A 134,479-nucleotide genomic window follows, 5' to 3' on the forward strand; every position below is an offset into this window, starting at 1 on the left:
TAGTGCTATCTTTGTTATTCTTTTGCTGGGGCTGATAACAGTGATGGCTGAACAATATGGAGATATCTTCAAAGAAATTCTTTCTAATAACAAATACGCAACAACTTACTGTTTAAAGAGCATGAAAGCTTCTCTTGTAAAAATTCATAGAATATTTCCACATTTCTTTCAAGATGGTTCCGGAATGTTGTGAGTGCTTTTCAGGGTTGGATACCCTCTTGGGAGAAAAAGGAGGTAAATGATTCTATGGTTCTATGATTCTATGATGCAGAAACAAGAAAAAGGTGGAAGAGAAAGCAGATAGCTAGGTGGAGAGGTTTCCTTAATAAAGTGTTACACATTGAGGATGTGAATTCAGTTGCCTGTTGCTATTTATCTGACCACATTAAATTCAAAGTACTTTGGTATTTAAATAGTTATAGATTCAGAGATGAGTCATGAAGCAGAGCTGATGTTTTATCCGTGGCCATGTTGGTGGATGGTTTTCTAATGCAAGGATCTTATTTCCACTCTCTCCACTTTAATGGCATTTCTGTTCTTAGATTACTTTGTTGTAGATAAATGGGACAAAATGAATAAAATGTTTCTGGGGCTATCTATTATTACAGACTTAGTTATTTTCTTTTAAAAAATACACTGCTACAGAGTGTTGCAGAGATATTCCAAGTTCTCCCTCTCCAGAGAGAATTAATCAAGAAAGAGAGAGCTACCTTCTGGCTCTGCTTCTGCAGGAAACTTTGAGGGGAATCTTTGTTGGTGGTGGTGAGCAGGTCTCTGAGTCGAGCCTCATTTTGTACATCTTTTTGCCAAGAGACAATGTGTCATTTGTGTGATAGGCATTGCAAGCACCCTGCACAAGGGAATGAGTGTTTGGGAGTGCAGGGGAGTGTATCCAGTGGCATGGACTTAAGAAAAAAATCCTGCAAAGTTCAATTCTGTATGTGGAAATGGATATGATTTTCAATTTTTCAGATTTGATTCTCTTAGTATTTCTGGGTATAGCAAGCTAGAATAGGCTGAAATTTGTACAATAAATAGGATCATTCACATGAAATGTATTTTGATACAAAATGTTCTTTCTTGCCCTGAAAACAACCAGCTACTCAGGCGGCCCCTCCACCCTTAAAATAGTTTGTAATGATGCGGTGGTAGTTTTCTCTTCCCGTGAAAGAAGAGTTAAGTTTGAGAGAAGACGGATCCTTGTCCCAAGGAAAGTATTGCTGATATTAAAGTCAGGGACCCCAAACAGAGGCTGCTTTTGGAAGATGCATGTTGAGGGTTGTTAATGCTGGAGAGGGAACTGACTCATCACATCATCAATTCTGCTCTTCTGCCAGTTGAGCACAAAACATCTTTTATCATTGCACTCTCTCTTTCTTCTTCATTTCTTTTTTAAAGGAGGTTAAAACTGTTCAGTGTTCTTGTCTTCCCCTTTTCCAGCCTCTTGCTGTTCTCTGGCTGGTGGTTACAATTTGAGGTGATGGAGCCCCCATTTGCCCTGTGCAGGAGGACTCTTCCCCTCCAGGCATTCTCAAGGACAAGCCAGAGGATGAATTTCTTGGCTTATGCTTTTACTCCTAGCGCTGAGTTGCACACATACCCCTTAGCTGTAAGAAAACTAAACTTTCCCATCTGAGTCCTTTTTTCTTTTTGCTTGCTTTAATCCCTCCTTTCTCTTTGTTGCGGAAAGCACTGTTTATCTTAATGGGGACAGCAAGAACACTCTGGCCACATAATTGCCATGAAGGCTACAGCGTGGTCCAGACGGTACCAGTTTGCAATGATACTTTTCTGGAGCATGCCAACAACAAGCGGCTGCTGTGAGAGCTGAAATTGCTGCTTTTTTTCTGTTGACATCTGCATTTGATTTTCAATCAAGAGTTGGTTGGTGAAAAGCCAACTAATCTACAGTGCTTAGGGAGTTTTTTGTTTGTTTTTAAGGGACTGGTTTGAGCCAAGTTTAGTACCACAGAACTAGTTTTTAATGGATTTTTTTCCCCTGAATTACAAGTACTTTTGGATACAGAGTATTTCAAATGGATCTTATGGGAAAATTATTATTCACCATTATTTCTTTGTATTAATATCTTGAGTATGACCGTTATGAAGGGCCAAGAACTTTCTGTGCCAGGTGCATTACAGCACTCAACAAAATGGTAAACCACATACCCAAACCCTCATGGTGCCAGGGATGCTGCTGCGGAGATGGTGCCTCCAGCTTTGTGCTCTGGAGCCAGGGAATCAGAAAAGCTTGACTTTTGTCAGAACTAGAGAAGGAATTTCCACAGGTTTTGCATGAAACTTCTGGCATTTTGTTTTGGCTGGTGTCACATCCTCTTCCATTTGCTGCTGTTGTGGCAGAGGAGGAATTGGTTTGTATTGAAGATACATGAAAAGTCACTGTTTAATCAGAAACTTTAAAGGAACTGTAAAAGGATCCATCTGTGATTCAACCATCTTAAGCTTTAGGGAACAGAAAGAGGAAAAGGTCTTGGATCACAGAGTTTTCACATTTTTATGGCAATTTTCTGTGAATTACAGTAACAGAAATCACTGACCTGTGACTAAGACAGTCTACAGGACTTCTAGTATTCCTTGCTGTCCTTTATATATCCGAGGCTCCATTTGATACATAATACATTTTTAACAGAATTTTTTAAGCTGAATATACAGTTACTGTTGGAAGGTGATGAACTAATCACCCTCTGAAACTACAGTTTCCTCTTAATGTGGATAACCTCGGTTGGGGGCACTGTCTGGATAAGGAAAAGAGAAATTAATCATACTGACAAAGGAGAAACATAAAAGTAAAAGCAACTAATATAACACAATAGTAGTACTGTGAACCATTAGCACCTCAGTGCTTTGTACATGTATTTTAATGTGTGGTAGTGCAAAATCAGTGTAAAATGTACTTCAGTTGGCCTGTTTGTATATTATACCCTCCACAACCATACCAGCATGGCACTGAAAGCCTAAGGCACTTCGCAGGGTCCCAGAAAATACACTGCTGAGACCTCTGAGCCTGTGCAAACATTGTAATGTGAGGCACTACTAGGAATGAGGAAGTGTTTGGAAGCCAGGGGCTGGGCCCAGCGGAGGGGTAACCCCTGCACCCCTTCCCACCGACTGCCTGCACTGCTGTGGTGCTGCTACAGCCCTAGGCTGCGCAGCCATCCCTATGGGCCTGCTCCCACTTGCGGTGGGATTTTCACGGGAGGAATTTGACCTTTCAGCCTGTAGAAGTTACATTGCTTTTTTGGTGGGATTGTTTTATGCAGATTTTCTATAACTGTTGATTTTTCAGCTAAACGTGTAAGATTTAGCAATGGAAAGCCTTGAGTCCCATCCCTCCTCTGCCTTCCTCCGCTAGCAGGCGTGATGCGCTTGCTGCAACAGTTTTGGCTTGTTAGAGAACTGGTTTGAATAGTTGAAAATACTAAATGACTGTGTGGTTACAGGGCAAAGTACACCCTTCAGATTTCTTCTGCTGTATGGCAATAGCTGAAAGGTCTATTTTTAATGGACAGTCCAGAGCTAAAATCTAGCATTCTTTTCTGGTTAGCTGTCTTTAGGCCAATAGGTACTAACTGCAGTCTCTGTGTGAAATACCTGCTAATTTCTCACCTACCTTCAATTTTCTGGGTCAGATCCAGTGGACTGGATGCTTAAAAATATGTAATAGTTGGAGGCTGAGTATGTGGCTGCAGTGTTTTTGCTTAGCCAGCCAACTGATGAAAGTTGGCAGCCTTGTTTGTATGGGGTATTAAATACTGAGGGGACTGGATGTGCCAGCAGATGCTGCCGACGGCGGTGGCTGTGTGAGCATGCTTGGGGCTGACACCGTCCTGCAGAGTGACAGGTTCTTCTCTGCCTTGCATGGAAAGTAGAATACACAGAATTTTAACACTCTACCTGTTTCAATCTTTGGGAAACATTTTTAGGGACAGCTTGATCTGCCTTCTATGGTGTTCTTCATAGCGCTGTCTATTGCTGCCTTCCCTGCGGTGCCTGAAAACTCTCCTCCTGATATGGTTTGTGCTAATGTCCAGTATATTTGTCTGTGTGTCTGACCTAGGCACCAATGTAGGATGAGCAATTTTAGGTTTTTAATTGAAATTTCTTTCCTTCCTCCATGCTTGGACTTCAGAAAACGGTTTTCTTTTTTTTTTTTTTTTTTTTTGGAAGGAAGGAAGGAAAAGCATTGAACTTCTGTTTACCTCATTTTGTTTGAACAGAGCCCTGTGTGTTAACCCTCCTCCACACAATGAAACTCTGTACAGTCAAAATTGGCTAAGTGGGTTCTTATTCAGGATCATTCATCACCATGGCACAGCCTCGTGCATACATGGCAGATTTACATCAGTGAAACTGAGGAAGAAAAACAAAAGGCCCATGATCTGAAGGAAGGGCTGGCGTTATTTATGAAGTGACAGTAATGTGCTGAGGACTAGATGAAGATCTAATCAGCCTCGCTCTGCAAGGGTGCTGGTGGCAGGGTGACACGCCACCGAATGCTACAGCAAGGAGGACAACGGGTTTGACAACTTGGGGCTCCTTAAAGGCACATTGTAGTGTACGTTTTGCACACTAGACTCTTCCCTTTGGAAGATGGGGCATGTGTATGAAAATCATAGAATCAGAGAATGGTTTGGGTTGGAAGGGACATTGAAGATCATCTGGTTCCAACCCCCCTGCCATGGGCAAGGACACCTTGCACCAGACCAGGTTGCTCCCAGACCCGTCCAGTCTGGCCTTGAACACTGCCAGGGAGGGCGCAGCCACAGCTTTTCTGGGCAGCCTGAGCCAGGGTCTCACCACCCACTTAGAAGTAAATCTAATGGTGAGTACAGACAGTAAAATTAGTTAAAGGAAATAGTGTTCCTGTTACACTTGCTTATTTGAAGCCTCAGGACCTTCACCAGGCCAGGAAGACACAGTGGTAGTTTCAGATCCCACTTCACTCATTTTGTCCAAGCAAAATCAATGCCAACAAATATCAGAGGGGATGCAGAGATGAATGGAGAATGAGCTTCTGGAGTCAGCAATTCATCTTCCTTCACGGGCTCAAATATATACCTTCCCTTGTGTCTCTACTGTATTTCAGTGAGGCACCAGCAGCAGCTCTGAAGTTGTTACCCAGGAGCCCAAACCCATAAGCCAGGCTCGGGCCAACTCCATCAGGAGCACCCTTAGGATGCTGCTGGGCTGGGTGCAGGGTGTGCAGTGAGAGCTGGCACCCACTGCTCATTTACAAATTCTCAGCTTTTTCATAGCAATGGCAATATTTGCTCAATAGCCCACTGCCAGGCCGTGAGGAAGCCTTCTCCCCCTCCCTGTATCCTCATGTTTTTTGTTAAAGGAGAAATTGCATCTCTTGGCACTGGTCAAGATGAGAGTTGTTCTGGTTTCCGAGGCGTTGCTTTTCGGTGAGTGTCTCCAGCTGCTGCACTCCCCTTCAGTCAGGGCACTGACTCATGCTTTTTGCCATCACAATAAGTCTGTTTTCATAAACAAAATTAAGTGCGCTGTGTTTATTCATTAGGGAGATTTGAAGTCTCTCAGCAACCAAGAAATATGCTTTGTGGGATGAACTCCTCTCCCTCTTCCTCCTTTTCTCTTTTAACAGCTAAGGGGAAAAAAAAGTTCAGTGAAAACATTGGCCCAATGCTATCAGTGTGCCGATTCTGTGCCTGCTGATGTGCAACACGACTGAGGAGACAGTATTGACTACTCAGCTGTGGTTTGTACATCTCAGAGACTCAGTGCTCTGGAGAGGGCTATTTAAAATTGCACAAAGATGAACAGGAAAAGACAGGACAGGTTAATGAACTAGGCTTTAAACAACACACCAGATAAGCACAGCATGGATGAGGGGTCCCAGGTCGACAGCCAGGGAGCGAAGCTTGTCTGGCATGTGGATGGCTCGGTGTCAGTGGCTCTCATGGATGGTTTTGGGCAGGACTGGTCCTGGACATTGGCAAAGCCAAGCGTGGCAGGTTGCCCAACGCCCCAGTGCCTGTGCCAGAGCCCTGGTGGCACAGCCAGCTCTGCTGCTGTTCTCCCTGTTGTGTCATCTCACCCCCAGCCTTCTCCTCTCCTTCCCACAGTGGGAACACAGCTGGACCCAGCCCCTTCTACTAAGTGGGACAAAATTCAGTTTGCCTACAGTACTCCTAGGTTTTAAGCTGCATATGCAACAAGGTGAGAGGCTCAAGCAACCTCACCATGCTGAGACTCCCCACCTTCGGGTGTCTCTCCTCCCTGCTGCCAAGGCTCCTGCAATTGCTGCCATCTGGGATTACTGATGCACTGGTGACATTGATGGTTCTTCATTAAGGACTGGACTAGTGCCTGCAATTAAGAGAAAAGAAAAAATCTTCTTATGATTAAGCCTGAAATAAAATTAAATCAGATGGAGACCACAGGAGCGAGTTCATGGCAACAAGATGGATAAAATTTTGTGATGGAAACAACCCCTGTGCTCTCACTTAGGACAAGTGTAAAGGCAAGTAGCAAATGAGAGATGGCATTAAGCATGTGATGAGACAGAATCCAACTAAACTAATAAATGAGCCCCTGTAATTCATACGAGTTTTAACTCAAGCATCCAGATCTAGAGATTCTGCACCTTGGTCAGCTGCAGTACTGCAGAGCAAGAAGTGCTAAATGCCAAGTTATGGAGCATTATTAACACAGTTAAATTCTAATGAGAGCTAAAGAAAATGGACTGGATCATAATCAGCAAGTGTATGTAAGGACATGCCTTGCTCATATCAGCTCAGCAATACAGATTTACTCCCTGATATATGTTGCCTGTTACTGACATTTGCCAGTGTGCCAGTGTGATGGGGTACCCACTGCTCCCTTCGAAATTTGGCTTATGTTACGGAACCCAAATCAGAGACTTGCAAAAGCATCTCCCATACTGAGTGTGTGCTTCCATTTGGCTAGCTGTCATCCTGCAGAATAGAATTTAGAAGTAAATAATCCCTAAGCCAGTGGGAAACAGCAAGGAAGGCAGTTCAATCAACCAGGTATAATGTCAATATACACGGAGTATAATCCCAGCCTCTAAAGTAGCAAGATCTGGGTTTGAACATTGATTGATAAAACCATATTATTACACAGTGGAAAATATACCTTGGATTTCTACTCATATACTCAGTGACTTCTTCATTAGTATGTAAATTTTATACCCATTGAAGAGAAAATAAATGTGGAATCTGCTGTCTTTGCAGCAAAGGTAGAACATATTTTGGCCATTCTTTAAATCCTACTTTCTACCACATAACGTAAATGAAGTGAATACCTTTCACGTGTGCTTTAGAGGGATCCATAAATTAGAAACAAAGGACAGCAGAATAACAGGGTGGTGTTTATCTTTCTAGAGCACCAGGTACTCCATGCCAACAGCAACAATGTCAACATGATCTGCGGTTTCTATGCCAGATGAGTCTATGGGACTTAAGTGCGGCGGTTGCTTACCTTCCAGTGAGCCAGCCCTCTTTTGCCAGCACCCAGTCTTCCTCAGGGGTCATTCCTCAGTAAGAGATGCTGTCAGCCACCTCAAACTTCATAAATTTGGGTGAATGAGACCATGGATATTGATCTGGGCTCAGACTTCTGATAACCGGATTTTGTTCCCAGTTATCATCACAGCTGCTGTAGCTGGGAATTTGGATGAGTCCCTTCCCGTGCCTCAGTTTCACCATCTGTACAAACAATCTTATAATATTTCCTTGAGAAATTTGTGCTGTGTGGGTGAAAAAACACTGGATAAAACCAAGGAATTTTGTAATTTTAAAATGTTCAAATTTTGGAATGTTTTGATTTCTTTGTGATTGATAGTAATGCAGGGGGTCTTCTGGCTTAGGTTCCCATGTGGAAAACTGGATACACTGATATGTGTAGGAGTTCATTGGCTAGAAAAGCACCATGTCTTTAAAAGAGTAACCAGATGGATTGTCCTGATAAACAGTCACAAGGATGTGACTGTGCATAATTCTTCAAAGGAGACATCTTAACCTGCAGCCGTTCTCTCACTGGTGTGTCTACAAATACTATTATAGTACTCTTCTAATTTCTGTTGCTCTTTGACTCCTTCACCAATGCTCTGGGTAAAGTGGTGGCCAGGCTGATTCAGTAAGTCATTTTTCAGCTCCTGCCATCAGTCTCTGGCTCTGATTACTTATAAAACACCTGACAGACTAATTTCATGCAGAACTGAACTGGCCTCTTCATCACCTTCGGGCAGTTCTGCTCCTCAACCCCTACCTCCTCCTGAGAGATGGAGCAGTGAGCCACCATCGGGTGCTGCTCTTTGCAGACTAGAAGTGTGTGGGTCTTGAAGGACTCTTAACACCTTTTCTAAGAAGTCCTGGCTCATTTCACATCTACTTATTTCAGAAACTAAAAAACCCCCACAGATATAGAAGAGATCTTATCAAACACATGATGGGCTCCAAGTCCACAAATGGGCCTGCAGCTCTGTTAGGGGCAGGTTCAAAGGTTTCAACCAGCCAAAGCTTCTGCATGCTATGTCTTGGAGTGTCAGCCTCTAAAAAGCCACATTCAAGCTTAACCCTATGTGTCACATATTTCAACCAAAATTTGTCACCCAGGTTTGGAGGAGGAAGAAGCCTCATGGATATTTCTGTTGCTGCATTTTTTTTCTACTGAGTCATGATGCTTACCAGGTATCATTGCTGAAAAAACCCACCCTTTTCCTCCAACTTTCTTTTCATCCACTGAATACCTCTTATTTCCTTAAAGTCTTTTGCTGGGGATCTTACTATGGGTAAGAAAAACAAAACAGCTAAGCCTTCATCACTAGTCTTACTTCAGAGGGCTTCAGGTTGGCCAGCAAGGTCTGGGTTTGTCTGATATAAATTTAGGAAAATGGAATAGTTCTGGACTGTAACAAACACAAAATAGGTCTTGTTTAGATGTAGCTCCTTAGTTGCAGGTTTAGTTTAACCTGTTTCCAAAGAATGGAGGGATAATTAAAGCAATGGTCAATTGTTGCCAAACCCACTCCCTGTTGTGTGAACCAGAGAAATTGTCAGAGACAATCAGTTCACGGAGGGTATAATGGCTCCGTCCTTGCTCTGGTTTCTATACCACCTCTGGAGATCACGGCTGGTCCCCAGCTGGTTGGCCGTCTGCTGTTGGCCAGGTAGGTTTGGTGTAGTTTTCCCAGCTGTGAAAGGGCACAATTGGCTCTTGGATATTAAAACGGGACCGTGCAGTGTCAGGGAACGAAGAAAAAGGCTGGGAAGTCATGTAGCCATCACAGCAGCTGTGCAAACACTGGTTTAATACAGAGCTACTGTGATTAATAAAAAAGGCATCATCTGTGATCATCACCTGCTGTCCGGTGCATGAAACACGGTGGCAAAGATCAGTCCAGCAAAACTCCCTGCTTGCTTGCAAGGGAACTGGGCAGCACAAAGTGAACCAAGCTGCATGGAAGAATGGAAAAACCAAGGTTTTTCAGACAAAACAGTTTTCACAATCACAAAACACTTCCTAGTCTTGCCGTAGCCTTGCCAGAGCTCGGGAGAGATGGCTGGGAAGCCCCGGAGGGGAGGGCAGGGGTGTCTGCCTGCCTGTGTCTTGGTCTTGGAAAGGCCGGCCAAACCGCCCCATGCTTGGAAAAGTGCTTGTGTCTGTCTGTCTGTCTGTCGAGGGGGGTGTTTCGCCTCGGAGCGCTTCTCGCTGCCTTTTGCTGTCAGAGGGGAGGATTAGGGGAAGCAGCAAACTGCTCCGCCAGCAAACACGTTTGCCTGGTCACAGGTCAACAGTGCAATGTGCGAGGGTGCGACATGCGAGGGCGCAGCATGTGATGGCACAGCGGATCTGCTGCCAGCGGGGCCCCTGCCTCCCTCTCCCCTAACTGCTGAACCCACCTGGGAAGGGTTTTCCGTGACCAGGACATTTTAAGCTCTGCCCTGCCGGTGCAGGGGTCTCTGCAGGGTGGAATCCCGCACGGGGCTGTGGTTGCAGGATCGGTGCTGCAGCGCTGAGCACACCTCCCCTGCAGATGGCAGTGACATTCTGTCCTGCAGCAAACCCTTCACTGTATTTCTCCATACTTCCTTTCTTGCTAAGGGGAAAAAAAACCCTAACCCTCCATGCAGCCTAAAGACCAAGTTTTATATAAGCCTTGCTTTGGCACCAGCCTGCAGCCTAGAGGGAGCAGTGCCGTTGCGAGGCAAAGTATTGCACAGCTTATTCCCGTATAAAAGCCTAGAAAATGTAAGATATGTGGGCATGCTTCAATTACATTTATTCCTTCCATTTGTTTCTTAGGTTATATGGCCTTTTTAAAGGTAAATGAAGCCAATACAGTTTCTTGCAGGAGCCCCATATCGATAGCCAGCACAAATCCTGATTTATAGAACTGTTTGCGTTTAGAAAAAGCAAAAGTGTGAGGAAAGAAAGGCACTCCTGCACTAGTGGTAGACTGAGCTAGTCAGTGGAGACTTCAACTCAACAAAGAAAGGTCTCTCCCCACCTTTTCCTTTAGTGAAGCCTAACATGCAAAAGCTTAGAAATTAACCATCTGTTGGGCTTAGGTTTCAGTGGCTTGCTTGTGCTGATATAATCAGGCAGCTGAGAAGGCTTTCATGATACTACTCATCTTTCAATAAGGTTATATAAAGGGTCAATGAAAAATTTACTCAGGCCAACTTAAACCTTCAGGAATATTCGTCTCACCAGTAATCTAGCCTTACCAAGTATTTGATATATTAAGAGTGGCCACAGGGAGCAGGTCAAAGCTGAGACCTTAGTATCACACCGAGGCAAAATAACCTGCCAGTCAATGAAGATTCTCTTTGACTGAATTGTAACCAGTGGCATAGAAAAATACATCAATTCCCATTACTGTCATGTTCATGCGCCCTTACAGCATGGCGCAGAGCTAATATGGCCAATCTGTCACGTCTCGTGGGGCTCAACAGCTGTGCTGCCATTGAGGTCCCCACACAACACCTGAGCAGATTGCTGTGCTGCTGGCTGGAGGCATTGAAAATGCCTGAGCTGGGAAGCCACTTTACAAATAAGCCTGGAAATCTTTGGGAATTAGCAGTAACGCTCCCGGGCTCTCACGGTAAGTAAATGACACTAATAAGGCCCCATTTCCTGTGGACATTTTTCTTATGCTGGAAACCTTTTAATTCTAATTTGGGATGGGGAAAGATTGCTGGTGGTTGCAGCAAGCCTGCAATGCACAGCCAGCCTTCCTGCACACACTTCCAGAGAACAGATGAAAACTCAGTCCAGCTCCTTCACTTGCCATGCGCAGTCATCACCACTGACTCTCATCCCTTCCAGCCAGTTTGTAATTTTTCTTTCAGCTAGAAGCAGCTATGTATTTGGGTATATAAAGGGCAGTGTTAGAGCAAGTGGCTTCAGATGCTGTAGTATAGATTAGGAAAAACTTTGCAAGGAATGAGGCAATAGGATGTGAGGCGGTCTGTTGTCATAAGGTTGGGTGGGCAGGACACACATACTTCTGAATCTTTAATGGCTTTTGATGCCTCGAATTCACCTGGTGTGAAAAGTTAAGGCAGAGTTTGTGACAATTTCTGACATTGCAAAACGAATTTAAACGGGGATGGGGGGGAGCACATAGCTGGCAAAAAAGTCATTGATATTATCTATCAAAACTAATACAAATTGTGACTCCTTCTGTGATTACTCCCAGGCTATCATTAAAGGCGTGCCACAAAATCACAGTATTCACCTCTGTTCTGCTCTGCAGGGACAGAGGCTGCAGTATTTTCCCCTTGGCTGCGTTGCTTGCTGCTATGCCGATGGCTCCCACCAAGGACTGGGAGGGCATATCAGTGCAGGCCGTCACTGTGGCTTTGCTGGAGGGAGGTTTCCGAAAGCTGACATCCTAATTCACTCGAAACCTTCAGCAGCATTTTGGAATAGGCATTCTCAGTTGCTGCTCTCAGCTAGAGGTGGTGGATGGACTGGATTGCTCCCAGGGGGACAATTGAGTCAGATTTCCTCTGCCCGCTCCTTGTGGCGCTGCTGGAGGAGAGGGCTCGGGGCAGCAGTGGGGCTCCCCACATGGAGCTGGCACTGACCCACCTGTCTCTCACCTCTGCCGGAGGCAGAGAGCCAGGATACGTCTGGTGTCAAGCCCACAGGTCCAGGTCCGAGGAGTTATGCCACGGTTTCTTACTGCTGGGCACTATCTAGACCCCAAGGTGCAGCCTAGTCCTTAGAGCAGTTAATACTGCCTAGGAAAAAAAAAAAGGTTCTTTAGTTGCATACACTCCCATAGCTGTGCATAAATGTTGCAGTTGGCCAAGGAAGGTTTGTTATGCTTTTAGCTTCATTTTTGAAGGAAACAAGGCTGTATGGTGAACGCTGCCTGCCTGCACCCCATGCCTGGCCTGGAAGTTCATTTTATCCAAAAGCCCCTGAGCAGAGCTGAGGTCTCACAGGTAGTTAGAAGGCTCACAGACTGAGCAATGCTCAAAACCATACACCCTTTTACTGTTTATATGTCTCTGTATCTGAGTGACAGAGTTTTGGGTTTATTTTATGTGCCTGCTTGCCTTGCTCTGGTCTGCCTCCGTGCTCTCCCACTTGATTTCAGCTACAATTTCGGTCCTACTGTCTACCGAATAAAGAGGTGCCTTTGTGCTGCAGTCACCTCTGCTGCCTGGATTTGGCCAATTCACGTGCAGTGCAGCTCCTGCCAGGCTCTCCCGCCTCCCCCTTCCCTCGGGGTTTTAGGTTAAGCGGTTCCTCACAACCTCAGCAATTTTGCTGTGCCAGCAGTCTTGCCCTTTGGATCAGCAGGCGCTCAAATCCTGTGCTGTGGCTTTCCCCTCCCTAAACAAAAATAATTCAAGTCCCTCTACAACATGAGTTCACTGAGATGACAGCGGCTCGCAGGAGCAAACGGTCCAACTAAGGCACAGGAGGTGAGCAGGGCTAGGGAAGAGGAGGACAGTGCGGGGTGGGAGTGCGCCTTTTCTGCGATGCTCCCTTAGCAGCAGCCCAGTTGCGCGTGGCCACCTGAGCAAGCCAGTGATGATGTATTTAGAAAAGAATCTGGTAAGAAGCTGAAAGGCAGCTTCTTAAATTGAGTAAATGACATTTGTATTTAAAAAAAAAAAAAAAGAACTTGTAAATCACGTATTTACACAATGGAGCACGCGAGCAAGCGAGTTCTCATTCAAAACCCAGATGTTCATTAGAAACATGATTTTTTTATTATTATTATTTTAATTTTTTTTTTTTTCCTCCTTTGCTGCTACCCTGAAAAGTAAAACTGGGAAAAAAAGTCAGCTATGTTGAAGGTGTATAAAGGAATGAGTTAAGTCTACAAAATCCAGGAAATTTCCCGTTAAGACTAAAAATCTGGAGTACTGTTGTAGTCTTTCAATTTGGACTCAAGATATAAATTAAAGCCAGAATATCAGGTCAGGTGCTCAAGTTCTCAGCCCTCAGCTGTGGAATTTCCAGGTTAAGTTACTTAAATTTTCCTGTTGCTGAATAAAGCTAAAATCCTGTGTGCCATATATTTGCTCATCGTAAAATGTTCTCTCTCCTAGCCAGTAACAGCTTCTTTGTTGGCGAAGCCTGTCTGGTTTATGAGCTTCCCAGCCTTTCTACAGTGTACTGGGACTTAAGGACTTCCACATGGCACTTGCTCTGAGGCTTTTGTGAATAAGCAAAGCAAAGCGCTTGCTCTATGTGCAACAAACACATCAAATATGGTTTAAATTCTCTGCTTTTAAATGCAAAGGATAATATTGATTTTGTTAAGGTAAATGTCTTTAATAATTGGACGCTACATAAACTCGACTCTTACTGAGACATAATGGGCTCTGGGCGTTCTTCCAGCACAGCAGTATGCAAATGTGTCTTTTAGTGTCTTCAGCAGAGAAATGCAGAATTAAGATTTAGACAAACAAAAATTAAATGGAGTACCTCCCCAGTCTCTAAAAAGCACATACTGATGCAAAAGGACTCTTACACAGATGGAAATCAATGCTGTATTAAGGTCTAAACTCTGGAGCACCTGTTGATGTGGATTGTTTAGTGCTTTTTATTGGGATTGTGCTGGTGGGAATAGAAAATTCAATGAGGGAAAATAGACAATAAGAGAAAATGGGGAAGTTCATAAAATTGTCACTGTATGAATCAGTCTGTCTCAGCTACAGAAAGCGAATGACGTCTTGATGCAAAGGGATACTGGGCATCTCACTAAGAAAGCACTACTCATACTCTGAAATCCTTATGCACATCCCATTTGTGAGTATTTAGGAGGGTGATGAGGACAATACAACTATCAAGTGACTCACCCACTTGATACTAGTTTTATCAAAGGTAATAAAAGTGTTTAAGAACAGACCAAACATGCAGCAGATGATATCCTTTCATTTATTGCTAAACTATCATAGTACAGGCAATATATAAAAATATTTTACAGATAGCAAAAAATCATTGCATTGGAGGTTAACAATGTTGTTGTAGGAACGTGAATGACATAAATCCCTTTTCAATTCTTAAAGTTAGGCTTTTGAACAACCAGTTTGATTAAAAAGACATCTGTTCATTAGGATGATTTTGAGTGACAATTACTCACTCATGTATCTATTAACATATTCTTTTACCTGAACGTACAGGGTAGGGCTTCAGCAAGGAGGCTTGGACTTCAGTGAGGGGGGATCACTTCATAATTACACACACTCATGCACACACACACACACACACACAAGTCCCAATTAGGCCACCATTATTAAGACTGAACTGTAACTTGAGTCTCTGTTCCCAGGTCTCACCACACTACTCGTGCAGTAAGGTACTGATCAGCATCACTAAAATGATGGCAGTTTAATCCTGGAATAACTGATTATTCCAACAACACATCTGTGGATTTCTGGGCTATTACAAACACAGCAATCATTATTCATTTTTGTGACTCAGTCATTCTAGAACTTTCTACCAATTCTGCTATTTTATATTATTGAAAAGAAACTCAAAATGCTAACTTCTCCCCAGATAACCACTCGTTTGCAGCCTATACGATCTTTTACAGTACCAGCACCTTCATTTGAAATTTGTTGCAATGTGGGTCAGGTACCAATTCAACCTTTTTGTACACCAGGAACAATTAGAAAGGCTAAACAAATCTTAAACAGACCGTAGTAGTTTAGATACTGGCTGGCAGTTAAACGAATTGCAATCAGCTGTCACTCACTGCAGTTATAAAGCAGCAGACATTAAAAAAGACAGATGTCAATCGTATGTAAAACATTCAGAAAGGTAGATTATTCATTCTGAACTGAGACAAATAAAGACTTATAACTTTCCCTGTGTGATAGGAGATAGAGGCCTTAACATTTACAGGTGAGAAATCACTGCAATGTAAACAATGAGGAAAACAGTTGATTTCTGGAAAATTCGCAAGTCACCCAGTCTAAATCCAACATTGATATCTCTTCCTATTGCACAGGAATATGTAATATAAATAACAAACACTCAGAATTGCAGATAAACTGGAATATTGCATGATTTTTAGTGGAGCAAAATTTATGAAAATCTGAATCAATTTAATATTTGAAATTAAGACATTCATTTCCCTGAATCCCATCTGGCAGATAATTGTTCTCTATTAAGTAGCGATTTGGAAAGAAATGCAGGGGAAAAAGTCAGATCAAAATATTTAGAAACATATTTCTGAAGTGTTTAAAGCTGTCTTTGAAAGAGTTGGAAAATTTATCAAATACATCTTTTTTAGGACAATAAGAATTCAACAACAATTGCATAGAAAATTAATACACTCAGAAAATGAAAATTGATCCTTTATAAATACTATCCTTATTCCAAAGTTGTTGCATATTTGGTCATACAAAAAGCATAGACACTTTTTTGTAAAGATATGGATTACAAATTATACTTTAAAAAACATGCTAGCTAATTTGAGAACTGGTTTAGATATGTTATTAAGCAGCAGCATTTTATACAATAGAGAATAATATAGTGCTGGTTTTGGAAATACTCTACATTCAGAAAATGCTGTGTTCCTACAAGAAGCATGGAACTGATACATATTTACACGGATACAAATAAAGCAAGTGCAAAAACCATGGCTCGTCTACATTCTTTCTACCAATAAAAACACATACATTAGACACTTTCATTCCGTCACTGTTGTTCAGATCTTACATTTTGCTCATTCTCATGGAGAAAAACAAAAACGGGACTTCGTATTTCATTGCAAGTATCGTCACGAGCAATTTCTGTCCTGGCAAACTCTATTTCCAACATTCATAACTGACAAAAAAAAATCTTCCTGATATCTGTCCACTCCCATTCCACTCTCAGACTGTTTACATATCATGAAAGATGATTTTATTCTACGTGTTCATATATTTGATGCAGAAGTTTATAGAAGCTCATCCTGTATTTGCAGCCAAAGCTTGGATGGAAAAATGGAATTAAAAAAAAGCACACACACACACACACAAAAGAAGAAAGAGATGAACTTTTGAGTTCCAAGGAGCCCCATGTACTTCGCATGGTATAACTTTGATGGAAAATGCATTAGAGTTGTTCACCCTGTAGACAATATATTTGGAGGCCTTTGGTACAATGGCAGGAAGGCACTGTGGTGAAACATTCAGATAACTGAGGAAAGACAGAATTTCCTCATGTGCAAGTATGGCTATCTTCCAGATAAAGTGAGAACAAATTACTCACAAAATGGTATTAACTCTTCCGAGGTTAAGCTAATGCTTCTACAGAAAGCGAGCAAGTAACAAAATAATACTGGAAAAACACTGCTCAGCAAGAACAGGAAATAATTTAGTACTGTATATTTTGAAGTTCTTCAGCCCAGCTATATAATTTTAACGTATTGGTTTTCTTTTTAAAACAAGACAACAATGCATAACGCTGTGTCTGAGGATACTCCTTTTCTCTGGAAATAAATATAAAGTTTGTTAAAGCTGTATTATTTAACTAACAGTTGCATGTAAAAGCAGATAGAGAAGCACAGCCTGACCTCATGTAGCTGTAAATAAAACCACTAAAATGTAGTCTATAGTATATACATCTTATGAGCCCTCGATCCAGTAGCTGACTTCATGTGCCTGCATACGTCTGGCTGACTGGAGCCAATTATAGGATCGTGACCCAAGTTTGTAACAGGGGTGTGTGTGTATATACATAATCATATGTATATAATATATCCACATATATACGGTTATATTATATAAAAACATATGTATATGCACCTATACAAACACACATAGAGATTAATATCTATGAGGAAGAAATACAGCTAATGCAAGCACAAGCAAAGCACTTGTAGCACATTAAAAAAAAAAACCAAACACCCTCTCTATAGCAAAGTGCCCAAAGGAACTGGTAAGAGCAGTGGCAATCTTGTCTCTCGGTTAGAGCACATGTTTCACGGGTGCAGCCTGCAAAGTAGCTCTGATGGAGCACTGCAGGGGCTCAGGGGTTTGCCTGCCTGGGTCCCTCTGAACGCTGAAAAGCCTGTGCTATGAGCCCGCATTTCTGGTGTCTGCTATAGACATTTATGCCTTATAGTAAAAAGGGAAGAAAGATGCTTAAATGATGCGTGGGGGACAGTGGCAAAAAACCCCACAAAAATAAAATCAGCCGGCATCACGAACACGCCACCTGGAAGCACATGTTGCAGGCGGAAGGTTGCTAGCGGATTTGATGTGCAGTTATCTGACTTCAGCCATTCATCTGTATACAGAGGCCTATTGACAAGCAGTTACTATGGACAATCTCCAAATAAAGAGCAATATTTTTAGACTACATCAGTAAGTCCACAGATTTGAAAAGACATCCATGTTCTTCTTTTATATTCTATTTAAAAAGTTTCTGTCACTTACGAGGGGATTTTTGTTTTCTATGAATGGGTTTTTCGTTTGGTTTGGTTTTTTTTTTTTTTATTTCTCCTATACTTTACAGGTTGGAGCAGGGAAAAATAGAACATCATTTTTGATGCTTCCAAACATGATGTCTGTGAAACCAGGAGCTGCATTTCATCTGTTCTTTTACTTGGCTGCAGCAAAGAACTTCTGACAGGCAACTTTTAGCCTGAGGAATTTTTCAAAATTGTCCATCAGACTGCATTAAAAATCTGTAATATATGTCAGATTCTGGCAAACTGGCAGTTTTAAAAAAAATCCAAAATAGCTTATTTGAGGCATGTGAGCCAGTCGAAGCACTATATGTCTGCTGTTTAACAATCAATAAATCCCCTGTGCAGAAGTCATTTCAGCTAGTCCGAACCTCAGTTTTGTTTCTGTAAAAGTCAGCAATAAAAAAGGCCCTTTTCACCTCTGCAGGTGACAGGCTGAGGCTTGGCTGTCTCGACATTCATACTGATGAAACATGTGGAGCTCACAACATGAGCACCGGAATGAGGCATCCAGTGACTTTTTGGTGCTGCTGAAACGGGATACAGGAGACTCATTTTGTGACGGAAGATCTGAATGTCACCAAGTGGACTAACACTTGCTACCACTCGCCATCTCACACTAGCACTGTCGGTGGACGTTAGCAGTACCTTGAGGGGAAAAAAAAACCCAAACAACTTCCCCAAGCTGTTATTAACGCCAGGAAGGGCTCTGCTCTAGTTCTGGATTGAGACTTGGTTGAATCCAGAGCTTAGAGCTGCTCTTGTGAAATTCATATGTCAGTTTAAGATCCAAGATTATAGCTGAGCCCTAGGTCAGGTGTTCTGGAAAGTCTAATGCTCCTTATCTCCCACTCTAAAACAGAAGACCTTGCAGAGTTTAAGCACCAGCTTTTAGTGGCAGAAAAGATATTCTTCTCAATACTCCTGAAAAGATTTCTGTTGAATTGAGCACATACTCTGCAGGGTTTGTACAAGATCTCTCTTGCAATATCGGGGAACCAAATATGCAGCTGCTCTGCTGGTCTGCTGTATTCATATAAGTTAATGCCTGCTGTGAGCATGTGGACACGTTGGTATTCAGCAAATCTTACTGTGAAACTGCTGAAAACAGGGTAGTCTCATTGTGTTTTCTAGAATAGAGCTCAGGCTCTTCACCCTTAGAAATATTCAGCATTCCTCATTTACAAAACCAGGAAAGATTACTATGTATTTCCTACAATATTACGTCTTCCTTTTACTCTACATTGATTATCCACTCATGATGCCTTTCTATCACACTGTGGTAGCAATGACACACCAAAACGTTATAAACTTGCTAGCTGTACGGCTGCAGATGGCAGCGGTTATCTTTTACCATGATAAGCATGTGTCAGTACAGTATATTCTAACACATGAAGCAAAACATCACAAACATACCAACTCACATGGAAATTTAACCTTTCCAGAAATTGCTGGTAGCTTTGCAAAGCTAAAGAGACAAGGCAAATATAAGTAAGTGTATGCTTTTTCTGGAACATATGGCTTCTGTAAGATGCGATTATTTTTCTCTGCAGCTTGTGTGATTAAATGTTACAGCTGCTAAATAAGACAAGTTACGACTCAATAGCAGGTTCTATATGAAAAGAAACAGCAACAATTTCTTAGAGAAAATATCTAAGATGTGTTCATACACTGCCTAAATATTAATAAGGATCAATCATAAAAATCTTGGATTTACTGTGACTCCCATATATTAATCTCTGTTTTATCTGGGTTTGTTTTACCTTGGTACAGGTGTTATGACTGCTGAATTGCTCTTTTCACTGGTTCTCTGTAAGCATCCCTCTTCTTCAAACTCCTATCCAGTCTGACAAGAAAAATGAAGAAAACTCCTGGATTCAGCTGACATCTACTGTTTGGAATACTGATCACCGTGCTCAGAGTCAGAAAAAAACGGCTTTTGATCCCAGGTCAGATAAAGGCCGAGCAAGCTTGAGTTGTCTCAGTTTCCTACAACAATAAAATTTCTCAAAAGGGCTTTGAGACCTGGAGGGCAAGTCATTGTTAGTGAACCGCAAAATGTCGTTATTCTTTTATGGAATATATTACTCTTTCTTCCCTTGTTTCCCACCCCACCCAAATAAGCACTAATATATAACCTCCCTTGCTTTGTGCGGTGTTCAGGAGTGACATATCACTTCTCCCTTATTACTGTGATAGATCGATACATGGATAGATATTTTGCAGCAGGCTTGAAGAGTTTCCTCGGACAGATGCTCTGTTATACAAGAACAATACAATCTTTGGACGAAAGGAAGGGTGTCCGTCTCGATGTTTACAGAGAGAGGTGGCGAGTTGCTTAGTCAAGGCTGTCAGCTTGATGCCAATACATTGTTCCTTGCATTGAATCGGTGCCTTGAGATGAACAGTTAAGGAAGCAGGAGGTTGCAGGGGCATTGGAAGGATCTAAGAGGTCAGTTATGGAAGGATTTGGTAAAAGTTGTCTCACAAATCTCTTCTTCTATGTCTGATTTCTGGCAGGGAGTCCAGAAAATTCCTTCCTGATAATTTCATTAACTATGAAATAAAAGAAAGAGGATGAAATGTTAGAGCACTTTCAAAATCATGAGAAGTAAAAGCAATCCTTGGGCAGTTTGCTGTTAAGCTGAAAACATCCCCTCTGTATTCATAACGTAATTTTATTAAAAACTAAAACTTTTAGTCCTATTTACCCAGACTACATATTTTTTGAAGGCAAGGGGAAAGGAGCGGAGAGACGGTGTTTACACTGTGTTCAGCATGCTTCAAGTACCATAGAAACAAAACTGAGAAGCTGTACCATGTGTCCAGTACATGCTACATCCCTTACGTACACAACACCATCCCTCTTTCACAGACATTTCCTTTACCGGGGGTAAGAAAGAAAAATCTGTAGGAATCTAAGCATTTTAACATTTTCACTAGACTGAAATAAGAATATTCTGTAAAGGAAAAGGCCAGGTTTGGAGGAAATATAGTGGACAGTGCTGAAAACACAGAGATTGCAATTCAGGTGAAAAAGTCTTGGCTTTTTTTGGTTTGGGTTTTTTAGGGGTTTTTTGTTGTGGTTTTTTTTGTTTGTTTGTTTAAATCTCACTGTAAACTCTATTTGCTTTACATTTTTTTATAGTTTGTTTGTAGGCTGTAGCATAAGCAAACTTCCATGCACCACTATGATACTCTGAGAGGCTGTGACAGGTTTGTTAATAAAGCTCAAGAGAAGACACTGAAGAACTTTGTTCTCTTTAAAAAATCAGAACAATATTACATATTATATACAACAGCCATTCTCTCCTGTCTAGCTTTCATGCTTATTTGCCTAAAGCACCCTTTGGTACCTTCTGGAACAACGATTATCTGTCTAGGCTGCCCTTTCATTAGGAAAGACCTAAAACATAAGCATTTTGGTCCAAAATGCCAGAGCCGGCTGTTTTGAGGCTCCATTTCACATGCAGCTCCTTAGCATTGTATTTACCAAGGGGGTCCATGGTTTGGAAACTGTTTATCTACTTTGACAAATTTGCCTTAAAACCAGGAGACCAAATTTTCTAAGGTTTCAGACCCCTGATCTAAATGATTTCTCTCTTTTGATATTTAAGGGCTAAGACAAAGACTGAGTAACTCAAATAAAAGAAGACCCTCACCCAAGACTAATTAATCCTTAGGCATGCAGCTGTAAGACTCCTCCATATTTAGGCCCATTTCTAACAAATGTTTATGAAAAAAGTTAATTAATACAGTATTTCACCACTTCCCACAATTAAAAAGAAATGGTGCCCAATCTCTTATTGTCTCTGGGAAGAGGAACAGATGTATTAGTTTTTAATAGTTATGACCGCTAGTTTGAAATCTCCCTTCACTCGACATGCACTGGAATTTATCTCTGAGAAAGCAAAATCCATGTTTTACGCAAAGCTCCATCTTATTACCATATGGATGTCTGCTGCGGTGGGCTATACTCCTCAAGGACTAAGTATTTGCACAGAGCGTGGCACAGCTGCTTGTCGGAAGAAGCAGGGAGCCAGCTCTCTGCATACCCAGGTACGGTAAATTCTCCTGAAGGGACCTCATAGCCTGTGCCACACAAGGCAGTTTCCATCCCTCCATGCTCAAAAATCCCACCGTTAACAGCCCAGCATTTAGCTCTTTCTAATTCCAGTCAGGAAATGCCTGATTTAAACCAGATTAGTGCCTCTTGGAGAGGACATGGACAAAAAAGCATGGCTGACAGCAGAACTCTTCTTTGTCCTCTCCTGTTGCCCAGCTTTCTACCTGCCACTGTCAACTGCTGGATTCTACCAGCCTTTTGGGTGAATTCTTGCAAATAAAGCACATACGTGAGGTGTTTGGTGTGTTGCTGCTCTGTAGTGCAAGCAAGCAACCAGCGGGAGGTGAGGTTGGTCCACTTTCAGGCAAAAAAACCTCCTGCAGCTCAGTTAGAAGAGCTTCCTGTTTGCTCTACCCAGGAAATGAGAGGAGCAGGTCTTCAATGGAAATTTTTCACAGCCTCAGCTAAAAATAGCAGTGAGGTAAAAGAAGTGGGCACCCACTCTTACAGGGTCATTTCCTTTCTAAAAACAGTGGGATGAGACTGCGGGCCGATTTATTTATCGACACGTTTGAGCAGTCAGTGCACCAAAAACACTGTGCATGAGTTTCCTTTCTTTAATACAGCCACCACTTGTGGAAATATCGGAGCCAACAGTCATTGTCATCCAGGAAGGGTTAAATATTAAGTGAAAAATGAGCAGATGATAATAAAATAGAGTTTACTAAACCTACACTCTTTTGAGGGGGTCTGGTTTTGGTTCTGTTTCCTAGCCTGAACTTTAGGCAAAGTGAAATCCGATGTGCAGCACCAGCAGATTGTGAGCCCGGAGCCTGGCCAGTGCATGGCCCTCCGCTCGCCAGCTCTGGGCAGGTCGGACAATGTGGTAAAAGGCTTACTCAGCCTGCAACCTTCACTTTCCCTCCTGTGTGCTGCATGGGAGGTCAGCATTGGGTTTTGTGGGCTGAGGTTATAGGGGGACTACAATCTGAAAAGAGCTGAAAAGTTGCAGGGGAACAGTATGAAACATTAACCCCACAGACAGAACTGCAGGACCATGCTCGAGTGCAGCTGGGCTCTCTCTGTGCAAGCTTAGAGGTGGCAAATTGGATTTTTGTTGTGAGCATCTGAATGACAAGAGAGTTTCCTGTTATTAGTTTGCCTGAATATCCTCAGTTTCACCTAAATCCAAGCAGTGAGGGGAGTCAGGTGCAGTTTAAGCTGGGCAACACTAACCTGGGAGCTCTAAGGGAAAGATGTGTAAGCCAATGATGGCCCCAGCACAAAAAGTTCTAATCTACCATCAGAGCCCCTAAATCTAATGACTAAATAAACGTAACAGGAATGGATCCCAAGACAAGTATCTCTCTCCCAGCTTGGAGTCACCTCCAGACCAAGTCTAGTGAACTCATACATCTCTGCTCCAGATTTGGGAGCACATGGATCCCGATGCAGGTATAATCTCAGTGACCTGGGTTCCAATAGCAGGTTGAACAAAATCAGCAAACTGAGGCATATCTAAACTTCAGAGGAAGCTGAGATCATGTGCTGAACTTGCTATTCTGAACTTCCATCTATCTTTTTTTGGTAGCATGGTTAAAATGTATCTCAAGTATCGGTTCTCATTACTTGCTCATTTCTAGCTGAGAGGAAATGGAGATGATGTGACTAATAAATAAAATATTGTTATTTAAGGTGCCTGGCATGTGGCAGCTCTGGAGCACACTGGTATTGGTCCATGTAATGAGAGAGAACTGATTAAACAGGGCCATGAGGACATATGCAAAGATAATAAAAGATTAAATCATTAAAAATAATATTGCAACTACAGCTGACGTCAGCCATCCAGACCAAGGAAATGCCTAGTTATGCCTGAATCCCTTCAGCATATCCTCTGTTAGATACTGCTCGTGTACAACAGCCCTGGTGCTTGGAGATCCACACGTTAGCTGAATGCAAGAGGCTGGCTGAAGTCATGGGGAGAATGTCTATGTTCTTCTAATCATTCAGCTTTGATGGGTTAGAGTCAGTCTCTCAGGCTCCAGTCCTCAAAGACACTTAAGACTCTAATTCACATCCTCTCAGATAGAAATCTGGAGTGTATTCACTTGCGGGATGATAGTGGCTTATATTAAATACCGAGCTTCAACTAGTAGTCCAGAGACAGAAAACAGCCTCCAATTTTAGCTGGCAATGAGTCAGGCTCCTTGTAATTGATTATATACATGCACACGCGCTCATATGCATGCGTGCGCACACATTCACACACGCATCGGAATAACAACTTTACTAGTGTTGCTCCATGTATATGTCTGGAATAACCAATGAAGTCGGTGCTGTCACAGCACTACACCCGTGGCAGCGACTGGGGTCTCGTGCCCTTTGGGGAGCCTGCCAGAGTGAGGGTCTCATCAGAGGAGGCAAAGCGCAGCTCCAGTGGGCTCCTCCCTGCACCGGGCAGGAATCCTGCAATATTCCATGTTTGCTCCACTGATGATCCAAGAGAAGTTTTTACACGCAAAGCAAACACAAGACACGCAGGGAGGAACTAATGGCATAACAGGGACTGGGGAGGAAAGTTGAACACTGAATTTGTAGTGCGCCCTCAAAACTTGACCAGGCAAACCATGATCCTAACATGGTTCTAGCTGCTGCCTGGGAATGACAGGATGCTTTAACCCAGCATGCACAACCCCATCTCTCCTTCCCTGCCCACCAGGCCCCAGCTACTTCAGGACAGCTCTGTGGTACACAAGTGGTGAAGAAAAAGAATGAAAAAAAATTAAATTAAATTAAATAAGATTTTAAACCCTTTAAGCCAAATAAAAAGGGGCATGACTTTTTAATTGAAAAAATAAGTAAATAAAGGTTAAGAGAAACACACAGCTGGAGAAAAGGCAGAAAAATACCAATTACCTTTCTTTTTGATTGCTTGGATCAAAGATCACAGTCATTCTTTTTCATATAATGTTTTGTATCCAGCTAAGGTGTGTATCTATCAGCTCTGAAAAAGATTTGCAAAACCATTTTTGAGAAAAAAAGGTAACCTTTGACCTATGGTACAAGGCCAAATGTTACAGTTTTCAGCTACTCTTTCATTTTGTTGTTTAATTTATTAAAAGGACATATAGCATTTCAGCATATACAATACATAAGGCAGAACTTAACCACTGACCTTTCTGTTTGCTCAGATCCAGCACTAGATTTTACTTTTTCCCCCTCTTTTCTCAACTGTTATTATCTAAAAATAAGTATGCAAAAAATTACACTCCTGAATTGATCACAAAACATGCGAAATGCTGATAATTTGATCTGAGATTTTAGAGGCACAGGAGGTCCATGCGTCTTGTAAGTCAGGTCAAAGACTAGTCACTGCCTTTTGCAAAATTCAGTTATATTATCATCTTAATGGCCCACATAAAACATGACACATTTATGCCAGATCAAAAGTCAGTCCCTTTTAAGTAAGAGATCTAACCACAGTGGCCGTGTAAATTAGACTTTGCCTTAACTGTAAAGAACAAGAAAGATAATGCGCAAAGAAATGATGAAAGTTACAGTCTTTGCTTCAAACACAAATAATGTGATTTTTTTTCTCATAAAATGGCAATATTTAAAATTCTGTTCCATTTTTTTTTCTGTCTGATCTTTTTAGATTTCTTTCGAATTCATCACGAAAGCATTTGGCATTTCTGCAAAACCATGTGGAAATTTAAAAAAATAATTGCAATATTAAGGAGGAAAAAGTGCTTCTTAAAAACAAAGTTAGTTTTGAGTGCAAGATTCAGAAGTGTCTTTGCTGCTGGATTTCAGGTGACTATATATAGAAAAGAAATATTTTACTTGGCTCCCTACAATTGTGCAGCCACGTATCGTACACTGGAACCTACCACTCAGTACACAGGCTATTTTATATTCTGCATCCTGGAAAATCAGCTTTTGCACATGCAAGCAGAGCAACTAATTGACTAGTAAATACAAACTTCGGTGTACCAGGAACAAGGAGCCCAAACCCAACAGCTGTGTTGGGCAAAAATACTGTGGGTGGGTGGGTGGGGGTGTTTTATAAATCAACAGCAATGAAAGGCTTTTTTTTCTGGAAAACGGGGACATGTAACTACTAAGAGGTTCTTAGCTGTAAAGCTTATTTTACATACATGCCAAAAAAAGGTTTTACTCCTTATTGAAAGAATGCCAATAGATGCACCCTGCAACTTTTCTTCCTTGTCCTGTTTGTAATCTATGCAGTCTATGTAAGCTATAAATCTCTTCAATGCCATCCAGCCCAACAGCAATCTGGTCATCTCCATTAATTAAGCAAACTCTTGGAAGAAGTTACTGATCTCAAACGAAGTGTCAATTCAAGTCCCATGATGCATTTTTGCTAATAGTTTCAATAGGCTCAAAACCCATCAGCATCTTTCCATTATTTTAACATCATAATACAGATATCTGATGGAAAACAGAATCTAAATAACATGCATGTTTTTGGCTAAAGCCTGTTCCAACTGAAATCAATATCTAAACTCCTCGTGGTTCACAGGATCTGGATTTCACTCACAACAGTTAAATCTCCTTCCCTTATATTTCAAGATAGTTCTAGAGTGAGGTACAAAACTACAATAATCAGTATCTATGGTACTATCCTACCCAAAATCTTTAACAGGAAGCTGGGTGTGCCTGTAAGAAAAGAGCAGAAAATGAAGATAGCATTTCTGCTAAAAGAAATTCAGTGTCCTAAACGCACTATACATCAAAACTATAAAAAAGGAAATACTCAAAACACAAACCTGTCTATGACACCACCCCCAGAAATTTTAAGGATTTTCTAAGTACTTTCATTACTGTCAGTCAGTGGGCACAGATGCTCTCTCCACTGACTGCAGGAAGTCTGGGACTGGTATCCCCAGACAATTGGTAGGCTGAATCATTCCTTTTAGACAAACAACCTTTTGCTTTTCTTTATTCACTATCCTTGGACAGAAGTTGTGACTCTGCAGTTCCCTCCACCCAAGTTCTCCTCAGTGATACAAAGCAAAGTGACCAGTTACAAGGGAACAAAAACAGAGCAGTTTGCAGCAGTGGAGATAATGTGAAACCTGTGCTGCTCTCCCTGCACTACCTGTTGAGCATGGAGCTATTGGGGGCCTGTCCTATTTTGCCATGCTTCACTTCAGCTCGTTACACAAATGGTTACAATCTTGTAAATCAGTAATAAGTTGCACCTGAACCTGTAAGTGATTAGTAAAAAATCATTACACTTCCATGGCCAGAGGACTTTCACACAGTTAATGAGTTAAGAAAAGAAGTGGGTGTTAACTGGTTGTTTAATTCCCTAGAAGACCAGTTTATTGAGAGCCATAGCAAGAGGACTGAAACTTGAAGTGCGAACAATATATGGGAGAATAATACTGCTTACAAACTACATACTCTCCTGGAAAAACAGGTGCCAAATGTTGCCCTAAAGTGAGCTGAACGGAGGAATTCTAAGTCTGGGCAGATGCCATTTCTAGTGTTTTCAGTTATTTAATCCTTTTGATCCCTGTTTGAATGTATTGGAAATCAATGAGTTAAGTTTTCTAGGCACCTTCTCCATGAACCAGGAAACTGGGGTTATGTGATGTTTGTAGGACACACATGCATACATGCACAAGCTTTCTCATCCTGAATTGTTGACTGGAACAGCAAAAGAAAGAGCAATTTTTGCTCCAGAGTGTGATTTCCTGTTTGCTTGACAGACTTCAGTATTTAATTTTTAATTTTAATTTTTTTTATCAGAAGATTCTACGATAGGTGCAAACCCTGCCTACACATAGACTGGAGTAAGAATCCACATCAGCTGGCAATCTGGAAAGTGCATCTTCAGGCACAATTTCATGCCCTTTCCCTCTTGCCCCATTAGGCTTCAGCATACCACTGTGGGAAGCCCTTGGAGCTCATATGCATGCTCGGTCGCCCTGGTGTAAAAACCCCTTAATTTAGAGGACTTGCACCTTAGTCACTGCATGAGTACAATGGGAAGAGGCACCCCATCAAACTGGGGTGTTTCTTTAAATCTCATTCTTCTCCAAACCCTTTTTCTGCCTGGTCCACAGCACATACTGAAACTGAACCCAAGGGATGGCATTCAGGGTGGCAACCGGTGCCAGGTGCTGCCATTCTCATTCATGGGTTACCCGATGAAGGACTGGCTCTGAATGTTAATGCTGATGCTGCCAGGAACTATATTAATATGAAGCAAAAACTCTTATATTAGTAAATTTGCTAAGACAGTGATAAATAGCCTGTTTATTTGCTAGATAAACCCTTTAAGTCTGTGTAGTCACTATATGTAAGGCATAAAGGGACAGCAAAAAGATGTGACAGCTTTGTGCAGTTCTTCTACAAGTGCCAGCAGCCACTTTGGGAAGTGCACCTTGAAAGCGGAAAACTAGATCAGCCTGGGTGTGATGAGGAACTCCAGGCCACCGTGGATTTAGTTTGTAGTAGCTTTCCATAACAAAGTCTTTTTTTAACTGACTTTCTTTCTGCTCACATATATTTAGATATGACTTTCATTCGGCAGTACTCTGATGCCAGATACTTTTGGCTGAAATTGGAAGGGAAGGGACATGTGTTTGAGTCATGCAGTTGGCTCTCTCTAGTTGATAGTTAGCAAGTTACTGAGAAAAGATGAAGTTTGTATTTAGTTTTAGTTAACATGCAATGAGACCAAGTAAAATATTCCAAGTAGAATATGCACATAATAAGTAAATACACAAAAACTTATACCAGAAGGAGATGGAGTTCATTTTCTTAAACCACATTAGTTGGCTACACCAACACAGAAATATTAGGTTGATGGACTGAAGGCTTAAGAAATACAAGGCAAAAGTTTTCATCTTGTCATTCCTAACTCTTAATCTAACTCTGCAGCAGGGTGAACTGTGCTCACATCTATTTTTGTGTGCGTGGTTTGGACCTTATGAATTTGCTACATAACTGCTGAGATAAGCGGTGCCATTTTGTACTAAGACATATTTCTTTTCTATTAAAAACAGCAAAACCGAAGGAGGTTGGTGATGACTTTTTCCTGCAGTAGCTTGCACCTCATGGTTTAAAAGCTAATCAAATTGGTAATAGATACCACAATGCCTCTAAAATAGCAACAGCCGACAGGAAAAGCACACAAGCAACAGCACTATTTATTCACATGTCACTTTGCAGTTTCATCATTCTCCTAGACTTAACCTATTTACTAAGAGACGATATGAGTCATTCAGCGAAGTGTTTCAAAAACAGAGAGAGAAAAGAGAATGGATGGGAGAAAACTGTTTTTTACAGGAAATAATTGGGGGGTAGGAACCGAAGAACAGTTACAGCATGTTCAGGATTAGCTGAAAGCAGCAAGAAGAGGCAATGCTGCCGCTTTTTTTATTTCTGTCACAAAGGAACTACCAGAACAAATATTTAATTGAGGGGAAACAAACCATTTAACAAATATTTAATTAAGGGGAAACAAACCATATTACCCTTCCCTTCAGGCAGTTTTGCAGGGGATGAACAGTCAATAATGTAATCTATTTTCCTCCCTTGAGCCCTAGCACTTATGTCTATTAATCCACAAAACTATTTACTGGCTCTAATTCTCTGGCATCTTATCTTCTACTGTGTCTTTGCAAGCATCCCTCCTGAAGGGCTTGTGGATTCTTGCAGAACCCGGGCCTCTCCAGCAAACTGGGTTTCCCTCCAAACATGTCTGAACTGAATTTTGAGCCTGGTTCTCAGGAGAAAACAGCCAGCAGGAAATCACTGTCCCAAGGTAACAGGGAAGATGCATAAGTGGCCTATGAACAATCTTGCCAGACAAACCAAGCTCTCCTCTGGAATAGGCATGCAAATAACCTTCTGCTTGCAATTACTCTGCTTTCACAAAGGCCTTCGGAACAGTGAGCGTGAAGAAGGCATATGTTTCTTATGTGCTTTATTTTAAAGAGGACTGTGGGCAGTAGGCGCACTGTAGCGAAAAGCACTGAGCAGGGGAACACATGAAATCACTTTTGTGCACAGAATATTTTTCTATCATGACTCCACATCCTTCAGCAAATTAATGTTTGGGGCCAGATTCTTCTCACCTTTGCGTTAGGCTCTGAATGGCGAGCGCTGTTTTAGAAGCCCTGGTATCAGGACCTGCCTCCGCAGGCAAAGGAAAGTGATAGGCATTGCTACAGAGGTCTGCGGGTCTGGCAATGCGAGTCTGGGACAGCTGAGCGCCTAACTGGGGGGCTACGGTTATGAGTCCCAGGTTAACTGGAAAGAATCCAGACCATTAAATATTTAAGTGGTTATAGACAGAGTGTTACAATTCACATATAACAATGTCAAGGAGGTGCCACATACAAGATACGGTGTTTCTGCCCACATCCATCTGTTTGCTTTTATTTTGCACTTTGACTGCAAATCCTTTGAGGCAGGAAATGCTTTTTTCCTTTGGAGTCAACACAGCATCTGCCACAATGGAGCCCTCATCCGTGTGCAGGCTTCTAACATAAAATAATGTAATAATAAAAATAACTACATAATACTATGGAGTATATGTACACATCAGAGACCATCATGAACTGAGAGAGAGAACTAATTATAAGAAACATCTATAAATAGAAAAAGGAGTGCAAAAGACTATGGGAAGCAGATAACTGTAACTGAATTTGCATCTCACCTCAAGAAGGCCAGAAACATCCGACAGTAAATAGCTTGAGAGAATAAGAAAAAGGTACATGCATCATCTAAAGACTTCAAACTTCCAATTTGAGTCAATGGTACAAACAAGAAAACTTTTGTTCTCGAAAAGAAAAGAAAAGAAAAGAAAAGAAAAGAAAAGAAAAGAAAAGAAAAGAAAAGAAAAGAAAAGAAAAGAAAAGAAAAGAAAAGAAAAAGAAATTACCAGGAATAGAACTGAGGTCCTCGATGTCCAATAGCTGTTGAGGTGTTAGCTGAAGTGCAGTCGGCACTATTGAGGTTGGGCAATTCCCAACCTCACCACAACAGCAATAACCTACATTTGTTCAGAAATTAGTCGTCAATTATTTGAAGACCTCTCATCCCAATTCCAGATCAAGATGTAGGAACAACCACCCAAAGAGACTGCCCCAGGGAATCCTTCCCAGGATTTAACGATGCGCCATCCCAAATTTTCCAGCTGTGAGGTCTGAGAGCTGTGTGTATCCCCATGCAACCCAGCCAGGAGACAAAATACTATGCTCACTGCAGTGTCTCAGGGGCACGCTGCAAGATGCTGAAAGTACCTAGCAAGACCATCCTAATCAGTCCCAAGTTCTCATCAGTTGTATGACAATGTTCTCCTTTATACACAAGTTTGCACAGCCAGCTCACGAGCTCTGCATTTGTAACTCATATTGAACCTATTAGTTTGCATTTAACCATCCATTACTACACTTCCTGGGTGAACTCCAACCAAACAACGAAGGCTTTGGAACCACATCATGATAAAACACCCTCTTGCCTAAAATAAGGATAAAACTTGCTTACGTTTTGTATGATCTCATCTGACTACAGAACACATTCAGAAGCAATTGGCAGGCTCTTGCCTCGGCTAGGAACGTGGACTGAATAGGAATACTGTTTGTCCTGCAGTTGGGGAACTAGTCACAGACAGCTGGAAGACACAGTAGTAGCAAAGTTGAAGGCCAAGATCACCGTAACTCTTTCTGAGCAGTCTTGGAAGGAGAGTGACTGCCAACACTAATGAAATACCCCAGCTAACACACACAGCATAATGAAACTATATAAAGCCACCAGATATCTTCCACAGGGCCAAATTTCTAAAGGTATTTTGGTAGCTAACCCTCAACTAAATCACTGTGGATCAGATATCAAGCCACTTAAAAAAAAAATCAAATACACAAAGAGACAAGCTTGCATCACCTCTCAGAATCTGGCCTAAACTCTACCCAATGTTTCCCTGACAGGTGGAACAAGTGTTGGGGAACACCAACAGAGGATGTCCTACAATAGCAACTGGGAGCTGTCCTTTGGGATGCTGAGTACAGATGGTAAGGCTTTGTACTACTAAGGGCTGACTCATGGGTGGGGAGGTAATGCTGACTCCTTGCATGCTCTTTCCAGCACCATCATGAGGAAGGTGCACAGTATGTCTACGCAGCACCATGATGTGACTTTACCATCACCACCACCATGGAGTGACACTGAACAGCACTGTCATCATCTCTTCTCTAGGACATGGGAACAGCTCTGATGGCTGTCCACCACCACCTCCTGTGCTTTGCCGCAGGCTCAGCATGAGGGGAAGGACAGTGGAGCAGCCATGGTGGGGAGAAACTCAGTTGAAGCGACAGGATGGCTGTCCATCCTAACCTGTATTCCCCTGTAACTCACGAGCTCAAGGGCTGTAGCACGTGCTGCAGAGCACATCCCAGCCAGCTCCAGCTCCCATGGTATTCGTCAGCACTGCAGGACTGCCTGGCAGTGAGTGCAGGTGCAACACTTCAAACCACACCAGAATTACCTGCTGGCCACAGTATTGCTGAGTCCAGCAGCAAAACAGTCAGGTACCTGGTAAAGGGGAGAGAATATTTTAGGTATTATAAAAATGCCACGTCAAGAGACCTAAAAATGAAAGCAATTTACTGCTGGGAAAATACAAACTTCCAAGAGGCTGGGTCTTCCCCCTTTTCATCCACAAAGTTAAAACGTACTCGAATTTAAGTGGGTGGTTAAGCCATGGTGACTTCAGAGCAAGCTCATGCTACAGTGGGTGCTGGCAGAGGGCAGAAAAAGCATCACAAAACTGAAAACTCCCCCATTTTGTGCTTACAGCAACCAGTGACCTTGGGAGAGCCCTGTCAAGCAGAGATCAGTTACAACTCATGACCAAGCCAGCAGCTAACATCCCTGCGGGACCCGTCGGCACAGAGGGTGCGGTGGGAGCATGCTCTGTGCCAGCTGTGCCACAGGTCACACAACAGGGCTTTCCTCTCAGGGGGTACCCTCGACATGTCTGTAATCACACTAAAAATAACAGTCCAGTTTATATTTGGTCTGGAAATCACCACTGATAATAGTGACAGCCAGCACAGACTCCACAGAGTTTGGTCACTGCTGACCCTGGCTGAGATCTGAAAGCTGATCAGGACAGACAGGGCTGCAGCCTTTCAGCCCCAAGGACAGAGGTAAATTTTGTGGTTCAAGAGGGTGATCATCTCCAGTGGCCACTCTTCCCCTTCTCATCACCTGTGCTAGGTGCCCCAGAAACATCCCCCAGTCGCATTTCTTCTCCACTTGCTTGTGAGAGGCACTCAGCCTGGCCCTGCCACTGCATGGGGGCAGCATCAGAAGGGGGCCAGAAAGCAGCATGAGAGCGGCTGGTTTGGGGTTCTCTTTTTTTTTTTTTTTCTTGATTCAGAAATGGCATCTGCATCCAGCTGTTAGTATTTTGGAAATCTGCTGGGTTTTGTTTTCCTCATGTGGTTCAGTGTGGCTGATGCTCCAGCTGCAAAACCCGTGGCAGCCAGTGAGCCTGCTTAAAGCAACTATACATGAAAGCCTGTGTCCTGGCCAGCACCTCCTCTCCTGGGAGCACCCTGGGGCTCCCCTTGGGCAGCCTCGTCATCACTCTAATGGGAACGGTGCTTAACTCCATTGCAACATCAGATAAAGAGTGTAGTGATCAGAACCTGCACAAATAGGTACCTACATCAACTGATGTGGCAGGGAAAATATTTTAGTTGCGGCCAACAGCATCCTGACCCTGACTTCCAAATGCATAACAATGCTTCCACTGTGAACTTCAGCACAATACATTGTAAATCGATAAACTTCCAAAATCCTATGGCATTGCTATCCACTTTCAGGTTTTCTGCCTTTTTGTAGAGTTTGTTTTTAAAACCCCCTATTGTTACGCATACAATCTATGTTATCTATAAAAAGACTGTGGTTCAGCAACAGGGCAGGTTATACATGAATGAGGGTAATGCCTTTACCCTTGCACCTTTTCTTTCCAGTATGCTTCTCCTATGCCCATTTCAGTTGCCTGTTCTTTCTCGAGGCCCCAATAATCCCCTCTTCTTTCCCCCTATCCCAGAGCAGAGACCCCTACCAGAGATGCAGAACGGCCAGATCAAGAGTGACTTGAAAGGGCAGGAGAGACTGCAGCATACTGTAAGGAGGTGGGGCTTGCTGAGACTCATTTCCAAAGAACAAACTTTTAATGGGGTGTGGTTTATACACGCAAAAACATGGTGATTAATTAAAGTTAAGGAACAAGGCTTTATTACTGAAATAATTCTTCCATTTGACAGCTGAATCCTAAGTCCTCCATGCTCAGTTACTCAATGACATGGACAAAATCATCCATTACTGAATAGTCAGGTAAATACAAACCACCACTAAATGTAGCCTGATCACGTAATTGGCCTTTGCATGTCTTTCCCCTTCCAAGCAATGATGGAAACAATGTTTGTTGACTAATAATCCCAATGATTATATTTACCAGGTAAGGTATGAAAGAAACCATAAGCGATGCAAAAGTGTATTTGCTGCAGCAGAGGCATCAGTGGCGTGGTGGGAGGGTGCTTTCCTGGCAGGGGTAGGATGGTCCCTGGTGGCAGTGACGCAGTGCAGGGCCCTGCTCCTGCGACCCAGCCTCTGTATGCCCAAAGCCCTGAGGGGGAAAGGAGTAGACAAAATCCCCTTTAGAGAATCCCTGCTCCTGCAGATGAAAAGCACATTGTAGCTGAAGTTAAACAAAGAAGAAAAGAAAATACATAGTGTGGGCTGCTTGTAAGGTCACGAAACCAGTGGAGAAGGGACTACTTTAATTTCCCTTTTACCTGGAAAGAAAAATAAACTGAAAAAAAAACCCAAAATAACCCTGCTACCTCTTTTAAGGGTTGGAAAAAGCCTGTCTGAGAAAGGAGATAGTTGAAAATGCCTCGTTGAATGCATGCTGTTTTCCATCCCCCATAAGCAGGTTTTAGTGTGTCTTTTACCATGGCTGGCCTGGACGCACCCATTTCACAGCACGGGAGAGATGGGGTGAGGAGCAAGAGGACGTGAAGTTTGCTGTGCTGTCCAGAAGATGAAAACACTACTGCTGTTTATAGAGGGAAACCCAATTCGTCAGCCCAAATGAATTCCTCTGCTAATCCATGCAGGCTTCATGTTTTCCACCAGCCCCAGCCACTGTAAAGACTATCTTTAGGAGGCACAGTGTGTTTGGAAAGGAGCAGCTGGAAAGAGGGGACATTTATGCCAGCTTGGAAGGCTTTCTGGTATGGAAAAAGAGGAATGCTCTCTTGGGTCTCCCCACAAAATTAAAGCATCTTCATCCAGAGAAAAACGATGCCAAGCACAACAAACAAAAGCGGCTTTCCCCAACTCTCCTGGGCAGCCTCACTCCCGGGTTCACAATGGTTTCCATAGAACTTGTTTTGCTATCATAACAAATTCGATCTATCCAGGCGTGATGGCGCGCACTGTTTTCTAAAGACAAGAAAATTAATTTCCTTGCTTATTTGTCTGCCAAAGCATTTTTGTCTATATGCCACAGACAGGGACTCCCCAGATAACTAGTGCATCTGCCTGTCGGCTGAATGCAGTGTACATCTTGAAAAGCAAAATCCTCGAGAGGTTTTGGTCCATGTGGCACGATGTGAGTTACCTTTGCTGCAGCGGCTGGGGGAGAGGCTGCCCTTGGTTAATCACTCTTGTTCCTCAGCCTCTGATCCTCCCAAGCTGAGCTAGCCTCAGCGCAGTGTGCCTCTGTGCAGCAACATGAGCTTCCTGTAATAAACCAGCCATCAACTGTGTGCATCTCTTGTTGCATACACAGGAGGAAATGAATGTCTTGTTATATTGACCACAATCTGTTGAAATGCTAGTAAATATTGCAGTCTAACTGTGATTAAGGGCTAGATTATTTGCACGGCCGGGGTACGCTCCCCGAGAGCAAGAGCTGCACTGGAATGTCACATGCAGGAGAGGTTCCTTCCAGCCTTTCTGCAGAGACACTGCCATTCAGCAGTGGTTTTCGAAAAGCAGAGATGTTTTTCTGTATGACAGAAAAAGCTGGAGGAGCATTTATTGCTACATCTAACCCAAGACCATTATCAGAACAGCCTGAATTTTTGGAGTCTTAATCTTGATCTAAAACTTGCACTAGTTTTGAAGATGTGAAGAGCTATAAAATGTAATCAAGTATAAAACAAAGGTCCTCATATATTAATTTCTAAAACAGACATAATAATAGTTTTGTGTGCTTTTGATTTTAATAATAGCCTATGAAATTTATATTGAAGAAAAAATTGTATTAAAATCAATGGCATTTTTTTAAAAAGGAAACATATCTGAAAACATAGAAGAAGTTATTTGAAGACATGAAGCTGCAGAACGACCTCAGGAGAAGAGCTCTCATGTAAACCAGCCAATCTAGCTGAAAATCTCACCCTAAGGTTTGCCTGCTGGAAATCAGTATCTTAGGATGCCTTCCAAGGAAAAAGACAGCACCCCACTCAAAGCAAATGAATATATGTGAAGAAGAAACCAGACAAGAAAAAAAATAACTGTCATTTTAAGGAAAAAAGACCCAGAAAACACAATGTAATTAAAAAATACAGCCGCTAAAAGTCCTCCTCTGATCTGCCTCAGTTCTGGTTTAAAACAAGCCAGTTTGCTCACTGGACCTGCCCAATGCCAGTGTTTGCAGGATATTTTCAGCCTTTGTAAACATCAGTTTGTACAAAATATTATAATTACTTCATATCCAGTGACTTGAACTGGGGGACTTCCCCAAGTCCTAAGAACAGGTTATTAGGTTGGTGACCATTTACCTATAGAAATGCTGGGTCTTATTTTTAAGTGGCTTTGGCAGACCTGTGAAACATGATTAAAGCACAGGTACAGCAATGCCCTGTGTGCCCCCAGCAGTGAGTGCCCCCTCCCCCTGGAAAGCAGTGGCCAAAGGCACTACCTGTGAGCAACCTGGATGCACCACAACCACAGAGCATCTGAGCGCAGGCGCCTTTCAAAGTTGGGACCTTCACAGACACTTTCACAGAACAGCCCTGCTGCCTCCTGGTAAGAACTGGAAACCCAAAAATGGCTGATGAAGACCCATCATGAGCAGGGAGGTATTTGACCATCAAGGGAATGCCATGTCTGGTACATCATCCAGCTTCCTCTGGCCTTGTGGCTACGGAGTCTCCTGGAACTGAGCTCTTACAAAATAACTGATGCTGTGTTGCTCATAATGACAGATACTTAACCCAGGGAGGTTTAACTGTCACAATACTTTCACCATTGACTCCCATACTTCTGAAGCAGCTCCCCTTTCATTTAGTCATTCTCACTCTTTCCAAAGAAACTTAGAAACCACCTAAATAAACCAGCACCCATTGAGACATTGCAAATGTCATAAGAGTCATTCATGTGTCTCACTATTTGTCCTACATTTGACTCGATTCATTCATGGATGATGAAGTCATTCATCATTAAGAAACCAAACCAAACCACACCACAATTTGGGAATCTTTGACTAGACTCCCCTGGCAGAGATGATCAGAGGGAATGATTGCAAACTCACACTCCTCTAATTTACTGCTGCTTTCGCCCTGGCCCAAATTATTCTTTGCATGTTAAAAGCGGAGGTTCAGAGTCCTTGTAAAAAGGCAGAGCAAGTCAACATGTAAGCACTGAAAAAGGACTGAACTATGCTGTCACTCTGCTGTGATGTCATCTGACTGTTTTGCAGGGCCTCAAGGTTTTCTCGTCATGCAATGCACACTGTGTTGGTGCACAAACAGGTCTGGCACACGACTGCTGCACTGCCAGTTCTCTCCCAAACACCCACGAGTCAAAGCATGCTCAAAAGCAGACAGCTGGGTAGAAGCAAAGGATGGTCCACTTTGACCTTTACTTCCACACCTGACAATTACACACATGGAAAAATTCTCCCTCGGATGCAAACCTATCACTCACTTCAACATCCACAGGCAGAAGTCAATAATACTTTTCTCACTAAAACTAGTTCAACTACGATTTTGCTCTAAAGAAATACTGTTTGTTCAGCTGAGGGCAGAGTTTAGTCTATGTTTTGAAGAGCAATTTTTCCAAATTAAAAACCCACAAAAGGACATGACTTGATTAAAATGGGAACTGTGTGGATTAGGAGAACCTGCAGGAAGATGGAGAGTATTAGACCAGTTTCTCACTGAGTGAATTAGAGCTGAGTCACATGGGCATCACTCTTGAAGCCCTTTGATCCTCAGTGGTTTTACTCTAGTTAAGAGTAGCTGAAGTTTTAACTCTTTGCTACCTAACACTGGTTAAATTCACCTCAAGACCAAATTTTCAAAGTCATTGTTACCGGACAGTTAGTCATGCAAATATCTCTATATATCTCTCTATACATAGATAAAATACCTCTACATCAGAGTTTTTGCCATACAGACTGTAGTATTTCTAGTAGATGCGCACCTTAACTGGAGAATATGAATGTTTGCAAAGGCGGGTGGACTTGGATTTAGGCTTTTGTGCAGACCCCTTTTAGAAAGAGGATCCATCTGTGAAATTCACAGCTGGATGTACGCCCAGATTTTTGTTCTTGCAAAACTGAAGCATGGGGACTTGGAATGATGATTCAGACACAACTTTGTTGTTTATACATTTTAGGTTGGCTTTTACCTTCCTCTGGTTTCTTCTTGGTAAACACGAGAAAAAAGTTGTATTACAGAATGAGAAAGAGTGTGAAAGCCAGCAGCTGGTTGAAAAGTCAAATTAGGAGCTAATATACTGGGAAGGGAGTTTTATGGTCTACACGTATTTGCTCTTCTTCCCCTATCTTTGACTCTCCTGCTGGCATAACTACAGATGTGCTGCTTGTTTTTCAAATCAGAGGAGTAGGAATGACCTATTATGTCATCTAGTACCTCTTGTAGCCAGTGCAGGATTGTCTTCTTGCACATTTGTCCAGTCTGCTTTTAAAATACCTCTAAAAACACACTGCATCCAAATTAGAGCACAGAAGTCTCTTGGAACTAATGAGTAAGTAGCACTATAAAACGACCGACGAGTATAAGGCCATACTGACTTCTGCTGGGCAGAAAAGTAGCTCTTGCTACTTAAGAGTTCTTGTAAGAAAACTAACTTTGATGGGAAATTCAGATGATTAATCCTCAATTTTTTTATTTAAAAAATGGCCATGGATTATATTATTATTATTATCATCATCATCAGAAACAAAGTATGAAAAACAGACGGAAGAAAAATCAGTTATAAATTAATCATCTATAGGTCTTCATTCTTGTGAGAGAAAAGATTTACACAGACAAAAAGCCCCCCATCAACTATCCATGCTGCCTAGCAGGATGTAACCTTAACTGGAAAAGTTCTGCTTGTGTGAATAATGCTGCAAATCCAGCCATTTTTCTACAGTAGAAGACTTTATAACTGGCTTTCAGTTTGCACCACAAACAGAGTGTTTATCTTTAAGATGGTTACTCCTGCCAGGAAATAAAATTCTTTTATTTCACAATCGTTAAAGAAATGTGCAGATGTTGTCCAAACTTTTCAAAGTAGCAGGGTTCTTTGCAGCTGCTTGCAAGATTTCAGAACTGCTGTTCAAAAATGGCTCAAGCTGCCTTTTCACTAGCCATCGCAGGAGGAGCTGAATCCTCCCATGTATTATGTTGTGCTTTAAGTGGAGAGGAGACCCTTACCCATTTCCCACCTTTGCACATTCTTAACACTAACACAATTGGTAACAACGAAACTGTGAAGAGCGGCAATGTCAAACCCAGGCATTCAGGGTTCATGAGTCAGGCCTCTAATAATCATGAGGCTGGTTTTACAATCGTGCAATTGCAGACACACACTCCCCTCCATCCCCCAAAGCTGCATTATTTTTGTCTGCCTGAATTTTGAAAGACCAAAACACCAAGGTTAATATTTTTAATATTCTGTTTTTTCTTGGATCCGACTTGAAGACGCCACTAAGAAAAAAATAACTCTTGTATTTTGCTGCAGTCACCTGCACAGGACTTTTAAATTGCTGTAAATATTCCAAGACTCACAATGAAATTGCAAAGAATCAGCAAAAGCTTCGAGCTGCCATTTGGATATAAGCCAGTTCACTAGTTATACTTACTCAATTACATCACGCTAATTTTAAAGGGGAATGAGCAGGATAAATTGTGAGGACAAATATACACCTATCTGCAGGTTCCTTATATAGTTGTCAGGGAGGGTACAACCCCCCTCAGCCAAGCACCTTTCTAATAAATGAGTCTGGCCCATTGCATCATCTTTGCTGGAAGTTACGAACATTAGGATTCATTTTGAGGTGGTCAACATACAAAGCAAGCAGGCTGAGCTCATGCAATTATTGCCAATGTGAAAATCCCTTCTACTACACAGGCTGTAGCTACCCCTACAAGTTTAGCCAGCTTAGCAGCACTGGCATTGCTGGTGGAAACAGTTCTTCCAATGCAGACATAGTCACCCCAGCACAAAAGCCTTTCAGAGAAACAGCTGGTGGTGGTTCCCTGACTTGGCATAAGCTGTGCTGATTCCAATGTTTTTACACCAACAGAGCAGTGTCTATACAAGGGCTTTTACCATAATATCTGTGTTAGCAAAAACAAACAAACAAACAAAAAATCAACCACCTTAACCAACATAGTTATGTGGTAAGCTGCCTAAGTGTAAAACAAGCCTTGGTAAAGGTTTCCAGAGAGCGCTTCTCTGGTTGAATGCAAAATGGTGAATTTAGCTCCGGGAGGAGTTAACCCCCTTTCCTGCTTTGCACAGCTTTGCTATAAGCCATTTCCTATCCACGCATTTCTTGCTTCTCATCTCCAAAGCCCCCATTTTTAAAAAGTGTTGTTAAAACAGTTATGATTTTGATTGAATTGAAAGAATTTCTGTGTAAAACACCCAGTGTCACCCCTAGCAGGCAAGAACACCACTGACTCATTTTCCTTCCATCCTGTATCTGCTCACACAACAGCTTTGCCCTGACTACAAACTTCGCCCTAAGAAATAGTGTCTCTAGTAGATACACCTGTTCTCGCTGACAGTAGCATATTACTTGCCAGCAATCAGTCGTTCACTTCTAGAAGGCAGGCAGTATTCCTTGATACATACAGTATGAAAGGAGTGAGCCTGGTGGAAAGACAGAAAAAGAAAAGCGTAGCTCTGCCAATCCGTCCCTTTAGTACAACACGTGTTTTAACAATCTACGGCATAGCCAGGACTGCCCCAGCTCCTGCACATGTGGATGACAGCTTCATGTGCCTTTGGTACCCACACATCTGTGTGAGGGATGCAGCTGGGGGGACCTGGCAGCCCCCTAGGCAAGTTACAGTTTTACCAGTGCATTTTACTTTGCATTAGCAAGGGCAAGTCAGTGAAAAGCTCTGTGCCCCACTTCATCCATCTGTAAGGACTGGGGAAAAGCTTGTCTACTTCTTTCTGCAGTGGAATTATTTTAATTCATTATCGTTTCTCTGCACTGGATGAATAGTGTCACTGGACTGAAAACTGTTATTGTTATTACCCCTTTAAACAGAAAGTGGATTGAAGGAATAAAAGTAAATGTATGGCCCATTTTGGCAGATGTCTTCCAACAGATGGGTGTCTATGGACTTCTTTATAAGAGCTGTCTGCTGTCTGTGATTCAGACCGTCTAAGGAATGCCATGAGCATGGAGTAAATGGACAGCAAGTCTGGGAAAGGACTTTATTGTGGTTTAGAAGCTTTTGGTTCCCAACTGCATGAACAAGTTCTTTTTTTCAAGTAACTCTTTGCCAGTATTTCAAAACTATCATTGAAAATTGCTTGATGCCTTCCAAAAACTGAGTGCTTTCTGCTGATAACAGTCCACTGGTTTAGCCTTCAAAAGGTGGCATGCCTTCCACCAGCAAATCGCTAGAATTGAGTTTATTGTCTTGGTGCATCAGTTCGTGGTGGGACCCTGCCCATCAAGGCACCGAGAGAGTGTTCACGTAGCCATCCTGCAGTGTCAGTTCTTGGCGGTGGTGCCCGTGGTCTCCTAATGGAGTCTGCATGTTCTTTTGAACAGGAAATGCTTTGTAACACAACTTGCCTGTGGGCACTTGCTGCACCAATTAAAGATTCCTGAGCTCGAGAACAAAGAGGTGCCAGTGGAACTATGGTTTTAATCACTTGATTCATTTTCTTCCTTCCTCCACTGCTGACTTTGGATGCACGGGTTTTTCTTTTTCTCGCTTTGTTTTGTTTTGCATGTTTTTAGGCAGCAGGACAGCCGCTCAGAAAGACTGCTAGGGAAAGAGCAGTCTTGAAAAGGGTCTGAATTCGTCTGAATTTTCAAACAGCAAATTGTTTCTAGAGGAGAAGATGCCAGCCTGCCATAACACTACAAATACTTAGCTCTTATTCAGGTATGCAGCTTTGTTTTCTGAGAGTCCATGTGAATTTTAGTAACATAAAGTAATTAAATGCTTAACTGTTCTAGAGGGAAGGATAAAAAGATACTTTTAATGATGGTTAACTGAGGTACAGGGGAAGTTAAACACTTTGCAGAAAGGCCAAGCTCAGACACAACCCAGAAGACCAGCCTCCTGATACACTGATCTTTCTGCTTCCTGACAACAGATGACAGGTTTTTGGGAGCAGAACAACCTTTTTGTTCTCTTTTCATATTGTCTCTAGAAAAGCAAGACTCTGGCACATGACTGGAGCACTTAGATCCCAACGCGACACAAGCCCACAATAGTGATCCAAAAATAAAGCATGTAGTGTACCCACAGAGTGCTGTAAGGTCCCGACAGAGAACAGAAAATCTGGAATCATGTGAGTCATAGCTTCAAGAATGAGTCTGATGAATACATAGATTTGCTAGAGTGTTCAAGTGAAATGTTTTGGAGAAGGTACATGCTTCACTTAGTCAAACTCTGCCTAAGCAGAAATGACCACACCTTCTATGAAAAGTAGTTCTAATTAAAAACAGAGCATGGCTTTTTTTGATGCAAATTGTTGCTCTAACTGAACCACAGCCCCATTGCAACATTCAAATTCACCCCTGTGTAAAATGCCAGGAAACAGGAACATTTCCCCCTCTGCCCTGTATTGCTATTTCACTGTGCATGGACACATGATGAAAACAACTACAAAGCGAACTAACCCATGCTCCTAAAGCCACCATCTTCTGTGCTTTCTGGGGATGAAATCAATACAGTGTTAAGAGAGAAAAGCCAGGCAGGCGGCTGGACCACTGGCCCCTGATAGTGAGGCTCCACTGCTCTAGTGAACGGATGGCTTAAAACTACCTTCACTGTGCAGCTGAGGTTTCCCCAGCACAGGGAAATCCCCAACTGGCAGCGAGCTGACAGAGCTGGCTTGGAGCCACCCCCTCCTCCATCCGCTGTGCAGGGGCTGGGGAGGGTGAGGAGGATGCTCACGGAGTGCTAGCACCCGAACCAAAGCCCTAAGGACTAGGCTGGCTGCGAGGAGGCCCCTGTGTCCTGCCTTCCCGCCAGGCTGTACTGACCCTCTGCTCTCACCCGCACATGCACGCTGGTCTCCCCACGGAGCATGCAGGACCAGCACGGATGCAGAGTGGGCTGTGCACTGCAGGGAAGTCAGAGAGAGACCAAAGCCTTCAGGAAGGAGCTCAATCCCGACTGCTGCTTACTCAGTGCTGACACAGTAGCTTTGCTTCTCGGGTCCCCAGGAGATCCGGGGTTTCCTGGAGGTATACCCTGCTCAGGATTGTCTAATAGCTACTGGCCTAAGAAGAAAAAAGCTGGTCAGAAAAGAAAGATTCTTCCTGAACATGGAGGAAAAGAATGATTTGAATGTCATTTCATGCCACTGTGGGGACAGACTGGATTTGCTTGTTGTTGAATGAAAGGCCATATAAAGAAGAGGTAGGGACCGAACACACTCTAAATGGTCTCGGATAAGACCCACGGTTAGGGCAATGGTTACTGCGGTGGGGAGCAAAACTGCACAAATGAACACATTGCTCATAGTGAAGGTGATCGAAAGTGCTGGGTGATTTACAAGCACCACATTGCACACCCTGGAGATCCATTTTCTAAAGAAATATCTGCTGTCTGAAATTTTCTGTGAAATACATGAGTTCACTATAAAACATCTCTGCTGATCGGCAGTCTGATAAACCACTACACAAGCATCTGCCTTGCTTTTCTCCTCCCCATTAAAGATTACTGGTGCACCAAAAATAATTTAGAGCTGCTGTATCAAGCAGACAGTTCTGAGTGTCAGATGTGGTTAGATAGTTACTATTTGAATAATGACAATCATTTATCTTTGTAAAGTAAAAAGCACACAACATGACAGCTGAACTGAAAAGAACTAAATCTAAGGCAGGCAAGTTGATAACAGTCAAGACAACAGCTACATGTCCATTATTTGTATATGGAAAGAGCCTAACACCATACTTGACACTCAAATCCCTACAAGGCACTTGTAGATAGTGTTGCATCTGAATGCTTTAGAGTCTGTGATGCATTTATCCTCCTATTGCTCTTGTCACACAATCCTTGTATCCCTGTGTTGCAGATGGGGGACTGCGGCACACGGCAGCTGAGCAGCTTCCCGTGGGCTACACAGGAAACCTCTCGCTCTGCAGCATGAGCATGGGCAGTCCAGGGCACAACCAGTGCCCCAAACCCTGGGTCACCCTCTCTCTCATTTCTGCCTCACCAAGGGATTTTGGACGGTGCTGCAAATATCTAAATTTTTAATTTGGTTTGTGCTTTAAAGAGATAATCTGATTGCTCTGAAGGTCCTGGAAGAACTACGTTCTAATTGTCAATATATTTCTGTGGTCGTTTGTGCAACTTTTACCATTGTGGGTGGTTTGGTTATGAATAATATTAAGATGAGGTCTCAGCTGAAACACGCTGAGCACTCTCTCATTCTATGGCTTTCACTTGCATTTGAAGCTAATCACTGCTTGCCAGCATTAGCCTGGACATCTGATGCGTCCTGATGGATCTGACCACAGCTCATCTGCACTCCCAAAGTATTTCCAACAGTAATGAATCTCTGAGGCAGAGGTGTGCAACAAAGGTTTCTCTGCCAATTTTTCATGAATAGTCCCTTCCTCTGGGGATTAATGTTTAGACTATTTGATATCAAATAGTTACAAATATATATTTTTTGACAGAGAAATACGGAGGTATGTGGAAGAATATGTATATGAAGTTACACATATGTATGGCAATGGCAAACCTGCACCAGTCTCCCTAATGACTGCATTTCCAAATCCAACCCCTAGAACTTGACAGCTAGAGCCTTCCTTCCAATAACCATGTGTTTCGTAATTCTGTCTGGGAGTGGAAAGTTGGGAAGTTGCAAGGGGGCTGCACAGGCTGGGCTGGGCACCTCTTGCTCTGAGGTAGCAGCAGCAACAGGAGAAGAGGGGGAAATTCCAAGAAAGCACATGGCAGGTCTCTACATCTGCAGTAAGGTCAGAAATGATCTACAGGTATGCTGAAGTTACCATTAAGGCAGACAGTATGGATAGTACCAATTGTGCAGCTACTGCACAAAGAGGTCCTCACACGTGGCAAAACCCACCTGAGCAGACAGGTAAATACTTGCCATCACCTGCCTTAAAGTCCATGCTGTTTTGGCTACACTGCTGGTGCTATTCAACCTCCAGAGCTTACAGCTTTGTCAGCTATGGTCATGCATTTGACTGTAATCCTCCCACGGAGGTGGAACCAGCTCTTATCTTTAGAAGGGAGGAAGTTAAGTGTGCTAAGTCCCCAGTATTATGTGCCCTGTGGAGCAGTGGAGGCTCTGAGCAAAGAACAAACCATGGTCTCAGGAGGAAGAGAACTTTTTTTTGCAGCAGGGAAGATAAGAAAATAATGAGTGGTCCTGCCAGCAGTGGCAGCAGGAAACTGGAAGAGGTAAAGAGAAATAGCAATTGTGTTAGCTATGAGATGTTCTCTGGTCACTTCCAGGAAACCTCAAAGACTGGGACAGCGTACTCACTCTGAGAGGCAATAGCTTCAGGAATGAGGAACTGATGGAGCCGGGCTTGTCCCAGGTCACTCAAGAAGTTTGTGGCAAAGCTCGGAATAGAAGCAAAGTCCAGAACACCAAGGCTGCGTGTTAACCACGAAGGCAGAGGAGAAGAGTTGAGAAGATGAGGTCACAACCATAGAAAGGGACGAAAGCTGGACTGTCAGCAGAAATATGGAGAAAGAAGAACAAGGAAGAGAGAGGAGGAAGATGGGGGAAGGGAAGAAGAGTGAAGGGAAGCGAGAGACACTGAAACAGTGATTGCCTAAGAGTCTGTGCATCAGCAGCAGTGCAGCACACTCATGCCAAGCCTGGCTGGGGAACCATCATCTCAGTATCTATGCGTGAAAAATCACAGCAAGACCTAACAGCTCACTTTATCTCAAAAGAGCTTTCTGGATAAAAGGGATTTGAGGGTAAAGCCTCCATAATCCTTTGAGTTTGCTTTCTTTTAATACTATAAAGCACAAAAAATAAACTTTCTAGTTAAGAAAAATATGGCTTTTGTTATGTTGAGTCACTTTTCCCCAGCAGCAAACAAAGTGGCTTTTCAATTCAAGTCCTGAGCATTTCAGAATGAAATGTTTTGCAGAGTCCTAAAGTAAATCACAGTTCTCCAAGTCACACTTCTAGCTAATGTAAACTCACTGAAGTCACTAAAGAGACTGCATGCGACCTATCTTGCCTGGCCTGATTTGGGTGGCATTATTGATAAATTAATCTTTAGTTGAAATCAATTCAAGATAATCCAGTCAGCCAAGCAGAAGCCTGGAATTTCATTATTAACTTGTTGCTATTCTGCCTAATGGTTCCTCTAAGCATGGAGGTCAAGTGCATCCCTTCTGAGCTATGCTATAGTTAGATGTTACTCGCCTGATTCAAAACCTAGTGAAATTAATTTTGCAGACCATTTGGGGAGTTCATTTAAGAGGACTTTGGCTCGACTGATGTTTGCTAGCTTTTACTTCAAGATTCTTTCCTTTACAAGGTTTGTACCAAGTGTTTTTAGAAACGTGGAAGAATCTCTCAACTTCTCATATTAAAAGTACCTTAAAACACAGTGTTCAATTTTACTGTTAGAAATATTGTCTTACTTCGTTATCATGCCCCATTTCCTGAATGGGAGTTGGATTTTACTTAGCTATTTTCTTGCAGATCCAGCAAATCTCCTAAATTCACTGTTAAAATCCAACTCAACACTCCTCTTCAGACAAGGGACTAGTAAAAACTCCAGATTGGAGAGTTTTTACTGAATAAATAGGAATCCTATGACATACACAACTCCCCGTTTTTCTCTCAATCATTTAACCAGTGACCAAAGGCAGAGCTGAATGATTTTGGAGCTTTTAGTTCCTTTGCTGCATGCAATTTCCTCAGTACTGAGAGCTGAAGACCTTTCTGACACCGTCAGTTAAAAGACCGTGATTTAGTAATTAGATTTTGATTGCACCAAAACAATATCAACATTTCAAACACAGACTAAGAGAGAAAACCATCCAAACTCTACTCTGCCCACAAAAACATCAATGAAGACTGTACGTGACACAGCCACAGATCACTCAGTACCTAAGTAAAATTTCATGGGCACAATTTCACAACTCTAGATGAGTAACTGCAGTAAAAATCACAAACTACTGGGTGCTTCCAAAGCACATAACCGTGCACGTTCACAAGATTATAGGTGCAATTGCCTAGACTGAGAGGCAGCAGTGAATATATGTGAAAACCAGGTCTCTACTTCATGCATAAGAACACCCTATATTTGCAGCAATATATCCAGCAACCTCACTCTGTTCCCACTAAAGTCAATGTTGGCTTTGCTACTGGCCTTTATGACTGCCGCATCCAGCTGTACTATTAACTTTGCATCGATTTCCTCTTGCAAGGAACACATTTTAATAAAAGAACCAATCAACCAGATTGCCAATAGCTGCCTACCTAAGAATAAGCAGGATACATTCAAAGAAAGCTTTAATCTAACTTATATTCATTCCTAAAGGCTAAATCTGCTGGGCTTACAACAAAGAAACAGTATTGTTTTACTTATCAATGTCCTACTGTTCATCTAGAACATCTGCAATAGTTTTGCCTGCAGCACTACCCCATTCATTACAGGCCTTGATAGACTGTTCAATGGGCTTTTTTTTTGGGTACAAAATGTACAAAAGCATTTTACAAAGTGGACTTTGCACTGATATGAATAATAAAAAAATAATTTAAAAGTGCATTTTGTTTCAGATTCTCCATTTTCCAAACGAACCTTTGGCAAATGGAAACAAAATGGCAACAGCTTGAAACCTGACAGCTCACTCCATGGCATGAAGCAAGACAGTGTTTCTGCAGAACACTACGGTTTTTGCTTGGTTGCCAAAGTGCATTGCCATCTACCAAAAATGTAGTCAATGGAAGACCAAAATGCAGCATAAGCAAACAGCAAATATCCACACTCATCGAAAGGAGGCCACATTGGTTTTGTGCTGAGGAACAGGTAGGATTTGTAAGTCCTAAACTTCCCCCTCCCTCCAAGAAACCGACCCATACAAGAGAAAAGCATTGCTTACCATCATCCAGATATGCTTGGTCCAGATTCTGTTCCTGTTTAATAGTGACTCCAGTTGGTAATACTTCTTTCTGGTTGCTAACTGGTGGTCCATTTTTTGCTGCTCGCTGGCCCGAGGCTGTCTGCTGCTGAATCACAGTAGGATATGAACTTGGACTTAACCTTTGTGGTTGACTGACCTGGGGCTGGCTGGATCTTGCAACATTGGATGTAAAATTTTCACAGCACATTATGTGCTGAAATTCTTGGTGACTTCCACACCTCAGCTGTTGGTTGGTTGGAGAATAATGAATCACTGGAGAAGACTGCTGGTTACCTGGAGAGTGGTGGAGCACCGCTGAAGTTTGGCCTGGAGATCCAGCGTGCACCAGCACTGACCTATGGGCATCTGAAATAGCAACCGGTGTAGCCATCAAATTGGATTGCTGGTAGCCCAGTTGGCTTGGGCTAAGGCTCTTGCTTCTTTGGTATATTACAGCGGATGGATTCTGCTGATGGTATCGAGAATCAGGAGAAGAAAGGCCTGAGCGCAACTGCTGGCAAGGAGCCATAGTGGCCACAAGACAGGAAGGGGATTCGGTGACCATTGTATGCTGTGAATAGTAAGGCTGTGTTACTGTTCCCAGACCACTGTGTACTGTATTGCAGATTAAGGCTGGATCATAGTCATCAATGGGCTCTGTTTTGATTGATGGTACTAGAATAAAGCATGCAAAGGATATTATTCGTAACAAGCTGATGAGAAAAAGAGGTTTTCCTTGAAGTAATAAGAGATTTAAGCCATTGACAAAATTTGCATGTGCGAGCTCCTATCTTGCAGGCACTGAGTTTAATAAATCACATATATGCAATCATGCCAGAATCTCTCTTGAAAGCACTCTGTAACTAAGAGGTTTCTGAAAATCTTTAATGAACTATTGAACCACAAATTTCTAAAAATTGAAAAATTCAATACTTTAGCTCAGATTTTAATTCATTTAAGGGCCATTCTGGAATATAAGCAAAATAAGAAGCCATAGATAGGTGTTTCAGGTAGTACTTCCATTTCAAAGGAAGACTGAATAAATAGGAATCCTACGACGTATACAACTCCCCGTTTTTCCTCTCAATCATTTAACCAGTGACCAAAGGCAGAGTTGAAAGATTTTGGAGCTTTTAATTCCTTTGCTGCATGCAATTTCCTCAGTACTGAGAGCTGAAGACCCTTCTGACACCATCAGTTAAAAGACCGTGATATAGTAACAGTTGTGTAAATCTTGATGTGGATACATGATGGTCCTCTACAGACAAATTCTCACATTTCTAATGATTTTTTTGCCAAATCTTCTCCAAAACTCAGTACAGAAATACCATACGATGGAAACCACATAACGGTCATGCAACAGCATTATTTTTCGGAAGTGTAAGGGTTCCTTATCTGAAGTAGTCTATTTTAGGGATCGTATTGTACTTCTCAATACTATTCCATAGCAGAACAATTTAGCAACTATGCAAAACCTTCACATTGGTGATACCCTATGTAGTTCATAAATTCAGGGAGAGGGCCAGAGATTTTCAGGATGGAGGAGACCAAAATAAGAATCAAAATGAACGTTTGCCTGTCCTTAGAAACTAGTCAAATTAAGACATCATTTTGAAGCTTGCATAAAATCTGGTACTGTTATTTTATGCTTTCTGGTTTCCACAAACACAATACTCTGATTTTCTCACAATATTTTTCTCCCAGCCAAAGCTGAGAAATTCTGGGAATCTCATTAGTAATCCTATTGCATTTATTGTGACATGGCTCACCAATTCCCAAGAGGAAGAACATCAGAAAAGCATTCGTATTTTTCTCAACCAGCCTCATTCTCAAGAATATATATTGCTCATCTTCCTCCATACCAAGCCCTTGTTACTTTCCCAGATTTGTTGTTATCTTACTGTCGTACACATCCATCTGGGGAAGGCAATCCTCATGGTTTTCACAGGGTCACTTTATGTCACAGACTGAGTCTGCTCCCACTGAGGCTGTTGCAAACTTCAAGTGAATGGGGCAGCACCAGCCCATTGCCAAGATAACTGTCCCCTTAAACTTATGAGAAATTCCTGATCATAAATCCCGTGCATCCTCTAAAACAAACAGTTGTTGAGTGCTCAGCTGCACTCAGCTGAATTAAATTAGTAAAATTTAGATCCTCAAATAATGGCAAGAAAACCATATAGCAGAAAATAAAATCTTGCTCATAAGACCTAGACAACAACTTGCTCTGTCCTTGACAATTACCTGGGTGATAGGTAAAATGCTGGGGTTGGCTTCTTTTTCTTTTCCCATTGATGACGTAGAAATTCACCTTCACAGCTGTACGAATGTGCTTGTTACGGTACTCTGGTATTTCTACAAAAAGCATGCTCTGAAACAACAAAAGGTGACAAGTAACTGAGGCTGACTGGAGATTTTTGCGTGCATCTCCCCTGTTATGCATCCAGGCATAGGGAAATCTTCCTATTCATCCCTATAAAGAAGGGTATGAGAAGAAAGGGAAAAAAGGGCAGATGGTGAAAGACTAGAAGATTTTTAATACGAGGAAGCTGGTTTCTATGTACTGTATCCTCTCCTGTACTTGATGTTGTCCTGAACTTGGAGAGAAAAGTCTCAGCTACAAATAAAACACACAGAATGGTAATAAATGTGGCAGTACTATCAAGCACAGTGCGATTTACAAACAAGTATGTATTGCAGAATTCCCTCTTTTTGTTAGAATAAACTTGATAATTCTATAGGCTTTTTACTTATACACAGCCGGATCCTGCTTCCATGGAAATTAACAGCGAGTCTCCCGTTCTCTTCCGCAAGGGCAGGCATGGCCCATGGCCATGTAAGTGCTAGCTCCTAAATGCACTGAACGACTACAGTAAGGTCCCATTAAGCAAAGTGAACAAAGAGGCTCATTCCCTTGAAAGACCAGTGTTCATTTTAAATAAGATAGTACAAATCCTGTCCTGCAAAGTACAGAGCACCCAAGACTTTCATACAGGCGAAAGGAAGTCAGGACAGCCAGCATCCTGCAGAGGACTGGGCTGATACAATAGTCTTCTGCAAGAACACAAAATCTAGCAGTTATTGAATTTGCTGTGGGTTACTGCTAGATGAATAGTTTCTTTTTGCAACACATTTACTGCTGAAGCATTTGACATTTGTTCACCACAGCAGTAAGATAGCAGCTCTTTCTGCTTTTGAGACGCTCTTTGAAAACTACCCCTTGAATACAACTTGCTGTCTGAGAAGCTCAAGAAGAGGACATCAATTTTTGCATACTTACAGGCTGGCTCTTATCTTTGTCCACTGTTGCCTCCATTTCCCAAATCTGCTGCCCATCTAGAGGAATATCACAATATTAACCTCACTGTATTTTTTTAAATCATAAAGTTTCACTTAAAAAAAAGAGACAAATTAAGGGCATCAAGTTAGCAAAGCTCTCAAAACAGACTTAATTTCAAGCACCTCCCCAGGACTAACCAAAAGCAACAGCATTTATTTTAAACATATCATTGAACACTTCTCTCGCAAGGAAAAGGCTTACATACATATTAAAATTAAACATTTATGTAGAAATTAGCCAAACTGAGGAACTAAATATTTAGGACAGGTGCAACACCTAGTTTTTACCAGACTTGATTTCAGCTAGCTTGACTGATGGAGGGCATCAGAAGGTCAGATAACTTGTTAATGGTCACATTCAGTTAGCAGCTCAGCAAACTTTCCGCTATTTTAAGCTAAGACCACATGGTTCCCCACCAGTGGCGAGGAGGTGGAGGATGTACTAGCTAAAAATCCAGATCTTGTATGGCGTGCTTGGAGATGGACGCAAGCAAACTGAGCCACTTCAGGACTGATTTTTAGAGATGCTGCAGTGAAACTGGCAGATGCTCTGAATTCTCACAGGAGCATAAGTTTTTCTAGAAGTAGTACAACAGGGACAGATTCTTACCATAATTGGGAAACCAGCTGTATAGGGTGCTTGATTTCTGTTATGCATACCCTCTTACTATTTATACTCATTTCTTGTATGTGCAATATGAAACCTCAGCACATGATATCTAGCAATACATCTCCTCTGACTGAGGAACAAGCCCAACATCTCCGACAGTAGATCCATGCCTCAGCACTGCCACCACTGTGGGCTATGACAGTGCCACCAGCAGTCCTAAAGTTGCTATAAAGCACCAAATGTTCACCATACTCAGTATAAAAGCACCTTGTTGCATGTGTGACAGCCTCTACCTCTGAACCACTGGAAGTCTTTCTGCTCTTAATTACATCCACACAGCTCATCTTCATTCTGAGTTACACAAAATTGTATTTATAGAGGAAAATAAAATTTGATCCCCTTGTATGGAATGCTATCAAAGTAACTCCCGTCATATAAGAGTACATCAGTAGTGACAGGACATTCGTACACAGACTGGGTGCTTCACCTGGCTACAAATATTTCTCAAATCTACTGTTGCCCACACTTCCCAGAAATATCTTTTAGCAATGCCCTTCTTATTACTTTTTTTTGTGTTTAGATTTTAATCTCTACCCCTTTGATTTTTATATTCTGCTGAGCCTTTTAGCCAAGCAATTTGCAGAAGAAAAATACTGATGGGAAAAAAAATTGCCTCATACCTTTCTGAAGGCTTGATTTTAAAATAAATAGGGGACATGTATCCAAATGAACCAATGTGACTTGAAATACTGCAGCCGCAAGGCTGGTGTTTGCTTTGGAGAGGGGGAGGCAGCTCCTGGGAGCGTTTCTGCAGGGGTTCCCCAGACTGCACGCCCAGGTCTGGCAGGATGGGGTGGAAGTCTCCTAAAAACAGTCCTTCTCACAGGACTTTTTACTTTTCCCAATTCTTGGAAATTCTGCAAGAGCTGCTTTTGTCCTCTGTTATTTAAGTACTTCTGCTTCTGGCAAAAAGGGAAATGAAAGAGTATTTTTAAATGCATTTTGCATTTTTTCTGTTGTTTTCCTCTTTGTTCTCGGCTCCACACAGACAATGAGCTGACAGATGTGCTCGGCTCTCCGGGCAGCCTCTGCTCAAGAAGGGACCCGAGCTGCTGCTCCACAGCCAGGCTGGGACACAGCCCCAGCGAGGGTCCTGCCTGGCCCAGCTCCACGTCCTGCCCAGGGGTCCCTCGCAGCAAGCCCATCGCACCAGGCAGGACCTCGCCTCCCCCAGCACCCTACACCTGAGACACCTCTGCTGTTTTGGGCCCTGAACACACACGAGGGAGAGAAGGGTTTTCCCTGAGCCCGTCGCCCACAGCGTGCCCCTTCCTTCCTCAGGATGGGCTGGCTGCCCAGGGCATTTGGGCAGGTGCCTGGCTTGTGGCGGGGCAGGAGTGGGCACACAGTGCTGGCTAAGCCTCCTCACCCCCAGTCCTTCCCGCTGGGGAAGTGGAGGCAACTGAGGAATAGCTGGAAGTTTGGCTCTGTCCATCAGTTACCTGTGAAGAGCAGCCTCACAGTGGGAGAGAGGGCCTGGGCCTCCCAACACCTCATGCCGCCACTGCCACAGCATTCTGCTGCAAGGAGAAAACACTAAATAATTCTGACTTTTCCCATTTTTTTTAAAAGTTTTTCAAGGTCCCCCGCAGTGAGTCTGTTGTCTTTTCCATGCTAACGTGGATTAGTGACTGACTGCAGGAGTGAAGACGGCCTAAGCAAGCCGTGTAATTAGAGCCAGCAAGGCTCTTGCGTGATTTGCTGTTTAGGCCTCACATCCCAAAGGACCACTGTGCAAAGAAATGGAAAATACTTCATTACTTAACAATAAGCATTCACTTTGGCTACTGCTCTGGACTGTTGCAGGTTAAATCTATACCCCTAATAATGCGACTAACTCTTCACTGTTGTTGAAATGGTAAACATCTTGGGGAGGGGGGAAGCCAGCAAATACTGGGGGTTTAATCCAGCAAATACTAAATGCATTGTCTGATGACAAGGCAGTAAATACTTAATGAGGGGACTCCTCTTCTGGGTGATTTTTGTGGAAAGAAATCATCATAGTATGTGTTAAAGAAAATCTCCGCACCTCAAAAAAAAGAAAAAACCCAAAAGATAAATTTTTATAGTTCTCTGAGGAAAAGAGGAGGGAAAAGGAAACAACAAAATATGTCATAAAATAAGAGCTCTGATAGAGACACACATCGGGAACTGTCTAAGCAATGCAATATGAAGACGTCCTGACAAGGACAGCCAAGTGGGAATATTTGACATTGGTTTTCCTCCAGGCAGAATGTTTTCATCTTTGTTTCTGTACTGCTAAATTCAAACAGTCTGTGCAGCTACAACAGCACTAACTTCACAAAGAAGGTAGAAATCAAAAGGATTTGTTGGTCCAAAACACATAAAATAAAGGAGAAGCGGGCCTCCAAGTCATCTGCTGTATTCAAGAAGCCTGTGAAGCATATGCAACCACAATCACAGTGGATTTGATTTAGTAACCAAGCCACTGAAATTCCACTAAAAGCTAATGAAGCCAACCATAAAAATCAAATGATGTTTAGGCTGAGTCCAAAGTCTGTGGGGATTAAGAGTAAGAACAAGAATAAGCCCAACCAAACAAGAAATAAATGTATTTGGGGTTATCATTCTAATGATGATAGATGCTTCTGTTTGGATCTATTCATGCTTGTGGCAACTAAACAGGTTTCTAACAAACCTGTCAGCAGCAGCAATCCGTGTTCTTCAAGCACTGAAACCCTGTTGAATATAACCACTCTGCAGCTCACTCCCTGACCTTTATGCTTAAATATCATGATGTGGCTCCATCTGTCTCACTGCTTCACTTTTATTGTTGCGAATGCACAAACTTTAGCTCAAGACAATCAATATTTGCTTTTCCTTTAACCCCTCTGGATATGCACATTACAGTGAACTTTTGGCAGAAGCATAAGGGAGGCTGTAAATAAAATGAAAAATACAACTGCATTCAGAAATCTCTCTCTACTTCAACCTATCCTTTTTGTTGGTAATGAAAAGAAATTTTGTTATTATGCACACTCAGAGAGTTAATGGACAGCAGGAAGAATAAACTGAGAACTCTAAGGCTCATCTGTAGGACAATTCAAGGAAACTTGCACTAAACTGTCAACACATCATCTTTAGAATGTGCATAAATGAGAAACTTTTTAGGAGGAAATTAAGTGGATGTTTGACGAAAGTCATCAGCAAAAATGGAATTTTTATTGCAAGGATGTGCTAAAAAACGTAATTCTGATATGATGGTAGAGCACAGCCCCCAATACAAAACATGTGTCATGACCTGGGTATGCCAAAGTAGGTCCTTTTCTCCAGTGCCAGTGCTGCAACCCAGGTGGTGCCTAAACACTACAGATGCATTTTGCTTTGAGCAGGAGGTTGGGCTCAATGACCTCTTGAGGTCCGTTCTGGGCTTAATTACCCTATAATTCTGTCATGTCACAAATGGGACAAATAACTGGTCCCTTCCCTGCTTGCAAACCAAGAAGATTAAGCCCCAGCTTGACTAACAACTTAATCTAAAGTCTGCAAGTGCAGATAGCTGTTTATTGCATATAATTAAACCTGCTTCGACAGTGGAAAGAAAACTGCAAAAGAACAAAAGCATCAATTTTGCTGAAGTACTGTAAGAGTGTGAGCACACAGATGCAGAGAATGTGTGGTCTGCAAGTCACATTCAGCGCTGGGCTGTCCTGACAGCGATACGTGTCAGCCAGAGGACTGCAGGGATGTCCTGGTATATGCATGGATCACACAGGAACTTGGTGCCAGGTCCATGTGTGTGGTGTGTCTCAAATTCTACCTCCACTATGGGGAATTCAACCCGCACCTCTAAAAGAGCAGTAGTTCCACTAAAGACGATAAAGTATTTTTGGATTTAGACCCTGAGGTCTTACCAGCCATGGCTGCCTCATGCAATATTTTTACTGTTGTGGTTCCCTACTCATTTAATGGTTTGTCTTAGTTGGCAAGTCTTTAACACCACAGGTCAGTGAAATGTTCAGGAAATAGAGATTTTTGTGCTGCTTCAGGGCTATGAGACTCAGCATTAAACCCTGATGAGAGATCTGATTGTGTCAGCACTCTTTGGAGGAATGAATGAGTTGTTGGAAGAAAGTAATTCTACCCGCTCTAACTCAAACTGTGATCATACCAAAAGTCTTGCTTCAAACTTTGGAGAAAATCAAAACGTCAGCCTGCATTAGGAACATTTTGGGTGATTCTCTGCAGCCCCTTATAGGGCTTTTTTTAATTAGCCAATTAAAGGTTTTCTGAACCAGTTACAGCCTTTAGACATTATTCACGATCCCTTACTCATGACTTTGGGGTCAGTAACTAGCAGAGAAACAAACTTACTGCTTTATTTGAACAAGCATGACTGATGGACTGAGAGGTTCAGGAAATTTTCTTTGCAGTTCTCTCCAGTTGAAAACTAAGTATACTATTGTACCAATGCTGCATGTGATTTTATGCTTAAAAATGTACATTGCTTTTCAGTCAAGCATTACACAAATTACTCAATGACCAACCTGTTACCTTTTTCCCAGGCAGCAAACCATGCTAGTTCCCCAAAGAAACTGAGCCTGGTAGCTAGTGGGACAGCTGCCCCAACTACATATTTCTGCAGAGTTCCCTTTGGGCTTGCAATGAATCGTCCCTATTCACTGTGTTTCTTGGAAAGTCTTCCAAAAAAGCACAATGATTATCTGTCAGCTTTTATCAGTAGATGATGGGCATCTCTGGAAAACAGTCAAGATGTTTTAGAGCCACCCCAAGAACAAAGTAAACAACAATGGATGCTTTCCAGCAGAACAGACACTACTTCTGGGATGCAGAAACCTTATCGGCAGGGGAACACTCACACAAAGTCTCTGCTGCTCTTTTCCAGGACGAATTCTGATTTCAGCTGGGAAGTTATTTTGCTTCATGTCAGTGCAAGGTTGCTCTGCATCTGGTTCTAAGCAGTTGTCTCCCTTTAAGCTTTTACTTCAGAATAGCTTTCAAACGTTAAAGAAAACCCATCATGAATGAATTTACAACTCACAAAAGTAGAGCTATTCAATTTTTCACTGAGCTTGATTTCCACAGATTTCTTTTTCTTTCTGAAGCAAGACTGCCCACTGCAGTTAATGAAGCTCTGTTTATGATGAGCTGAGGCCAGTGTCTTCATTTCACTGAGGACATTAGTTTGAGTCACCAAGGCCAAAGATACAAGTCAAGGTCTGGGAGGTAAAAGGCCAAGGGATTAGTCATCCGCCAGCCAGCCCAGCCCCAAATCTGACATTTTGCACAGTGAGAATAAGTCTAAAGCAGATTTCTCCCCATCTATTGTTGAGGAATTCAATTCACACTAAAATAAAACATAAATACAGTAGTTGAGTAGCGAAGCAGCAGGGGCAGTCTGTCATTCCAGAGCTCTTTCAAATGATTCCTTATGACAACTCATCAAAATAGATTTGTTGTTTTTTTAAGATTATACGTGTGTTTGTGTGTATGTGTGTATAAATTATTAAACAAAAGCTCCTCTCAAAATAAAACCACTGGGAACCTCCATGTAATAAAATGAGTCACACCAGGATGCGATGACTAAGTGGGAGAATAGGGAATTCCACTCCCCATGCCAGCTTTCTACATGATCGATTTTCTGTCAACAGGTGATGGGAGCTTGTCTCTCTGCCTTTTGTTTATGCCAAGAATTATTATTATTTTTTAATATTCTCTTTAAACAATTAAGATTCAAAGCTGAATAATCAGGACCAGGCATACTTCCACTAGGCGCCCCCATAGTAAACAGTGAGCCAGGGAATCCAGGCCAGTAGTGGCTGCCTGTGTTAATAAGGATTTACCAGCTGTAAAATTCCAAAATCTTGTGTCATACAGGGAAACCTTCCAAAACACTGGATTCCACCCTGTCTCACTGAGTCTTTAACAGCTATGGCAACTCCATTTCTGCAGCCACACTCTTTTGCATTTTTGTGTGTGTGATCCTTAGTTTTTTTCCTGTTTTGCAGTGTTTTTCTGGGATCCCCAGTTTAAAGTCTGCCAGTTGCCCCATGGGATTACAAGAACACCTGTGGCAGGCAGCACATTTCAGCCAGGGAGTAAACCTGTGGGCAGGAAGGTTTGCAAGGTTTTCAGCAGCTGTAATAGCAAGGAAAAGCAGAAGGTATCCCATTTACCCTGAAATTTTCTAATTTGCACAGCAAAAAAGAGCAAACTCTAATCCTCCTGATTAATACTTGTTACTCTTCAGTGTTAACAAATGTGAATTTGCTGAGACACCTTCCTCTTTTGCTTAGAAAAACAAACAAAACAGAAAACTCACAAGAGAACAAAACCTCCCTGATCCTCCCCAGTTCTGACAGTTTTGCAGAGAGCGCTACCAAGCAGGCCCTGTGCTCCAATATGCTGCCACCTTACTTTGATGCAGCGCAAGACATGAGGAGGGGAGATTAACCTGGAAGGTGATCACCTTTAGCTAATGCAAGAATCACATGGGCCTCCCAACAGAGACATCTGTAATTTATTCCCCTGGTTCATCCCACTGCTCTGCAGGTTTAGAGTGGAGAAGATATGCATCCAGCTTTAAACGCTGGACTCCAGCCACAGACTGCGTGGAGCGGAGAAAGTGTTCTTTCTAAACTATCAAGAAAATAGCAAGACAGCAAATTTATTTCATATACTCTCTGTAGAACCCCACATGTTGCAAACAAGTTGAATCATTTAAGATTACAGTACAAATCTCAGTTTTGCTAACTCTGTAACTATTCCCAGATATTTGTGCTTTTTTCCTTAGCTTTTCCCATTAAAAATACCCAAACAATAGTTTGGGTTCTTTTCCCCAGATGCTGGGCTTTTGTCTCAGATTAAGACACCTTAAAAATCTACATTGTAATGCATGTTCAGCAGTGGACTGCATCTGTGACGGAGTTATGATCCTCGTTCTAAGATGCATTCCATTCCTCTCAGTTCTCCATAACTTAAACCCTTCATTTCATTTCATTAATTTAGAAAGTCAGTGAGAGAACTGGAGCTTGGAGATTGCATTAAATATTTAAATTGTTTACTGGGGTCAAATTGCAAACATCTCTTTCGGATGGCTCTGGGGAAAAATTCAAAGTTTTTTTTTAAAATTTTCATGTCTTTTTTTTTATCTGTAATTTCCCTGAGAAAATTGCATCATTAAGTTCAAAGAGATAATTGTTGAAAATAGTTCACTATTTTTTGCATTCCCCAGGAGTTTTTTGATCATTCATGAAACTGTCAGACTACTAACAGGCATTTAGTTCCCTGTTTGGGGCAGGGTGAAAAATTTCAGACCTGACACAACAGAAGAGGGGAACATTGCTGTAGAGTCTTATAATTTCCTCTCATGTCTCCCATAAAGGACCACGATCATCAGCCCTGGTTCCTCACTATCGTCAAAAGCAATACACAAGCCACCTTCTATTCACATTATACATGCCATATTGCCATCCCATCATAGTCTTCTACAGTGAATTGTCCTGGCCAGATTGTCCTATTTCATCTGGCTGATTTTAGGCAAACATGTATCAACATATTACAACATATATGGGCCGTAAAAGGCATTTACTGCATAGAAGAGCACTTGCAATGGTGGCTTTACTTATGATAAAATGTCAGCCAGTACCTGCCTTGGAATTCATGGGTCTGGGTCAACACTTACTGTGGACTCAGCCTCCCCAGGAGTTTCGGCTCGAAGTACAACATCACCCCTTTTAACTCCTGGCTTGTCAAGGCTGCCCCACTCTTCCCATTGTCACCTCGCAGTGTATTGCTGTTCACTGCTCTGGAACTGATTGCTGAGAACTCCCACACCCCATTAATACAGGATTTACCCCATTTCACTGAACTCTGGCTGCTTTTCACAAGCAAGTTCCATGCCCAAAGACCCAAAAGTATTAAGTGCTTGCTGCAGCTGCAGGCCAGAAGGGAGTGATGTAAGAAACTATAAATTCTTAATTTTCTGTATTTTTCAAATCTATTGTGCATTTGACCTATATCTAAAGATATATTTAACAAATCAGCACTATCGCCAGCTATAAGATGTGAATATAAAACCTTTCTAGGGAGCTGTGATTTCCTTTTAACTTTTGCAGGGCGAGGTACAGGAAGATTGATAGCATCATTGGGTCCAACTTATTGTGCTTTATAAACAAGACTTCTTCTAGAAAGTGGAAATTCCAAAACCAGAAAACACTGCTGTGCTTATTTGCTAGCTTGTGATACAGCAGGAATACTGAAAAGTGCAAGTTTGAGGGTAAAATCACTCTAAAGCCTGCTTGTTTGCTTCTAAAAGCGAAAGTACTACATTTCAAAGAAATTAAATGACTTGCCCAGAGTTAAAATAAAGCATGTCTGCAATGAGCAATGTACAGAAGTGCTGGAAATCAGAGAGACACTGTGAAGTAGTACAGCTATTATCAGAATAATTATTAACATAGTGACAGGCAAGCCATTGCAAGGGATGTACATTAATATATTGGGATAAAACAGGTACACGTGGCCATGGCTGCTTCTGAGCACACGAGCCACTGCAGTTGGCATAGCTGGATGTGCAATGAGAGCCTATCTCCTACAGCGATCCCCGACAGACAGCAACACATAAATAAATACCTGAGAAGCAGAAAGCCCCCAACCTCAAAGAGGATGGGCACAGGTTGGACACTTGATATGTACCTGATACTGCTCCTGCTATGCACGAAGGCGTGAATGCTACTGCTGTACCTGAAGCATCAAACTCTGTGAATCGTTCAGGTATTTAGTAAAGCTGCCAGGTACGCTGAAAGGGGTACAGGATGGAGCCAGAGGAGGTAGAAGATGGAGCAAGAGAGAAGGAAGTAGAAAGGCTCGTGGGTCTTGGTATCCTGGGCTAGCCAGGCTCCATGGTTTGTTTCTAGGGTACGGATGCCTCCATTCAGACACAGCACTTTGGGTGCTGTGCAGGTGAAAGCCTCAACTCACCACCTACACACTGAACACACTGATCCTGCCCTGTTGTGAGCTCTCCTGAAACCAGCAGACATTCAAGTATGTTCAAGCTCACCTGCTCTAGCTATTAGCATCTTAAGAAACCTCTGTCACAGAAAGATCACTGAGGTGACAGACATGCAGAAACTCAAGGAAAGAAGAAACTAGAACTCTGTTGCTTGAATCTAGAGCTGGAAAGATTTATTTTTCTCAAATGGCCTTTGAATGTCCATGCTTCAGAGGCCTTGACAGCTGCATCAGTTCAAAGGGCACAGAGAGCACCACCTCCTCTCTTTATACTGCATGGGCGAATCGAAAGATTTATGGTGGATCTACTCCAAAGATGTACGCTTTCTGTTTGGGTTGTTCCTCCACCACCCACATTGTCCTAGCAATGATTCATGATGTCCATGTGGCCACCATAAGAGTTTGGCAGGGGAAAGCACAGTCCATTTGCACTTTTCTCCCAGAGAAACATGAAACTCCTCTATCACTCACAGCAGAGCAGCAGTTACCAGTACACAAATGGGAGTAAACACAATGCAACCAACAACATCTGACTTGCAAATTATCACATGGCAATTAAAACAAATAAACAGGGGAATTCCAAACCTTTTCTTTTTTTAACTGCATTGTAAGATCTGGGCCCCAACCAAACACTAACACCCTTGACCTTTAGCATATTCCAACTCCTTGATAGCCATAAGACTGCTTTTCAAGCTCTCTCTTCCAGATCAAAATTAAAAGAATACATGCACTTCAAAAAGTTCAACCTGTACAGTCCGATCTAGTTGCTTCCCCTGACCCATTTTTATTTAGCTGGGCTCAGTTTGTGTCTCCGAGTTCAGATTTTTAAACTCCTTCAGCCAAACTCTGCTTTTGTATGGACTGACTCTACTGAATTCATGAGTTCCTCTGGCTTACAGCAGCTACAGGATACAATCTTTCATCAGGAAGAGATAACCTTAAAAAGAACTCAAAACTATAATGCTTGCATGTTGGTAAACCTTATCATTAAGAAAATGAATGCTATTTGTGCATCAGCAGTCCAAACACAAACACTTTATCCACTCGCTCGCAGACAGTGCACTGAGCTCTAGCCCCTTCAGTTCACTTCCTGCTGCCATTTCCTGTTGCAAGCCTAAAATGAGAGACTTTTACAGACTTCTCACTGGCAAGCCCATGGCAACAGTTTGTACTTCACGTAACACAAGGCAGTTATTTTTATAATGACATCCCAGCATAATTTGGGGAATATTCTTTATTTTCCAGGTATTTCCAAGGAAAAATCTACATATCTGTCATGCTGTGTAACAGAGAAATATAACCTGTTCATTATTGTTCTTAGAAGCATGTTGTGTTTTGGTTAAAAATATGAATAGTTCTATGCTTCTCTGTGCTGATAGTACTGAGTGAAGAATTCTCTACAAGATCCAGAGGAAACTGAAATAGGTTTTGATTACCCGTCTGAGGAATAAAACCTAATTTACAACTGTGAGCCCCAACAGCAAGTTTCCTCAGTTTTGTAAGGCACGCCAGCTGCCACATTCTCAGCACCTCCTTCAATGCAGACACTGATCCAGACCCCACATTCAAGGTGCACACAGATTTTGGAGTCTATGAAACAATTACCAGGGGAATATCTCACTGCACAAAGATACCTGCATGAAGGTTTTTAGGGAAAAAGGAGTCTTGCTACTCTCATCTTAAACATTGGACAAACAAGACAAGTCAAGGAGCTCTATGCACAGCACCCCGAAAGCTATTAGATGGTTATCTACACTACTGCTCTCACTGTTGTCGTTACTAGTAGAGCTAAAACTGGTGGCGAAAGTGGGAAATCGAATACCTCTTGCTAGCACAGACAAGGCTTGCGAGCTGTTAAAATGAAACTCAAAGAAAACCATGTTTCCCCTGCGAGCTTGATGTATCTTCCTGCCTTCACAAAGGTGCGATTCTTTCACATGCTTCTCAGGGCAGTTGCACTCTGGAAGAGGGCGCAACAATGACAGGGTCACGCCAGTGATGCTCTAGGCACCCACTGGGATGTTTATTGTGGCTTACTTTGCTTCTGAGCAGCTTACCAGCGCTTTTTGCAAGGTGCTGTGCAGATCAGATCTGCAGCGAGTGAGCTCCCCGAGGCAAGCGCAGGATCCACCTCCTCCTTGCACACAGTGACATTTCTAATTGATAAATCAGGCTGCAGAACTGGCCTTTTTTGTTCTGTGTTCGTGCAGCCTAATGCAATGACGACTAAGCATGAACACGGTAATGATAACTAGAATTGTCTACAGTTCGTAAAGTGGGCAGCTGAAAGTCACAGGTGCTATGTAAGATCCTAATTTTCAGGCAGGTTTGGACACTCATTAACCTCTGACAACCCAAGCACAAAGGGTTAATTCTCAATCTGCTGCAGTCAGCTAGAGTCAGATCAGCTCCTGCATGATTTGCATATCCAGCTCAGCTCCTTAACCTTCCTTATCTTATGATACACCTATTAAAGAAAGCAATCTTCACATAAAAGCACTTCAGGGCACATCTGTAAGAGGTATCGCTGTATGATAAAATAATGCGTGGACACAGAGAATTAGCTCACCTTCAGCAAGGACCAGAGTCCCCCAGATAACCGACTGCAAACAGACTCCTGACACAGACCAAAGATTTGAGTCCGGGCCTCTCATCCTCTAAACTCCCCCTCTGCCAATCATTTATTCAAAGTCAGCAGACTGAGACTGCCTGCAGAGGCTGAGGGGCAGGGGGGGCGGTGGTGGAGGGGGCGGGCAGGATATGGAACACCAGCATGCAAATCCCTGCTCCAGACTGGGCACTGCCGCTGGGAAAAGTCATGTCTCTCGGCTACCAGGAGGTAAAAAAAGAAGGAAAAAAAAAAAAGTGGTTTCCCCAGCAGTGAAGAAAAGCTTTAGATTTAGTGTGGAAAATGTTGTTGTTCTTTTTACTTTCTAACATCTGTTCCAGCCAGAGCCTTCTCTGCTGCTAGATGGAAATAGGGGCAGGGCATTTTGGATGTTTCCTCGAAATGGCATTAAGAGCTACCTCCTTTTAGTGTATCATCTCTGTTAGTTACTGCAAAACATTCTTGGGACAGGTACCATCGCAGGCTGCCAAGCATGTTCCCATGCACCTTCACGATTCGCTGACATCGATGGAACCGTCGCAGCACAGTGGGAAGGAATTAATACAAGGGCTTAAAAGGAAATATAGGGTGCCAAGAAAATTGCTCTGACTGCACAGGCTCATCTGAACCTTCACAGGTCAGAGGCCCCGAGCCTTTCATTCTTGCTGTAAAACAGAAGGGCTTGCTGGTGGTGTGGGAAGAAACAGGGACACACAGCACGGTTTTTTTTCCACCATGGCACCAGCTGATGCCCACAGCCGTTAATTTTTGGCTCAAGTCTTACTTTTTGCCAAAGGCATTACCCCATAAATCATGCACGTGCTGTTCACTTGGGCAAAGCAATATCTTAAATCCCTTCAAGTCACTGGATATATCGCTTAAGCTGCCTCTACCTTAGTTACCAACAGAAAACTTTCTTAACAGCACAAAGGGTACACAAAGTTTACATAAAATAGGCTGATGCTTTTTTATACTGCAGAATCCTTTGTCTCACTGAAATCAACAGGAGTAAAGGATGGCTGAGTCCAGCCCTTCATATTTGCAAAAAAAATTTTTGATCCCTGGACATCGTAATTATCCTTGCAGAACGCAGTATTTAGAATACAAAAATCAAGCCTAAGGAAGGGTAAGTTAAACAAGTCCAGACCATTTACAGAGAAACAAATGTCCCTTTGCAAAAGCCTTAGAAAATCCAGTAAGATACACATACTGTTTAGTGAGGTGAGATGCAATGCCTGCATGCGTATGATATTAGAAAAGAAAGGATTCAGCTCTGAAAAAACAGGTAACTAGCTACACCAAAATGCATGTATTTGCGTTTCCTCCTGTAAACAAGAGAACCTGGATTTCTGCTGCTCACCTTAACCATTAGATCGTGCTAAGCGTATTTTCTGGGGTCAGATATTCTTTGAGTTAGAAATCAAGTGATGTTTATTATAGCATGCCTTTATGAAAACACAATTGAGAGAGCTCAGGAAAGGCAGTAATGGTGATGCTAGGCAACTAAGTAACTACCAGTAACCGTTCTTTATTCCTATTATTTATTTATATTTACCCAACACCAGACAGGGCTTGAGACCATCTTGTACTGGCTGTGTGCAAGTCAAGCAAATAAGCAGACAAGATTGAAAGAGAAGAGAGACAATCTACAATCTGCCACGCACTCCCCTCCTCACAGTTGCTCAAGAGCTAACAAGATTACCTGAAAACTTTGGCAAAACATGTTTTAAAAGAAGTAGCTCTACTGGAAAAAAAAGTAGCATTGGTCTATAACATGGGCCTTTTCTCTTTTAATTGAATTGTATTTGTTTCGCTACAGTCTGAGCCTATATAAAAATATCTGAAAAAACATGAAAGATGAAGTGATGTATTCTTGTATCTCAGTATGTGTATAAAAATAATTTTACTTTGATACAAAAATACACACTAGGTACATTTTCCCCCCCAGACTTCTAAACACAATCTTTGCCTGTAGTTCACAGCAATAATAAAATGTTTATTTCGATAGCAGCGTTCACTAAACATGAGACTGAACAAGCATAGAGGAACACATAATGGTCATCCCATTTCTTTGATAACATATCCTCTTCCTGCTGATTCCCAGTGTCTGCATCCTTGTGAACCAGTAACACAAATATTTGCTCCCAAGACTAATTTTACTCACATGGTTAAGTCAAGTAATTTGGTTTTACTTACATGAACTTGAATGGGATTACTCACTCAAGTAGAGTTACTCATGAGCACAAATCTTAGGATGAGACCATGAGACACAACAGCACTACAGATTTGCCTTATCCCATTACAGAAAGTTAGAAAAAAACCTGCCTTACCTGATGTTTTTTCTGTGAACACCACCTTGGACTCTGCTGTGAAATTCTGTCCAGTCAGGATCATCTGTTGTCCTCCATAAACGAGGCAGCTATCAATATCTTGTCTTTCAACCATTGGAAGTTCATGAGCAGACCTTTGGGCTGTGGACAAATTGCAGACATGAATGAAACCAACTCTGTTTTACCAGGACTTTCCAAATCTTCCCAGAACTATCCACAGATCGATCTTGTCATCGTTACCATCCGTTGACTGCCAAAACAGCCTTCTCCAGGGTGCTAAATTTAGGTTTGAGAGGGAAAAATAAACTTACTCAAGGCATTTTATTTGGAAACATTTGGGAGCTGGCTGCAGTGTTTCAGCTGTGCTGGCCTTACTCCTTGTCCTTCAGAAAGGACAGCTTGGATGAATGAGCTGGAACTTGCCCATGTCTGTTTCCAAATAAATGGCCAAATTTTCAAGTGCAGGCACACTACAGCCCTGGAGCCCAAAAATTCCACCTGCAGAGAGGATTCCACTGAGTAACGCTGAATTCCTTCAGAAAAAAAAATAAAAATAAACCTCTTCTACAAAAGCCCACTGCCTCCTACAGAACAAGGACCAGTAATGCGCCAGGAACAGTACGTTTGCCAACAAAAGCACCATCTCCTTGTGCAGGCACCGAGCCTTGTGCACACAACAACAAGAGGGGCAATCATGAAGCCACGTTTGCGAGCAGGAGGGGTCACACCAGGACTGCTGCAGCCTGGGCTTTTTGCAAGCATGTTTTGCAGCGGTCTGAACATCGGAGACGCAGGGCCCCATGTTGCAGACTAAGTTCGATTATAAAAGGCAAGGAAAGAAAAGGTAGGGTGGAATCCAGATGGGCATGTACATGATCAAGAATTTCTAAGGTCTCTACTGTTCTTGGGCACGAAACTGGACTTATTTATTCTCTTTCCCCAGCCAGAAAACCAGTATAGCACCATCTCTCCACCTACTTTCCTCTCATCCCAATAAAACAGCCGTTTGCAGGGTCAGAAAACCTTTGGAGGATCCTGATTACCATTCTGCAAGCCCATTCCAACTGTTTGCTAGCAAGTGGCAGGAGCCGAAGGAAGTGAAGATGCAAGAATTGTTCCCTACAATGCAGACAGATGGAAAGTATCATGAGCTTCCCTGTGACCAGACCAGGTGGGCAGCAGTTTGGGTCTGGTGAACTGTGAGTTCATGACCTGCACTCAAACTCCTCCAGATTCATCCACCCCAACTGGAAAGGCCTCTAGAGGATGTCGTTCATCTATTTAACAGCTGCCTTGGCTGGATTTTAACTTTCTCTGACAAAGAGCCTGCTCCCAAGAGACCCTGAGCACTTGTGTCTTCCCTTCACTGAACACCGTTGGCTGCTGAGACAAAAATAAGGAAATGTTATCCCCCACTTGCACATGGGTAAGGCTGTGCTTTCTCTGACCTGGTCCCGCCACCCTTCTACTGCTGTGCAACCTTCAGAAATCCAAAAACCCAACAGCTCTTGGCTGCGGTGAGAGCTGTGCAAGTTCTCTCACCACATGAAGAAAATGCTACAATACTTGGCAGGAAAACACAAGCATTAAACCTTTCAGACAGGTGTCTGTAGAAGTGGGGAGCAACTTTTCTAGCAAGGACAAGCTCAGCTGAACTCTTTCTGCCAGTCATGACACAGAGTTTTTGCTCTTGTCAAAAATATAGACAATTCAATATTTATAACTTTCTTGTACTGTTTGAGAGGCATTTTTAAAAATCTATTTAAAACAACCTTATGACTCATTGTTTCCTTCAAACATATAACAACAGCTGGGCTAACATACTGCCAATTAAGAATATATATTCAGATTATTTTCACAGAGGCTGCTAATTTCTTTCACATGGCTGTATGATTAATTCCTTTCCCTAAATACTAAAATTTTTGATGAGTTCATAATTGGATTTATCACAAAGACAGATTTGTAACCTCAAAGGCTTAAAAGAAAATAGCAATCATCAAAAACATGTCTACAATAGTCAAGAGAAAAATGTATTTAAGTTTTTCCCTGGACACTTTACTCCTGTTCAATCCCCAAATTTCACTTCCAAAGCATCCCAAACCATCAAAATTCCAGATTAACCTACATCTCCTTCAGACTTCAGTGTTAACAGAGAGCTTTGTACCTGATGTCCCACAGATCAGTGGTTCTCAAGGCTCTTTCAGGACGAGGAAGGACAATTTTTAGCCTGGAAATAACCGTCTGACTCATCTTAATTACATTTGGATCTTGGCAAGTTGGAAATCACTGCTGAAGACCAAGCCTCTGTCCAGCTTCCATAGAGCGCAGTGTTTGTGTACGCTGCAACCTACCAGGGAGCCGGGGAGGACAGATGGTTCACCGGGAGGGAATATGCATCCCAGCTCAGGAAATGCCAAAAACCCTTCTGCCATCCTCAGCCAAGCTAGGGCAGCCTCAGCAGCACTGCCTGGAAGCCTGTGACGGGCAGAGGCATTCTGCGGGTACCCCGATGCAGCTCCATGCTGCCACAGCCCCATGGCCAGCAGCAGCCAGGCTGATGCAGAGCTATGTTCTGGCATGGCTACAGCACGAGCAGACTACAGGCATCTCGAAAACCCCTTTTGCCCTGACCCAAATTTGTACAAAAACCATGTGTGCTTTATGTGTGCTGCAGAATAATGCCATTTGGCCATGCTTCAGTTGAGTTTCTCAATACAGATATCGTGCTAAAGGGAAAGGTGGAGGGCTCAACTCTGCCCTGGTGAGCCCGCATCTGGAATATCGTGTCCAGTTCTGGGCCCCTCAGTTCAAGAAAGACGGGGAACTGCTTGAAAGAGTCCAGCGCAGAGCCACAAAGGTGATTAAGGGGGTGGAACATCTCCCTTATGGTGAAAGGCTGAGGGAGCTGGGTCTCTTTAGCTTGGAGAAGAGGAGACTGAGGGGTGACCTCATCAATGTTTATAAATATGTAAAGGGTGAGTGTCAAGAGGACAGAGCAGGGCTCTTCTCGCTGATGTCCAATGATAGGACAAGGGGCAGCGGGCGCAAAGTGGAGCACAGAGGGTTCCACATTAACGTAAGGAAAAACTTTTTCACTGTGAGGGTGCCAGGGCACTGGAACAGGCTGCCCAGGGGGGTTGTGGAGTCTCCTTCTCTGGAGACATTCAAACCCACCTGGATGTGTTCCTGTGTGATCTGCTCTAGGTGGTCCTGCTCTGGCAGGGGGGTTGGACTAGGTGATCTTTCGAGGTCCCTTCCAACCCCTAACGTTCTGTGATTCTGTGTGTGAATACAGGTATCCACTGAGCGCCTCATTTCCCCCTCTGCCCCGTTTCTCTTCTCCTCCCACTAGGTGGTTTGCAAACTCTTTTCTAAAAAATCTACTTTTCATTTTCCAAGATCATCCTTTTTTTTACCCAGGCCTGTAAGAATGTTTCACTCCATTCCCCATTTCCACCAGTAAGGAGGCTCAAGGTTCAGTGTGGAGCTGCCTCAAGAGGATTCTTTTTTTTTCCTCTGCAAGAAATATTAATTGCCAATAAATCCCCTTCCTCTAAGGCTCATGATGGGTGGACTGCATGCAATAACTTCACACTACCCCTTCTCTTCCCCCAGGGGTTGGCACTTCATAAAGTGACCTATGGCTACTGGAGTTTATGAGCTTTGAATAAACAAAACACTGTTGATTTAAAGAGTTGGGGTGTTTACTTTCAATAGCAACAGTTACTGACATAAGGCAGCAAAGCAAATGCTATAGAAATACTCACACTTGGCCTGAAGCAGTGTGTCAACCTATTAACAGGGGACATTATTTTTCTATTTTATTTGACTGTCTGCAAATCAAGATGTCATGGATACGTGGTGCCAAGAAATACAATGCACACAGTGACACAGGAGAGAATGGGAGCTGCTATCTTGGAGCACTGCACCACCTCCATTGAGCTGCAGCCTGAGAGGGAAGCAGCCTCTGTGCCACCTCCCCTGCCCGCACCACCTGGCAGGCCCACTGCTGCCCACAGCCCACCCAGGCTCACGAGCACCCGCTGCAGAGGCACAGGGCACTTGTCGGGAGTCGAGCCTTTATCCCCTTCCCTATGCCAGCAGGTAGAGGAAAGGTTCAGACAGTAGGCTGAATGCTTCACATGGGATGCACAAGCCTGGAGGCTGACCTTAAGGAAGTGTGCCAAAGCAGGGTGAAGGTGGTTTTGCTCCCCCAACTGCCTGCAGCATCCACAACTGTTCCTTTTTTAGCAGAGAGGCTATTTGGTTTCTAGGGAAAAAAAGGGATATTTTGAGAGAACTGATTACCTGGATAAGTCTGTTGTGGCTCTAAATCTCCCCCAAGAGAGTGTTGCCCATTGCTGCTAGCAGGTTCCAAGTGACAACCTCAGTTGTACTCCCTAATGTGCTCCTTAGGTAATCCCAGCTGCACCTGAGAGCCCCTTTCCCTCCGCACCGCCCAGCTCTCCCCATCAGTGCTCCTCCTGCTTGCATCTCCTGGGATGAGTAGTTCTAGCCCTGCCTGAGCATCATGTTTCCTTCCACCAGCTTTGGAGGGCTTCCAAGTGCTGCCTTGTCTTGCTCAAAAGCTGACTCGTTTTATGAGGAGTCTTAACTGAAGCTAAATGTCTCTTAACAGCCTCCGGAGAGGAACTGTCTCGGCAAACTCTCTCCCCGCATGTGCAATGAGAACAAGGGCTGGATCGGGTAATGTAGGCAAAGCAAACACACTAATGTGATCTGCCTCTTGGGAGGAACAGGCTTGTGAACTCTGCACAGAGCAGTGCGGGTCTGACTGACACTTCCAGAGCAGAGGTACTCTACAGCCTCTGTGTATCAGCGCACTGCATCAGTGCCACCTTCTGCAGAGTGGCTGGGGACCTCCACGCAAACTGTAAACAGAGCCCAAAGAATAGCTGCTAGAGTGAAATCTGCTCCAGGCTGTCTTTCTGACACCTGCAACACTGGATGCAGAGCCTGGGTTTACCCATAGCTGACCAGAGTTCAGGAGGGATCTTATCCTGGGCAATCACAGGGAGCAGGATGGAGGCTCACCTGCCACTCAGCGAGGACAAAGCTAGTGTTACCTCTAATTACCTCTAACTGCCATCACGAGCCAAGTAAACCAGAAAATGTGGATACTTAAAGGGGGGGGGGGGGGGAGGGTGTGTCACAACTTGCATCCCCAGTGCAGCAGCCTCCCCAGGCCAAATGTCCAGGTCCCTCTTTGGACCGCCCCTGTCCTTACCCTGCCCAGGGCAGCCCCAGCTCACCCTAGCTTGCTGGAAGCCTTCAAGCTGTGACTCACCACTCCTGATACGTCTTTCCAAACCCCCCAAGGCTCTTGGCTCCAGCCATTGATTTCTGTTGGATTTGAGAAGAGCAGATAGAACTGGGTGTCTGGTGCTAAAAAAAAATCCCGAAACCTAGAAGCAATAGCAGAGGCATAATTTGTTGTAGGATTAATTCTTCCACCTCAGTGCAAACCTCAATGAACCAAAGTAAATATTTCATTCCTCCTGTCACACTGCGTTTATTTACCACAAGCTGCCTGCCTGAGGTAGGATCGATAAGAGCAGAGCTCCTGTGCCCAACGCTCATCCAACACATTAATGTTCTGAGAGACTTTGATCCCATCCATCATGGTGAAGCACCCTGACCTCTCTGGTGGGAGGAGAGGCAAAGGCTGGGGAGCTGCATTATGGAAGCCAGGGGAGGACCAAGGGCAGGAGACATGTCTAGCAGGCAGTCAGACATCAGTAGGGCACCCTAGAGAGCAGCAATCTTCTAATCCAAGGGATGGGATGATTTACCTCCTGGTAGCAGTACAGGGCAGTGGAAGGCTTAAGTGAGAATCAAGTAAATAAAGCAAATTGCCAGCCCTCGTGATTAGATGGGAAACCTTGAAAATGTGATCTAAAGGCTATGAAAAGAAGAACCCGGTATGAATGACAACAGTTTCCAATTTGTTGCCAGCAAGACTTAATCAGCAGTTTGTGCAGAGCCATCCAAGAAAAATGCACCAAAAATAGAGGGCTTTTCTCCACCTCCTTCTCTGCACATAATTTATTTTATGATGTCCTTGTGAAGGAGGAGTGACAGGCACTGATGGCAGCAGTGTCAGATAAGTATGATACTTTCTATGAACTGCAGCCAGCTCACCAAACCAGCGTGTGATTAATGACAGGAAAACCATGGCCTCGGTTCACTTCTCTGTCGATCATCTCTGCGGGTATGCACAGCATTTCCCTTTAATCCCTTGTGGAGGAGATTTGCTGAGCTTAAATTATGCTCAGAAATCCACACTCTGCGTAATACGCTGGGGGCTTGCTTTTACCAACAGTGGTATTGCAAAGACAAAAAGTAAACTGGAGTTTATCCTCACAGCAAGGCTTGCAGCCTGCAAAAAGGCGGGCATTTTCCTTCTGTCTGACTCAGACTTTCCAGACTGAAATGTTTTGGTTGCACATTAAAAGTAGCAAATGTTGTCAGAATTAGCTTTTAAATTCAACTGGAAACCATGCTACTCTCATATTATGGTTATGGCTAAACTTGCAAATGGGTATCTCCCAAGTGCAAAGAGACCATTTGTTTCTGCTTCTTTATCTCAATAAACTAGTGCTCCTTCTTGCCTGACATTGTATTCCAACCGGCACAACTCCCAGCTGAGGAAAAGCACTCACTGGTTTGCCAAGACAACATTCTTTTACATGACTAGCTCTTTCCTCTGTAGTTATTAATGTGTCACATATCACAGGCTCAGATTGTCTAATATTATGGGAAAATCTACTAGAAGGAGAGAAAAATAAAGGAAACTTCCAGGGAAATTGATTAAAGGGAAATAAGATATTTGACCCAATTTAGTGGAACAAAATACGGTCAATAATAGAAACTATTTAAATTCCTCAGATGGACAGACAGTTGTTTAGCAATAAGTTTTGTTTGTTTTGTTTTCTTACCACCTCGGAATATCTATTATAAGAACATGATTTTAGACTCCTTCTCTTGTGCCAAGTGCAATCATTTGCATTTTAAGTGATTTACGAGCATAGCTTAGTATCAGCAAACATGGACAATACGAAACAAGCACTGTGACACACTTTGGGAACGTTTAACCAGGATCCATTATAATAAAACCTGTGACACTGTGGATGATACTCCTAAGCCTTACACTCACATCTCGCAGACGCTTGCATAAAGCAGTTTTTGGTTGCTGACAGCATGGAGTAAAACAAGCTGCTGCTCTGAACTCCCTTCCATGCTGCTCCTTCTCTGCTCCATGGACGCTTCAGTCAAGGAGTAAAAACACAACTCCAGAGATCAATCACTCACTGAGAAATGAGTTTCAGCTCGTAGTGAAAGATAAATCAGAGCAAATTAATAGAACTAATGTTACAGAAATTGTCTGAATGGTTTGAAATTAATTATCAGGTCTGAAAATACCAAACCACTTTGCAGGCGATTCGCCAAGTAGCTTGTTGTTACAAGGGCTGTATTTGAAGGGACAAGTTACCTCAGTAACCCTTCCTGCCTGTGGTTTCTCACCACCTCCTGTGATAGCAGCTCTGTGATAGCCCTGCCAGGCCCAGCAAGAGCTGACCTACACGAGCTGGCTGATGCCTATGCCTAAACCAGAGACCTGCCCAAGCAGGGACGGACATTCGGGCATGCACAACTGCAGCGTGACTTACAGCACCGAGGTGTGCAGAGGTGCGCAGGCAGGGAGCCGGGCCAAGCACCACGCTGCTGCGCGGACCCACTGGCTGTGGATCCCGGGGGCACCGCACATAGCGCCTGTGGGGCTTGCTGCCACTGCAGCCTCAGCATGGAGCAACACCCAGGAGAGGGATTTTTTTCACCTTTCCAGCACCACACCTACAAGACAGTGGCTTTTTAACCCTAAGTGATGGCCTGTTGCTAGAATTATCAGAGGGTTTCGAATGCCTTTGCCTCCTCAGTGACTTCAGAACTAATCAGCAGGCAACAGGAGAAAAAAGCTGCAAGCTGCTGAATGTGCAGCCTTGTCGGGATACAAGGTCCATTTTGAGGCACAACTGATCATTTAACAACATATCACCTCCTTGGTCCTCCCACACAGCTGTCTGGGGAGGAACTTGCTCCGGATGATGCTTTGAACCTGTGAAATCCCCTCCTAAAACCTGTCAAGTGCTGAACGTGACACAGATGAGGTGGAACCAAATCGCCCCATGAAAAGCAGATACTTCACAGTTCTTGCTTCATTGCAGCTAATGACCTGCTGACACCGGTGGGAGTTTTTAGCCAGGATCAGCTTCTGCTGAGGAGAGCAGTCAGCTATTCTGTTGGTAGCAACAGTGCTCTCAGGGGAACCCCACTGGTAAGGAAATGGCCAGTTACCTTAAAGCTGCTACTTACTAAGGCTTTCCCCAGCAAGATAGTATTAACAGCTACCAGAGAGGAGAGATCTTACGGGAGAGTCCCTGAGGATACAGGTTCCCAGGTGGCCATGTCAAAAAAAAATTAAAACCAAACAAAAGTAAAAAAAATAGAATCCCAGCAGCACACGAAGTTGGGACACAAGGAGAAAATGCCACAGAGCCCCAGCTTGCAGCTTCTCGGCAGGGCACCTGAGCTTACCTGAGGCTATGAGCTCTGCAACACATGCACATTGCCCAAGAGAAACTGAGATTATCATCTCTAGCGAGATTTAGCCTGCAATACTTATGCTGGCTGAACCAACTAATGTTTTTAACCACCTTCCCAGAACTGGGCTGAGATCAGGAAGTGCTACTGAAATGCAAAAATGTTGCTAATTACGCAACATGCGTTTTAAATGGAAGAGGCTTATTACTCCAGATCTATTTCCATAAGTTCAGAAAAGCACAGTCCTTAACATATCTCTCCAAATTGCCAGTACATCCAGTATTCCCAAAATAAAACTACTTTTTTGGGGGGGGTTTGGGGTGTGGAGGGGACAGAAATTTTTTCTTGTAGGACCTTTGCTGTCTGATATGCAGCCAACATTTTCATATTTTAATTATAAAAACCATAAAAATAAACCACTTCTACTGGTATCTCCACTCTTGGCTTTTTTATGCCCCCTCATCCAAGCAAACACATCACAGTATAAATGCCTAGTCATCTTAAAGAAGCCATTGCAAATACCAGTCATCGCACAGGCAAATTAGGTGTGTGCATACAGTTCAGAAAAATGTGATCTTCTTCTGTAAACCGTGACTGGATTTCTGCTTGAATGCTCTTTGGTGATGGGCACAAATACGATGTGCAATTGTAGAAGGGTCTTAGAAATGCCTGGCTAACTCATATTTGCTTTTCCTGTAGGAGAATGTGTGGGTGTGAGCTGTGGCACTCCCTGCATGACCCGGGGACTGTCCATCCTCTGCTCTGGGCTCATGCTGTTTTTCTGTACAGTGGATGTATGAGTTACACCTGGAGTTTCCCCACCCGAGTCACTCCCTATTGCAGGCAAGAATGGACTGTTTCCACTCTGAAAAGAAATTGAGGGAGAAGCCAGGTGATCCTTTGCTGCAATTCCCTTCCTATCCACAGAAGCTGCACTTTGCTGAACGTTTCCTTTAGCAAATGGGCCTTTGTTTCAGCAGGGACACGTTTAGGGTGGAGGCCACTATTGTTTCAGCCATCTGGTCCTATAAAGGATCATAAATGTTTCCTACGGAGAAAGGTGATGGCAACTCCCACTATTCTCCCTTCCCCATCAAGATGCCCAGAGACTTCACTCAGCTGCTAAAATGCTCTGACAGCTGGTATCTTCTCCTAAACATTGCCAAAAGATCATATGTACCCATCATCCTCTCCTTAGCCTTACCTTTTTTACTTATTTCTACTGTCTTTTTTTTAAAAAAGCTGCCATCAATAATTCACTAGACACAATTTCTCTTGATTTCCCACTCAAAATTGGCTCCTCTGTTATTCTAAGCAGTTGTTATTTAAGCAAAGCCTGCATCTCAATAAATAAAACTCACACATGAGAAATTCTCCAATGACTTTCTTCACATGACTTATGGCAAGACAGGTTCTGCTGAAGGGGTGAGTCATTCAGTAAAGGGAGAGGAAAACCGTTCACTATATTTGTGAAATCCCCAAACCGCTGAAAAGGCACCATTTACCAACAAAAAGCATCACAGGATGCACAGAACCAGCAAAGTGGGTGGAGCCTTTCCAGAAATGACTGTGACATGGGGGGCACCTTGTCAGAGGCCTCTCTTTCTCAGGATCCAGTACATTAAAATGAGTGGGAGGTACAGGTTTCTCCGCTTACACACTTATAGGATTTGCCCCTCAGAAATCAAAACTGCAAGTTTTCTTCTGTCCCTCAGGGGAATACCAGAACAACCCGGGCTTCCCCTGCTTCAGCTGCAGCCTCCTGAGCTGCACACCCCTTAGCACTGACATATAGAAAACAATGACCAGGATGCACCCGAGCCTCAAAATCAAACCTGTTTCTTCATTTCAGCTGTGTTCCTGCCACAGCTCGGATCAGAGGACTGCAGTGACTCCTTTGGCAGGCATGACTGGCCACAGTGCTAGGATCTAGCCCAGGTTTGAATTCAAAACCTCACACCACCTGCTAGCTTGTGGATATCAAGTTCTGTTGTGCCTCTACTCAAAATAAAACCACTCCCAAGAAGGCAGGCAGCCTTCACACTCATGCACAAACAGGGAGAATGTATATGCCCCTGGCACACTGGCTCCCTACTCCCATTAAAAACCTGCTAGTCAGAAGGATCCAGCAGCAACACACTAATAAATAAACTTTGCAAAAGCCCCAAAGTCTCTCGCTGTCCTCACAAGCTTTAAGCACCATGAAAAGCCACCTGCCACCCAAGCTTGTTTCAGGAAAGGGAGTGCATATAGGTAGGAGCTGCAGGTCACTCAAACGGTGGCACAGACCCAGTCGGTGGGAAGAGCAGAGCACCTTGAGTTTGCCTATCTGAGCACGTTGGGGTTTTTCCCCTCAGTGCTGGCCTGGAGCAGAGGGACAAGACAATTGCTGTTGCAAGAGATGCAGAAGGAGCAAATCTCAGGGGATACTTACAGCATTCAATGGGGTTTGATGCTGCTTGCAGAGAAATGATCCTGCCGCTGGACTCAGGGATGTGCACGCGGAAGACGAGCCGGACACGGGTGTTCTTCCTGCCGATGTCTGTCTCTCCCTTGCGCAGCTCAATGTCTGCATTCCTCAGCTTCAAAATCCCTGCACAGTCAATGCTGCCAGACACACATGCCGTTTAGCGTAACATTTCTGCTCTCAAACCACTTGGAAATAGGTGACAGTCAAGAGAATTAAGCTGTTTTGCTTCAGTCTCTGGGTTAAAAGCAGCTCCAAATACTTCTTCTGTTTAGGAACTAGATATTGCCATTTCAGCAGTTACAGGGGAAGAAATCCTAGGCATGCAGCAAGTGAAGGATGCTGCTGGACCCCTCCCCAAAGAGTGTGGGCCTGGTGGCTCAGCACATACCAGGCATGTCCCAGCCGAGGGCCAGGGGTGGCTTTTACTCTGGCAACAGCAGAAGCCACTCTCCAAACATCATAACTGCGAGTCTTATTTCCCTCCTGCGCTAAGCACAAGAGCACACGTGGCAGAGCCCACCCCGGCAAACCAAGGCAGGAAGAGTGAACCAAAACAAGGAGAGCACACCGGGGCAGGCAATAAGCTGAGCCTGTGCCACAGCCCTCTGTGAGACAGAGAGCATTAAAGCCTCCACCACCAGCTCTGTGACAGAGCTCAGTGCCCAGAGACTGCACAGCAGCTATAGCCTGCACGTGGGCAAATTAGTTCAGCTCCACAGGGAATCACAGCAGTTGAACCAGCTAATTGCAGGCACCATCCAGGCACATTTTCCCCACAGTCTGTAATGCAAGCATTGAATTCAACTCCAAAGCAGGAACCAAAATGCTCTCTCCTCCTTTTGGACAAGGTAGGTGCTACTGCTACAAGTGGGCTCTCCAGCCCTGGCCCAGGTCACCGTGTCATCCTCTTCAAAGCCCTGGGGTGCTGTTCCCAGCCAAGGGAATAGCCTGGCCGCACAGAAAATGGTTCTCTGCTCCCATTCACCGTGTCCCTTCACAAAGGGAGGATGTAGGGAGCAGGATGGGGCCGAGCAGCAATGAAAGGATTAGGATTGCTTAAATCAACATTGCAACTCAATATTCGTGTAAATGCAGATTAACTTCTTAACTGAAGAGTCCAGTGTAACCTAGAGAACATGCCTGTCTACATTAAGAGAGTGTGCCAATTAATAGTTAAAGAATCTGAGATCTTCAGCTCAGCAATAGTTCTCAGAAGGTGCAGTGAGCACTGTTATTGAACAGGCACTGCCAACCCATTTTGATACCAGTTTTAAAGACACGCTGTTTTTCTTCTTTTGATATGAATTGAAATCACGTTTTGGGAGGCATAAACCCCAAGCTGTTTCCTACACCCACACTGTTCCTTGCCATTGCATGTGTGCAGGGGTTTATTACTCCAGGGTTACTTGTTAGGAACAATCATGTTCCATTCAGCATTTGGCTGCTTAAGTTTGAGATGTGGACTTTTATTTATTTCCTTGGGTGCAGAGGGAAGGAGAGGCTTGAAGGAAAGGGAGGAATGAGGTATAATTTCTGAAAAAAAAAGATATATAAAGAAAGAATGTGGATTTTGTGATGAAGTAGGGGGGCTTAAAAACATAGCTGCTCTGCCAATTTTGTCAGTATCCTCTGAAGGATGGAGATACAGCTCTTCCCTCTGCAGAGCAATCACTCTCATGCTGCCTGGCACACATTCAAGCCTGAAGTTTCAGACTGGTGCCCACTTTGTCCCTCTGCCTCCATAAAACTGGAAGGACTAATACAGAAAAGATGTGCCTGTACTGACTTTTCTGTTAACCTATTACCACAAGACAGTGCGATATCATGGCCAGAGCATTTGGCTGAGTTCAGAAGAGATGTTTTCTATCCCATTAAATGCTGTAAAATGAATCGTACACCTTTCCTCCGCTGTCTACTGCTCCTTGCTTCCCCTTGTGTCCCTGCAGCATAAGGACTTGAGATTCGAGTCTGGTTTTCCTTAGCGCCCTACAAAACCATTCTGACTTTGAAGGTAACAGATGATTACAACATAGCCACTGCAGCAATTGGGGTAAAGAGCAAAAATGCCTGCACAGTCAGCTGATGAATGGTAACTCTTTAAGCAGCTTTAACCCAGGTTCTTGTTACTGCTGCTCATGCTTTTGTAAAAAGGGTCTTACACTCATATATCATCCCAATGCTTTGGAAAGGGGAGTCCCTCCAGAGCAGGCATCATTATTCATTTAAGTGGCTCCTTTCCAAAGAGAAGGAACTTCACATCCTCCTCAGCTTTGCTAATAAAAAGAAATATGCTTACGTTGCTTTCATGTTGTTTTTGGGTTCCAGTGGGATCTCTAAAACTTTGGTGTTGCCAATGATTTTTTCATAGCTGGTGGTGGTGACGGTTTTTCCCGTAATGCGATGGACTTGATAGAAAGCGTGAGGTTTAAGTATCCGTTCATCTGCTGTCCCAATGAAGATCTGAAGACCCAAGGGTTTGTTCTCCATGTAACCGTGAAGCTGACAAGACATTAAAAATCTATTATCACTCCCAAGGCCTGCAATGCCTTCATGTCAGGAAGCCAAACAGATCTACAGACATATCTACAGATATGGATATATATATAAAGATATGTGTAGTACAGTACACTCTTTCCTACTCCCAAAGACAGACATCCTCTTAGCAGTATTTGCCCATGATACATATGGAAGGGAGCTAATAGAAAACATGTAATTAATGGTTATAATACTAAATAGATCAAGAAGAAAAAATAATATATTAAAAAGAAAAAATTCCAGACAAGCTCTCCATTACCAGAAAGTTGTTGGTTGTCTCCAAAACAGATTGATAAATCCCCTCAAAAGATATATTTTTGAGTACACTTTAATTTGCAGTGACTGATTCCTAAATGAGGTTCAAAAGATTTTTCTCTGTGGGGTGGATAAAGCTGCAAAGCTGCGTTTACTCCCTGCACCTGCAGCCTTGGGCAGTGATTCCTGCCTCTCATCAGCAGGAAACAGAGCAAGGACAGAAGAAAGTCTCCCACTTGCATTCCTGCAGATACACGTGGTACCCCCTCATGCACCTTCTCCAGACCTTATCAAAGCTAATGGAGAATGTCTGTTGATGCAGGGGGGTTTGAATCAGGCTCTATGTGATATCCAACTTGCAAACACTAGTTTCTGTCCAGCCTAATGTTCACTAAAATAACTGCCTCAGCTCAGCTTGTGATTCCTACTTCACCTGCAGTTAAAAAGATAAGGCTTTTTTCCCCCTCAACAGGAAGTATCTAGCAAATGTGCATGCGATTTTGAGAACTGAAATGTTAAACTATGTACAAACACTTCAGAAATGAATGATCCCTGCCACATCCCTTTCTTTGGCCTTCGTACATGCAGCCTTGCCCAGCTCACATCCATTTCAAACCCGGCTAGAAGGATCGTCCTTCCAGCCTCTCACTTTGCTCAAGTCACCCTGAGCTTCACATCTCTCCAGCTTCCCCTGCGTCCCTCACACCAGACATAAGCTGCCTGCCTTCCTCATCAAAGCTCTGCTCTTCTCTTAGCCCTCTCGCTTCCCGTTTTCTACCCAGTTATCAACACCTATTCCCAAACTTCCCAAATCCAGCCCCAAACACCAGCATCAACTTCTTAAACACTCACAGCATTGCATTTTCTGCCCATCAGCCTCTTCCGACAGGGAGGATGTTCCCTTTTAATATCTACACCTCCACCCTACAAATCTCCCTGTTCGAAGAATTCTTAAATAGTCTTGAAAGGAAACATGTTCTTGTTCTCCTGAAATCACTTATGTGGACCGGTGTTGATTCACTGCTCTTTGAAACTCATCCTTCCCCCAGTTGTTGGTTCACCTGCAGCCATTTCTCTTGCACTGCATTAAAATCCTATCTGTACAGGTAGAGATGGCATTTGTGACTGTACAGTACCTGGCACAAGGAGGCCTTAGTTGACCTTAGAGACTGGGGCCTCTAGGGTTCAAGGACATAAACAGACTCTTTTGTCCTAAGTAACATTTTTTATAAACAGCATTTGCTGCAAGAGAAGCAAGAAAGCCAGAATGCTTCCATAGGCCAGGAGACAAGGAAACTTCTCCTTCTTTATTAACATTCAAAATTACAAATCAAACCATTCTAAATTTCTCACATAACCAAAAATGAAAACCAGACATTTATCTACCGCATAGCCAGTGATCTAGCTGAAAGGGAACTTTATGGTCTGAGACATGCTAAATTTGTTTTCAATTATTTTGTCCACATACAAAACCTTGATGAAGCCATACAAAGCAAATAGTACTGGAAGATCAGAGAAAAGGAAGATTAAGCTAATGGTATTCATGGCCAAACCATGTTTTTTTCTTTTTTCTTTTCACCAGTCAGCAGGAGGTATCTTTGCATAGAAGGATTAATTCCCCCTTGGAAGGGGACCACATGCAGCATCAATGCAATCCTGGCAACCTTCCTTCAGTATGGCAAATGTAAAGCGACACTCACTCTTCTGAGCTATCATTACTCATCTAGCACATATTTGCAAGGCATACAAAGACAGGGTCTATGCCCCAGAGACCTGACAACCCAAGGGCCTGAATTTGCAGCCTCCACTTACATGAATAGCTCCATTGAAGTCAACAGGCCTTAAGTAGGGCTTGTGCAAGAAAGAATTACAGAATCCAGCCCTGCCACAGCTCAGACACCTACGATAGCTCACTCGCACAAGCGCTTCGGGAGATTGTGAGGACGGAAAACAGGGTACGAGGCTTTGTGCAAACATGCCAGTTGGCTCTGGGAGTGAGGTGGAGGAGGAGCGGAGCTGGACTCCGAGCACAAGGGTTGGTGTTGGAGAAGCAGCGTTGCCAAGAATGTGATGGCAGCCATGGGGAGATTTAGAAACGCATAGAGTGCATAGACGATTAAAGGCAACAGAGGTCAAAATGATAGATCTACTGGGAACAGTCATGAATGTAGGAATCAGCCCCTGTTTATCCATGGAGGTCCATTGAGCCCAGGTCTTCTGGGAGCCATACTGAATCTCATCCTAAGTATGGTACTTTCAAAATCCAAGATTTCCTGGCCTTCAATGAAAAGCCATTGTATGACCAAAAGCCACCTTGTCTTTAAGAGGAGAGAGAGAGAAGAGTAGTTTTTAAGTACTGAGCATGTTTATTGTCATGCCTGACAAGAGTAATTCTTTGTGGATCCAGCTAAGATGACGATAGGATCCTCTGGACTGCAACAGTTATTACAGTGACAGCAAAGCAGCTTTAGCTCTGCCCTCTGCCAGGCAGAGCAAAATCCCAGCATTAGAGGTGGGAGACTGGAACAGAGGAAAACAGGTAATAAATTACAAAAGATAATTTGCCCCCAGTGAGCACAGTCAGTAGCAGCTGTAACAGAACTGGCTACGTACACAGGTTTTAATACTGGCCATCTTTAAAAGTAATTTTACGTGGTGTTTTTGTGCGTGTATAGAATGAGATCCCGAGGTAAAAGTATTCATGGTCTTCTAATAATATGTATGTCTGGGGGTATGTGCCTGTATAAATGTATACCTACTTAAAGAAGGGGGAACTGATTACCTGTTCCTATGGTAATGTTTATATCATCTGCTGGACGAGGGGCATAAAACACAAAGGTCCCGTGAAGGACCAGATTTTAAATCAATTGTTTGATCAGTGGAAGAAAGTAACATAATTATTTGGTAATTTATGACATTATGGCAATGCTGACATCACTGTAAAATCAAAATAGTATTCTATAATGCAAATACAAAGATAAAAATACATGTAAAAGAGTTGCAGATCCCCGTTTAAAAAGTTGTGTCCTTATCTTGAGTTAATTGATTATGTTTTAAAGGATAATGTAGGTGATCATCTGCCATAAGCATTTCCATCTACCTTTCACTTGCTAAGAACACTTCAGGATGACTTAGGAACAAAAAATGAAGATGGACAGCCCACAGAAATGCTCCAGGGACTTTAAAATCAGAGTTTTACACCCAGCTCTGCCACCCATTTACTCCATAGCTTTGGTCATGTCATACAACCTCTCTGTTTACCCGTAACAGGGGATCAGTGATGCTAACCCTACTCTGCAGGAACAGAAATGAGTTAATATTTTGTGCTGCATTTTCATATAGAAAAATTCATTGTGAGCTGGAATGAAAGAACACATTAAAGCTATGTTTCAGATATATGTCTCTCCTCAAAACTGAACTACTGGAGACCGTTACTCTCAATAAACACCTCCACTATGCTAGACAGCTGCTTTAGTATTTAACTGTAACACTGATCTTTTATTTGGCGCAGCAAAGAAGGAGCAAAAGTGACCCTTAAAGAACCCTATAGAGAAGTGAAGACTTAAAACATTTTTTAAATAACAACTTTGAAATTGATTTTTTCCTCTCAACAGCCAAGCCACTCAAAAGTCTCAGTTTCTCAGTTCTGTTCTTCTGCTTATCTCTTGGGAAGGGAGGCGGCAGCTCTCCTTGCAGCTGCCCAAGGGGAGAGCACAAAGCCCTGCAACGGGAGTTTCAGCAGAGATGAGAACAGAGGACCAGCCCTGCGCCAAGGTGTTCCTTTACTCTTTTTCACTCTTGTTTCCGTGAAGAAAATTAAATCATCTGGATTTCAGTTTCAAGAGAGTGAGAATCGAAAAAGATTTATGAATACAGAACTCTGGGAGGAAATATTTTTGTGTATTATAAGGTGACCTATTCACAATAAAACTCCCCCAAACTGTATACAGATCGAGCTGGAAAAAACCCAAATCCTTTGAGTCACATTTGCCACAAGGGGAGAGAGAAGCCAGACATGATGTGTACCTTTCCATACTCTATTTTGGGATTTTAAGATCCTATTTCTTTCAGCTGAAAGATTTTTCTTAAAACTTTGCTTTTGCATAACTCTTATAATATTAACGTAGCCAGACATGGGCTGGTCTGTGACCTGAGGAAATGCAAAGCACTTTGGCAGATAAACAAATAACATCATTCAGAAAACAAGGAGACTTTTCTTGTTTGGTTTGCTGCTATGATTGGGTTTCTAAACAAAATGGAAATGTGTGGCATGATTAAAATCGTCGGCTCACCTCTGCATAAATAAAATTCATTCATTCGTCACTCCATCTGTGGATCAATACCAGTCAAATTTCAGGGAGGGAGGTATTTAAGTGCCATTTGCAGGAAGGCACATGTGTAATGCTGCATGCAAAAAATGATCACAAAAATGTGCCTTTAGCTGCTGTGTATCAGCAGTTCAGTTACCCACCTGAACAGAATTCCTGTGACGGTACCCGCAACCGCAGCCATCGAGACCACACATTAGGCATATGAAACAACACTTTTTTTTTTTCCTGCACTATTTCAAACCTCAAGTCTTCTTACAAACCGAGACCCCAGCTCAAAATACACACGCATTTAAAGCCAGAGTTTAAAACTCACATCTAAATCAGTCTCTACCCCAGCGTTCAGATGAACCAAACCCTGCATCCATGCAGTTGGTATTGCCTCTGGCTGTGGGGATTTAAAAACACAGGTTCACCTTTGGTGTGCTGCCTGAATAGCAAATCTCTGCACAAGTGATGCCTGCAACACTGCTTAGTTATGGTAAATTGACAGCAGTCAGAAAGGAAGGCAAATTCCTTAAAGATTCTGTAGGTCATCACCTATAGATACAACATATGCATATACAGGGCGATTTAGATCTTTGAATCTCAGTCATGTTTACTTGAGTTTAAATATTGTTATATTCTATACAGAATTACATTATTATCAAGAGGAAGGAGGATTCACATGAGATAAGATAACTCTTTTAATTCTTAAATGGTGAAGCCAGGGCAGAGAGGTGCAGTGATTTACCAGGTCCCGCAGGGGATGGGCAGCCAAAATGCAGTGAGAAACCCGAAGTCCCCATCCCCCTGCACTCTGCCTTGCCGCAGGGATTGCTGACCTCATTCTGCAAATGGCACAAACGCGCGATAACACCACTTACTGGCCATAGCACCTCGGTTTCCACTAGCATTGCAAGCTTCTACCTTTGCCTTTTTAATTGACAGGTTTCAGAGCCAAATTTTCTTGGGGATTTCTAGTTAGGGTGTTGCACATCTGAAAATGTGATGGGCCTTGCAAGACAAAAGCAGGAGCTTCTGCAAATCTTACAGGCACCTTTGGAAAACCCCAGTGAGAAGCTGTGAGATACAGACGCCGACAGCCTTAGAGTAGAAGGGAGTAATTTGTTTCCCATTCATCCCAATAGAGCTTCGCTTGTCAGGAATTTAGGTCTCTCTCCCCTGGGAGGTATGAAGCTGCATCTTTAAAGCTGATTGCACACATCTTCCTGTCTAGACAATGCAAGCTACTGCCAGGAGGAAAGTATAAAATTGGGGAGCAAATTCACTACTCTTGGTGATTTTATTTGCTTGAAAGTAATCAGCTCGCTCGTTTGTTTCAGCACACTGCAACATGAGGCTTAGCCCATTAACCGCTGCGTATTACTTGCTATCTCCCCGTGGAAGTCACTCCAGCTTCCCCCCCTGCCCCGCACAGGGTGTGCATGTGTGTGGTCAGCTTTGAGAGCAGCGCCGGGGTGATTCAGATAGACCATCCCCGGTCGGCAGTGAAAAGTGGGAAAACAGAGCTCAACTAGCAACATTTAATTAGAAGCAAATACAAAGCCGCGTGAGAAATCGCTTCCTCCTACTGCTTCCCTTTTCCTGCTGTACACAAGAAGATAAGAAAGCACCGAGAGCCTCGCCAGGAGTGCCACACGGTTGCAGCACCAGCTGCCCTAGGAAGGACCCCCAGCTCGCCCAACGCCCACCTTCCTCTAGAAACAGCGAGAGGCTGCAGAGGTAAACCTCTGTCTCAGAGCTTTTGACACCACAAACTATTATTCCCCTGCTCAGACTCTTCAGCAGCTCCAAGTCTGTTTTCTGTGCCAGCAAGTGTTTTCGGACACTCGCAGCAGACAAGAGGAAGATGAGCTTGTCAGAATAGCTCCAGCTTGGCACAGCGTTTCTGCGCACCTATTCAGCTCCCTTCCTGGTGACAGCAACTTTGCGACTTGGATTTGATTATTAATTCTCATCATAAATACCCTTTGACTGCAACAATTTCAAGGATTTTTTGCGGATGTCTTTACTCAATAATACTCCTACCAAGACGGAAAATTTCACTGTATTGTCTCAAGGAAAGTAACATATCAATAGCTGTCAGTAATTAAGACAAAGACTTCATCCAGACACCGTGTCATGTAGCAGCTTGCCTGCCTGCTTCAGTTAAAGCTGACACTGAGCAAAGTTGAATCTTGTCACATGTTTTTGTTCAATTTAATGTACTTGGGACAGAGCAGAAGAACGCAAACCAGAAGGAAATCTCTGCCTTGGTTCTTTTTGCTCCTTACTGAAGCAGTCTAAAAAGGCTTCCAAAGATACTCCTTTGAACATCTGATTCTGCTAAATGATGAGTTTTTATTATACTCAATTTTAAGTGTTTCTTATTTTGGTGACGATTTTGTCAAAATTCCAAGGACTGAATCTCATTTGCTCTGCTGCTCCTTACAGTAAACAACAACCAGACTCCCAGTGTCTAACTGGGATTTCTGCTTCCACATGGGGTTAAAATACAAGTCTGGGCCAGAGATAGCAGCTCTCAGGAGAAAGCAGTTGGGGGGTTTTGCTCCTGACTGTCCTGACACTGGCCCTACATTGCAATTTAAGCAAGTTCATTTCCTCTCTGTGCCTCAGTTTCCCTACCCCTAAGAAGAGCTGATCCTGTTTTCAAGTCACTTTGACTATCTCAGCTAGGTTTAAAAAAAAAAAGGGGCACTGAGAATCTGACTACTGCACATGTACAGATACAAGGATTTGGAGATCATATTTTCATAGCTGGGTGAAAATAGGAAATTTTTACTCCTAAGAACACCAGCTGTGTAATTAAAGAGCTTCCATGTACATTCATACAAAAGATTTAAACTTCCCCCAGCACGACAAAACTCTCTCGGCCACAAGTAAATCAGAGGGTGCAAATCTGCTGATTTTGACAGAATCATACTGGGGGAGTTCCTCGGCACCGGACTCTGACACCAGTTAGCAAAGTCGTTCCCTTGCTGGCTGTCGGAGGCACGGTGAGAACTGGCCTCAGCCCAACTGAAGCAGAACAGAGGGTGGCAAGCAGAGCTGCTTTCTTATCGCCTAACCTTGCAGCTGCCTCTACCACGGTCAGTTCATCCTTCTTGGCAGAAAGGCAAGGCAGCGATGCTCCAGGTGCAGCCCTGGGAGCATCACGCTGTGCAACTGAGATGTGGCACAAAGCTTGACAGCCACGCTGACAAGGGGGAAGATGAGACAGCAGTAGCAGCAAGAGCATCTTGGACTTACTCAGTTCAGCCCGAGATGATTGATTTGACTGCACTGAACCAAATCCCCAGAGCTGAGCCCTCTGCCAGGGCTCAGTGCCAGGCCTCCTGTGAGGTGGGTTTGGGGTCCAGGAACCACACCATGGCCTTTGCTCAGGCACCGGCTATTTGACTGAATGTCAGCCAGATTTTGGAAAGGATCTTGGCCAAAAACCATTTTTGGGAAAAAGGAAAAAAAAAATAAAGAAGGAGAAAAAAAAAAAAAAAAAAAAAAAGAAGAAGGAAAAAAGCAAGCCCCAGGAGCCTCTCTCCTCCACAATTTCTTTCTCATGCTGGAACCCAACACAAGGCATGCTCAGAGAAAGAATAACTCAGGTCTGCTGCAAGCATCAGGGTTTCAACAGTTATTTCAGAATGAAATAGAGACCCTAGAAAATTTTCACTGAGCAGCAGCAGGCAGGAGGAGTCCAGTCACTTTCCCCCAAAACAGCCATTAGCCTGGTGAGTACAGCACTCCCCCTGGATATGGGAGACCCAGGTGCAAGTCCTCACTTGGCGTGACACACTTCCAATGCAACAGACATTGGTCTTGAGAGAGCAAGGGAGGAACTGGAGGCTTAGCTGGATGGTGAAGCCCATGAACAGAGAGCTCAGATGTGAGTTTACAGGACACTATCCACCCTGCATGAACTTCTCTGCAGATACTCGAGCACACCCTGAATGGGATGAATTATGTTGGTGTTACTGCTGTGCTCGAAGTCTCCACATTCATGGTACACTGCCATAAATTTGAGCTTTGGTTTACTGCATACTGCCTCCCCCATGTACAGCCCTGCAGTGAGAGCGTACATGAAAGTGTAGCCTAAATCTTGCATCTGCTTAATCCAGGCATATTTCTAATTCCAGGAATAATCCAAGCCTTCTACACAGCGCAGGCATCACCCTCAAACTAGTTGGTATACTCTCCTTCCCCTCACCTCTGCCAAAATTACTTTCCATCAAAAGCGATGTATTCTGAATTGGGCTCAAAAGTTTCAGTGAGCTTTTCATTCACCTCTAACTCAAAGCAGGTTGGCACATGGGAAAATCCCACTGCTCCCTCGAGGTACATGATTCACTGCTCATCTGCCCTGCATCTCTGCACCCCAACTGTACCTTGGAGTGATCCTGCCTGTCCTTCTCTTAGGGACAAGCTGCACTGACTCAGCCATAACATCTGGGTGACAGCATCCCTTTTAGACAGGGGGATGTAGACCCAGTTTAAAGACCTTAAGCAACAGAGGATGCAATTTATCTCTGGTTAAATTCTGCCAGTAGCTAATTATCCTCATTGCTAGCCAGCAGCTCTTCTTGCATTAGAGAAAGCACACAGGTCAGCTCTCTCTCTCATCTTGGTTTATTAGATAGCATATTTGATATTTCCTGTTTTTCAGTCCAGTCTCACATCTAAACAAAAGCAAATTTCAGGCTTATCTGTGTTTTCCTACACTACTTTTGATTTCTCTAGTATTTTCGTTTCCTCAGTGGCTTCACTGAGCTTTCAGATCAATAGAACTCAAGGTACAGCCATGCCAGCAGTATGCTAGCATTACAGTGTGATGGGTACTGACCTATTGATCTACCCTTACATTTGACAGGCTATTAGTTTTGAAGAGAATTTCACAGAACATACCTAAAATCTGCATTTTTGGCATTGCACATCTATCCCTGCATTAGCACATGTAACGATAATAAATACATGCACAACCCAACAGCTCAAAAGAGGCACCTACAATCATCACAGTTGTGCAAACAAGCCCAGTAGTCCTGAAGGTAAATCAGGCATGAAACATGCAGTCAATCTATCACGTCACACACTGTTCTCGAGTTGGGGGCAGAAATCCCTGCAAGAGCCAAAAGCCTGTGCGAGGCCCCTGCTCGCTAGAAAAGGGAAGTGAAGGCCACAAGAATGGTAAAAAGATGTTGCACAGCACGAGTCCATCGCAGCCTGCCCACAGAAGTACAAACACACGGGGCTTCATCCCAGATCTCGGATTTCCCCTTCACTGAACAGGGGGAATTGGGAAGATGGGCAAAAAAGGACAAACTCAACTCCTCAAACATGCCCTCAACAGTAAATCCTCCTGGGCAGGCTGGTTTGGGTTTCAGCAGGAACACAGCTCCACCCCAGCCCTACTTGTGAGAGTGTGAATCACAGTACCAAGCTGTGATTTGGTTTTGAGTTTCCATCAAAGGTTCTGGTTTCACTAATATGCAAAGGAATTAGTTGAATGTTGGAAGTCACATACAGTTAAAAGTCAGGGCCTCATGGCAAGCCTAGGCTAGAAAACAATGTCTCCTTTGACTTAGAAACCACAAGAAAACACATACGGCAAAATTCAAATATAAAAGGCAAATGGAACATACGTTTGTTATTGTAAAGCAGCTCCTGTGTGCTCCATTAACAACTCTACCATTCCAGCTTCTTTTTAATTAAAAAAAAAAAAAGGCAGCGCAAGTCACCACCATTTTAAAAGTTAAAACCCAGGGGAAAGTTAGGTCAGCTGTACTGAACCCATACAGCCCCTCCCTATACAGTTTTCACGCTTTAAAGAGGAGAAGCAAGGAGGAGACTAGCATACACAGGCATGTGATGTGTCGGGTACCCTGTGCCCTCCGCTGCCATCCGCTTGAGCACTGGGATTTGTAAATCTGGTCTATATTTGGATGTTGTACCAAGTTAAACAGTTTGGTAAGTTATTTAATTTTGACCATTGCAATCAAGCCAGTAAAGGAGATGTAATTATGGCGGTAGGATGATAGCTCATAGCAGAATTACCTCTTCCCCTTTGCTTCTGAAATTAAGCCAATGGGGCAACATCCTCTTCCACGTTCACTGCTGCCAGTGGAAGGCCAACTTGTGCCTCGTTAGCCCATTACTGCCCTGCTGGAGTTTACTGCTCCTGAACCTCTGTTAGAGGAACTGTCAACAGCTTTTGATGTCTTCTGCCAAGAACAGAAGAGACTGAAGACCTCACTGATGTCCAAGACATCTGCATTGACAGGGCTTTTGTTAAATAAATATGACTCCCAGGTGATTTTAGGATAGCGGCAGCAGGCAGGGACTGAAGTCTCAGTCCACTTGTAATATCTCCCCCTTCTGCTGCAGGTAGGAGATGGGAAAGGAGGAGCCCTTGATGCTGTTACTTGAAGGAGATATTCCCCCTCTCTCCCAGGCCTGTTACTCAGTTTAACCCACCGCACTGGACTGAACAAAAACCCTAGAACTCAGTAGCAGCCGAGGCAGGTCACAGAGGTGTTGCCCTCCTGTCTGCAGGGGACCACGGCCCTGGCAGGGGCAGAGAAAGCTGCCGCCCATCAGTGCACGGTGGTGCGGGAGCCTGTGTGAGCCCCGAGCTGAACCCCGCTGGCGGAGGAGGGCCCAAGTGCGGGGCTCCCGCTTCCTGGGGAAATGCCCAAACCACCGAGCTGTTACCGAAAGGCAGGAGGCAGCGGCCCCACCAGCTGCTCCAGCCACCGAGACTGCTCTCTGCAAAGGCCCCAACCAATGCTGGCCCCAGGCTCGGGCTCAGCCGGCTCGGTGTCGGGCTGCCTGAGCATCTGAAACCTCAGGCTGCAGGAAGGTGCAAACTTTCTGGCTGAGGAGTGAGTTTTTCCCGCATGCCAAGTCGGCGACCACCAATGCAGGGTGTGCTCTGGGCAAGGTGCTGCCTTGGAAAAGTGGGGCCTGAGCGACCAACATCCTCAGCTGCTTTCGAACACTGCAGCCTTGGGCTGTGCTGAACAGGTTCGATTGTCTGACATAAGCAGTGGAAAAAAAGCAGGTTTGTTGACAAAGAACCGAGTTAATAACGTGGTGGAAGTGAGAGAAACAAAGTGAAAGATGTAAATGAGTTACTAATTATTTATGTGCTGGTTTTCATTCAGAAGTATTTGAGCCTTTTGTAAATATAAGTCAGAGAATCAATACATTAGAAGGATCTGCTAAGACAGCAATAAAAAACCCCAAATGCCAGTCAGGCACACTCCTCTGAGAACATGCCAACGAGTTACTGTGCTGACGAGCTATATAAAACACCAGCTTCCTCAAAGCTTGTTTACAGCAAGGTAAGTCCAAAACACACAGATACTTGGGGAAAAAATTAATAGTAATAAGAAAAAACCAAAAAAGTAAAAAAAGCACATATCTACTCTTTGACCCCAAGACTTAGCTGAGTTCTCACAAACAGATTTTTAACAAAATAGTATACCTTAGCCTCTCTAGAGTCCATGGCAGATGCACAACTGAAATCAATGCCCTTTGTCACTGCTCTCAATTATTATGAGGTGAATGCAGCAGTAAATCACACATTTATCTCATGTTGATCATCTCCAAGGACCCAAGAGGACTTCAGAATATGGGAAGATTATGATGTGAAATGGGTTTGTCTCATTTATACCCATACATAAAGGCAACCACTTCTAATTACAAAAGTACAGATCAGCTATCAGCTGTCCAGTGTTCGACAGTCATCTTCTCTTTTCCCTTCCACTTGCCTTGAGGGAAGGATAAGAGTTCTGCTTAGAACTCCCTGAAATACCACACAATCGCATGAAATATCATTTCTATCTTGAAAAAACCCAAGAACTTCATGCAAAGCAGTAGGACAAGACCAGAACCACTAAGTTTAATCAATATCTTCAAAATAATATTTTTATGGCTTTTAAGGGACATGGAGTCTGCTTGACCATGGGGTGAAGCTCATCCAGACCCAACCTTTGCTACTGAAAAGGTCTTTCCTTCTCATCACTATCTTAAACAGTTCAAAGACAGAAGAACTTTTGCTGAAGAATAGAAAATCTATCTCTCCCTGAAGCAGAGTTTATCACCACATTTTCCTGTGAGCAGCAGATGAAAGACACCTACTTCAGCATCCAGTGTTACTCAAGTGCTACCACATGCCCTGTTTCTGCTGGACAACAGGATAGTGAGTAATGCCAACAACACAAAAACTTTACTTTCCTTTAAGAGGTGAGAGCTCCTAGAAGGATTATGGAAAATAATGCTGGGACAGATCTCAAGGAATCATCTAGTTCATCTCTCCTGTCTCAAGCAGAATTCAAATATATCTATGTCCTTGCTAGCAGATGTTTGCCTAAAAGCATGCAAAGATGGAGATTTTTATCCCTCTGGACAGGGCTTGCTGCCGCAGGGTGAACTTGGACAGAGCTAGGCTTGTGTTTGGATTGCCACCTCTATCCCAATCACATCCACAAGTGCTTCACAGAGGAGCAGTCACTGCCTTTCCTAATGGACAGTCTCTTCCAGAGCCTTGACTGCAGCAGCTGGGTACAAATAAGCAGCTGTCCCTCAACATTGGCGAAAAAGAGTTGGAAACCAATCATGCCCAGCCCTCCTTTGCAGTCTCAGTGACCAGGTTGATCTGCAAGATGGTAGGTGCATACAAACTTCAGCTTTGTCCTTGCTACACAGATTTGCTTGCTGTTCTCAGTGACTTAGCATCTAGGGGATACTCACACTGGCATTCAACTTACATCCCTAAAATAGAAGCCCGAGTTTCTCTATAGTTAGCAGCAAGCTGTAGATTCCTCCCAAGAGTGACTCAGAACACCCAAACTGGGAGCCTACGCTGCTCCATGTGATTCTAGATGGTCCCTAAAGTTAGACAGTGGGAACATTACATGGCATGCACGGCTTCTCTCTTCCTCCCCCAGGCAAAGAAAGTAAATGCCCTCTTCCGTGTGGCCCATCTAACCAGAGGTTTTGATTAACCAGGCTCTTCTCCTGCCATGCTTGGAGTGCACAGTTGGTGCAAACTCTTATGCACAAACTCTCGGGGCTAGACACGTGAAGAAGAGGAAGCAGCATCAGAAAGATAAACCACAAGATAAGGTCTGAAGGATATGAGATCTGCTGGTCTGTAGCTTCAGAGCACCCAAAAGAAGAAACTTGCATGCAAAACGCAGTTTTCAAAAAATAAATATTGCAGGCCAACACCGTGCTGCAACAACTAGTTAACATCTCTTCCTCCAGAAGGTTCAGCTGGTAATTAGGCAGGTGGAGGGTTAAATTAATGGGAATTTTTTTTAAATCAGGTTTTTTTAAAAAGAGATTGTATTTTAGAAAAGGTAATCAAAATAGTGGAAAAGCAGTATATCAAAAGTGGTCTTAAAATGTATGGGACATGAATGGGACATTCAGCCCTAGTATAAATCCCACCGCTTTGGTAGGCGTCTCCCACTCAGGGCAGGCTTGGCTTCTCAGTATTTAAGTCCAAATGTCTAAGAGACAGTGCTGGATTCAAGAAAGGTGCTACAGAGAGGTCCTAGTGCTCCAGGAAAATCCCAAGGGTGGTGTGTTCATGTCCGTCATTTGAGAGGTGCTGTGGGTCCCCAGCACTAAGTCTGCAGCCTGCAGGAGACCCCCAGCCCTGTCACTCTGGGGTCAACACTGCCATTCCTGCTCTGGAGCCAAACACAGACAGAACCTGTTGAAAACAATTTAATTTCACTTCCTTGCAACCAGTTGCCTTTGACTCATGCAAACTTTCCTCAACACAGCGCCTACCTTTTAAAAAATCTCTCCTGTTTCATTTTCTCTGTTTCTGTACTTTTTGCATCTGACAAGAACACAAAAATTAAAATTCACTGAGGGGAAACAAAAAGAAAAAAAAAAGAAAACTTGAAGCCAAATAACTTATGACATGAAAGCTTTGGATTTTACTAGCCTTCTCGAGTTTCAGATGTCATAAACCATACAGGTGCAACTATCTCATTGCTCGGCACTCATACGAACCTTGTTATGTAAAGTGAACACAAATCCAACTAATACTTCCAGCTTTTCAAAGAAACTGTCCATATTTTCCCCATATGCAGGCACAGCTGTGCAGAGGCACATCTGCTCGGGAAACTAACATGGATCTTTGAATTTAGAGTTTAAGATCCTTAAGCTTGATGGCAAATTATGACAAAACTAGGAATATCAATTCCTGTCTCCAACAGAAAATACAAGTCCCTCTTTGATTGATATTGATTACAGGAAGGAAACAAAGCACTTATATTTCCCCATGTCATGAGAAACCCCTTCATTGCAATAAACATCCAGCTGATAGGAATATCTTGTGAAGGTAAATGATACTATATTTGTAAGCAAACTGAGAAAAGAGCAAGTGCTGATTTGCCATACAGTCCATACATCCGTGTACCTTCAAACATACCACAGCGGCCTATGAGTTTGTCAGATTCATAAACTAAAAAGATTGCATATATTAAGGTATGTCAAATGTGATTGCTATTTATTGTTATCCTGCACCCTTTACTCAAATATCCAGTCCGTACATGTAAGTCCAGCTCAAACAAAGTAAACAAATTCATTGATTTAACAATTTATGGCTTGATTTTAAAAGGCGGTGAGCCTGCAGGGGAATATCTAACATGTGTTTGAAGTTAAGCACAAATCAACCCAGTGAAATTAGTGGTATTGATCACATGCTTAAAATCAAGCATAAACTTCAACATTTCCCTGGTTCAGGCTTGCCATAGCAAGTCCTGAGCGTGAAAGAAACATCTGTAGGATGCACCCCAACTTTGCTTAGTGAAAGCTGTAGCTGTGGCTGACGGGTACAGTTGCCATACATCATTACCAGCAATATCGCCCTGACACCCTTCAACCCTGACCAAAAGCCTAGCTTTCCTTACTGAATGGCACTGGCCACTATTTTAGATTCGACTTTGAAAGGTGAAGGAAAAGCCCTTCACCCTCCATAACAGAATAAGGGTTGAGCTCATCCACCTCTCACGTCAGCAAAGGTTGTTACCTCCATCACCGTCAGCTTGGATTTCGTTCACTGGTTTCAGCAGCGGTGACTTCCCTTCTCACAAGCATAGCTAGAACCAGATCTGGACTCTTTCAGGCAATATAAATGATACCTCAAAAGAGATATAAAATTTTGTTTCTGTAATGACATCAGCCCAGATCACAAGGGAGCTCCTGCCTAATGTCATTCACCCTTTCTCTCTACGATTACAAAGCTGAAAAACATGTCTTCTCTATATTTACAGCTTTATAGAGGCCGAAGTTTTTCTCAAAATCATCCCCACTGCTATGTAATTATCTTGCCCTGCTGTCTCCTTATCACACAGTTACTACAGGTAGTACAGATTTCCCCTTGGTGGCGTATATCCAGGACAAAACGAAGGCAGCATTACTGCAGACAACAAGCGGAACTGCATGCAAGGTAGGACACGGCGTCAGCAAGTTACATATAAACCAGGCACTAGATTGAAATGGATGTACCAAGTGATGAATTACACACGGGTGAAATTCTCTGACCTAAATTTAAACAGGCTTAAAATTAGAAGTTCTACCACGTAACCAGAGGACGGGGGGCGGGGCGGGGGGGAGTAAAATTGCTAAGGAAAAAGCAAATGCGGGAAAGACATTTCTAGCAAACGGCAGCTGTTAACTCTGGAGAAACTCCAGTTTAACATCCATATCTTCCTAATCCAATTCCCATCAAGGTTAATGAAGGTTGCCTTGGCTTTCTTTAAACTTCAAGAGAATGTGTATGAGTCTCATACTTGGCTGTACAGACCAGAGAGGAGCAGAGGTTAGGTACAGTCAGAAACACAGGCAGCAACTCTGCCGCATGGACTTGCTCTGTGAGAACCTGGGGAGCACGGCTCCAAAACCCTCATTCACCACCAGCAGGAGGCCATGGTGCTGCAGATCTAACGTGATCTGCTAGTTATTTTAAATACGGTTTTGGTAGATCACTCAGCTACACGGAGTTTGAAAGCTAGGCTTGATGTTTGTACATTTTGAACATCATAAAAAGCCCTAATTTATACAGAAGAGACTGTTGTCAAGACAAAATGGGCTCAGCTGGAATTCAGGACAGCTGGGCACGTTATGACAAAGCTGGGCCACAGGAGGTTTAACATATAGCCCTGAAAAGGTGGCAAATATTTTCCCTGTTTCTGAGCTTTCACAAGCTAATCCAAACCACCTTTCCAAACGTCTAGGACTTCACCACAGTTCAACTTCAGACACTTTATGCACATCTACAGGCACACCCAGGTTCACATGGTCCTCCTCTTTCAGAGCCAGTAAGACTTTCAGAAATGAACTCACCCTCCACTTTTCACCCTCAGATTTGTTCTCCAGTCCCTTACCTGGACGACAGGGTGGCCTCCAGTCGGTGCCTTGACAGCCCCTCGGCTTCCTTCCGTCTCGTAGTGTGCCCGGTGGTGGGGCTTCGGCTGCACCTCGATCCGCAGCTCGTAGGAGCCAGACTGGCTGGAGAGTGGCCACTCGAGGGGCGGGAGCGACTGGACGGGCAAACTGGGCAGAAAGAGACCACACCAGCTGAAACTCCTTAATACTTTCTTTCTCAAAGCCCTGATCCCTCTTTCCTCCAGCTGCCCCACTGGGGCTGCTCTCGCTGAAACGTTTTGGAGTCTGCTATTAATTTCAGTATGAATATGCTGTCCTGCTCACATTTGATTACAAACTCTGCTGAACTTCAAGATGAACACAATAATTTCTCTGGGCCGACCGCCTTGCAGAACAGAACAGAATATTTCTATTTCCTAAACAGAAATATCTGTAGCAGCTATATTTTTTCAAAGATCCCCTTCTTTTATCTAGCTTCTGCTGTGCATCTTAAACTTTGATCACAGAACATAGATTGTGAAATATTAATTCCATTTACCATTACTTCCCAGTTGCATAAATTAGTAAAATTCATGATTTCCATAAATATTAAAATGCACACAAATAAAATGCTAAAAAGTCTTACCTGGTACTAGTTTTCCTGTTATCAAAATACACAAGGGTTTATAACATGAAATTAACACATTGAAATGTAAAACTAGGCTTGCACTGGATTTTAAACAACTCTTATTTTGTCAGTACAAACTGCTGCCAGGACTAACCTAACAAGCCAAGGAAAGTCACAGCCTGTGTGTGTTCTTTCACTCGCAATTTGTGTTTAGCAGGTTAGGAGCAGCACAGGATAAACACCAGCGTAGGGACAACCTTGTTGCCGAGCGGGATGGCAGGGCTGACAGGGTGCCAGTGGTGACTGCAAGTGGAGTCACACATTTGGCAACCTCTGTCCTGGCAGATGTGCCACCGCTCAGGGTCCAGACCTGTGTGCTGCCAGACAATGGAGCAAGTTGATGAGGGTAGCACCAACAGTCGAGACTTGGGTTAAATGACAATTAACAAATTAACAACCAACAATAATTCACTTGGGGTTGACCAAATGCTCAGTCTGACTTGGAGCAGCATGCTCAATGTTGACTCAGGACATATTTAAAGTATTTTCATCCTTGGTGGAAATTTGTAAGCAAGACATTCTCTGAATTTAGAAAAGCAATCAAATCATTTTCTTTAAAAGCTGCAGGATGGAACAAGAGTGTTTAGCCTTTGTCAAAGGCTGTTCGCAATCTGCTTTTTAGACAAATAATTTGGAAAATCGAATTTGTCATATGCTGCGCTATCCATGCACCACTTTGATGATGTTTCTTCCAAACACAGATTTGTTTCATCTCTCGGATTGGGCTTCTGTTAACCAGTGCTGTCCCTGAGCACTAAGCTCTGGTCTACAGCAGAATCCGCCCAAGGAAACGCTCCCTAGGGATCATTATGCATGACAGAGGACACCGTGCCATGAGAAAACACACAACCACAAGAAGCATTACATACCTGCAGATAGGTATTGCAGGCACCAGCTGCTTTGTCCAGGATGGAGGTACCAACAAAATTGATTCTGGGGCTGAGTTTCTCCTGTCCTCCTGCTCGCAAGGCCCGTGGAAGTCAACAGTCTGAAAGACGTGGCACGGAATGCTGTTTTTGTGGGAAGGCATTGACGAAGGATCAGGGCTGGTTTTCCAAATTTTCGTGGGAACACCACAGGAAGGATCCGTAGGAAGGCTGTTCATAGCATCCATGGAAAGAGAAGCGCTGGGCAACTGTGTGTAAGTAACTGAAGAGTTGTCTTCTCTCAAGGGGATGCGAGGAGAGGATTGTGGAGAGGGGGTCCTTGACTGTCGTGGAGAAGTGGAAGGCAGCTGAGTACTGTAGAGCTCAGTGCAAGAGTACCTCCGTTTTGCACCTGGTGATGAAGACCTTGAGTTGGGACAGGGTGACGGTGAATGTCGTCCCAAGCAGGTTTCCTCCGTGATGCTTGTTCGTGGTGACATTATTGGAGAGGTTCTAGGAGAATAATGAGTATGGATGTTTTGAAACTGTGGACAAAGGTCATCACTAGGACCATTATTTGGTGAAACACATGGTGATGTGCAAGGAGATACATTTGTCTCTGAAATGAAACTTGCAGAGGAGCCGCTACTAGCTGGGCTCAAACACAGTGGTTCTCTGTAGCCCTCAAAGCCAGGGACGGGCAGGGTAACCCTCGGGCTAGTGGTAGCTGAGTTTGACTGATGTTCTACCAAAAGAACATCTGTGTCTCTGCTGCGGAAGGGACCCCCTGAATGAATCAGTTCATGATATGGAGTAATTTCAATCCTAGGGCTTGGAGCAGAGGCCCCTGCAGCGTTGGCAGGGTGCGTAGGTGTTGTCCCTATGCTATCTGGCTGTCCATATCTGCCCATGGGATCTGCAGAAAGGCTAGAAAAAGGCAGGGGGCATGGCTTGAGGCCACAGTCCAAGACATCATGAGCGTATGTAACTCCAGAGGGTGGGCTGTTGGTTTTATGTGGAGTCGGTTCTTCTGGAAAAAGAAGGGTCTCTTTTAAGGCTATAAATATTATTACAGAAGCTGAGCAATCATGGATTAAAAGAAATGCATATTTATAAACTGGTCGTGATCTGATATTAGGTAAATATTTGTTTAATTCTTTTTAACTGCAACTAATGCTCATGAAAAGTACTGGATTAACAGCCAGGGAAGCTCAAGTGCTCAGAGCAGATGCAGCATGGACAGAAGCACTGCAAATACTTCCACACTGCCTGGCTGGGCTCCTGCTACCTGAGCCCTGAGCTAGAGGGATCACCTGGAAGGGTCAGTGCCATGTCAGCCTCTCTGCCCATTTAAATGCTGGCCTTCCTACTCTTTCTGCTAAATAAACCCCTTAGCGCCAATTGGGGTGTTGTGACTTTGGTCAAATTTGTCAGCTGGGAGCTGGACTGAGACCATCACGGCACAAAACCACTTCCAAACAGGTCTATGTAAAAACAAAAGGTTGAAGAACAGCTTTTGGCAAAGGGAGAAAAACCTTTCTTACATAGCAGAGTCCAGCCAGAAAAGGTTTCATGAAACCAAAGCTGAACACAAGCTCTTAAACGAAGAAGTCAGTTCTGTGTGATGATTTGTTTGAAAAGTGATCTGTGTGATGAAGTTTCGAAGAGAAAGAAAGCACCAGACAATCAGAAAACACATTCACAAATACTTTTTAGAAAATAAAGAGATAGACAGGGTCCAGCCCCATGGTCACAGGCAATCACTTTCCAGTTTCAGCTCAAGGAACGTTTTGGCCAGGGAGGGATTATAAAATACACAATAACAAGTGGTCAGCACAACCCTCTCTCTTGGTGAAAAAAAATCCTTAGTTTTCAGAGATTCTCAGTCTCGCAAACTATCCCCAGGTTGCAGAGTACAGGGATACTTCTAGGCAACACAGAATTCCCACTAGCATCACTGAGCCCAGATCCGATCTCATCCCAGCACCCCATCGGGTGCTTAATGGCAGCGGCATCCAAGAGAGCAGAGTCATGCCAGGTATCCCCAGGACAGACCCCTCGATGTATACCAGCTCCTGTGGCTTCCCCAGCCTGGGAGCTGAATAATATTTGTTGTTACACAAAAGCATGCAAAAAAGTATCAGGATTTTTATACGTTTTTAAACATTTCAATGTATCCAGCAGGAAATACCGGAAACAGCTCCAGAGTCTGAGATTAATTCGCACTATCTGCTCACCCTTGGGCACAGATCCGTACGTGTCACACGTGAAGAGGGTTTCCTTTAAATTTTTTAATAACTGTTCCATCATTTTTTCCAACTCCTATACTACACGAGGCAGAATTTCCCATGAGCAAATAATATTGCACATAAAGCCAGGTAGGAGCCGACTGTGCTTTCTGCAAAGGTACCAAAAGTTTGTAGTGAAATTTTTACACACAGAGAAACTGTGATTTAATTTCAGGGGGTTTCAGTTCATTTTCAGTTTTAAACACTTCTTAGTGTGAAAGCAAAATCTTCCACTTATTTTTAACTACTACTTTTTGTGCTCAGTGTTTTGGACAACCTGGAGAAAACTCCACAAAAAGAAAAAATGTAGCAGGAATGGCTGAGCCTTCATGTTTAGCGGGAAACCCCAACAGCCAACCAAACAAACCAACACACAGAACATCTATGTGACAGGATGGGAGACGACTGGAAGAGTCCAGCTTGCAGATTTCTTAAGGTTCCCTCTGGCTTTTAATCGCAGCACACAGTTGTTTCAGCGATGGGGAAAACAGCAACAAGTAACTGAATTTTGAGCCGAACATATTTTTAGCATTGTTGATCTCAGATGTCAGAGCTTTGGCATTCAGAGGATTAGTGTGTCATTCACATCACTCAAACTCTGGCACACCAAGCCTAGATACTGATGCTACGATTCACTTCGAATAAAACTCATCACTCATTCGGACTCAATAGAGCCACACACCCCTCCGCAGTCACACAAACAACGCTCCCACCGCTTTCGGAAGAATCGCTTCCATTTAAATTGATGCAAGGGAGCAAAACGAGCACCAAGCAGAGCAAGGCTTGACCGCCAGGACTTGAGGCAAGATTCATACAGTGAGCAGCAATCGCAGAAAAGCTCTCCAGGCTGAAAAGCTTCACATCAAGGAACAGGCGACCATTTCAGTTCCCCATTCAACACACCCACAGTAAAAGCTACCCCCACTGTACACATTCAACAGCATTACCTGTGCCAGATACACAGAAAACAGGTAAAGAATTAAAACTCCTCACGATATGTGGAGCAGCAAAGCTAGTGTGTGTAGATTTGTGTTGAGGGGAACGGGAAAAGCAAACGTATTTGTATGTGCACATGCAATTTTTAAAGTCTTCTGAATTACAAACACATATCAACACTCACACTTTCTGCCCATCAAAAACTGGGCTTTAGATAACCTGAATTTTCTTTGCTTTTCCCTGAAAGGTTGTGTTTAAATGAGCATTTTCCTCCTTGGCATTCACCCTCTGAGAGGATCCACGTTCCAGATATTAATAACAACATTTAAGCACAACAACAAGCTGCAACGTGCCCTTGTCTTCACACAGCACTCTCACAGCGCACTCCTCTGCAGCGCTTTACGGGCCGTGCAAACTGGGATCGCTCACCCAGCGCTCGCAGGCAGCGCGTGAGGCAGGCGCCCCTTGCCAAGCGGGCAACACCCACAGCCTTCTGTAGAGCAAAAATATTTAGTTTCCCCCCACATGGCAAAGTATCACTGAAGCAGGCAGCGGCACTGGAATGTGGGCAAGACTGCAGACAAGAAAACCTCGGCTCGTTTGAAGAGAGCCTGGGGAAGGCACCAGGCAGAGATGCACCAGAGTCTGAGCCGCGTCTGGGGCAGGGGAGAGGCTGCCAGCCCTGACTCATCGGCAGGGCTTCGTCAGGAGCCCAGGGCTCGGGGGCTTTGGGGAGAGCTCCTGACCCAGTCCCAGCCCTGCATAACTTCAGAGGTACAATGAAATCACTGTCCCGCGTGCTATTGCCCACGCCTCTGATGTCATGGTCTGTTGCCATGGAAATGCCAGTGATGCTACAACGCAAAGCTCTGACCTTACCGGGGAAGTGAAAAGGGGTGGTTGGGTGAAACAGCAAGTGCTGCTCTCCGGAAGTAAACAGCTTTTCCATTGAAATAGGGAGAAATTCTGCTTCTTGCTTCAGTAGGAGAGGACTGACCTCCCCTGCTCCCAGCCAACTTGGCTAAGGCAGGCTGGGGTTTGGAATCTGCTCGAGGAAGGGGCAGACCTGAGCCAACAACCCAGCTTCCACAGGCGAGCACCCCAGGAGTTTGGTTTTGTAAACAATGTCAAGCTCCTGCCTTTGAGAGGGGCAGCAGAGGAGGGGGAGAAGTTGCTCCCCAGCAGCCCAGCTGCTTTCTCTCTGCATTTGCAGAAACCAGTAGGAACATGGAGCAGCCCAGGGCATGGGAATTGGTCCAGGCATCGGCTCCAGGCAAATGGCCCCAGCAATACCCACGCTTCTCCCTGAGCTGCCAAGGTGAGCTTGGTTAGAGTGGCAGGAGCTGAGGACAGCAAACCACGCAGTGCTGGCCCCCTGCCACACTGGAGATGGCAGGGAGTAGCCCTGTGGCCCAGCAGCTGGGTTCCCCAAGAAGGTGAGAGGCCACGGCACCCCCTTACAAGAGAATAATTACATGACAGATCACCCTAGCAAAGGTGTTTTTGAAGAACTGAAGCAGCTTTGAAATCTTTGTGCAGACGCCCCAAAGGTACAGCTTCACACCCAAGGTTGTGCCACCTTCAAGGGTTCACCCATCCTTGCATATTGCATCCCAGAACACAGGCTGAAATACTCCTGCAAAGGACTGTCCTCTCCACTGCTTTTCTGATGGACATCCCAGCAAGCAGCACAGCAGATTCAGCACAGCTCCTCTGACACCCCTCCGCATGTGCAGCCACAGTGCCTCCCCACCTCCCTTCACTCCCAGCATTTCCCAGCCTGAGGTTTCACTGCTGAATCATCCTCTGATTCAGTACCAGAAGATCCTTCCTGTTTGACAAGGGGTTAAAAGAAAGTGAGCTTCACACCCAGGCAACGCTGGCACCTCCTCACGTTCTCAGTCAGCTTTACTACCAGCAAACAGCCTACTCCCCTGTGTCACTCAAGTCCTATGACTAGGGAGTCCTACCTCCAAGCCCCCCAGGATCCCACCCAAACTGCCTCCAAGCTGCCAGCTCTTATTTCCCCCTTGTCCCATAGCCTTTACCCAGTTACTAGTTCACAAGACCATCTCTCCTTTTCCCACAACAGGGAATGGAAGTAGCTCTCTGCGTCCTACCATATTGTAAACAAACGGCAAACCAGCTCCTCTAGACACACTCAGGAATGCTGCAGGCAGCTCCACCAACCCTCTGGCAGCTGGGCAGCCTCCCCAGGTGGGTACCTCCAGCACTAGCATTAGCACAGATTGGCTAGAAGAGCTAAAACACAGGTGAGAGAGACCAAGGGATTTAAGTTTCAAAGGACTTAACCCTTGATTTAAAAAACTTTTTTTCTTACACCCCAGAAAGGCAGAAAGAAAAACCTACACTGGGTCCTGCTGGGCTCCAGAGCCTTCCCAAGCTGGACGGGACACACACCAGTGTGTGCACACATGGCTTTGCAAGGGCCTGCCCTCCTCTGTTTTTTAAACAAGGCAGTAACTTCAAAGCCATTCAGTCAGCCAAATGTGACCTTGCCAATTAGCATGAAATTAGGGAATAACAGATCACCCCAGCAACTGCATTCCATGATGGGTTTATACAATCATCATCCAGGAAAAGCTAAAGATAGCTGCATGTGGGACAAGAGGGCCAAGGGAGGGCAGGGGGAGAAGTTTGGCTTTGACCTCACATCCTCCTGGGATTTAAATGGAGTTCCTTATTTGCATAAGTAAAAGAGTAACAATTTTTTTAATTAATTTGCTGCTTGTCATTTGAAAGGGCCAGTCCAGAGCTTTTTTGCATTTTTCAAAAGCTGAGTTGTCTGTTATTTACACTAGCTGCTTGGAAGCTCAAAGAGAAAGTTGGTTTCCTGAGTGAAATCTGGTATTCTCTTACATGTGCATATTTGTTTCTTTACGGCAGGGCTGCCGCTGAACACTGCCTCCTGTGTTACTGAGACAGTCACCAGGACTGAGCTGCAAGCCTTTTCTTTTTTTTTTTTTTCCTTTTAATAGCTTTGTATCAGGGAGAAAAAGAAGGAACGAGGCAAATTATACAGGGCTTGACACCTACAAGACATGGCAATGTCCCTGGAAGCCCATCTACATATAAACAAGCATTTAGAGGAATATCAATGTCTATAGATGCTCCCTGTGACCTCTCTCTATATTATATATACATAGAGCTTTTAAGTTTTATATCACCAGATGCAATGTAAGAGTCTGCTGAGCTACAGCAAAGGCTTGAGCCTATGAGAAAATACTCTTTCCCATTTGCATTCTTAACTGCTGTCTTAGGTCAGGATTTTGTCTGGAATTTTATTTAAAGATGGGTTTTGTTTGGATTTTAAGTTTCTAAACACCTCTCAGAGGATCAGTTCTCAGAAAGGTTAACCTCAAATATTCAAAATTATGTGGCAGCTTTACCTACCAGTGGATCATCACACAGTGAACACAGAACAAAAATACATGAAGTGAGCTGCTGAAGCAGAGCAGCAGCCTGGCTTTTCAGTATTTCATCTCTCATAGTGGCCAACAACAGGTATTATGGAATAATATGCAAAGCAGTTACCAGAACTTACTCATCTGGGAATCCCATTTGTAGGAGCTAGTTCAAATACTCGTTAACTTTCTCCACTGAGAAACAAGGATATTCAGCACCTTTCAAGTTTGAAAGAAGCTAGAACTTGGGATACCAGTAGTAACACCTCCACATGTATCTCTCAAGGGAATGCATCTAACACGCTTTTTTTTTTTAAATGAGACAGAAAACATCCTCAATACCCAGGTGAAATCACAATTTCAACCTACCAGCCCAAACTTCCCAAAGCCTGTGCACCTGGGCACACCTCTGAGTTCAGTCTGCTGAAGGCAGATGTTTCTGGTTTGCAAATACTGAGAAGACAGCTAATTAAAGTCTGGCAAGTAAGGGTAAAAGTAAAAAGCACATGAAAAATGGCACTTTGTACAGCACTCCTGCTTTTGGAAACGGTTGGCTTAGAGAGGAATATATAATATTAATAATATTGACTTTAGGAATTTTATTTACCCTTTTTTCCCTGTTGCTTTTATAGCAGTCCATGTTCCTGTTGTCTCAGGCACACAGAAGCACTACCGAATGCCAACCGCTTTCAGTAAGGATATTTCTGGCATTTCCATGGCAACAAGTTGTGATATAGATCCTACTTTTAAAACACAAGCTTAGGTGGATATTGTCAAAGCCCAACCTTTAAAAAAACTGTTTATCAGAAATAAACGTTCATCCCAATCCATTCCCAGAGCCCCAAATTTACATTTTTTCCCTAAAAAAAAAAAATTTAATTTTTTTTTTAAAAATCACTTTTAGCATGTTTACAGAGAGTTGTTATTATAGGCCTTGTCGTGAGCGGTGGGTGGAGCAGACCAGACTCTGAGGAATCCAGAGCCTCTTTCAAATGGGCTTTGAATGTAGGAACCAGACTGAAGTGCTGGGATCCACAGACACTCCTATGGTTTTGGTTCCATTTTGAATCGTCCACTGAAAAGGACTTGTTTTCCCAACCGCAGTTCAGCCGAGGCCAGACTCGCACATGAACAACAAGCATCAATTACCACCGACATGTGGACAAAGCCCTTTCTCAAAATTTGAACATTTTCTGTTCTCGTGTAAACATGCTTTAATCTTTTGTACATTAAAGGTCACAGATGTATACTGGATTGCTTACAGACTCTAGCTGGTGCCTTTTCAAAGCGAGGGAGAATGTTCTCCAGATTACAATGCTAGTATATATGGTTGTGATCTTTTTTTTTTATGCTAATGATTTCCATCTTCGGAGCAAACAAAATTACTACTAATTATGGTTTCCAGCCATTCAAATGCGGAGAAAGCAGGCTCAAGAAGGAAGTTACTTCTACTACAAGCATACACTGCTCTACATTTATGTGGTTTGAAGATTAAACTTTCTACCCCCCACCTACGTAGTATTATATTTTGTGGAACTTCCCACTTAAGGCTTCACAGCAGTACTCTCTACTATAAAGATGTGAAAAAAACAGCATCTGAAGCTTTCACTGAGATTGAACGTATTTTCATTAAAATCACTGACCTCTCCCCATTGTTGACTTATTTTAGCATGGTTTGATCTACATTAAACCTTGAAAGAAAAATCAGCTTTGTACATTTGGTGACATTAACCATCCTCACTCAGCCTGGGTGCTGGTGCACATCTGTATATTTAAACAAGTAAACAAAGAATAAAACTCAGTACAACTCTCCATTTCGCTAATGATACCACAATTCAGGCCTAATAGGTCTCCTCCTGCACTGTCCCCTAGGAACACAAAATCTCTTCCTTCAAATGCCCTAAAGAAATGCCACCTCTCAACTGTGCAGAATCAAAACATGGGTATCTTAGAAACAACATCCCAGCAATTCTTTCCTCTGGGTCCTATCTCTTTTGGCTTTGTCTGGTTTACACAAATCCGTATTTTATGGGAGAGGAAGTATTAATTTTTAGTATTGTCAACTGATTGAATAATCATTTAGAAAGTCAGGGAACACTTGACACAGTGCTTTTAGTATGACAGACTTGCATAAACTCAGAAAAGTAGAACAGACTGTCTCCTCTTTCTTTTCTTTTCTTTTTTTTTTTTTTTTTTTTTTTAATAATTTAGCTTAAGCTTACAGTGTTTGGACCCAAATTGGAAACTGGATGTCCCCAGCTCCTTGCCATCCAAGCAGGATGGTCAGTCTCTTCTCAGGTAACTAACTCATTGGGGCTCCTAGACCCGGTGTTCAAGCTGCCTTTTTGAGTGTCCAGAACACCCTCTACCATGACGGTGATGGTCACAAGGAGACCAAACGAGCTGAGCTCTTCTGCTTCATCCCTCACAGCTGCGCTCTGACACCCGGGTGCACAACTCTGTAAATAATGGGAAGGTCCCACGGCCGCTTTCAGCTACTCCATTACCAGCTGGGGACCAAGCCACTTGCCACCACTGCCGGTGACCGCTGGCAAGCCAGAACAGCGCCGCAAAGCCCAGCCCCTGAAGCCCGTCCAGCACCACACCGCTCGGCATCCACCGCCGCGCCGCTCCCGGGCCGTCCGAGCGGGGCACATGCCCGGCTGCGGACCCAGCGAGGGGGCCCCGGGCCGGGCAGGGCCCCGGCAGCACCCCGGGTCTCCACCGCCCTCCGAGGGGCCGCCGGAGGGCGCGGGCAGCGCCCGGCCCGGCCCCCGGAGCCGCTCGGTCCGGCAGAGGCGGCCCCGCCGCCCCGTCGGGGCGCGGCAGCGGCTCCTCCTGCGGCGGCTCCTCACCAACCTTCAATCGGCTTCAGGTAGTCGTAGTCGAAGAGGATGGAGAAGTCAAACTCCTCCTGCGGGCTGCCCTCCCGGGCCGGGCCGGGGCCATGCCCGGGGCCCCCCTCCTGCGGGTCGGGCTCCGGAGCCTGGGCGGCGGCGCTCATCGCGGCCAGGGCCCGCCGGGCAGCGGCGGGGCGGGAGGGGGACGGGACGGGACGGGACGGGACGGGAGGGAGGGGAGGGAGGCTCGCCCGGGGCTGGCCGGCTGCCGAAAGGAGCCCGGAGTGCGACAGCCGCTGCGAAACCCGAGCGCAAGTGGAGAGGAGTTAGAGGGGAGGAAAAAAAGAAGGGAGGAAAGCGGGGAAAACAAGCAAAAAGATCTCCCGGGGGTCGCTGAGGCGGGCGCGGCTGCCCCCGACGGCGGGGGGTGCGGGCGGCGAGCCCCGGCGGCGGCACAGGAGGGGGATCGGCGCGACGAGCGGTGGCGGCTTCCTGCTCCCGAGCAGCCACCTGCCGCCGGGGCCGCCCCCGGGGAGGAGGAGCCCGGCCCGGGCCGCACCGCACCGGCCCCGGCCCCGGCGGGGTGCCTGGAGGGGGGGGGGGGGGGGGGAATGCCTGCAGGGCTCCTGGTGGGAGAGCGGAGGAAAGGGGCCTGGGGAGCAGGAGAAGTGGAACGGACGAGGGAAAAGCAGGGCTGCGAGGGAAGCGACGGCCTCGCACAGGGATGGGAGCCTCCAGAACCCCCGTCAGCGCCCATTCGGTGAGCCGTCTCTGCCCTGCTGCCCCAGGCTGAGCACGACTTGCTGCCTTGCACGCAACCGCCTCCTGCCCAGCAGCCGGGCCCCTTTCTGGTGAGGTTTCCAGGGTCTCCACCAGCTCCAGGCAGCCCGAGCGCTGCCCTTGCCTTCTCCGGGCTTCATATGTCCCACGCCACGTGCTCCAGCCTCCCATCGCAGCCGAGGCAGCAGCAGGCAGGTTTCTGGGTGCGTTTCATTCTGCAATCACAGGCCAACCTCTCTTAACGGGAGCACCTTCAGACACATCAAGTCCATCATGGACAAGGCTCCTGTTCTCCTCCTGCCTTGCTCACAAACACTGTTTCACAGAATGGGCTCTCGCTGTGTTCCCTGCTGACCATGCTGCCCGTGCTGACAGCTTCCCCAGGTACCCTCAGCCACCTTTGCCACATTGACTCTATTCATCAGCATCTTCCCCAGGCCCTTCACAGGGTGCTGGTCGCTGCCTCCCAACAGCCTTCTACCCCTCCGATGGCTGCTACAACCAGCAATGACTTCACTCATGGGTAACTGGAGATCCTAAATTTGTGTGTTTAGAGCATCTGTGGTCAGAAGACTCTGTTCCCTCGCTTACCTGTTTGTATGGTCGCTTTTATTAGTGTACAGATGTCTGTCACCAGGTCTGTGAGTTTGAAAAATGCTCTTAGTCTGTAGACAGGGAAGGGAGGCAAAGGCAGAGGGACCAAGATCATTAAAAAAGTAGTTTGGTGTTTACTTCAACTTGGTTTTATTTGCTAAGCCTGTTAGCATGGCAGCATTAACTACATTACAAATCTGACCCGAAGTTACTTGTTTAAGGTCACAGAAAGTCTGTTTTATAGCACACATGAGCCAGAACCTCTATGTTTAGGCTTATACCCTGCCACCTTTGTCATTAATGTGGCCAGCCAAGTAATGACAAATCACCTTCTCATCACACTCTTTTGCTCCTTCCTTTGCCTGTCCAGAGCACAAGAGCTCGGACTTTTCCTATGCGTTGAAATCAGTCTCTACGCTGAGCTGCTGAAGAACCCCAGCAGCAAGCTTTGTACTGGCCAGTCACCCCGCAGCAGCTACTGGGAGACGTTGGAGGCACCTATTGGTGAGCAGAAACACTGCACAGCGTTTTCAGGCATGAGAGGGGGGTAAGGGGAACTGCAAAATCTGCTGTTGTGGCTGCGTGAAGGCAGGTGGGCAACGATCAGACTGGAATTAGGCCTTTATGGCATTAATTTGTCACTGGAAGGTGCCAAGGGATAGGGAAACCTGACTTTCAGAAAGGGCAGGTGATCCTGCAGACGGGATGTGCCAGGGGTTTTACTGAGGTGTTTACAGAAGGAGATGGGGAGCTGCAAATACCAGGACCCTACTGGTATGTTCAGTCTATACATTTCCCGCTGAAGTGTGATTTAAGTGGAGAGGGAAAAGCCATTATTCCATATTCACAGCCACTAGATTAATGAGTGATTTCACTGCAATCAATGCCATACGTTAACTCAGCAGAGACTGAAACGACAATATTTTTTCTCATTAATGCATAATATACATAGTAACACAATAGCTTCCTCAGACCAAACTTATTTGAACTTTCTCCTGCACATGCTGCCAAAACAACGGGGAATGGTGCTTTGCTGGGTTTCCACATGGTCAGCAGACAGCCCCGTGTGTGTGTGCACACACATGTGTAAGCGCCATGAAAAGGTCATAGGCTCTTGTGCAACGCAATGCTGCTTCCTGACCCAATGTGGCTCCTTGTGCGGTGCAGGGACTGCCGAAGCCTGTTTTGAAAAGGATCCAGCGCTTGCTCTGTGGTTGAGCTGGAGACCACAGTTCAAGTCTACCTCATCTGCTGCAGCGATTCTTAATACTACACAAGGCGCTTGGTCTCCGTGGGTTCATAGTGTCTGGTTCGGCCAGAGACAGGGCTCTGCTGCTGCCGGGCACAGACGGGGAAGCCTGCACAGCCGGTGATTAGTGGTCTTGGCTACTGGCATTCAGAAATGAGGCCACCCCAGAAAGCTGCAGATGGGGTTGAGCTCTTACCCTCAGGAACGTGCGTGGGGAACAGAGGCTGCCGGCCCCTTGGGGAACATGTGCTACTCTGTCTGAGGGCTTGATTCGTCCTGAATCGTTTAAATGTGAAGAAAACATATATTAAATCAGCCTATTTATGTATCTGTTCTAAAATGATGCTCACTGTTTGCTGAAGCGCTGCTCTTTTATCACTGGCCCTTCTATTTAAAATTCATTAGAAAAACCAAATATACTTTCTGATCTTGGCTTAGCACTAAAGAGAGCTGTCATCCCTGCAGCTAACAACACATGGAGCATGATTGGATAGTATCATTTGTATTAGCCACAAAAAGAAAAGACATGAACAATAACATTGGCCTTTTTAAGTAAGATATTGGTGATTGGCAGGAGAGCATGGGGAAATGACCCCAACTTCTTCTAAATCTTTATCCAACCCTTTATTCTTTATTTCCTAGCTCGCCTGCTATCCATTAAGCATCTGAAGTTTCAAACTTATCCTCAGCTACTCCTAGAATTAGTAATACTCCACAAATGGAAAATGTACCTTTTGCTTTCCAAGATGACCATGTCATCTGAAATAGTTTCACTGCTAATACATGTAATCATAAATTCTGACACTGGCGAGGAGTTAGGGTGACAAGACAGCAATGAGAAAAGTGTTAGAGAAACGTAGGAATTAGCTCAGCTTGTAGGATTCAACTCTTTTGCCCAGTGGACGACTTGACAGATGTCAAGGAGCAACAGCCACCAGGCATACCATAGACTGGATTCCCTCCACTCCCTTCTGCAGCTCGCAGGGCACATAAGGACATTGGTCCCATATGACCCGGCATAACGTATAGGAATAATGGTTTTCACAGGCTTTGAGTGCACGGAGGTGTAAGTTATAATGCTATATTCTGTGGGCTGTGTTGGAACCTACCAGTGTGTTATTTCAAGCAGAAATGCTGCAAATCCACAAAATACGGATCTGGCCTAAATATTAGAGATGCATGAAACCATTACTAGGTGCAAGCAGCTTCAGAATTCAGCTCAAGTGACAGCTGTATTTTTTGGAGCCCTCTAAGGGCTCAGCATAGTTTAGTTTAGACCCAAAACATGCTCTCGAGCCAACAGTGAGAATAAAACACTATGAATTGTTTAAGTTTTAGCTGTTATAACTACATAACTGACAAATACTGCCCACAGTCTGTCATTAATAATTAGCAATGAAGAGAAGGCAGGGAAAGTACTAGACTTAAATAGACTGTGGACTCTCCAGCTCAATACATACACCCAGAAAAAGCATCCAGCCGCTCCAAATCAAAGGAAAAACCCAAACAACGTGACAAACACTTCCCAGTGCTTGTTTTCCATTAGGGCTGGAGAGAAAGGCTGGAATACAGTGTCCAAAGACCGGAAATACTAGTTGGTTTCCCTAAATCTCAATCTTTTTCGTATCAGAAATATTTCCTTTCTACAAGGATCCTCCATTTATTTCTCCTGTTGCCACTATGAAAAGGCTGACATCACCACAACCCCCGGCCGCTGGTCACAACTCTGCTTGGGCTCACAGCACCCACCTTAGAGATCCGGGAGTCAGCGTTAACTCCTTTTTTTTTTTTTTCTGTAAAGCTGTTTTCATGAGCCAAAAAAGGTGTTTCAAGAACTTCAGCAAAGTCTGTCCTTGGCAGCTTTAACAAAAATTGCAGCCACGTATGCTTGCAGCAGGCTCTACACAGAGCAGAACTGGAAATACATTGTGCTGCCATTTCAGGGAACTGGAGAATGGAAGGAGTCCTTTTCCACATAGTTGGATCAGTGCTTGCCTTTGGCAGGGCTTTGCTTTAATAAACTTTAAAAGTATGTGAATACTGGACTACCTAGGTACTAGGGGATGAGGAATCCAAAAACAAAGCTAAGAAAGAGTGGTTTCTAGTGTAATACAAACTATGATTTTAAAAGTGCTTAACATATTTCTTGGTGTTTAAATTTATTGTCGGTTTCTGTTTATACCATCCCGTTGTATTCCCTGTACCGATAACTTCACTAATGCAAGTGATCAGATGATGCTCTGAGCTGAAGAAAGTTTTAGACAATCTTCTCAGCAATACGATGACCGTGCTAATTCTTATGTGGCCCATATGACATGTAATTTACACTGGATCTAATACTGTAATACCCTCATATTAAACTTTTTAAAAGGAAAAGAGGTAACGTGGCTTAAAAATGCTGCACGTCTATTTAGCAGCTAAAACCCAAAGAAAATATGAGTCAATGCTGTCTTAAAAATCTAAGTGTTCTAATGGTGTATGTGGCAGGCATTAGAAATTTAACAGGCAACTAAAACTTGCACATGGAGTTAATCCAAGCTCTTTAAAATGAGCTCAGACTGTGAGTGACTAGTTGCTTGGTCTGGAGTGTGGGGAGTGCTATTAGAGAAAAAAAGGAAGGAGAGAGAGAGGGGAGAAATGCTCTGGTACTTGCTTTGAGAGGCACACATGCTACTATTCAATTTTGGGGTCAGGTTGAGTCAGAGATATTACCCCCCAATTTCAGGCCTAAAGTGGTTTGGCGAGAAAGGACAACGGAAAAATTGCTCATATCTCCATGTTCCCATTAAGTTCTGAAGGCTGCTGTGCAAACCAAAGGAATGCACATATCATAGTTTAAAAAAATAGATTAAGCCAGTAGTGGAAAAGAAGTTCTAGGATATTATTATCCTTGGCTATTTTCAAAAAATGAATGATGAAACATTTCAGTTAGAATATCTATTGAAATGTTATAAAAGAGTACTCCAATTATGTCAGCGTCCCTGCCCTGTACAAAAGGCTCTGAAATAGTTTGCTGTTAGCTGGTGTAACTGTGTCCCACAGGGCAGGCTTACAGATAGAAAGGGGCTACTTCGAGTGACGGAACATTAACAGATGGGGGACAACAAGATGACACAGGGACTTATGGTCACCTCACGAAAATCTCTGTCATGGCTAGTGTCTCGCTGACACTTGCAGAAGCACAGCGCAGGCAGCAAAGTGACTGAAGCATCTTTTTGCTAGCAGGGTGTTAGGCTATGCACAGTCTTCATTCCCCATTCTGAGCCCGCTGTCATCATAGAAAGGGACTAGGGCCTAAAATTATTGGCACATCATCATTTGCACACTCTACCTTAATGAGACTCTTGCACTTTGTTGTGGGTGCAGAAATCCACCCAAAGGCAGAGCCTGATCCTGAAAGTGCCATGTGCTGTTAACTCCTAGCAGTTTCATGCAGCTCTTTCTTTTTGGAAAGGTTGGGAGCAGACTTGTGACATGAAGATGAGTCAGTGCCAGGGTCTGCTCCCGTTGCCCCTGTGCTGCTGGCCAGAGCAAGCATTTTGCATAAGGGAAAAATACATTGGGGCCCAGGAGCATATTCTTTCTGGAGCATCTCTAGGCTCTGTCGTGCAACTGACTGCACTGCTCATCTGGCTACTGTGCTCTCGACTATTTGATCTGGGGAAAAAAAAAAAAAATCAGTGCCTTTCATTTTGGTCAGTGACTGCAGGGCTCTGGGGAACTTCTACTCTGGGGAAAGCAGAGCTGCATAGCAATGGAAGGAGTTGTGGTAGTAGCTGCCATTGGAGTGCTGCCTTGTGCTTTGATCCACTGCTATCGTATAGCAGGTGAGAGTGGGACCTTGCCAGCACTAAGGGCAGCAGGAAGTCTCCCATCTTTCCCTTTTGTGCTCTCTCTGCAGCAAAATAACTTCTCCGGGGTGTTGTGAGAGTGACTAAGCGCAGCTGAAGCGCTCAGGAGAGAGGGAGTTTTGTCTGGAGAAAGCCGAGGATACATGAGGCAGGGCAATGGCCTGATCCTAAGGCGGTATAAAGCCACTCAGAGTCTTTCCATTGGCTTGTCCGGGAGTCGGAGCTCTCGGCTGATCCCCTTTGGGTGTACGTGTTACCGAGTGTGTTTTGGCAGGTGCCTGGGGAGCTTGCTACGGCAGGAGAAAACAAATAGCCGCTACTAAGGGCCCTTCAAACGAAGCCCTGCGATACCCGCCTTAACACACACACCCCCCCCCACCACCACCACCCCCCCCCCCCAGCCCGCACACCCCCTCCGCCGGCCCCGGGAGCGCCCGCGGCGGCTCTGAGTCAGCGGCCGGGCGGCGGTGCCAGCGCTGGCGGCGGGGCGGGGAGCGCGGCGGGCGGGCTCGGCGCTGGAGGAGGGGGGACGACCTAAAATGGAGCGAGTCGGTGGAGAAGCGCTTCCCTTCTCCACCTCCTGCCCCCTCTCCACGCTGCTCCCCGGACCGGTAGCCCTGTAAAAATGGCAACTCACCTGAGCTTCCCGCCCGGCCCGCGGGGTGCAGCGCCGAGCACCCCGGGGGAGCGGGCAGGCCGCCTGGGCGGGGGGCTGCAGGGCGCGGGGGGTGCAGCCGGGCTCGCTGGTCCGCGGGTGCGTTACAAGAGCCGGGCTGCGGGCGGCGAGGGGGTTCCTGGCGCGGAGCATCCTCCGCCCGGATCCGTCGCTGGTGGCCACGCCGCCCCCGAGACCCCCAGGCACGGCTGTGCCCGGAGACCCCCTCCCTGTCCCCGGAGAGACACCCCTTCCCCGGCTCCGCGCCGGCGGCCCCCTCCGCGTCCCCACGCAGGGCCGCTCCCGGCGCCGCGCCCTCCCCCGGGGCCCGCGGCCTCGCTCGCTGCGGCGGGGGAGGACGGAGGATGCCGCGGCTCCTCCTAGACGGCTGCCCCCCGCCTCGGTGGGGTCGGGGCGGCAGCGGGAAGATCTCCGCTGAGAGCCTGAGGGGGGGGGGGGGGACACGGACACGGGGGGGTACGATGGCTCGGGTCGGAGCGGACCCGCGGCCGCGCAGGGGGCGCGCACCGAGCGCTGACAGCGGGGCAGACTCCTCCTCTCGCCGCGCTTAACTCTTGCCTCCACCGGCACCGGCGCACGGCGGCGGGAGGGGAGCGTGGCGGCCGCCCCGAGCCCCCCAGCCCCGCGGCACGGCTCGCTCCCCGCCCGCACGCCCCGCGGGGATGCCGACCCTGACGGAGCCGCGGGCGGCCCCGAGGGCAGAGCGGCCGCGGAGCCGCCGGCCCCACCGCCGCAGGCTCCGCCGGGCCCGGGGAAGCCGCCTGCGACGCCCCCAGCCCCCGACCGAGGCCGGCGGCGGAAGGGTTAAGCGGCCGGGAGGTTAGTCAGCGGGACTCCTGGGGTGATGGCTTGGGAGAGGAGAGTCCCTCTGGCTGAAGTTTAAAGGAGGTTTCTCCAGACAGATTTGTATCGCCTTCGCGGAGCGCTTCAAACCGAACCTAAAGCCAGTCCGGTCCCTTCCCCGAGGGACCTTCTCGCCAAGAAACCCTTCCTGCCCACTCAGCCGAGCTGCCTGCGAGCGAGCTAAAGCCGGTAGGATAAAGCACCTGGCCCGAGGGGTGACCTACAGAGACCCCCGGGTAAGGGAAGCACACAAGGGGACATACACACAGCACGCAGACACGCAGCGCAGGAGTAAGACCCTACCTTGATCCATAGACCTCATGATGTGGTGGTAATGTACCAGCCTGCAGGCAGTTTCTCTCTGCATCAGGAATTTAAAAAAAAAAAAAAAAAAAAAAAATCAATAGTAGAAAAAAAAAAGAAAAAAAAAAAAAGAAGAAAAAAAGAAGAAAAAAAAAAATCTTCTTTAAACCATGTTCAACCAGTGCCGCCCAGACAGAGGGAACCCCTCTTGCTCGCCTCCTCCGTAAGTGTTTGGAGGTGCAAAGAGGGATCCGAACTGGGCTGAGCTTGTTCCTGAAGTGAAGTCAGTTCTCTGCTCTGAGATGAGGGTTACTAGAGAGGGAAAGGCCACTTCCTTCCCTGCTCCGAGTGTTTATAGTCTTTGAATGCTGTAAAATAACGGGATTCCCTCACTGTTTCCTCCTGTTTATCCCAGTGCCATGGAAACCCCTGGATCGCCTCCATCTCCCAAACTGAGGGCTTTCCTGCAAACTTCACACTCAGGAATCCATGACGTCTCCCAGCTCCGGGCCAAGGCAGCTCTGCGGCTTTCTCAGTCTGCAGCACAAGCACTTAATTGTTGAGCAGAAAGTTAGAGAGCGAGAAAGAAAGAAATATGGATGATGTTAAAAATCCCAGTGTGTGCTTTTTAAACAAAACTTGCAGGAACTGCAAAGCCTTTCAAAGCAACGGGGCTTCTGTGCAGAAGTTTTCCTTCTTCCCAGCAGAGACAAGCTCGGTCTGCTGCTGCTTTTACCTTTGAATAAATCATTCAGAAAACCGAAGTGCCCAGCTTATATTTGTGTCTTTAAAATTCGCCAGCACCCTATTAATACCCATCCTGTTACTGGCACAGGTTTTGGCTTCTAATTACCACTGGCTCAATTCTTCATACAGAAGACGAAAAGAAAAAAAAAATCGGTTAATTTGTTTAGTGGCATTTCACAGACCTCTCTCTGTTTCTATTTTTAGACCCATTTAGAAGGGAGAGGAGCAACCCCATGGATTTCCATTGATACACGTGGAGCTTAACAAGAATGAAATAGCCAAGGAAGCCTCTGAAACCAAGACAACCCGTGTGTGTTTACACGTACTATGTATAAACAGGAAAATAAAGCAAAAGAAAACAGGAAAATAAAGTCAAAAGATGTCATGCACTGTGTGCTGCCTTACAACGTATAGTTTTCACTGGTGTGTTAATGAGCATCTGCCTCCTGACACCGCGCTGGGCTCAGTACCTCCATGCAGCTGGAGTTGCACAGATTTTTTTCCAGAAGAGATGCAGAGTTCACGTATATAAAACGCTTCTTCGGGGACGGTGACAGCTCTGCAGTCCCTCGGTGTTTGTGCATGACCCCGCCAAACGCCGCGCTGTGCACACACTTCGAGCCGGGGTCAGCTGGAGCGCTGGGCAGCAGCGGGGAGTGAGTCACCGCAGAGGGACTTGGCCCGCAGCTGCATGGAGGGCTGGCTGGCACCCGCACGGCGTTTCCATTTTTCACTCCCTGAGTCCCAAAATCGACTCGAAGGAGGTATCACAATCAAACTTTCTGCTTCTCGAGTTTGTTGTCCTGCAGGCTAGCAACTGCAGGCAGGCCAGGGAAACTCAGCGCACCTCACTTTCCTAGCCTTTGTCATTTTTGGACATGCCGAGGCGGAAATACCTTCCCCAGCTCCGCGGGCCCGTTATGCAACCCGCTTCCACCGACCCCCGAAGTGCAGGGGAGCCCCGTGCCGGTACCCCCGCGCCCCGCACCAGCCGCTCCGCAGCCCCCGCCCGGCGGCGGCCGCAGCGAGCACCCCCCGCGCAGCCCGCCGGTTCTTGGGGAAGCCTTTTTCTTCTCCTCGCCGCGGAGGCCGAGCGCCGGGACCCCTTTGCTCTCCCCGAGCGGTGCCGTTTGCCAGCCCCGCTCTCGGGCCGCTCTCTCGCCGCGGTTTTCCCGCCCGAGCGCGGGCGCGCACGGCGGCGGCTGGCACAGAAGCACCGAAACGCCGCGCCTGACACAGGCTCGACCTGGATGCTTTGCCCTGTGACAGCCCTCTCCACGGGCCGCTTGGAAGCCACGAGGTTTGCGAGCGAGATCCCGCAAAAACCCCAGCGGTGCTCCCGCAGCGGCCCCCAGCAGCTCCCGGCCCCGGTGCGGAGCGCCAGGGCTGAGCTAATTAGCGCGCTTGATTGGACCCGCTGTTCGCGTCAGGTGAAGCACAGTCGGAACCACTTCGTTTCTGTTCCGAAACATTAAAGGGAAACGGAGGTTGCTGCTTTGCTTGGAGAGCAAAGCAATCGTTAATTAATTGTGATAACCAGTGATTTCGCCCGACTTCCACCCCCACCACCCAAACTCCTCACTGTGGCACTAACTGGTCCCTCCAGCATCTCTCGTTATAATTGCCCTGGGAAATGCAGAGAATTGGGGAACTGGGGAAGGGGCTCGAGACGAGGGGGAGCGCTAAAGCAAAGCTGGGAGGGGGGAGCTGGAGGGGGCTGGGGGCGAGCAGAGGGAGCAGCCGGGTGCAGGGGACACACACACAGCCTGGGGGGGCCGAGGGCACCGGGCCCTGCCAAAGGGTATCCCAGAGCGAGCGGAGAATGGGCGACCCCGACGGAAAGCTTCGCCTCCTCCCACGCTGAGCTATAATCGGGGGAGCAGTCACAGCTCAGCGGTTATGGCACACAGGTTGGCTTCCCTAGTCTGGACCGTTTAAAAATACAATGTCTTTCTTTTAATAGCTCAGTTTGATCGGCTCCCGCTAGTTCACATGACAGGGTTTTCCTAAAATATCTTCTTCCACCAAGTTTTTTCCAACTTAAAAATGCTGAATCCTGCTACCCAAATTAAACTCAGTGCAAAAAGAAAAAAAAAAAAAAAATAAAGTGAAAGAGGGCTGGCGGCTGACTCCGGACTGCTAGCATTCCCCAAACCAGCATATGACACAACTGTAAGATTTCCAAGGCTTTTGGAGAGTTCAGCGAGAGAATCGTGTCCTCCACTGGCTGCAGCTTCCCCGCTGAGTTAAACTTTCCTGACGGAACCTTTCTCCATCTGGCTCCGGCTCCCAGCGCGTTGTGAGCGGCCGTGGAGGAGAAGGGGGATGTAGTTCAAGTCTTATATAACTGTGCAAGCTGGATGCGGGGGCAGAGACTTTCCCTAGAAACGAGAGATTTTTATATATATATAGTTATTTTTAGCTTCCTTTTTCAAAGGAACGCCAAATACCTCCGACTTTCCTTTGCTTTCTTATTTTGGTATCACTAAGGGATTTTATTTTTGGAGGTAAGGAGCTATTAATAGCTAATATTTTTAGTTATTTATTCCTTCTTCAGGAGAATACTTCCTCTTCCTTTCAGGGGCACATTCTGGACTGCATCCCTACGCGCCCCAACAACAGACCCACCTGCCTACCATGCCCATGGCACCCTCAGGGATTTGCCAAGAGGACTCCCGGCTTTTGGGGGCAGAGGTGGGGATGCACCTCCTGGCCCCGGCCCCCTCCCTGGCTCGGGGGTAGGTTTGGAAACGCCGTCCTCCCCGTGAGCAGCCCAGCCCTTCCTCAGCGCCGGGGTCCCAGCCGGGGGGGGCTGAGCAAGGAGCTCCCCGCCCGGGAGAGGAGAGCTACGGGCGGCTGCGGGGAGCCGGCAGCTGGCCCGGGGGCTCTGGGGAGTCGGGTCCCCGGGATCCCTGGCTTCCCCCGGCTGCTGCCCACAGCATCGTCCTGCCACCGGGCCGGGCCGCTGCACCTCCCGCTGGAGAATGAGCGCTGCCTGGCCGGCTCCACGCTGTTCATTGGCAATAAAACCAAAATGGTTTGTTGGTTTTTAAAAAAAATTTCTCATGCTCTCCAGGAGATAAGACATCAAGGCTTCCTGAGGATGTGCTCTCAGGCCATTGGGGCAACTGCCTGGAGTTTATCATCATAGACTTCATGGAGACATCTCTGTTTTCCACTTGCAAAAGTTAATTCAGGATCACAGCAACAATAAGTATTTTTGACAAAAGCTCCTCACCCTTCCAAAGTAAATAGTGTTGTCTCCGAACCTGCCATCGCATACAATGCACTGCGTGGTGCAACCTCAACGTGTTGAAGCCGCTAAGCAGAGCCGTGCCTGAACATCAGATCTTCCCACCCCGGGTGAGCCTCCCCTGCCCCTAGCCAGGACTCCCCAGTAGAGCCCAACGAGGACCGAACAATTCACGGTCTGCAACTCGGCCTGCTCAAGTCGTGCAAACTGGCACCCCCCTCCATTTTCCAACAGTCCTAAGAGCATCGTAACTCCGTGTTACCAGCTCAAGCTTATTTCTGACAATGCACTTGTCTAAATAACATATTCACTCACTTAATTAAGTTACAAATGGAGTGTCTGATCTTGTAATGAGCTCCACGTGGCTCAGGGAATCCACACACGTACAGGTCTCCGAGACTGGAACTAGAACGGCTTGAGTTTTTCCCATCAAAACATTTTTTCCAACTGAGAAATAACTTTTCATCTAAAATGAAAATTGGTTGAAATTTTCTGTTTTTTCAACAAAACTCAATAAAACGAAAGGCTATTTTTAAAATTAAAGTATTTTCTTGGGTTTTTTGTTTCTTCCCCCCCCCAAGAACTGTCTTTTAGTAAATGGATTCTGTTTGCGAACATTAAAAATTATTTTCATGGTGAAGAGTGATTTTTTTTTTTCATTTTACTTTTTCCTCAACAAAGGCAACCTCAGAAAACAAAACCACAAACAAAAAAAAAATTGAAGAAAGGGTAGAGAACATTCTTTATCTTCCCCCTCACCTCAAAAATTTCCTGTAAAGGAAAAAAGAAACGTCTTTCAACTCAGTCCTACAACAATAGGGCCCCACTCTCACTGTCTTTAGCCAGGCAGCTCTTGAGTTAGTGCCCTCTGATGGGACCAGGAGGAGGTCATTAATTCAGCTGGCCTGACGCGATACTCCCTAGGCTGCAATGTGCCGTTTTACCTGCTGCCATGTCTGTCTCCTAGAAATCTGTAGGGCTGCAGACAGCGAAGCACGCTGGCAAAGCAGCCGCACGAGTCCATGACCACTTGTGTATGGAAATGTCCGACACCCTCACGCCAGGTTACACGGGAAAGCTTTACCAGACCTGCACCTGCAGGAAAAACTATGCTGAGCCTCAGCACCCTGAAAAACCCGCCCTGTTCAGTTTTGATCCAGGGAAAAGCCAAGAGGCTCAGCTGGCCGTGCAGCTGGGGGCGGCTGCCTGGGACCTGCCCAGCCCCAGCACCCTCCAACCCCCCAAAACATCCCCGTGTCCCACCGCAGCTTCCCCCTTACCTCTCAGCTGCACCCTGGACCCTCCAGTTTGCCAAGAGCCCACAGTGATTCTCGGCTAGAAAATTTCAGAGGTGTGGAAATTCATTTGCAGGAGAGGGAAAAGGAGGCAGGATGGGCTGATGGGAGGGACCAGCCTTCCCAGGAGGCTTTTTGCATGCCTGGGCAGAAGGCAAACCTAATAATTTAGCTGAAAATCCGAGAATTTACACGTATTCCCCATATCCAGGTGGGGAATAAAAGGGCTGAGGACGACTCTGTGCCCCCAACAGAGCATGGAGGCCGGGAGGAGCTGGGGACAGGGAAGGTGCAGGTGGATCATCACCTTTGCAGGTAGGGTTCAGACATGACAGACCTGAAATAAAAGCAAGACAGTGGTTTATTGGATTGTAAATGGTGCTCGATCTACTCCAAACCTGAAATTCACTCAGCACAGTCTGATTTATCAAACTTGGGCAGAGAGGGATGTTTATACGCTGTGATCTATGCTTTTACCCAAACATCGAACATTGTTTTCAGGGAACACTTAAGCCCTCCAGACCGGCAGTGCCTTACAAAATGCTACCACCAATGACTAGGCTAGTGACTCCGAGGCTTTTTGCAAACAAGCACATAGGATAGAATTGAACTATAACCTCTTTTTAAAAGCAAGAATTAATTGAACAAAGAAGAACTCTGGATGAGGCTGTAAAGACGTTGGTTTCTTGCCGAAGATATTTTCTCTTCAAGATTATAAAGCCATAGGTGAGATTTTTTGGTTTCATTTTCCAAGATTTTAAGCTAACATTCAGTAAAAAAAGCAGAGAAAGCCAAATAGAGCAATTACTCACTGGAATAATTAGGAAGAACATTAGTCAACATTGTGAGTTGGAGAGAGGTGCCTATGTGGGCAAGGCAAGTAAACAACACATTACCGTTTACTTGTTTCTTGTAGAGCTTAAGTCACTGTAACTGCAGTCACTAGGCCATGCTTCAGGAAGAGACCTCCAGCAAACAGCCATGCATGTGAAATGCCAATTCTTCTACTTCTTAACCCTGGATTTTTAGCCCCATCAAAAGCTGCTACACGGGAAATTCCCATTATTGGTCATATCAGGATTAGAACTGGCTTGTGAAGCTCCTTCCCTTTGCATAGCAGAGGAAAAAAAAAGGAGAGGAAGAAACTACATGTGCTGGCCAAGACCAGACAGTGCGGGTTCACAGGCGCCTGCCGGCTCAGCCCCCAGCAGCCTTGAGCTGCTCCATCCAGTGCCCTTCCCTGGGGCGGGTGAGCACCGGGGATCCTTTCCTTCCTGCTCTGTTCAGCGAAGCTGGGTACGGCAGAGATCCTGTCCCCTAAGTTATAGTTGTTACAACAGGACGAGGAAACTCTTGCACTTTGCTCCCAGCTCACAGAAGGGTTTGTGGAATGAGAACAGCATCATTAATTAATTGTTATGCCCAGCTGCTCAGCTCACTTTCTCCTTCTGAGGAGTTACTGTAGAGAACCAAGGCAGGAATTTGAAGAGGTCCTTCTGATTGCAGGTGATTGTGAGCATTCTTCCCCAGCTGTTCCTTTCAGGGGGGTGGGTTCAACATCCCTGTCCTGGTTTGGGCTAAATCAAAATTAATTCTGTTTTAGTGCTTTAACTTTTCAGTTAAATCTCCTCTAACTAACGGCACTTTCTGAAACAGCAGCCTGTTCTTCCAGACAGTGACTGCTTCTGGCAGTGACAAGGCCTGATGTTTATAGTTCGTACCAAGGAATGGGAGGGCAGAGAGGCCCTGGCTTATACTTGTTCCTACAGTGACCAAGGTCACTGCTACATCTTGTGCTCCATGTTGGGGTGCCCTAAGTGAAAAGGGTCGCAAGCACGTAAAAAGGTCGCCCCTGCAGGGAGGAGCGAACCGGACAGGTGACCCACACCTGACCCACAGAGTATTCCATCCCATACACGTCATATTCAGTATAAAGCTGAGGGATCACGAGGGTCAGTTTCTCTTCTTCAACGGCCGACATCCGAGGAGGACTCTGTCTGTCCTTCTGTTGTCGATCCCGATCCTGCATCCCTGAATCCAGTGCCTGAGTCCAGCTCCTGCATCCCGTCCCTGTCTGCTGCCGAGTCCATCCTGGGACTGCCCCAGTGCCAGCCCTGCGGTGTGGTGGTGATGTATCGTCATCAGGGTGGGGGCAGTTTGGCTCGGTAGGGGTTTTGCATCTATCTATATATATTTCATTATTTTCTTATTATCATCTTTTCTTTTATTGTTACTGCTTCATTAAAGCTGTTTTAGTTTTCTTTTCCAAGCCATAAAGTCTCTCTCCCTTGTTCTCTCTCCCTTCCCCCTCTGGAAGGGGAGAGGGGTTAATAGAGAGCGTCTGTCATTCGTTAGTGGCCAGCCCAGCCTCAACCCGTGACAGTCCCCTAAGTACACAAGTCCACACACCAGTGGCTTCACAGTTCTCAGCATGGACTTTCCTCCAAGTCCCACACAGCAGCGAGCGCCTCTCCAGCAGGGCTGGCTGGGTGTTCGCCAAGCTTTTGGAAAGGGAAAGCATTCGTGGTTGAAAGCTCGTCCAGGAAGGACTTAGCAAACCTAGACCAAGAAGATGACTATGAAACCCACCACGGTCACAGACTACCTGGTCTCAAGTACCCACACCTATCGACTCCTGGCTCAGCTAGAGAATACAGCTCTGCTGGCGGAACACTCCAAACCCCACCAAATCAGTGTCACACTGCTTTCTGACTATATAAAGTGATTTTTTTTCACAGAAGTTCAGAGTGAATTGCAGGATAGAGTGATACTCTTGTATCTAAAGAGAGACTACCACCCACCATCAGGGCACTGGCAAAAATTCATGATAAATAAATAGCATTAATTTCAGTTACATTAGACATAAGTTGGTTTATTAATAAAAACAACAACAATGAACTAATCCAATTAGATACCTGTACATTAAGTTTGGGATGGAAACACAGATGCAGTCAGTTGCTATATCATGTGATGGCTAAACTAAATAAAGATAATAAAGAAAGGTTATGACTGTTTTGAAAAGGTGGTTTTATTCCTTCAATATCACTGCCAGGGCAAGGAAATCTGATATAATATCCTGAACAGAATTTACAATTCATTACTGGGGCTCTGGCCACACCCGGCAGCTAATGTAGCATTTCACACATTTAATGAACTTCATGCTTGAAATATGTGGTCTGTAAAATCTGATTTACACTGTTGTTAAAACGGTTTGTGTTTGAAAGAAAATATATTTTAAAGTATGTATTTGTGCACAAAGTTTGTTGTGGTTTTTTTTTGTTGTTTTTTGTTTTTTTTTTCTAAAAAACCCAAACCTGGTCATTAATTTCCCCAAAGCATATAAAATGTTCCCTACAGCATAATTTCTAACGCAGTATTTCTTTCAGCACTTCAGATTTACTCACTATGTTCCTTCAGGAGCAACTGCATTCAGTTATACAAAGGAGTAGAAAGCCCTCACAATGCAATTGCAGGTACTTCAGTCGGTAACTTAACTTGACAAGTCAGTTCATGATGGAGTCCAGGGTCTATAATGAGTCCTTACCTGCCACCATCATAAAACCGCTGCATTAGGTCAGTCCTTGCTCGGGCCATACAAGAGGTACCTTGCCATCCCAGTTCATTCAAGCGTGTTGGCTTTTTATTGGATGTTAACACCTGATATTTCCTCCAGGCTCTGCTTTTACTGAAGGTTTTGTGGCATTATGTTCTTCAGAGCTGGAATGGCAACAGGAGCTGAAAGAAAGAAGAGTGGGAACCCATATAAATCACCGCCCTGCACGGTATCCTGACAGTGAAAGATCACAAAAGACACCTAGGCTGTTGCAGGAAATAGCTGTCGTTCACATGTGAAATACAAGATGTTTCTTTCTGTTGAAGGCTATTTATGGTGAACACTGCACCTGTAAAAATTAGTTCCACGCTTCAGTAACAAGGACTCGCAAGAATTCAACTCGGACTGGAACAAAACCTGAGGCTTGTGTGAGGGTGTGGATGAGCGTGACCTGTTCATTTATACCAGCCACGGGTCTTGCACAGAGATACCGACACAACTTCCCATCTGAGTTTGGAAAGGCTTTCTCCTTACGGATTAATGTTGCAAATAGCAATTTCACTTAGAAAATTTGTTTTCTGGCTCATTTCTCCTTGTATATAGGAAAGATGAGATATCAAAATCTGATCAGCAGGAGGCTTGAGACTTCCTAGGAGCAAAACTGGGCAGCTTTGAATCAAACTTTAGTCTACAGACAGGTGCCTGAGAAAATCTGGTGCTAGTTTCAGTCTAAAATCTAAACTGTCACCTTGGTTAATTTATCTGGATCCAGCTAAAAGGTAGCAATGCATCTTGACAAATAAATAAAAGGATACCAAAGGTTAGAAAGCAGCATACCTGGAGAAAGCAAGATAGATGAGGCGTGGGTAGTACTTAACCTTGGTCTTTTAGAAATTTCTCTTTCATTTTACAGCCTGGCTGTCAGGGTGGAGAAGGTTCAGGTCCCTGTGCCACATCGCAAATAATAATTGATAAATGCCTCTTTGGAGTAGCTCACAAGAGACAACAATAGTGTAGATCCTGTTTAAAACTGTTTTTCCCCTTCTCCAGGTATTTTAGTTACCTTGGACACAAATGCAGGTAAGGAGAAGAACTAGTGTTTGTTTCCAGCTCACACTTTAGGTAAAAAAAAAATCCTTGCTTTTGTGTAATTTTATTCTCCTTCAATATTAAAATCCCTTTTCTCTTTGTCATTGGGCTTAAAGCAATTTTTCCAGGCGAGAACGAAGCCAAGATGGCATACGAAATAATTAAAGCTACACTAATAAACCTCAGGATGTAACTGCTCCAGTTATGTTTAAAAAAATAAATTAAGAAAAGGATCTTGTGTGCAAATCAAGTGGTTTGTAACTACATCTACATGCAAAGGCAGTGTGCATGAATGCATGGAAATCAGGCAGAAGCACTGCAAGGGCTGACACCCATGATGCTGCCAGGGGCGGGGGGGATTCGGGAGGCGAATCTCGGCCGGGCAGGGTGGCACGCCGGTTTCCCCAGGCTTGCTAACTACCAGTGCAGCTCCAACAGCCAGAGCTCTCCTTGCTCGCCTTCAGGCTCACGCCAAGGAAGCCTTGGCAAGAGAGCAGCTAAAATGCTGGCTGCTCTTCACTAGGGCTCTGAAATTTTACAGCTCGTGGTGTGCTGGTTGTCAAACATAAGGAGAACAGGATGGAGCCTAGCAGAGGTGCAGCTGGAGAGCAATAAAGATTTCCAGCAACATCTCGAGGGCAAAGTAAGATCCTACCTCGTAGGGGCCGAGAGGACCATTGGCAGTGCCCTGCCCTCGCGGCAAGATGACGAGCCACTTCACCGTCTGCTGCGGTCCAGAGTTCTCTCCTCAAAGGTCCTAGCCTTTAACTCTTGGAACAAGATCAAAGCCAAACGTAATAAAAGACAGCAAGTGTGAGCCATTTGAGCTCCCAGTTCCAAACCAGTGCCCTGGCCTGCCCAGGAGAACCGATTCACATGCAGGACCTTCCTGTCCAGAGTGACAGTGATGGCTCTGCCTGTGCTGCTCCAGGAGAGCAGTCACAGCAATGGCAGATGCAGGACGCAGAGGTTCCCTGGAACCCACCAGGTCAGACCAGAGGTGCTGCCTGACAGAGGGCATGCCGATCCTTATAAACGTGCCTTTTATTCAAAACCTTAATCTTGAACTTACGGAGGGTGCAGAGAAGCTCTACATCTGCGGGCAGCTTCCCTTGTCTTTCCCGTACACTCAGCATCACGCTGCGTTTCTTTCCATGGCAGTTACAGCATTGCTGCTGGAGCAGGTAACATGCCTCATCAGGACCATTACATGACATTTTATATAACGGTCTCACTGATGAATGGTTTGTTTTCATTTTAAATAGGAATCCTGATCAACAGCAATTTGCATCACTTTTTGACAACTCACACACTGGTGAAATCTGCCACTGTAGAAAACGAATCTGAAGTGACATGTCTTAAAAGCAGAAGAGCCGGCACAAGACAGATCCATGTCTAATGGCAGAGAAATGTAATGCCTGTGGCAGAGCTACAACACAGCTTTTTAGGAGCAGATGTGCAACACATGAGTAAATCTACTGTCTGATGAAATCTCAAGCACAAGAGATACCCACTTCCCCTGTGCCCACCAAGGTGTGTGCTCTGGGGGTGCTTCTGACCTGACTAAGCAGAATCTCACAGTGCAATCAATTCACCTTTACTCAAGCTCTTAATTTATATTGTGGGTAACTCTACTTTTACTCTGGTAAACAGCTTTCTGGGTATGGTTAAGCTACTCAGAGTGTACATTTAAAATAAAATCTGTTTCACATAAAAGGACAAATGAGAATGACTATTACCCCCATCTTTAATGCGCTAAATTCTTTTGCACAGATTGTTCTTGTTACTACTCCTTTCTGTGAGAGAATCTGAACAGCACACAATATTCCTCCTTACGTGCACAATTACAGCAAGCCAAGAGACGGAGGCTTTCAAGCAGGAATGCAATGATTTTAAAGCCCTTTTTTGTAACCCACTCACTCAATAATAGTTAGGTCTTAGGCCACAAAGGGAGGAAGAGCAGCAGAGGGAAGTGCTTTCTTCTGAAGGCCAGATCTTGCAAGTTGCTGATCATCTATAACTTTAATTACAAGCAGCACAAATTCAGAGATTCACTATGTAATCTAGAGAGCCCCACACCACCCAGAGTGTTTTAGGGCCAGGAAACGCCAACTCGTGGCCCAAGGAAACCACAGCATCAGTTTTGATACCAACCTGAAATGGGTGCTGCAGCAGGATGAAGTGCTGCTGGTAACTGCTGTCACACTCAGCAGAGTTTTTCCTTGCATTACCTTTTTGCAGTTGCAGCAAAGCTATTTCTGCAGCCAGCTGCTGCTCGTACTCTGAAACTCACCCTTTTCACATGCAGTGGCAAAACATTCAGCACAGATGTAATTTGGATCTGCAGTTCCAGGTTTAAGATGGAAGAACCTGGCAAATTTTTTTCATTGGGGTTTATAAATACCCATATAATATGGACAGTTTTTTTGAAGCCTGCAATCGTATTCCTAACTTAAACCCAGACATCTGAACATTCTGTGGAATATATAACTTGCCTATAGGGTTGACTCCAATGTTTAAGGTGGGGAGAAAGTCTAATAATCAAAACAAGAGTATTGTTCTGCACTCCAGGCTCTGCCGTGGACTTTGGGTACAGCCCAGAGACCACAGGTTCTCTCTGCCCCCATCTGCTACCTGTAACAGGAGCAGTTACCATCCTCTAGTGAAGATTTGTCATGACGACAACATTTAATGCCATGGTAATGCAACGGAGAAGAGGCAGAGTAGATGTACAGCTGGCCATCAGAAGGCAAAGACATCGGGTGTATCAACAAGGTTTTCTTCTCTCCAAATGGTGTAAGGTAAAGGGAAGCTTCTACACATCTTCATACAACACGTAAGGCTCAGGGCCAGACCCAATTACCAGCCAGCACCTATTCTTTTCTCTCTTTTTTAGAAGAAAAAAGAAAAAAAGACACACTAGTGTATAATACAACCACAATTTGAAAAATAAGGCCAGGCATTCTTTGGTAAAGCCTAGGCTGAAAACTTATCCCAGGATGCGTGATCATCCAAAAATCTGCCAACCCCTGCAGTGTTCAAACTTCTTATATGACCACAGCCACATGAAGAATGAAATTAAACCCCATGGAAATCTTTGACATTTCTACTATTATGCAATGTTTGGGTGAAAAAAAAAATTGCAGAAATTCTCCTTCCCTTTCCAGAGTGAGTTTAGAAAAACTATTTCTAGCTTTTTTTAATTACACATTTCACCATTAAAAAGAAACCATCCATAAATTAAAAGAACCACTAACTAGGGCTTATGTAACCCATTTAGAGTGGGAAATTGGTAACACTTGGGAGTGAAGTCTGTAACTGTAATTTCTGTAGTCTACAGCATTCATTTGATGTGTGCAAACATCACAAAAACTGTTTAATATTTGCATTAACTATTTTATACCAAAAAAATTAATCATGAAAAAGGTTAAGATGCTGGCATCTGTGTCCTAAGAATCTAAAGAAAATCTTTCATAAATGCTTAATGATCTGAGGGATACTTTATCATTGCTTTAGTGAAATAGTCTCTCAAGTTACAGATTTCCTTTATCCAATTTTTTTATTTTTTTATTTTTTTTTTAAAGTGTTTATGCCTCTATTACATTTTTGGTAGAAAACTGTCATACTGTGTTCTTATCACAGTTGTTCAAGTTTCCCCTGAGAATATTCAGTGTTAAACTCCTGCTACTCTCTCCCATTTCTAACCCAGAAGCAGGGCAGCCAGCCCTAGGGGACTGCTCTTGTGCCGAGCCAGTTACTTAATCTAACGTTCAAGCGATGAGAACATTCCCCAAATAGCTGTTCCTAATGCTATTGCATCATCGCTTTTCCAAGAGCAGCATGTATATATTTCAAATGAAAGACTTTCTCCTAAGTCACAGCAGCGGGTACCAGCAGGAAGGACCATCTTCCCCCTAGCTGGGGCTGCACCAAAACTCACGAGGATGATTTGACCAGAATCTGCCTGAATGAGCCCAGTGTCTTGAAACTGAATTTACAAATTACAGGGCTTGTGTCAAGTCCTCGGGACAGTTGGGTACTCTGGGCCTAACTGGTTGCGGAGAAGGCAGCGGCGAAGCGGCAGCCTGGGGCTGAAGTTCCACCTGGTGGCCACAGCAGCCGGGTCCTCCGGCTAGGGCGAGCTGGAGCAGCGGCTGGAGGGCAGCAGGGCCAGCAGCCTCCCGCACCCAGCAGCGCCTCCTGGACCCCGTGGAGCTAATGAGGGCTCGCAGAAAGCAACACTGCATGGAGTCACTAACACAGTGAAGGGCAGCAAAAGCTTACACCAGTACCTTCAAAATAATTATAATAAAATCACCAATCAACACCCCCCCCCCCGCCAAAAAAAAATAAAACCCAACCCAAAACAACACAACAAAGCCAACCCTTCCTGTCAAGACTGTTAGCAAACTGTTTATAAAAAAGAAATTAATGAAGCAGGTCTACACCGATCAGCAGAAAGTACCAACCATTTCTTGGATACGCATTTCCCACGTCGACAGGTCGAAGGGCCACAATGCAACTGAACCTGAGCACTTCCAATTCTGTCACAACGCACCCTGGGCTGATCACGCCAGGACTAACTCAGGTGCATCATACATGGTCTATATGGATGAAGTAAAGAAGTTGCATAAAATTTATTTTTCCACCTTGTTTTACAACATTCCCTTTTAAGTTTTTACACGTCTGCAACATACAACTCCACAGAACAATAAATAATTGGCATTCATATTTCTCTTGAATCAAGAGCATTTACACGTTGTTTAACTAGATGACAGGTACAAAACATCGGCATCACAGTAAATACCATTTTGACATCAGAATCCATTTCCCCAATTAAAAATTAAATTAACTTCACATTTATTTTTTAACAATTAAAAATGTTCTCAAAGGCATGTAAGTACACAAGTTGTAGTAGGCAGTAGTAATGGACCATATTGGCAAAGCTGTAGAACCCAGGATTTCATGCAAATCAAAGAGTTTATTAATTATGAAATAACTAATAATAAATAAAAAATAGAACAGCTCATCCAGGTCACACTGAAGATTTTAGCGGGCACTGGACTGGCCCCAGCAACTGTGGGGATGAGTCAAACCCCATCCAAGCAGTTGTGTGTGAAGAACTGTGACGGTGAGCTGCACGCAACAGTAGTTCACAGAGGTGGTTCAGAGCATTGCTTGTGCAAACCAAGGATTTATGATGCATCAGATGGTGCAGCAGCTCTCTTCAAAAGACAAAGCCAAGGGACAAGCTTTAGGGACTCACACACCTAACTTTCTGGGGCTCCCTGACAAACTCCGATCAACTATAGCAAAATTTTCCTCAGCAGTTCCAGAGGATGAGAGAGGCTGTTGTGGTGTTTAATTGCGATAGTTCAGTAGAGCACGGAAAAACAACACCTTTGGTGCTGCCCTGTTTGGTCCAGCCACAGCTGTAGCTCTCAGCATGTAGTTCTCAGCACCGAGGGGACACAAGGGATGGCACTCATCACTCCTCAGCCTAGTTCTGGTAAGACCCTGCACAGATTTAAGCTGCTGCTGTTGAATAAAGGATGTTGCATTTCAATTGCACTACGAGCCGAGCAAAACAAATGTTTGCGAAGATAACCCTGACAAGCTCTAGGGAGGAAACAAATAGAGGATTAAAGTGAAAAGAAAAAATAATGAAGAGGGTTGTGACACACCTGGAATTACTGCAGAGATGCAAGAAGAGAACAGTGCATGTCACAAAACCTCCACATTAACAGCCACTGCAGCAGCACAGAGCGTTGGCTTCCCTAAAGCAGCCACGGGAAGCGAGAGCACAGTGTGAGACATACACCGCTACCCTACAGCATCACTTGGAGCACAGTCCCAAAGCACACGAGTTATATGAACTGCTACAGTACATAAACCAGAACAGAAAAAGGAATAGGAAAAACACTAAGTAAAGCTACAAACAAGATACTACATAGTAGAAGAAAATAATGCTTCACTCCCAATAAGCACAAACCACAACCATACTAGAGGAAAAAGATTAAATTAAATTTCCAGCAGATAATCCATTTATTCAAATGTACAGTAAGTATGAGCATATGTGTTAAACTTTGCTTTTAAAACCATTTTTTTAAATAACTTCAAATAAATCGATTGCAGACATAAAGTGCTAAACTTGAAAAATACAACAATCATTCCTCTTTCCTGCCGTTTGTTAGATGGCAGTTTTAATTTTCTGATTGCTTTTAAAAAAAATGCATTGTATACCCAGACAGAAATTACTTCCTGGATTTACAACCTTGTGCAAAAACACTAGCTGCAAAGGAACATAATTTGCACCCCAAAACACAGCTATAGATTACTATCAATTCCACTAAATATGTGTTCCTTATTAAAGTCATGATTCAATAAACATAACTGAAATCACAATTCACTCCCTTTCTTGGTGTAAGCTAATATTTTGCAAATATGGTCCACTCAGTGTAAACTGTATTGACTTCAGGAAACAGTGAACTCTACCATATACACGTCTCAAATATTTACATACAGTAGCATGGCACTGTTATTCTTGCAGGACATTTAACTACTGATACACACCAGGTAGGGACAGGGCTTCACAAAGATGAGTATTGCGATGTGTTTGCCAACGGGCAAGAGGGACTTGACCTCTCAGTCGCTAGAAGTGGCAAAAAGAAATTCCTGATTCTTGTATTTGAATCTATTTAAATCAAATGCTGACTGGGGACTCCAGAACACCTGCATGGCCAACACTATCCAGGAGCTGTAGCAAGTCACAACAAAGACAACATTAAGTATCTTTTTGGCAAGGTGGCATAATTCACAGAAGGCCGTTAGCCCAGTCCCCCACAAACAGGCTGTTCAGGCCCTGCTTTCCCTCCATGAGACAAACCACTGAGAAGGTTTGACTTCTAGGGCCTTTCCCAACACGAATATGTGTGTTGAATATGTAGAAATGTTTATTATTATTATTTTTAGAAAAAAAAAAAGAAGGAAAAAGGCGGATTTTCAAAATATTATGGAAAAGTGAATACTAAGAATTAGCTTTCCTTAGCCAATAAAGAGTTTCTGAAGGCAGTTGCTATGTATTGGGACTTCAGACAAGAGCCTAATCAGAAGACTGCCACAAAAGAAAAACCTGTGAGTTAGATTAAAGAGCATTTGCTGGTTTTATTCCTGAAGGATTTTAAAACATAATTTTCCAAATTAAGAGGGCTTCCCCCACATGAAATAACAAGGTCATATGGACTTGCACTTTCCTCTCACCCTGACCCACATGCATTATGAAGCACATCCAATTTCTCTCTAAATCTGGAACTTGCTTCCCTTCCTCTCTGATATTTACTCGCAGGAACTGAGAGCAAGGAAGGCAGGTCAGGTTGTGCAACACAGCGCCCTGGAGCGCACAGGAGCAATTACCGCACATCGACCACGCAAACCACAGCTATCTTAGATCTGAAAATCCAACACGTACCACTATGGGTCAACACAGACTGCAGCTCTTTTAAAACAACACTCCCATTTTCCACTGATTTTCACATCAGGCCTTTTAATGCAGCACTGTGCTGCTCGCAACAGTGGAAATGCCTGTAGCAATGGCAACAGAAGCTGGTAGTAGTCCATTAAAGAGATTCAGCATGGCACAGAGACAACCAGGGAGCTTCTGTTTCTCACACCAGCGTGGCTGCCCTGACCTGGAAGTGCTGCCTTGAAAGAGGAGAAGCGAGCTCAAGCTCTGGGCTCTGCTGTTCCTGGTCCCTCCATGCAGCCTACCAACAATGGTGCCAAGCAGTGCCAGCTCTGGCAGGGGTTTTTATGATGTGGGAACGAGACAGCAAGCAACTAATTTAGCACAGACTAAACAGCCATTAGATGTTTGAGGATGGTTGCCACTAAAAGCTCATCCATGTTTGATGCACGGACACAACCATAAAAGGTTCCCGTAACTCTCTGTCCTTCTCCTGAGCAGCCTAAGTATGTGCTGCTCTCCTCACAGTATTATAACGTAGGCCAACACTTATTACA

At 44.4% G+C, this 134,479-nt stretch overlaps 1 protein-coding gene across 1 annotated transcript; it reads right to left on the reverse strand.

The window, feature by feature from the left end:
• Positions 1-42,001: 42,001 nt before the first annotated feature.
• On the reverse strand, positions 42,002-108,391 carry NFATC2 (nuclear factor of activated T cells 2). The gene is made up of 10 exons (XM_086474954.1): positions 108,247-108,391; positions 98,742-99,768; positions 97,205-97,373; positions 79,979-80,181; positions 77,647-77,819; positions 66,591-66,731; positions 51,927-51,982; positions 50,891-51,017; positions 48,600-49,321; positions 42,002-42,139 (listed from the first exon to the last, which is right to left on the reverse strand). Exons 1-10 carry the CDS (start codon positions 108,389-108,391, stop codon positions 42,002-42,004), a joined length of 2,901 nt encoding a protein of 966 aa, XP_086331080.1.
• Between the last annotated feature and the right edge of the window lie 26,088 nt (positions 108,392-134,479).

Source organism: Leptosomus discolor, chromosome 17 (assembly GCF_034619465.1).
Source record: "Leptosomus discolor isolate bLepDis1 chromosome 17, bLepDis1.hap2, whole genome shotgun sequence".
NCBI classification, from domain to species: Eukaryota; Metazoa; Chordata; class Aves; order Leptosomiformes; family Leptosomidae; genus Leptosomus; species Leptosomus discolor.

Coding starts and splice junctions, on each gene's coding strand:
- NFATC2 (XM_086474954.1), bottom strand. CDS start 108,391: ATGAGCGCCGCCGCCCAGGCTCCGGAGCCCGACCCGCAGGAGGGGGGC. Junction 77,820..79,978: donor AAAAACAACATGAAAGCAAC/GTAAGCATATTT, acceptor TGTGTCTGGCAG/CATTGACTGTGCAGGGATTT. Junction 51,983..66,590: donor GTTCACAGAAAAAACATCAG/GTAAGGCAGGTT, acceptor ATATTCCTCTAG/ATGGGCAGCAGATTTGGGAA.